Source organism: Macaca nemestrina, chromosome 10, assembly GCF_043159975.1.
Source record: "Macaca nemestrina isolate mMacNem1 chromosome 10, mMacNem.hap1, whole genome shotgun sequence".
Lineage (NCBI taxonomy): Eukaryota > Metazoa > Chordata > Mammalia > Primates > Cercopithecidae > Macaca > Macaca nemestrina.
Window position 1 is genome coordinate 27078264 of NC_092134.1, and position 144179 is coordinate 27222442.

The window sequence follows — 144179 nt, forward strand, 5'->3', positions numbered from 1 at the left end:
TTTCAATGACACAATGGAAACATTAGGTAGTATAGCTTTAGGACAAAGTCACATACTTATTTAAATAGCAGCCATTTAATATCACGCTCTGTGATGTTTAACTATGCAATTCACCCACAACAGCTTTTAAAATTATGTTAAACTATGGGATGAGAGGGGGACACGTTGTTTCGGTCAGAGAAGGAAATACTAAAAATGTCACAAAAGGCATTTCAAATATGATGACATACTACCTAAATACAATGCATATCTTTTTCAAATTAAGAGAGAAAACTTTTTACAAATTCTATTTCTTAAAAATAAAGGACTGTGTGTGTGTGTGTTTTTAACTTAGAAACTAATATTTCATTTGCTCCACACTGAAATGAAACTTCAATGGCAAGCAGCAAATAATGTAGAATAGTCAGTGAAAATATCTCTGCTAGGAGCGTATGAAAACCAAGGAGTACGCTGGGCACAGTGGCTCATGCTTGTAATCTCAGCACTTTGGGAGACTGAGGCAGGTGGCTCCCTTGAGGTCAGGAGTTTGAGACCAGCCTGGCCAACATGGCGAAACCCTGTCTCTACTAAAAATACAAAAATTAGCCTGTCGTGGTGGTGCACACCTGTAATCCCAGCTACTTGGGAGGCTGAGGCAGGAGAATCACTTGAACCCGGGAAGCAGAGGTTGCAGTGAGCTGGGATCATGCCATTGCACCCTAGCCTGGGCAACAAGAGGGAAATTCCGTCTCAAAAAACAAAACAAAACAAAACAAAAACCCAAAAAACCAAGGGGTAACAACTCATAGAGAAATAATAATGGGCAAAAAACCAAGAGGAGGCAGCTTGACAGTTCTAATATAGAACTTGTATGACCACTTCCTTTAAAGTATACTAAATAAAGAATGGCAATATAAATTAGTTATCCAAAGAGATAGAAGACATTCTGAAGCAGCATTCTCAGTTACTTCATTTTTCAGAAATAGAAGTTTCACCCATCAACGTCTAATTAAGAGTTTTAGTCTTCCAAATATATTAGAAAGTACAGTTAATCACAGCAAAACTTGCAAGCAACCAAAAATAGTTCTGGCCTGAGCCAGGCCTATTTACATATTTGAATTTGTCTCATTTTCACCTTTCTTTGTTACATAAATGTTTCTATTTTAAAGGCATATAGAAATTTACAAAATTTGCAAGAAATGTCTTTTTAAAAATGTACAACTTCAACTAATAAAAATATGAATATCCAGATACAGTTAGGTTTCAAGTTAGGATTTTTTTTATGATGGGTTTATAAAAAATTGAGGAAATACTCTCTTCAGTTTCAGACATCTGGGTACTAGTGCTATCAAAGGAATTTCACTGCCCTCCGTCGCTACTGTGATGAGAACAGTTAGGTCTTGGATTGCTATACCTCATATATCAGGAAGTGGCATGTTCAGTGATATTGCTAATTATACTTATGTAGATGCAGCTGTATGGTTTAACACTTATATGAAAGTTGTATGAATTTGTGTAAAGAAACATGTTTTAAGATGATGTCTTTAAATAGATATCGTAGCTGTTAAAACTAAGTGATATATCTGCACTACATATCCAACAATAAAAAGGAAAAAACTAGTGATACATCCAAAAACTTGGATGGATCTCAAGGGAGTTACGCTGAGTGAAAAAAACGCCGGTCTCAAGAGGTTACATACTGATTTCATTTATATAACATTCTTGAAATAACAAAACGACTGAGATGGAGAACAGTTAGTGATTGTCAGGGATTCAGGAAAGGGATCAGGAGGTGGCTACGATTATGAGAGGGTGACATGGGATGCTTGTGATGGAAGTGTTCTGTATCTTGACTGTGGTAGTAGTCACATGAATCTACAGCCAGGGCTGGGCACGGTGACTCATGCCTGTAATCCCAGCACTTTGGGAGGCCGAGGTTGGAGGATCACTTGAGCCTGGTAATTCAACACCAGCCTGGCAACATAGTGAGACCCCATCTCTATTTAAAACAACAACAACAAAAGAATTTACACACATGATGACATTACACAGGACCAAATACATACTTCATCTCAGGGCACCGATGACCTTCCAGGGACCATCTTGTTGGCCTATTACCACAAAGTCCTCTAAAGATGATCACTATATGCTTCAGATCAACTTTCCACACTATGCGGAGAAGCCACTACTAGTATTTTTTTATTCTTCATTAAAAAAAAAAAAACCTCTCTTGACAAACCACAATCTCCAGCTTAAATGGGCTTGGAAATCACAGAAGGAAATAGAAAGCTAACATATAGCTACTAGTATTTTTGTCTGTCTGTATTCTTGTAAATTAAGATGAAAGATAAATCAAATGTTCCTAGCTTAAATTAGGTCAAATCAGAAGGAATAAATCAGATGATATAGCAAACACTTCCTCTTGACACCTGCAATTTCTAAAAGCATTAGGAATATTTTTATTAAATTCAGAGGAAGCATTAACTACAAATAAATATGTGACTTTTTTAAAAGGCCACTTGGTGATAAAGTACATATCTATAGTGTTCATGGTTTCTTTAAAGTGCTAGACTGTCTCTGGCTTGAGAATCTTCTGTTGTTTCACAAGGTCTTTCAACACAGCTCCAGCGTTGTTGTCAGGTAACACTAGCAAAGGTGTGAATGTGGGCCAAATATCTGAGATGGGTTTCAAAAGAAGATGCTGGGGCCCACCAGGTCCAAGTCCAGCTGGGTTAGTAAGAGGTACACCCGCTGAGTGAGGAGCCAAAAACGGATTTACATCTCGTCTTTTACCCGACCTGGATTCTGCTGTATCTTTAAAACTTTCTGGTGCATTTGTATCTAGTTTTCTCCTTCCTGGTGAATCTAGAGGTTTCATATCATGAACAGAAAGCTTTGGTGGTGGAACAGATGAATGAGATTCTGTTTCTGGAAATTTAAGAAAAAGTTCTGAAAAAGAACTATTAAGCACAGATTGCTGATTTGGTCTCAAAGGTGTGTTGGGAACACTTTTTGATCCTCCTTCAAGCCACCCAAGTCATTCACCTGGTAACACTACCCTGATCGTCATGAAACAACTGCTCCATCTCCTCCCTTCTGACACCCAGGATGCTTCCCATCAACCGGAACATGTCAAGACGCTGATTTTTTTGGTGTGTGGAAATGACTGATGAAGAGGTTTCTCATTAGGACTTTGTCCACTTTTCCTTCTAAGCTGTTTGCTAAGTTCATCAATTTCTTTTGTACATCATCCAGCATTTCTTATCGGAACTCATTTTGTTTTTTAAGTCCTTCAATTTGTTCTTCTTTTGGATCTGACTGTTCTGTAAGTCTTGATGCTGAATTCAATGCAGCATTTGCTTCATCCAAACCTTCCTGTGATGATATCACTTTTCCTTCCGGATTTTCTGCCTTTTTCTTCCATTCAGCTATAAGCTGTTTTTGCTTTCCGAGTTCAACAGAATACATAGCTTTTTCCTCTTGCTGGAAATGCTGTAGTACCATCTGCAGGTTGGCCAGTGACAGAGCATACTGCTTTACTTGTTCCTGAGAGGCAGAAAGCAGCAGCGCAGTTTCATCCCTTTGCTTGGAGACTATATTCAATTGTTCTTGCAATGACTGTACCTACACATTGGCTTGATGACTTGCATTTTCCATTGCATTAGAGGACGAAACCGGCTTTTCCTCCAATACTGTGACTTTCTTTCTTAGTTTAGCCTATCTTCTGTGGCCAAAGCTTCATGGGTATGAGAATCTTCTGATTTTAAAAGATGATTACGCAATGTCTCTAGCTCCTGGTTTGACTGAAATTCCTGGTCACGTAAACGTTGAACCTTTCTCTGTAGGGCAGTGTTTTCCCTTTGTTTTTGTTTCAGGGCCAACATGACTTGGTCTCTCCTGTTGAAACTCAACTGTCTTCTCCTGCACTGATTTAACTGCATTTAAAAGCTGATTTAACTACCAGTCTTGCTCTGTTCTTTTTCTTTCAGTAACTGTTCAAAAGCAAGAGTCTTCTCCTTCACTGAGTGGCTCTCAAACTCTTTTTCTCGCAGTATCTAGAAAACTTCATGTTAGTCTCTTGTAACGCTTGATATTCTGTTTCCTTTCCCCTGGAAGTTTCTACTATTTTTTCATTTTCTCCTTTTAGTTTGCCAATGTCCATCTCTAGAATTAATATTCTCTCCTTCAGGTTTGTTACTGCCTGCCTCAAAAGTTCATTTTCATTTACTTTGTTAGTGAAATGTTCATTGGAAGAAAGTAATTGATCACTTTTGGCTTTGAGGTCTTTTTCCTTAAGCAACTTTTGCAAAACATCTTGTTTCTCCTTTAGCTGCTTAATTTCTGAATTGGTTTGTTCGTGTTCTTTTCTTTCTAGCTCTGAGGTGGCAGCAATCGAATCAGACAATCTGTGATTATTTTCCTGGAGAGTTCCAATCATTGGATCTTTTTCCTGTAGTGATTTTCTTTGCTCTTCTACCTCTTGCTGAAGCAATTCAGAAGATTCACTCAACACATCAGACTTACTTGCTCTAAGAGACTCTGCTGACTGGGGAGTAAGCAATGACGCAGAAGACAGCTAAGGTGAAATAATATCAAGTTTTCCTAAAAGAAGATCCTTGGTATTGGAAAGCTGCCCAGTGCCGTGCTGAACTTGTGTGAATTCCTGCCCCAGATTTTTGAATTTGGTTTCATTCTGCTCATAACTTTGAATCGGGCCGGTATAGTTCATTTGTAATTTAGAATTATTATTGCTGTCAACCAAAACCTGTGCCTGCAGTTGGTGAAGCTCTTCCTGAAACTGGGCTGACTCGTATTGCATATTTTGTAATGTGGTCACCACTTGCTGTTTCTACTCTTCCTTTTTTTTTTAACTTGCTGTTTTAACTTGTCACGTTCTTGTAGAAGCCCCTCAAACTGATTACAATTAACACCTCCAGCCTCATTACCAGTGCTGGATGTCTATAAAACTGCCAGTAAAGTCTGACATTTCTGACTTAGTGTATATATTTCGATGTCTTTTTCTCGAATGATACATGATAAATTCTGAGCAGTTTCTCTAAACGTATCTTGGTCACTACTTTCAAATCTAGTGGACAATTTTTTATTTTCATCTTGCAGTTTGATGAGAGCTGCTTCTTTGGCAGCAACTATATCCATCATTTTGTGATATTCTGTTTTTAGATGGCTATTTTCCCTAGTCTTCTCATTCAAAACAGCTAATACCTATTCTCTTTCCATAGTATAGGCCTGCAGTTGCTGTTGAAGATAAATAACATCTTGAGTATAGGAAGTTGAAGAAATTCTAGCATGAAGAGCTTGTATCTCCAAATCTTTCTGCTGAATAATCTCAGTTAGTTTACCAACTTCATCTTTGGACAACTGATCAATCTGTTTAGTTGAAGATATATTCTTTTCATTTAGAAGTTTAATCTCTAGTTCTCTTTCTTTTATTCCTTTCACTGATCTTATCTAAAGCTTTCTGGACAAATGGATACTGATCATAAAGAAACTAAGGACATTTTGTCATCTAGTTTAGAAGAGCAGAAGCAATTGACACAACTTTTAAATGAGAAATTTTTATTGAAAAACTTAAAGATATATTCTTATCTTTAAGTTTTAATTTGGCAGAAAATCTGGCAGGAAAAGTGATATCATCACAGGAAGGTTTGGATGAAGCAAATGCTGCATTGAATTCGCATCAAGACTTACAGAACAGTTAGATCCAAAAGAAGAACAAATTGAAGGACTTAAAAAACAAAATGAGTTCCGATAAGAAATGCTGGATGATGTATATAATTTAAGTTATCTTTAACTTAAAGATATATGCTTATCTAAAGTTTTCTGGACAAATGAATACTGATCATAAAGAAACTAAGGACATTTTGTCATCTAGTTTAGAGATAAATCATGCTTTTCACTTTCATTTTCTATTTTAAGGCTCTGAACTTTTGTTTCTTGAAAAATATCAGAGTTATCTGTTTGAATGTCTTGTCTTTCTTCACGGAACTGGATTTTGATTTGATTGTTTTTTGCAAACTCTTAATTTCCTCATCTGTCTCTAAAAAGAGCTGGGTGTGTGTGGTGTTCATTTGCTCATGCTGGTATCTAAACTCATTCATTTCCTTCTTCTGCTCTTGTAAAGACTGAAGTAGTTGCATCTTACTCCGGTTTTGATCTTCAATTATCTTTTGATGTTTAATTGCCTCTTCAAGATGATCCTTGATTATGATCAGTTGAGATACCTCAGATTCTAGTTCAATAATACTATCAAGGGTTTTAGGATCAGTCACAGGAGTGGTTCAACTCTGCTGTTCCCTGAGTCGTTCCAGTTCTTCTTGCAGACGATTATTTTCTTCTTTCATGGATCCAAGACTTCTGTCCTTTTCCCATATGGTCTGCCTTAAAATTTCATTTTTTCTTAAGGCCTGAGAATATTTATCCAATTGCTCCTGCAGCTTTGAACTTCTTTAAGTTTTTCAATAAAAATTTCTCATTTAAAAGTTGTGTTAATTGCTTCTGCTCTTCTAAACTAGATGACAAAATATCCTTAGTTTCTTTATGATCAGTATCCATTTGTCCAATATTCTGTTTGGGTTCTGCTATTTCAATGTCTTTCTTTTGATTGAGTTTAATTAAATGCTCATGTTCCAGCTGTAAGGCAGAGGTATTCAAATTACGTGCATTTGACAGTTCTTCAGTGGTTTTCTCTCATGTGTTTACTTCTTCCAACAGCCTCTTTACAGCCCGACACAATTCTGCTTCTTTCCCTCCTTTTTCCATTTTTGGAGTCTCCACATTGGTGATTTTTTCCCAGAGAAAGCTGATTGTTAGTAGCAATAGATTCTTCCCAAGTGATGCCTCACATCTTCACATGCTGAAACTAACTTTTCATTTTCCATTTTGACATCAAAAACAACTGTCTTTAAATTTTCATTGAGCTGTTCTAATTCTGAAAGACTTTGCTTTAAGTTTCTGACTTTGGCTTCTCTTTCTTTAAGTAAGTTGTCCTTAAAATTACTACTAGAGTCTTGATTTAGAGACTGAGTTAACTCATTCCTGACTCTAGGAAGCTCCTCCTCATTTTATCTAATATGCTCCTTAAGTTCCAAATTCTCCTGGATGCTTACAATTTTTTTGTGTGTGTGATTTATTTAGCTTATCTACTAAAACTTCTACTTTGTCCTCAAGTTTCTGGTTGGTTAAATGTAAATCATTTAGGGCCACTTCACTTTGAATTAACTTTTCTTTCTGTACATCCAACTCTTTAGGAATGTCCATTTTATCATCTTCAAGTTGATGAACTCTCTTTTTTTCATCATTTAGATCTTGTTTCAGTTTACTGATGGTGCTATCTCCTTCATTTTGTTGTTTTGATAGCTGATTTTTTATCAAAATCATGTGCTTTGTAGTTTCTTGATTTTCTCTGTCCAATTCTTCTATCTCAGCTATCAGTATTTCCTTTTCACTAATACTCTAATTGAGTTCTTGTTCCTTTGCCTCCAAATTAAGTCTTAAGTCATTTAATTCTGAATGCAAACTTATGCCTCTTGTAGCTGTACTTTTAATTACTTCATATTCATTGCTGGATTTTAAAAGTGATATCTGAAGTTCTTCCTTTTCTTGACTCAGTAATGACTTCTCTTTTTCTAAAACTTTGATATACATTTTAAGTTTCAGATTGTCTTCAGCAAGACTGTTATCCTGGTTTAAACTACTCAATCTCATTATTTCATTTTTGGCATCAGACAGTGCTTGTTGTACTCTGAACACTTCTTCCACTGAGGCACACTGTGCAAGAATTCTTTACTTTTCTATCACAGTATCACTTTGCTTCATAGCATAAGACTGCAATTTACTACACTCCAATTTCAAGTTTTCACATTCTTCCATTATTTATCTCTTTTCCACATTTAGCTGTTCTTATTCTCTCCTCAAAATAACTCTACCATTTTCTGCAGAAGATAATTTTTTATTTATATCTTTTATTTTATCCTCAAGCTCCTCAATTTTTTTTGGTGGACTTCACTTTTTCTGTTTGTAGAGGTTGGATAGTTTTTGCATCTCATAGATTTTAGAGTGATCAATTTCTGTAACTCCAGAGCCACCTTGTTGTAACAGATTTTTGAGTTCTTCAATTCGTTCTTCATAGTCACTTAATTCTTCTCGATGTCGTTGACTTATTTCTGTTGGTGTGCTTTGTGCAGTACTGATATTTCATGTTGATGGTCATCAATTTCCTGACTTCGGTTCTGTTTCAGTTCCTTAATGATATTTCATAGTTTGCATGTTTCACTTTGGGCAGAGCTATGTGTTCTTTGTGCTTTCAAAGTCTAAGCAACAAGCCTCCAATAGCCAACTTCAGACTAAAGCCTTGAAACTTCATTTGAGAGTCGGTTTATTTCTCGTTGGAACAAAATTATATCAACAAAGTCCACGTCATCGTCATGGAAAGCTGAAGAATGATAACTAATCACATAAAAGAATGAAGCTGCAGTGGTTGCTGGTACATCGCCAACTCCCGAAGGTACTGTCTGAGTAGATGACGGCAGTTTCAGCAACTGATCCCAGAGCACAATCTGTCTGGCTTTAAGATGGCTGATTTCTACCTCTTTTTGTTGAAGTTGATTTCTGCAACTTGTAGAATTCTGGTTTAATTTGAAGCTCTGATGCTTCATATTTCACTTCCAGATCAGTAAAAAGTTTCTTACGCCTTTCATTCTCTTGATCTCAAGATTGAATGAATGGCTTCAATTTCCTTTGTCCTAGAATCAGGTAATTCTACTTCCACTTCCTCCCAGTCCTCCATCAGCATAACCTTTGTAAAGTTTGAAATCTGGCCAGTGAGGGAAGCCAGGCTGTCCTCGACTTGACCCAGAGACTGGCCCCAGCCGAGCCGAGGCTTCCAAGCCAGGACGACATCGCGGTGACTTTAGTGAATGACCTGGCCCGCTCGGAAAAGAAAGGTTTAGTGCTGTCGGATGATCTGACCAAATATCCTTGAACGCCTGCCTTCGTGAGACTAGTCCTAAACACTCAGGATTCGATAACACAAGGCGGGGTTCCTAGGCAACGCCGGCTCCGAGTTCTGCTTAGAACCGCAGAGGCCTGGCCTGAGACTTGACCAGGTGCCTACCTCTAGTGACACAGTCACCCATGCAGGGTTTCTGCTCATTCCCACGAATTCCCGCTGTCCAGATTGGGTCACTTCTTCCTCTGCTCTAGTGCGTTTCCCCAGTTCCGTGAGCAATGCCTGCCAACTCGACACCGGCCGCCATGACACTCGCCAACAATTCTTCCTTTTTTTTAAATTTTACTTTAAGTTCTGGGATACACGTGCAGAACATGCAGGCTTGTTACATAGGTTTGCATGTGCCATGGTGGTTTGCTGCACCCATCAGCTTGTCATCTATGTTTTCAGCCCAGCATACATTAGGTATTTGTCCTAATGCTCTCCCTCCCCTTCCCCTAACTCCCCAACAGGCCCTGGTGTGTGATGATCCCCTCCCTGTGTCCATGTGTTCTCATTGTTCAACTTCCACTTATGAGTCAGGACATGCGCTGTTTGGTTTTCTGTTCCTGTGTTAATTTGCTGAGAATGATGGTTTCCAGCTTCATTCATGTCCCTGAAAGGACATAAACTCATCCTTTTTTTATGGCTGCATGGTATTCCATGGTGTATATGTGTCACATTTTCTTTATCCAGTCTATGATTGAAGGGCATTTGGGTTGATTCCAAGTCTTTGCTATTGTGAACAGTGCTGCAGTATGTGTGCATGTGTCTTTATAGTGAAATGATTTATAATCCTTTGGGTATATGCCCAGTAATGGGATTGCTGGTTCAAATGGTATTTCTGGTTCTAGATCCTTGAGGAATCACCACACTGTCCTCCACAATGATTGAACTAATTTACACTCCCACCAACAGTGTAAAAGAATTCCTATTTCTCCGTACCTTCTCCAGCATCTGTTGTTTCCTGACTTTTTAATGATCACCATTCTCACTGACTGAGATGGTATCTCATTTTGGGTTTGATTTACATTTCTCTAATGACCAGCAATGATGAGCATTTTTTTATATTTTTGTTGGCCACATAAATGTCTTTTTTTGAGAAGTGTTTGTTCATATCCTTCCTCCACCTTTTGATGGCGTTGTTGTTTTCTTGTAAATTTGTTTATGTTTCTTATAGATTCTGGATATTAGAACTTTGTCAGATGGATAGATTGCAAAAATGTTCTCCCATTCTATAGGTTGCCTATTCACTCTGTTGATAGTTTCTCTTGCTGTGTAGAAGCTCTTTAGTTTGATTAGATCCCATTTGTCAATTTTGGCTTTTGTTGCAATTGCTTTTGGTGTTTCAGTCATGAAGTGTTTGCCCATGCCTATGTCCTGAATGATATTGCCTAGCTTTTCTTCTAGAGTTTTTATGGTTTTAGGTTTTACGTTTAAGTCTTTAATCCATCTTGAGTTATTTTTTGTATAAGGTGTAAGGAAGGGGTTCAGTTTCTGTTTTCTGCATATGGCTAGCCAGTTTTCCCAATACCATTTATTAAATAGGGAATCCTTTCCCCATTGCTTGTTTTTGTCAGGTTTGTCAAAGATCAGATTGTTGTAGATCTGTGGTGTTATTTCTGAGGCCTCTATTCTGTTTCATTGGTCTATATATCTGTTTTGATACCAGTCCCATGCTGTTTTGGTTACTGTAGCTTTGTAGTATAGTTTGAAGTCAGGTAGCGTGATGCCTTGAGCTTTGTTCTTTTTGCCTAGAATTGTCTTGGCTATATGGGCTCTTTTTTGGTTTTGTATGAAATTTAAAGTAGTTTTTTTCTAATTCTGTGAAGAAAGTAAACGGTAGCTTGATGGGAATAGCATTGAATCTATAAATTACTTTGGTTAGTATGACCATTTTCATGATATTAATTCCTCCTGTCCATGAGCATAACATTTTTTTTTTTTCCATTTGTTTGTGTCCTCTCTTATTTCCTTGAGCAGTGGTTCATAGTTCTTCTTGAAGAGGTCATTCATGTCCCTTGTAAGTTATATTCCTAGGTATTTTATTCTCTTTGTAGCAATTGTGAATGGGAGTTCACTCATGATTTGGCTCTCTGTTTGTCTTATTATTGGTGTATAGGAATGTTTTTGATTTTTCCACATTGATTTTGTATCTTGAGACGGCTGAAGTTGCTTCTCAGCTTAAGGAGTTTTGGGGCTGAGATGATGGGGTTTTCTAAATATACAATCATGTCATCTGCAAACAGAGACAATTTCACTTCTTTTCTTCCTATTTGAATATGGTTTATTTCTTTCTCTTGCCTGATTGCCCTGGCCAGAACTTCCAATACTATGTTGAATAGGAGTGGTGAGAGAGGACATCCTTGTCTTGTGCCGGTTTTCAAAAGGAATACTTCCAGCTTTTGCTAATTCAGTGTGATATTGGCTATGATTTTGCTATAAATATCTCTTATTATTTGAGATATGTTCCATCAACACCTAGTTTATTGAGAGTTTTTAGCATGAAGGGGTGTTGAATTTTATTGAAGGCGTTTTCTGGATCTATTGAGATAATCCTGTGGTTTTTGTCATTGGTTCCGTTTATGTGATGGATTACATTTGTTGATTTGCATATGTTGAACCAGGCTTGCATCCCAGGGATGAAGCCAACTTGATCATGGTGGATACGCTTTTTGATGTGCTACTGGATTCGGTTTACCAGTATTTTATTGAGGATTTTCGCATTGGTGTTCATCAGGGATATTGGCCTGAAATTTTCTTTTTTTGTTGTGTCTCTGCCAGATTTTGGTATCAGGATGATGCCGGCCTCATAAAATGAGTTAGGGAGGAGTTCCTGTTTTTCTGTTGCTTAGAATAGTTTCAAAAGAAATGATACCAGCTCCTCTTTGTAACTCTGGTAGAATTCAGCTGTGAATCTGTCTGGTCCTGGGCTTTTTTTGGTTTGTAGGATATTAATTACTGCCTCAATTTCAGAACTTAAGATCAGTCTATTCAGGGATTTGACTTCTTCCTGATTTAGTCTTGGGAGGGCATATGTGTCCAGGAATTTATCCATTTCTTCTAGATTTTCTAGTTTATTTGTGTAGAGGTGTTTATAGTATTCTCTGATGGTAGTTCGTATTTCTGTGGGATCAGTGGTGATATACCCTTTATCATTTTCTATTGTCTCTATTTGATTCTTCTCTCTTTGCTTGTTTATTAGTCTGGCTAGTGATCTATTTTGTTAATCTTTTCAAACAAACAGCTCCTGGATTCATTGATTTTTTGAGGGGGTTTTCATGTCTCTATCTCCTTCAGTTTTGCTCTGATATTAGTTCTTTCTTGTCTTCTGCTAGCTTTTGAATTTGTTTGCTCTTGCTTCTCCTGTTCTTTTAATTGTGATGTTAGGGTGCCAGTTTTAGATCTTTCCTACTTTCTGATGTGAGCATTTAGTGCATAAATTTCTCTCTTAACACTGCTTTAGCTGTGTCCTAGAGATTCTGGTATGTTGTCTCTTTGTTCTCATTGGTTTCAAAGAACTTCTTTATTTCTGCCTTAATTGCATTATTTACCCAGTAGTCATTCAGGAGCAGGTTGCTCATTTTTCATGTAGTTGCGCAGTTTTGAGTGACTTTCTTAATCTAGAGTTCTAATTTGATTGCACTGTGGTCTGAGAGACTGTTTGTTATGATATCTGTTCTTTTACATTTGCTGAGGAGTATTTTATTTCCAATTATGTGGTCAATTTTAGAATAAGTGCTATGTGGTGCTGAGAAGAATGTATATTCTGTTGATTTGGGGTGGAGAGTTCTGTAGATGTCTGTTAGGTCTGCTTGGTCCAGAGCTGAGTTCAATCTTGAATGTCCTTGTTTATTTTCTGTCTCATTGATCTGTCTAACATTGACAGTGGGGTGTTGAAGTCTCCCACTATTGTTGCATGGGAGTCTAAGTCTCTTTGTAGGTCTCTAAGAACTTGTTTTATGAATCTATGTGCTCCTGCATTGGGAGCATATTTAGGATAGTTAGTTCTTCTTGTTGCATTTATGCCTTTACTGTTATGTAATGCACTTCTTTGTCTCTTTTGATCTTTGTTGGTTTAAAGTCTGTTTATCAGAGAATAGGATTGCAACCTCTGCTTTTTTTTTTTTTTTTTTTTTTTTTTTTGGTTCCTATTTGCTTGGTAAATATTCCTCCATCCCTTTATTTTGAGCCTATGTATGTCTTTGCATGTGAGTTGGGTCTCCTTAATACAGTACACCAATGGGGCTTGACTCTTGATCCAGCTTGCCAGCCTGTGTCTTTTAATTGGGGCATTTAGCCTATTTACATTTAAAGTTAATATTATTATGTGTGAATTTGATCCTGTCATCATGATGCTAGCTGGTTATTTTGCACATTAGTTGATGCAATTTCTTCATAATGTCATTGGTCTTTATATTTTGGTGTGTTTTTGCAGTTGCTGGTACTGATTTTTCCTTTCCATATTTAGTGCTTCCTTCATGAGCTCTTGTAAGGCAGGCCTGGTGGTGACAAAATCCCTCAAAATTTGCATTTCTGTAGAGGATTTTATTTCTCCTTGTCTTATGAACCTTAGTTTGACTGGATATGAAATTCTGTGTTGAAAATTCTTTTATTTAAGAATGTTGAATATTGGCCACACTCTCTTCTGGCTTGTAGGGTTTCTGCAGCGAGATCCACTGTTAGTCTGATGGGCTTCCCTTTGTAGGTAACCTGACCTTTCTCTCTGGCTGCCGTTAACATTTTTTTCCTTCATTTCAACCTTGGAGAATCTGACAATTATGTGTCTTGGGGTTGCTCTTCTCGAGGAGTATCTTAGTTGTGTTCTCTGTATTTCCTGAATTTAAATGTTGGCCTGTCTTGCTAGGTTGGAAAGGTTCTCCTGGATAATATCCTGAAGAGTGTTTTCCAACTTGGTTCCATTTTCCCTGTCACTTTCAAGTATACCAATCAATCATAGGTTTGGTCTTTTCACATAGTCCCATATTTCTTGGAGGCTTTGTTAGTTTCTTTTCATTCTTTTTTCTCTAATCTTGTTTTTACACCTTATTTCATTAAGTTGATCTTCAATCTCTAATATCCTTTCTTCCACTTGATCGATTTGGCTATTGATACTTGTGTATGTTTCACAAAGTTCTTGTGCTGTGTTTTTCGGCTCTATCAGGTCATTTATGTTCTTCTCTAAACTGGTTATTCTAGTTAGCAGCTCCTGTAACCTTTTATCAAGGTTCTTAGTTTCCTTCCATTGGGTTAGAACTGCTCCTTTAGCTCAGAGGAGTTTGTTTTTACCCACCTTCTGAAGCCTACTTCTGTCAATTCGTCAAACTCATTCTTCTTCCAGTTTTGTGCCCTTGCTGGAGAGGAGTTGTGATCATTTGGAGGGGAAGAGGCTTTCTGCTTTTTGAAATTTTCAGCATTTTTGGGCTGGTTTTCCCCCATCTTCGTGGATTTATATACCTTTGATCTTTGATGATGACCTTTGGATGGGGTTTTTGTGTGGGGGTACTTTTTGTTGATGTTGGTGTTATTGCTTTCTGTTTGTTAGTTTTTCTTCTAACAGTCAGGCCCCTCTTCTGCAGGTCTGGTGGAATTTGCTGGAGGTCCACTCCAGACCCTGTTTACCTGGGTACCACCCGCAGAGGCTTCAGAACAGCAAAGATTGTTGTCTGCTCCTTCCTCTGGTAGCTTCATCCTAGAGGAGGCACCCACCTGATGCCAGCTGGAGCTCTCCTGTATGAGGGTCTGTCGACTCCTGCTGGGAGGTGTCACCCAGCCAGGAGGCACGGGAGACAGGGACCCACTTGAGGAGGATTCCACTTATATACCTTAGCAGAGCTTGAGCACTGTGCTGGGAGATCCACTGCTTTCTTCAGAGCAGGCAGGCAGGGACATTTACGTCCGCTGAAACTGTGCCCATGCCTACAGCTGCCTACCCCCAGGTACTCTGTCCCAGGCAGATGGGAGTTTTATCTGTAAGCCCCTGACTGGGGCTGCTGCTTTCTTTCAGAGATGCCCTGCCCAGAGAGGAGGAATCTAGAGAGGTAGTCTGGCCACAGCCACTTTGCCACGCTGTGGTGAGTTCCCAACAATTCATTTTTATGAAGAACTAGCAAATAGTTGGGTAACACTTCCTAGCTAAAAAAAAAAAATTTGCTATTCACCAGGTTATGGGGGTGGGTCTCGGGTCTGCTTGCCCCAGGTTAGATTCAGGTTCTCAGTCAGATACCCAGGGGTGACCCTCTAGGGGATCTTTCTGGGGACTTTCTCTTCCAGTTCATTCCTTTGAAAATGGGAGGGAGTGATTCTCACTGGGGTACTAAGAATTTATCACCTCCTGGCGGGTAAGAAGGAGATATTTACTTAGCCCAGACCCAAAAAGGAAAGAAAAGGGAAGGGAAGGAAGAAAGAGGGGTAGGAACTGCAGCAAAAGGCATCAAAGGGGATATGTGGGACCCAAAGACAAGTCCCACGGGGGCAAGTGGATACTGGGTTTCCCCTCCCACTCCCTTCCGCAGTTCTTCTCCACCTGAACTGCAGTGTGACTTAGTGGGGTCAGCCAGGCCTGCCTCAAATCCCTCTCTGCCCCTTCTGAGGTGGCCCCTGGGGCAAGCCATGAAAAAAGCCTCAGTTTTCTTACCTGTAAAATAAAGACAATAACCCCCTCATTTTTCTTGTAGGGAGGTTAAATCCAATAAGGCATCTGTGGTGCTTGCTAGAGTGCCTGGAACAAAATGTGAAAGCAAAATTTGATCAGGAAAAATAAAACCAAGGGCCTTGAACAGACATTTCTCCAAAGAAGATACAAGTGGCCGATAAGCACATGGAAATATAATCAATATTATTAATCATCAGGGAGATGCAAATTATAACCTAAAGGAGATACACACACCAGCACATGCACCCATTATTATTTTTAAAAAAGAAAACACAACATAACAAGTGTTGGTGAAGATGTGGAGACATTGGAACCCTTGTGCACTGTTGGTGGGAAGGTAAAATGGCACAGCCACTGTGGAAGACAGTATGGCACCTCCTCAAAATATGAAACATAGAACCACCATGTGATCCAGCAATTCCACTTCTGAGTGTATACCCGAGAGAAATGAAAGCAGGAACTTGGAGAGAGATTTGCACACCCATGTTCGGAGTAGCATTACTCACAGCAGTCACCATGTGAAAGCAACTCAAGTATCCACTGAAGGATGAATGGGTAAACAAAAGGGATATATCCAACAAAGGAATATTATCCAGTCTTAAAGTGGGAGGGAATTCTTACCAATTCTATAGCATGGATGAAACCTGAAGACATTATGCTCAGTGAAATAATCCAGATACAAAAGGACAAATATTGTATGATTCCACTTACATACCTGTTAAAGCAAACTAAGTATGGCCTGAGAAGGACTCCATACTTTCCATATATTTGAGTCCTTGTGATGAACCGTAACCTAGCTTAATAGGCAGACAAAATTGAAAACCTAACTTAGTAGTATGCAACTGTAACACTAGTGAAGTCTTGGCCAATCCCAGTGGCTACACTTCAACCATTCAAACACTGCTGAGTGTTCAAACTATGTTTAAATAAGGCATATACTGAGCTGTAACCAATCCAGTCGTCCTGTACCTCACTTCTAATTTCTGTACATCATTTCCCTTTTTTTTTTTTTGTCTATAAATCTTTTTCCACCAGGTGGCTGTGTTGGAGTCTCTGTGAATCTGCTGTGATTCTGGTGACTGCCCAATTCTTGAATTGTTCATTGCTCAATTAAACTCCTTTAAATTTAAGTCAGCTGAAGTTTCTATTTTATTATGCCTGAGAGCAGTCAAATCTACAGAGACAGAAAATCTCTACAGTAGTTGCCAAGGGCTGGGGGAAGGGGACATAGAAAAATAGTTGTTAATGGACATGGAGTTTCAGTTGTGGAAGATGAAGAAGTTGTCGAGGTGGATAGTGGTGATGATTGCATAATAATGGGGATGTGCTTGATGCCACTGAACTGTACACTAAAAAATGGTTAAAATAGCAAATGTTATAAGATTTGACATCAAACAAGTAAAAGCAAATAAAACCAAGGAAGTTATCATAGCAATGTTATTAACAATAATTACTATTATTTTTCTGAAAGCAGATCCTGTTTATTTTCTTAACACACTTTTCTTCCCTGAGCCTAGCACGGTGCCAGGGTCTCAATACACAAAAGCTTAAACCAAAATGAAATACACAAACTGAAGAAGCAAAAATCCATGGTAGTTATAAGGATCTTCTCCCCTTCCTCTTCTTTGTCGTCCTTCTTCATGCCCTTCCTCTTCCAGCGGGCAAGTCCTATGTCCTTTCACTGTTTTATTTTCAGGACCTAGCACTGTGCCAGTTCACTAGATTTTTCTTCAATGAATACCTTACAAAAGGCTATTCCTGAGAAAGGCTTGTCTCCTAGTTACAACAGAGAAATGCACCTTGAGGCTATTGACTTGGGCTATATAAATACAGCAGGGTGGCCGGGCGCGGTGGCTCAAGCCTGTAATCCCAGTACTTTGGGAGGCCGAGGCGGGTGGATCACGAAGTCAGGAGATCGAGACCATCCTGGCTAACATGGTGAAACCCCGTCTCTACTAAAAATACAAAAAACTAGCCGGGCGTGGTGGCGGGCGCCTGTAGTCCCAGCTACTCGGAGGCTGAGGCAGGAGAATGGCGTAAACCCGGGAGGCGGAGCTTGCAGTGAGCCGAGATTGCGCCACTGCACTCCAGCCTGGGTGACACAGCGAGACTCCGTCTCAAAAAAAAAATAAATAAATAAATAAAAAAATAAATAAATAAATACAGCAGGGCATGAAGAAGCCAATAAAAAAGATGCTTCTCTTTCCTGGAGAGATCAGAAGCCACCCTTGGTTTTTTGAGACAGAGCTCATTAGGTGGAAATGAAAAGCTTTGCCGGGGCAGAGGAGTAAGGATTTGGCGAGAGAACTGGAAGGTTCTCATCCTTTTCAAGAAATTTGGAGTCCTTAATCACTAACCACACATGTGTTCTCTTCAAGAGTCATGTCACTATTTCTAAAAGAACTGGCTTCATTCCCTTTGAATACATGAGATTCTTTCCCAGCACTTTGTCTTCTTCTTCTTCTTCTCCTCCTCCTCCTCCTCCTCCTCCTCCTCCTCCTCCTCCTCCTCCTCCTTCTCCTCCTCCTCCTCCTCCTCCTTCTTCTTCTTCCTTTTTTTTTTTGTTGACAGAGTCTCTATTGCCCAGGCTGGAGTGCAGTGGTGTGATCTTGGCTCACTGCAACCTCTGCCTCCTGAGTTCAAGTGATTCTCCTGCCTCACCCTCCCGAATAGCTGGGATTACAGGTGCTCGCCACCATGCCCAGCTAGTTTTTGAATTTTTAGTAGAGACGAGGTTTCGCCATGTTGGCCAGGGTGGCCTTGAACTCCTCACCTCAAGTGATGCGCCCTCCTCAGCCTCCCAAAGTGCTAGGATTACAGGCATGAGCCACCACGCCTGGGTATCATTGAACATTTCCTTGAAAGGTTCTAATTCTGAGATACACAATAGTCACTTCCTGGTAGAGTAAAGTTTATCTCAGGCATTAAGAGCTGGTATGTTAAAACCCTTGAAGACTGGAACGAGGGGTCTGTTGGCCTGTCTGGCTTATTTTTATCCAGTATTTGAACCATCCATAGTCCTTTCTCATTTTGCAGACCATGTGACTAGTCTTTGGAGTGACAGGAAAAGGGAAGAGGCAGAACTGGGGTCTTTGGCTTAATTGACAAGGACAGCATGTGGGCTGGTTGCTGTCTCACTTCTTCATCCTTAGGAGAGTCTGTGCACAGTCACTGTAACTCTCACCACCGTCCTTGGACAAACCCAGGTTGCCATTTTATTAGTTAGCTTTTGCTGGGTAACAAACAGTTCCAAAACTTAGTAGCTTATAACAATAGCAATTTGTTTAGCTCATGAGACTGTGTTTTCACTGGCTGTTTCTCATTATCTGGGCCAGGTGGGACTTATGTCTTCTGGGTTCATGTGTCTGCAGTCAGTTGCAAGATAACCCAAGGCCAGGCTGGTCTAGGATGGCCTCAGCTACGCTGGCTTATCTCTGCTTCATATGGTCTCCCATTCTCCAGTGGGCTGGCCTAGCCCAGGCTTATTCCTGTGGTACTACCTAGGGCCTCAAGGGAGTGAGCAGAAGTGGGTAAGGACTCTTGAGGTCCAAGTTTGGAACTGGCTGGACATCATTTCCACTTCATTTTATTGGTCAAAGCAAGTCACAAAACCAGCCTAGATTCAAGGAGTGGGGTAATTGATTCATGGAGGGGAATTATTGCAGCGCATTTTTGTTTGCAGTCTCCCATTCTAACTTTACAAGTTTGCGGTCATCTGGAACAGCATGTGGATTGAAGAAATAATGAAGTCGCACTTAGCACAGTGCTTGCCATTAGTCATGCTCGGGTAATGTTGAGTGAATAAAGAAAACTATCTTCTTAGGCTGAAGAGATAAAGTAAGAACAAGATGCATTTCATGTCCTCAAGAATCTCAGAGCCAACTGGGCATTGTGTCTGATGCCTATAATATCAGCAGTTTGGGAGGCCAAGGCAAGAGGATCACTTGAAGTCAGGAGTTCGAGACCTGGGCAACAAAGTGAGACCCCCATCTCTACAAAAAGTAAAACAAAAAGTAGCCAGACACAGTGCTGTGCCCCCTCTAGTCTCAGCTATTTGGGAGGCTGAGGTGGAAAGATTGCTTGAGGCAGGAGTTCGAGGCTACAGTGAGCTATAATGATGCCCTGGCCTCCAGCATGTGTGACAGAGCTAGACCCTATCTCTTAAAAAAAAACAAAAAACAAAAAAAACAATGAAGTCTCAGAGCCAAAAGGAGAAGACAGACTCGTAAACAGATTACTCTGTAACAGTCGTCAGTGCTGTGATAGGAGTTTGTATGGTGCTTTGCAGACACCAATAAGAGAAGGACTCCACTCATCCAGCCTGGGAGACAGTGTGCAGGGGAGCTAGAGGCAGTAAAGCATAGTGTTCGGGGCCTGGTTTCCTACCATGTTGCCCACGTTGGAATCTGGCTCCGATACTAATTATGTGACCTGGGTCAAGTCCCTTGACTTCTCTGTGCCTCAGTTCATTCATCTTTGATTTGTGGATCTTAAAAATAGTAGTGTCTACCTTATAGTGTTTACATGAATTTAATTAATTAATTATTACTATTATGATTGAGACATGGTCTCACTCTGTTGTCCAGGCTGGAGTGCAGTGGCACAATCATAGCTCACTGTAGCCTCAAACTCCTGGGCTCAAGGGATCTTCCCTCCTCAGCCTCCTGAGTAGCTGGGACTACAGGCATGTGCCACTATGCCTGGCTAATTTTTTTTTTTAGAGGTCTTGCTATGTTGGCCAGGCTGATCTTGAACTCCTGACTTCAAGCAGTTCTCCTGCCTCAGCCTCCCGAAGCACTGAGATTACAGACATAAGCCACCATGCCCAGGCTGCATGAGTTTTAAATTGATAAATATTTGAAAAACACTTATGACAGTGACTAACACATAGTAAGCATTACACGAGTGTTAGTTATTATTATTATTTTTTAATTACTATTGTTCAGGAATGAGTAGGTGTTAGCCAGATAGAGCCTGACAGAGGTTAGTGCGTTCTAAGTATCGGGGGTTTGGTGAAACGTTAGTCAGTTCTCTTCTCCTTCATACTGTAACCCCTGAGAAATGGACACAGGAGTCAGAGAGAGGTGAAAAGATCAGTTTTATGCTGGTAAAGGTGGATCTCAGCTTGGTCTCTCTGAAGTTGGTATGGTCTTCCTGCTCCTTTGCCCTATTAATAGACTGACTTACCTTTTGTTGGGGGCTAAATCCTGCACTGGTGAACTTATCACAGGACACAAGGAAAGGAGAAAATAGGCAGGCAGGTTTCTAGGGAGAGACCTTATTTGGGACAGTTCCCTCTTCCATCTTCCCACTTGGATAGTGAGAGATTGTTGAGAGAGGAAGCAATCTCTTAATATTGTTCTCTCCTGAATGGTGATCCCGTGGAAACAGAAGTGCAGTAGATTGTGTTATTGCATTTCAGATATTCATTGTCCTTCCCACTTTGCAGTGTAAGGAGTACACACTCTTGCCTCATTGGCCTTTGGCCCCCTAATGTGACTTGCCCTTGGCAATGCAATGGAACAGAGCTGACATACACCAGATCTGGTCAGAAGCTTGACATGTGCTCTTGTGGCTGGCTTGACCTCTTGAGCATCTGCCTCCATCATGAGATCAACGTGCCCCAGAGAGTGGCTTCTCTTCCAGTCCGGGTCCTCCAATTTGTAGACAAAAAGCTCACACTTGAACTGGAGCTAAACCCAGCTACACCCAGCAGAGCCACAGAAGACTGGTGAACCCACATTTGAGAAATAATTTCTTATCATAAACCCCTGAGATTTCGGACGTTGGTTGTTGCCACAGGAAAAGATAACTTCTAATGGCAAAGATTATTTTTAATGGCAAAAACTGCATTACTTTTGCACCAGCCTAATACTAAAGGTGAGTAATTGGCATGTTCCTTGATCGTTAAATGAGAAAAGGGCATGAACGAAGTCAGAGAGGCAAGGAGAGAAGGTGCAGGCTGTCAGGGCTGCTGGAGCATCACCATGGACTCGAAGATAGATGGAGAGTAGGCAGGGGACAGGCTAAGAAGGATGGGTCCCGCGGTCAAGGCCTGTGAACTTTAACACCAAAGAAATGGAAGACATTGAAGAGTTTTAAGCATGGAGGTGACTTGAATAAGATGTGAACTTTAACTCATCCAGGAGTTGTTGCAGTGCAATGCATTACTCACATATCTGTGGTGATGCTGGTGTAAACAAAGCACTGTGCTGCCAGTCATATAGCAGTCCGGCACATACAAGGATGCACAGTAGATAATGCTTAATAATGATAATAAATGATGATGTTATGGGTGCACGCATTTAGTATATTGTGCTTTTTGTTTTTATTTTAGAGTACATTCCTTCTACTTATAAAAAGAAGAAGTTAACTGTAAAACAGCTCCAGGGAGGTCATTCCAGAAGAAGGCACTGTTATCATAAGAGATGACTGCCCCATGTGTGTTATTACCACTGAAGTCCTTCCAGTGGGGCAAGATGTGGAGGTGGAAGGTGGTGATACTGATTATCCTGACTGTGTAGGACTAGATCAATGTGTGTGTTTGCATAGTTTTTAGCAAAAAAAGTTTAAAAAATAAAAATAAAAAATTAAAAAAATGGAAAAGCTTATAGAATAAGGGTATAAAGAAAGAAAATATTTATATACAGTTGCACAATGTTTGTATTTTAAGCTAAGTGTTATTACATGAGTCATAAAGTTGAAAATGTTAAAAAGTCTATAAAGTAAAAAGGTTACAGTAAGCTTTATTATCAAGGTTCATTGAAGAAAGAAAAACATTTTAAAAATAAATTTAGTGTAGCTTAAGTGTACAGTATTTCTAAAGTCTACAGTCATATCCAGTACTGTTGTCAACCTTCACCTTCACTCGCCACTCACTCAAAGTAACTTCCAGTTACATAGAACTTAGTTACATGTATAAGAGAACGTAATTACATATAAGGAAGGCTGGGAAATATAGTCTCTATTCTGGATGGCCATAATCTCTGTTAAAAATTGGGAGTTCTGCTACTACCAAAGAAAGGGAGAAGCAGATTAAATGGTGTGGCTAAGTGACTCACCCAAAGCAACTTCCAGTCCTGCTCCACTCATGGGAAGTGCCCGGTACAGGGGTACCATTTTCTAATCTTATATACTGTATTTTTACTATATCTTCTTTATGTTTAGATATATTTAGATAAAAGAATACTTCCCATTGTGTTACAATTGCCTACAGTATTCAGTACAGTTACGTGCTATACAGGTTTGTAATCTAGGAGCAATAGACTCTACACAAGCTTGTCAACTCATGGCCCACGGGCTGCATGTGGCCCAGGATGGCTTTGAACACCACCCAACAGAAATGTGTAAACTTTCTTAAAACATTATGAGATTTTGTTTTGCAATTTTTTTTTTTTTTTTTTGTAGCTCATCAACTATCGTTAGTGTTAGTGTATTGTATTTTATGTGTGGCCAAAGACAATTTTTCCTCCAATGTGGCCTAGAGAAGCTGAAAGATTGAACACCCCTGCTCTACCGTATAGCCTCGGTTTGGAGTAGCCAACACCATCTAGGTTTATGTAAGCATACTCTGATGTTCACACAAGGAAATTACCAAATGATGAATTTCCCAGAGTGTACCCCATCATTAGTTGATGCATGACTATAATTATAAAAGTTCCAGAGATACATTTGGGCTTTCTGAAAAGAAGTGAGATGGCGGAGACTCAACTCCTATTTCAAGTATTAGGTGGAACTTAGGGGACCTAGGCCAGACTGGAATTTAAGAGCTTGGTTTCCTAAATCCTGTCTTTCCCAGATGTGTCCATTGAAAAAGAAAAGAGAGGTGAGACCAGCTTTCCCCATTAAGCTGTGAAGTATGTCTACTGAGGGGAGAGCTGTGGACACAGAATGACAGAAGCTGAGCCTGTGGCTTGGTCCTGCCACTTGCTTGGCTTTACTGAGTCTCATGATATTATTTGCAACTCTGCTTGCAAGTGTAACAAACACCTATTTGAGCTAGGGAAGCTCAAAGTGGGGGATTTACTGTAAAAATATAGAGATGGTTTGCAGAATTTAAGGAAAGAGATGCAGCTGAACCTTTGGCTAAGACTGGGATCAGGGTTGTAAAAGCCATCGGGGACCATACAGCTTCTCTCTGCTCACCTGCTTCAATCTCTGTTTATAGACTGACTTTTTCTGTTTCTTGGTCCACAGCTCTGGAGCTTACATCACCTCTACTCAAGTCATCAGCTCAGACCAAACTAGAATCACTTAATCCTCATTGCAAATAGATGTAGAAAAAGGCCTCTGACCCATTTTGGGTTAATTGTTCACTCTGGTGGCCATCAGGTCAAGGTCGGGGGCACATATTTAATTAGGGGAGCTCATACTTACTGGTGAAGTGGGAGGGCAAGGGCACTGCTGTAGCCTGGGTAGTTATCCCAAATTTTATCTGTAAGGAATCTTAGAACACAAGTTCACTGGTTTAACAGAGACTTCAAATACAGTGGTTTAAATAGGAAGTATATTCCTCTTATAACAGTCCAGTGATAAGAAATGTAGGATTGAGAGATTAAAGCCACAATGCCAGCACACTGGGTTGTACTGATGGTGGAGTCTTACTTTGATGTCTACCATCCCTAGGCTTTCACCCTCATCTCTGATGTTCATTATGGTCCTCCATGGTTCTCCATCAGATTCACCTTCCAGGTAGCAACATAGGGGAAGGGGAAAAGAGAGGGAAGGCCATTCTCTTTAAGGGCATGACTCAGAAATTGGCCAGATCTTTTTGTTTATAATAGAACTTAGTTACATGTATAAGAGAACTTAGTTACATATAAGGAAGGTCTCTATCCTGGGTGGCCATAATCTCTGTTAAAAATTGGGAGTTCTGCTACTATCGAAGAAAGGGAGAAGCAGATTAAATGGTGTGGCTAAATGCTGCGGGCCAACTGAAAATCCTCCTGCAGTATAATATTTCCTACAAATTGTTCTGAGGATCAAATGACCTGGTTGGTGCAGGCGAAAATGGAAAGCACAATATAACTGTTCACCTCAGCCTCCCTCAGTTTTATGAGCCATAAAACCTTCTTATGAATAGTTTTCAGTCTAGTTTTAGAATTAAAAGCCTTATATTGGAGTTGGCAGGGCTTTGCCATTTGTTATTTGTGTGCCCTGGGGAGAGTAATTTCACCTTTCTGGTGTCAGTTTCCTCAATGATAAAATGGGGCTAACAATAGTGGCTACCTCAAGGGTGTTGGGAAGATTAAGACAACATACGCTGAGGACTTACTACTAATCTGGCGTATAGTTAGTGTTGAACATGTTATCATGATTTATGGTCCCACCTTGAGGTTAGAGCTCAGATTGCAACTGACTTTTGGCTTTTATCAGAAATCAAATCTCTGAGAACCCTTCTTGGTTGCCTCCCAGCAGCCGTCCTCCATCTTCCTTCTCTCCCTGCCTTTCGCTTCAGAGACTGAATGTGCCAGGTACTCAGCCTGCTTTGCAGCTAAGGGTAGCTAGGTGACGGGGTGTTTAGGGAGGCATTTCCATCTGTCATAAAAGGAGAGAAAGACACATGAAGGGAGCTACTCTTTTCTCCTGGCTGAGCCTCCACTTCATTCCTTCTTACTTCCTTCAAAAATAATAGTATGAGAGTCTGATATCTGGAACAAAGGCACCCATCTGTGATTATTGGGTCACAACCCAGTGGATTTTAGAAAGCTAAATGGTAGAGAAGAATAGAAAGAGCCTGGATCTTTGATGACTTTGTCAAGCTACTGAGCCAACCTTGGAACCATTAACCCCAGTCGTCTTGTGTGAGATAATAACATTTTCACTGTTTTTTTTTTTTTTTTTTTTTTTTTGTGACACAGTCTCACTCTGTCACCCAGGCTGGAGTGCAATGGCGTGATCTCAGCTCACTGCAACCTCTGCCTCCTGGGTTCAAGCGATTCTCTTGCCTCAGCCTCCCGAGCAGCTGGGATTACAGGCGTGTGCCACCATGCCCAGCTACTTTTTGTATTTTTAGTAGAGATGGGGTTTCACCATGTTGACCAGGCTGGCCTTGAACTTCTGACCTCAGGAGATGCACCTCAGCCTCCCAAAGTGCTTGGATTACAGGCGTGAGCCACCGCGCCTGGCACACTTTCATTGTTTAAGGCACTTTTACTTAGCTGTTTTGTTTCTTGTCGCTAAAAGGATTCTCATATAAATCCTCCCATTAGGAGAGGAAAATGCACTCTCACTAAAGCTGTTCAAAAGAATGTGTCACCCACTAAAAAGGCTGTTTCCCCAACAGGGTACAGCAAGTGCACCCCTTCTTAAGGTGACTTCCCTGAAATGGACACCATTCATTTTGTATGTATGCATTCTGATCTATTTATTTTTTAAAAAAACAGTCTCATTCCTTCATAGTTACAATTCTGGGCTTCCGCTCAGCTAAGTTCAATATTTACTTATGACCAGCAATACGAAGAACAGTAATAGTGCCAATGAAGAACAGTAATAGTGCCAATGAAGAACAGTAATAGTGCCAATGAAGCACAATAAAGAAGAGACCCCAACACTGCCTTCAAAGAGCTTGTAGTCTAGAGGGGAGAACAAATAGATAAATAGAGGATCCCAATACACAATGGAAAGAGCTATGATGCTATGGAAGGACAAAGAAGAGGAACTCAGCCATAAGGCAGGGGGGAAAGTGGGGAGCAAAACAAACCAGGAAAGGGAATATTTATTGAACACCTACTATGGGTGTGTTAAGTGTATGAGTATGTGATTTTTAACTAGAAGTCTCACTTCTGGCACTAATATATCAGCACAAGAGGTCTGTCTGTCTCCCAGCAAGGACCATCATCAGCATTTTAAGGTAGCCTAATTTACACATCCATACAAAATAGAATGACAGGTGGGGGGGAAATAGAGTCAGCAGGCACTAATTAACATATCTAAGATCAACATATTTGGCCTTGCTTATTCACATATAGCCAATCAGAGCAAGAGGGTGAACAGCAACACCGCAAAGAAACCAATCACAAAAGGGAGTTCCTCAGGACAAAGCCCAAGGACACTGAGGGCAGATGGCTAGATGGCAGGGACTGTGCTGTGCTTCCTCATTCCATTTTCCCACTTCCTAAGTAACTTGTGGAGCTCTTTGTCTAGAGACTCTGGGTCATGCTCTGATAAGAACTCTTCTCCTAGATCCAACCTGTGGTGAAGGCTGAGATGAAGGCTGAGGTGACACAGCATTCATTCCTACAGGTGAGTGATTCCTACGGGTACCTCCTTGGACATTCTGGCTTCCTAGTAATACCCAGGAGAACCATGATATCACATTCTTTGTGTCCAATTTACGGATGAACAATGTGAGTCCCAGCAGCCTATATTATCAATAGAAATTTGGAATTTGAGCCAAGAGATAAGGCCTTTTATCACAAAACAATCTATGTGTGTGCATTAATGGGAAGGTTTAGTCGAGACAGTTTAGATAATTTTATATTAGATGATTCTTTTATTATTAAATACTCCTAATTTTGTGTGTGTGTGTGTGTGTGTGTGTGTGTGTGTGTGTAATTTGAAAAGGCCTCCTCTGATGGGTTTCTATCTATGACAGAGCCAGTGGAGTGCACGAAGCATAGCTCACTGTAACCTTAGATCCCTGAAAGTTTGGTGGGTGCTCATAAATGGGAACTATGCCAGATGCTTCTGCTGAAGGAACAAGGATGGATTTGTGGAGTATGTCAGTGTCTTCTGCAGCTCTGTTGCCTGCAGGTTTCACTCAGGGGCCAGAGCCACAGTCGAGGCTGGACTCTACAAATTCAGGATAACACCTTCAGAGGACAAGGTCACTGACTCCTGGCCACACCGCCATATACCACTTATTTGCAAAGGTGATGGGAAGTTCCCATTTCATCTGCATTGACACTTGTCAAGCTCATGTGACTATGCCTCAAATTCCATAATTAGAATTTCATCCTTTCGGCTAAAGCCAAATAGGGAATCTGTGTCTTATTAAAGGACATTTCTACCTGGAGAGTGAGGTTTTATGCTTAATAGCCACAAATGTGATGTTCTCACATCCCCTCCTCTCCTTGGATGCCCTTGAAAGCTCAGTAATATAGGTTTCACGATTTTACCTGTTTACCTGATGAGCAAACAGAGGCCCAAACGGAAACCAAAATGTAAACCCTTGACTCGAATTCCAGATTTCTATGGATAATGTAGGCTGTTGGGACTCACATTGTTCATTTGTAAATTGGACACAAGAATGTGACATCATGGTTCTCCTGGGCGTTATCAGGAAGCCAGAATGAGGCACCCTGCTCTTTTGCTTGTCAGTTCCTCTGTTCATTCATTCATTCACATGCAGCAAGTGGTTCTTTGCAGTCTTTGTAGACAAACAGCTACCAAGATGCCTAAGCAGAACTTGCTGCCCCAACTCCCCTTTAACTGAGCCCTTATTATTTTCCAGATACCAGGCATATTTTAATACAATCTTCCCCAAATAACTATATTTGTTAGGCATTCTTTCCATCTTGTGGATGCAGAAACTGAGACCCAGAGAAGTTAAGCAAGTTACCTAAAGTCACACAGCTAGAAATGGTGGGAGCTGGAGTTTGACCCAGATCAGACTACAATAGCTTTCATTCTCCATATTACACAGCCTCTCTCACATTGGAATTTCTCTGTGCTTTATTCCCTTCAACTTTGGCTGGACTTACTTTAGATGGATGTAGCTGGATACTAAGGGGCTACACTGGATACTAAAATCTGAGCCAGCAGGTAGGCCGATGATCCAAGTATTTTGGTGAGAGCTACTGGGACTTTTAGGTAAAGGTGTTTATTTAAATTTTCTCTGGAAAATTGCTGTATCTGTGCTGTGGCCAGGTGTGGACCGAGTGGGTTGCTCACCGGCTCCTGCCTCAGCAGTGGGTCTTTGCTTCTTTTCTAGAACTGCCCTAGGGACTACTCATCCATTCTTTTTTTTTAAATTTATTTTTATTATTTTTCAAATTTTTTTTGAGAGGGAGTCTCGGCTGTGTCTCCCAGGCTAGGCTGGAGTGCAATGGCACAATCTCAGCTCACTGCAACTTACACCTCCTGGGTTCAAGTGATTCTCATGACTCAGCCTCCCAAGTAGCTGGGATTACAGGCACAAGCCACCACGCCTGGCTAATTTTTTATATTTTTGGTAGAGATGGTGTTTCACCAAATTGGCCAGGCTGCTCTCGAAGTCCTGACCTCAAGTGATCCACCAGCCTCGGCCTCCCACAAGTGCTGGGATTACAGGAGTGAGTCACCCCGCCTGGCCTCTCATTCACTCTGTCAGTACAGAGATTGGTCCCTATGGCCAGAGTCCACTCATCACCTGCTGTCTGTCTGCTATGAGTGGCTGGTACCACCTCTGAAGAGATCGCCAGCTGGTAACATGAGAAGCCAGGGGTGAGAGCGAAGTGCAAGGCTGGAGGGGACTGCTGGATAGCAATCCCCCAAGGACACATTAATTTCCCTAAATGCCCTTCCAGCATAATGAAGGTGCAGAGAATCCAATCAGTTGCCCTTTTGAAAGAACAGTGAGGCAGCTGCTCTTTTTGAAAAAGCAGGACTCCAAGCTGAAGCCACGCTGGATTTCTTTGTCCTGTCCTTTCTCTGGCTCACAAATATTCTACCTTGGAGGCTGAAAACTCATGGCATTCAGTTTCATTTTAAAAAGGCGATCGGGACCCTGAAACGAAGTATCTACAAATTATTTCATAAGTGGCTTTCACAAACATGCTCTTTTTTTTTTTTCATTTTGATGATGTCTCTACGTAGGAGGGTATCATTATCTCCATTTTCTAGATGGGGAAACTAAGGCCAGGAGAGGTTGTGTGATGTGATGGGAAATGTTGGGAAATTGAGACTATAAGCTGGCTCCAGTCTGATAAATAACAATAGACACAACATGTAGAGCCCTTTGCAGCTGACAGAGTATTTGCATGTTTAAACTTTTTAATCCATCCATCCAACAAACCCAGGAGGACATGTGATTATTATCCCTGGTCTTACAGGTCAGTCAGTGACAGGCCTGGCCTTCTAACTCCTTCCCATTCTTCTGATCTCTTTCCATTGTATCACTTCTTCTTGGGTTCCTTGACTTCTTTGAGCCTTTATTCTAGGAGCTGGTATCTTTTTCTGTAGACAGCCAGATAGTAGATATTTTAGGCTTTGATGGCCATATGATCTCTGTTGAAACTACTCAATTCTGCCCTTCTAGTTCAAAAGCAGCCATAGATGTACATAAAGAAATGGATGTTACTGTGTTCAAATAAATCTCCATTTATGGCCCTGAAATCTGAATTTCATATAATTTTCATGAATCATGAAATATTATTCTTATTTGATTTTCAAAAGCAACTCAAAAGTGTGAAAACCATTCTTAGATTACGTATGGCATAAAAACAGGCAGGGGGCCATAGCATGCTGGCCCTTGCCCTATCTTCGTCTGTAACATTGGGAAGTAGTAATACCTCCGCCTTAGACTCACATGGATTAAATAAGATCACAACAGTAACGTGTTTTGCACAGGATCCACCATTGCCCTTCTACCAGATGATGAGAGCATGAACGTCTCTGGGTTTCAGTTCTCTTATCTATTAGAAGGGAAGTGTTGGCTACTTCTAGCTCTGAGTCTATACATTTTTGCCAAATTACCTTTTGCTAAAGAGCTTCAACCGCCTTCCTTCTCCCTGCCCTGAGGACATCCATGCCTCCTGGTTTCCGTCTCTTCAGAATTTCTCCACCCCATTTTCATTTGGCCAACTTCTCTTTCTTGGCCCTAGTCGTTATTTTGTACCTTGGCTTGCACTGAAGCGAGTGAACTAGATTTCTTCTCCATTTCTTGGAGAAGTTTTCAGTGGGCAGACCCAGCCACTTGGTGGAGCTGTGGGAAGATGTTTTCCCTTATAAAGGTACCTGATGCTTCCCCTGGAGAACTTCAGGTTTAAAGATGGGGATGCTGGAAATGGTGCTTCTGGGGAAAAGAGGTGTTGTTCATACCTGTGTGCATGTTTCCAGCATCTGTCCACATCCAGTTCATTTGGGCAGTCAGGGTTTTGAGTTCAGATGTTTCAAGAGTCCCGAGTCGGGCATCTGTATGGGAGAGGCTAGGGACAGATAGATCCTAGATCTGGCGAGGTGCTCAATCCAAATTCTTGGAAGTTTCCCAGTTGTCCCTGGTTCTGTCATAGAGGAAATCAGTCTCCCGCCTCACCATGCAAAACATGCAATTTCTTTTTGGAGCCATTAGATATACAATCAAATAGACTTTATCTCTCAAGGAGCTTTTTGTGACTTTTATATAACAACTGTTGGTGAGATGTGATTTCTTCCCCCTTTCTTGGAGAAGTTTTTGTTGCTTAGATATTAGCTACTGTGTAGCCAAATTACCTGAGTTTGTAAGTTGTGAGACCACAGGGTAGTCTCTCGATCTCTTAGCATATCCCATGAAAAATGGGGGAAATAAAAATATCTAATCCTAAGTAAAGTATCATTTTGAGAATTAAAAAAGACCACTTGTGGGAAAGTGTTTTGTAAACTGTAAAGCATCATGCTGATGGGAGGTATTAGAAACTCCTTGAGGGCAGAGGACTAGTAATAAATGTATTACTCTTTGTCTGCAGAATGACTGCACCATCATAGATGCTCAATTAACATCTGTTGAATGAATGAGTGAACAGGTGAATTAAGACCATCATGAAGGGGTTGGCAGACTGGAAATGTGCCTATTAAATTAAGGGTTTCAAAGGATGAGACTGGGAGGAGCAGGAGAAGCAGGCCCTTGAGAGGAATCTAGGGCATGTGGCTTGTCTGCCAGGAAGGCAGCTAATGCATCACTTGCCAGTTAGCCAGCTGCTGGGCAGGCTGGCTCCACTGGGCAAGCTGCCAGGCCCCAGGCCATTTAAGGCTTGTGTGAGTGTCCCAGAGCAGGTAGGCCGGGAGCTTCTGTCGTCACGGGCGGGCTGGTGACCCGCCTGGAATGCCTTCCCTCTCGTGCCTGCTTTTAGAACCTTAGTCCCTGGTGACAGTAAACAGAACGGACGTAGGGCCTGACACTGAGCCACCCTGGGTCTTGGCAGGGTGGGTCTGATAGACCTGTTTCCCAGACTTAAAAGAATACACAGAAACACAGCACAGATAAATGTAGGCAGTTATATAGGAAATATTGGTCCCATGGCTATTTTTTCCTGACCTAGTTTTTTTATTTGTTTGTTTAAGACATAATTACTTGAGAAATGGTAATTGTTTTACATGCTTGCTATAGACCTGATAGAATAAATCTAATAATAATATTATTTAAACAATAATAATAGCAGCTACTATTTTGTCTGTGTTTACCACATGCCTATGTAGTACTATGTTAAACACTTCGTAGACATTTTCGTAGTTCTACAAGGTAAGCATTAACTCTGTAGGATTGTATCCTGTCAATCCTACGAACTAAGTATTATGACTCTACCTATTTTACGTATGGAGGGTTTGAGGTTCAGTTACTTCCTGGGGTCACAGAGCTGAATGGTGGAAGAGCTGCTAGAACTCAAACCATTCATCCACCCATTCATTCATTACATAATGATGGAGCACCTACTAGATAGCAGGTACTAGGGATTCATGTGTGAATAATACCAATGAAAACTCCTGCTATGTGGGGACAAACACAACAAATAAGGAAATGTTATAATGTATTACATGGTGGTAAATGCAATGGTGAAGAATAAAGCATCCAGGGAAGGAAAGCAGTGCCAGTAGCGGAATGGGAGGTGGAGAAGGTGGCCTGCAAAGGTAGACAGGATGGTCAGGAAAGGCCCCATGGAGAGGGTGACATCTGAGCAGAGTCGAAGGTACTGGGTTGCTGAACTGTGTGGATCGGAAAGTAGAATTTTGGTTTGTATGAACTTTGTCCAATGTGGCAAACAGGCAAATTGGAGTCCAAGGAAGATTTCTGTGAATTCACTTTTTTTCTTAAGTTCATTCTCACTTTCTTTTCTGGGTTATGCATTTCCCGAATAGGAAATTGAATGGCAAACTAGGGAGAAAGTAAAGGTATCAAATCAATTCATCCATCCATCCATCCATCCATCTACCCACCCACCCATCCATCCATAAATCTGTTCAACATTTCTAAGGCACCCACTACAAGCCAGATCTATGCTTCTGTTAGAAGAGTAAGATCTAGATCTATACTATTGGATATATAAAATATATATAAAATAAACATATATGTATAAAGATAAAAAACATTATATATAATAAATTTTATATAATTTTATATAATCAACTGTAAATATATTTTACACTGCTTCAGATTTTTTCAATTTAAATTTTCAAATGAAAGTTTTATGGAATACAACTATTGTTTTGCTAGAGTTGCATTTCAGTTTAATCATTGAAAATTTATCTCTGAATTGAGAATTACTCTAAGTATGAAATGCATAATGAATTTTGAAGATTGAGTGCAGAAAAAGGTAAAATATTTTATCAGTGAGTTGTTTATATTAATTACATATTGAAATGATACTATTCCAAATATTTTATTATTGCTATTTATTTTATAGTAATATAGTAATATATTTATTATTACTATTCCAAATATTATTAAAGTTAATTTCTCTTGCTTTTGACTGGTTTTTAACATGGCTGCCAGAAAAGCTAAAATTATTTATGTGGCTTGCATTATATTTGTATTGGATAGCGCCGTTCTAGACCTTGCCATTCCAGAGCTTCCAGGCAACTGCAGGGAGCTGGGCACACAATTGAGTAATTGTAATACCATGTGGTAAGTGCTATAATAGACCCAGGAACCGAGTGCTCTGGGGACACAGAACTGAGCCTTCAGTTCTGCCCAGCCCAGGATCAGGGGAGAGGTGACGTCCTCAGTCAGGTCTCTGAGATGGTAGAAGTTTGTCATCTGGAGGCCAGGAAATGAGGTGTCCCAGGAATTGGGTATAGTGTGTGCGAAGGCCAAGAGACATGAAGCCCTGAGAATCACGAAGGGAAAGGAATGTGTGCATTATTCAGCAAGAGAAAGGACCCCAACCTGCCCAGAACCCTATTTAACCTCAGTGAAACCCTAAGCCTCTTCCATTGTAGCCAATTAGAGTTTTTCTGCCACCTGACCCCAGCACGTTCCTGCACGTTCCTGACATTTTTACTCTCGCGACTTTCTGGCAGCCACTCTTTCCAGGGTGGCAGGGTGTTGTTTCTGCTCTGGAGTCCTGCCAGTGCCTTCTCTGTTGATGGGGATTTATCACCGTTCAGTTTCTTTTTTTGATAACAGAAACTTCCAGCAAATCCCTGCTGTTTTATTCCCCAGGAAGAAGCTATCTTATTTTTCAGTACAGGGTTTAGAACAGAGAAAACAAGGCAAATGGGACTGCTGCCAGCTGTCCACGTGCTCCATCCTATTCACAAGTGCAGGAGGAAGGGAAGAAGGAATGTGCAAGGAACGTAAGCCTGACATCTCCAAAAGGAATCAAGAATGTCAGTGTGGGAGAGTGTCATCGGTCATCTCCTGCTCCATTGGTTACCCACTGAGGTGGCTCCCCAAACTGACACTCTTCCCAACAGGCTCAACGGGCCCTCTCAACCATCAAATGCATGAGATAAATTAAAACTAAAACTCCTTCTGGGCTATTTCTGTTGACCCTTGTAAATATCCACTGATTCTATTTATACTTCTGTTTCCTGATATCACTCGTCAACCCCCATGGAAAGGCCTTCTCTTATATCCTTTTACACACAGAATGGAATATCAGTGGGCAAGTTGCAAAAAAACAAAACAAAACAAAACAAACAAACAAAACAGCCTACATTTATTGGGTGCGGCTACTTGTATCTTGCTGATCTTGTGCTTTCTTTAATTTTTTTTAAATTAACTCATCCAATCCTTAACAACAACAACAACAAAACCCTTTTGAGACAGGTATTACTAATGCCCCCATCTTAAAGCTGAGAAAACTGAGAAACAAAGAGGAAGTTGACCAAGATAACACAGCTAGAAAGTGGGAGAGTCAGCATTTGTACTCCGGTTTTTCTGATTCTGGAGTCTCTGCCCTTAGTCATCATTCTTATTGTTTTTCTAGCCATTTGGCAGGGGGAAGAAATATAGCTTTCTGTTGGATTTGTAAGCTTTAGTTTTATTGTAGTTATCTAGTCCACATTCAAGTAGCCTGACTTCTCCCAAGAAGTCTGATGGCTGGAAGTCAGTTGAATGCTATCAACTGTACTTAATACTCGTAGACTGCAAGCCACATGAAGATGAGATCAGACCTGTCTTGTCCCAGCACATTCCCAGACCCAGGTGCCTGGCATGTATGGGAAAATACTGTAGAATGAATAAATTTGTTTCTTCCTGTTTTATGACTTTGAATACTCCTCTTTTTTAATCTCTGACACAAACAATGCAGGAAAAATAAAAGAAAAACTCAAGACCCCAAATAATCTGCTATCTCCTTGAATAAACAGATAGAGAGAAAATAAAAAAGGCATTTTGGGTTCCAACTATTCAGGTACTTGTTATAATCTTACATTTTGCTTTTTCTGTGTAAATACAGATTTGGTGTAAACTGTATATTAGTTAGGGTAGTACTAGCTGTCATGACATATAAACCATCAAATTGCAGGGGCTTAACACAATCAGTTAAGTTTATTATTCACTGATGCAGCAGTCCAATGTCCTGGTCAGACAGTGACTTTATTTCTCAAGGTGAAGTAGGGGCCCAGGTTTCTTTTATCTTGTGGCTTCACCATTCACTTAGGGCCTCCAAGTCCTCTGCTTCCAGCTAGGCAATGTGGAGAAGGCACACCCACTTTTTAAACACCCTGGATTGGAAGAAAAAAACATCACTTTTGCTTCTGTTCCATTAGAGAGACCTTGTCTCACGGCCGCACTTGGATGTATGGAGACTGGGCAACGTGTCCCTGGCTGAGCAGCCGTCTGTCAGCTCTATGGATGAAGAAGCATGAATTTTTGGTTGCAATTATCTTCCTTCCTCTATAGTGAAGACTAAGCGCTTATTGAGCTTGCTATTTAATGTAAATTGTCCACCAGACCACATATTTTAAGTTAGAAACGTCACAGTCTTAGGTAACTTTTCAAAACTTCATCTAGCAAAGTGGAAGAACAGTTATCAACCAAAGCACAGGCATTAATTGACATGAGCTCGGGATAGAGCTTGGAGCAAAGCCTTAGAGTCAGAAGCTCTAAATCCCAAATGCAGTTACTATTTGATCACAGGCAAATTAGCCTCTTTGAGACTCCGATTTCCCAGTAGTGAAATGGGCAATGTAACAGCCACCTTGCAGATGATTAGCAGAGCGATATGTATATGTAGGGGTCCTAGCAGGCAGGAGGTAGCAAATAAACAATGACTGCTATTACGATGTTTTCTGAACAAATGTTTCTTTTTTTCTTTTTATTTTTAATTGACACATCATGGTACATATTTACAGGGCACAGTGTGATATTTTGATACATGCATACGACATGTAATGATCAAATCAGTGTTATTCGCATAGCAAACATATTTCATTTTGTTGTGTTGGGAACATTCAAAATCTGCTCTTCTATCTGAATATATATAATAAATTATTAATTTATTCAATATTCTACTGTATGTTTTTAAATATACAATATAAATTATTAATTTATTGTATCCTTCCATCCTCCCAATTATTAATTATAGTCATCCTGCAGTGCTATCAAACATGAGCACTTATTTGTCTTACCTAGCTGTAATTTTATACTTGTTAACCAACCTCTGGCTATCCCCATCCCCTCCCCCAACCTCTAGTAACCACAGTTCTACTCTCTATTTCAACGAGATTAACTTTTTCAGCTTCCACATATGAGTGAGAACATGTGGTATTTGTCTTGCTGGGCCTGGCTTATTTCTCTCAACACAATGCTCCTCCAAACTCATCTATGCTGCCTGAATGACAGGATTCCTGAATGATTTCTTGAGAAAGCGAACATACCTTCTTTCTTTTAAATTGCTTTGAAAATAGAAAGTGCAGTGAAGGCCCAGTAATGAGCTTTATGTAAATAAAAGATGTAGGAGAATGTGGATGTCACACTTTCAAATGCCACCGTTACTACATCTGTCCTGTATCCAGAACAAAACCAGAAATCAGAGTCTAACCAAGCAGTATGATTAAACTGCTTAAAATTGTCCCAGGCCAGGCACGGTAGCTCATGCCTGTAATCTCAGCACTTTGGGAGGCCTAGGCGGGTGGGTCACCTGTGGTCAGGAGTTTGAGACCAGCCTGACCGACATGGTGAAACCTCGTCTCGACTAAAAATACAAAAAAATTAGCTGGGCGTGGTGGCACATGCCTGTAATTCCAGCTACTTGGGAGGCTGAGGCAGGGGAATCGCTTCAACCAGGGAGGCGGAGGTTGCAGGGAACCAAGATTGTGCCATGCACTCCAGCCTGCGTGACAAGAGTGAAATTCCATCTCAAAAAAAAAAAAAAAAAAAGACAAATTCTAGTAGGATCCATGGAAGATGAAAAGCATCATATTAATATCCACGATTTATTGAGTGTATATATTCTAGCCCTTAATCTTCATACCAACCCTGTGGGATGTATTACTGGTATAACTGCTAATACCACATACATTGTTACCATCACCACTTTGCAGATTAGAGAACTGAGGCATAGAGGGGGAAAGCAATTATCCAAGATGATCATAAGTGGTGGAACAGGGATTTGAACCCAGTCACTCTACCTCTAGATCTCAAGCTCTTCATCAAGGAGCCTGGGCTCTAGTTGGAGAAAATCCTTTAGCGATGTGAAAACATTCACACACAGTGCCTGATAGCATTGTGCTGAAGTGTGGTTCCAATTATAAATGTGGTAGGAATTCAGTCTGGAGAGGAACTCCCAGTGCCTGGGCATGACTGTGTGCTACGCATTGTACCGGGTGTTTTTCATCCTTCCCATTTAAGGAGATGGAGCATGGCATATATGGAAGGAGAAGAGGGGGAGCTTTGGAACTGGACAGGTAGGGTTTAAATCCTGGTGCTGCCATTTACAAACTCTGTAACCTCTGGGAAATTACTTAACCATTCTGATACGGTTTCTTCAATTGAAAATAGGGATTGTAAACAGCTACTTTACAGAGGAGGGTTCACTGTCATAAAACAGTACCAGCCTATGGTAGAGCAGATGCTGTTGATTCAATAGATACTGATGAAGTCCCACATATCTGGGAGTAACACTATCAGCCAGAATAAGCCAGGTTATGCTGCTTTAACAAATCCCACTGGCTTAACATAAATAAAGTTTAATATTTGCTGACGCTACTTTTGTAGCAGCAGATGGGCTGGCATTTTCTGCCATCTTTACACAGAGACTCAGCTGGCTTGGGGAGGCTCCAACTTTGTACCACCATGATTGTCAAGACAGGAAAAAGAAGACATGGGGATTTGGTCACTGGCTCCTAAAGTTTCCATGTGAAAGCAACACAATCACTTCTGCTCTCATTCCATTGGCCTAAGCAAGTCCTATGGTCACATCTAACTTCAAGAGAATGGGGTAGTGGATTTCTACCACATCCCAGGGGAGAGGAAAAAGTAGAAAACATTTGAAAATACTACTGCAGACACGATGTGTTTCTCTCTACAATAGATCTGCTAATCCGTATCTTAAGAGGAAACCCAAGCTCTGAGAGGTTAAGTCATTTGACCAAGGTCACACAGCCAATCCTCTGTGAAAACAGGACTCAACACATGCCACTCACCCTGACTGTAGGATCTATAGGGACAACATCCACAAACTTTGTATAGAAAGCAGAACAGTTTCAGGATGGGGGGCAGGGAGGCCCTGCAGAATAGGAATTGAATAGGCATGATGGTGGACAGAATAGGAATTGAATAGGCATGATGGTGGACAGAATAGGAATTGAATAGGCATGATGCACCTTTGTGTTTGTGTTCTGTGATTGATCCTGGGAAAGGGAAGAAGGGGCAGGGGAGTTTGTGTCAAACTGCAGTAGAAGAAAAGTTTGGACAGGTAAGAATATCACGCGTCAGAGTACAGCAGAGACACATGTGTGGAGGATGAAGGCAGTGTTTCAGGCCATTACTCTGGCAGCAGTGAGGAGGCTCCCGGGGAGGGCGGGCTGTTGCAGGAGTCCGGGGTAAGGTGAGGAGGGGCAGACAGGAATGAAGGCGGCGGGAATGCAGAGGAAGGGCTGGACCTGGGAGCTGCAGAGGAGGCTCCAGTGAGGTCCACTGGTGGAAAAGAATCGCCATGCGATTTGCAGAACACCAGATATTCTTCAGCCTTCACTCTTCCCACCCCAGTCTGGTATATTGCACCATTTGTTTAAAAAAAAAAAAAAATTCCCCAAGACCTTTTTCTCTAGCTTTCTTCCTTATTTTTCATGGTCTCTTCTTAGAAGGGGGGCAGTCACACCGCGGTGGGAGGCCCTTCCTGCCTGACCCTTACCGTGCGGGGTACCGTTCCTGTCACCATCGCCAGGATCAGGCTGGCCCTTACAGTGAAAGGAAATCTTCCAAGGCCTAAGGAGGCAAGAGGCCTTCAAGTCGCCTCCTGCTCAGCAAAGGGGTTGCTCAGCAGGCCGGGGTTCCTGGTCCACCCCAGGTCCCTGGTTTGCCCACCTCCGATGGCGGCCTTCGCTGGCAGTGTGGGCGCCTCTGGGGAGCCAGCTCCATCTCAGCGCCTTTAGAACCTCATCTCTTCCACGTCCCCGGCCTTCCTCCCCTTCCAGGCTGCTGTCCCTGCCGGGGTCCAGATAGTGTCCGAGGGCCGGCGGTTTGACGGCGGGCCCGGGGTTCAGCCTCCCGGCCTCCCTCGTCCCCGACTCTCCTTTCTTCCGAGAGGGCGCGGGGTCCGGGGCCAAAGCGCCGCTCTTGGGATTCTCCTGGACTCGGAGGTGCCCCAGGCGGGCGCAGCTCTGCCCCGCGGGGTGCCAGCCTCGGCGGGCAAGGTCCGTGAGTCACCGCCTGTAACCCAACACCAGGCCTCCCTGCCCCCTCCCCCAGCTCCGGCCGCCAGGCCGCGGCGACACCTACAAGAAAATGAAGGGGCGCCTGGGCCCGCGGCGCCCCCGGCCGGATGGCGAGCAGGTCCCGGCGGTCCCCGGCTCGCGGCGCTCTAGCTTCCCTGGCCCCGGGGCTCGGTCAGCCGCAACCGCCGTCCCGGCGCGAGCAGGAATCCAGGCCGAGCGGCCGGAGCCGGAGCCCCGAGGCGGCGGAGGGCCCGCGATAGCTGCGACTGGCGAGCCCTAGAGCGCCCGGGGAGGGGGCGCCCAGCTTGGAATTTCCCGGTCCCCTCCGGCCCAGCGAGGACAAAGCCCCCCTGGCCGCCGCCGCCGCCGCCGTGGCCTACGCCGCGCCGCACAAAGAGCGAGTCGCGACACGCTCCCATCCCCCTTCCAGCTCACGGCGGCCCCGGCCCGGGGTGGCTGCAAGGAGGTGGGGGAAGCCCTAGCTGCACCGCCCCTCGCTCCCCCTCCCCCGGGGCAGCGCGAGCGCCGTCCCCGCCCCCGCCCCGTCTGCGCGTCCTCCAGGGGAGGGGTTGGGGGGCGCGGCGCCCCACATAACACTCCCCCTCCTGCGCTCCGAGCCACCCTCTCCCCTCCTTCCTGCAAACACCACCGCCTCCCCTGCCACCGCCGCCACCTCGCCCGAAGCTCCACAGTTCGCCGCGGCCGGGGGGCGGTGCGCGGACCGTGCGCGCCGCGGGCGCCAGATGTGCAGTCCCCGCCGCCGCCAGTGACCGAGCCGCAGCCCGAGCGGGATCGGGCCGCCTCCCTGATGCTGCGGGGGCGACCTTGAGCGTACCGCGGCTTCCCTTAGTGGGGACCACGACAACCCAGCGCTGTGCCCGGTGTTGCCCTCTGCAGCCCGGCTCACCCCGCGCTTGGACATGGAAGGGGCCGCCGCGCCCGTGGCGGGGGACCGCCCCGACTTGGGGCTGGGGGCGCCGGGCTCTCCTCGAGAGGCGGTGGCGGGGGCAACTGCTGCCCCAGCGGCGGCGGCCGCCCCGGAGCCCAGGAAGCCTCACGGGGTGAAGCGGCATCACCACAAGCACAACTTGAAGCACCGCTACGAGCTGCAGGAGACCCTGGGCAAAGGCACCTACGGCAAAGTCAAGAGGGCCACCGAGAGGTTTTCGGGCCGAGTGGTGAGTGGGTCAATCCTGGAGGGTGCGGGGGAAGCTGGCTGGACGGGCTGGGGACCGATGGCGTGCGAGGCGGGGATCTGTGCGCCCTAGGGCTCTCTTGACAGAGAGGGGGCTCATTGGGAAGCCCCGAGACAGACTCCTCACTCTTTCCCTAGCACCCCGTGACTCAGGCGTGTCTCTGTCCTGAAACACTTGTTACATCCTGTCTGCACATATTTTATTTTATTTTTTGGTTTGTTTAAAAAAATTTAATCCCAGCAGCAAAGGAATGTTTTAGATTTGCAAACATTTTGCAGCGTTGGGACGGCCGGGGTCTCCCTCGCAGGCACACATTCAGACCATGCCCCGAAATGCCTTATTTCCACAACTCTCCAAATAACCACATTCCCAGCTAGGAGCTAGCCCCTCAAGTCCCGTGTTTTGTAGGTGTCCCTACCCCCTTGCACCCATCTGCCCGCAGCCCCTTGCTCTGCATCCTCCCACTCAGACTCTGCATTGCCCTGATGATGCTGTGGCTGCAAGGGAGGGCGACTCCTGCCTGTTTTTGAGACAAGGTTAGGGAGCAAAAATAAAGACTACTGCAAGTCTGAGGATTCTAACAGTTTGCATTGTGGCTTTGGGAGGAGTGAAATGTCCAAGGCATGTGTAGCTACACAGATAGCTGTGCTTAGTTGCAGCCGGCTCAATTGCGTTTCAGCTCCTGGTTGCAGGGCTACCAAACTGCTGAAGGGGTCTGGCCCCGCTGCTCTTGTGACAGCTGACACCCTGCCAGGGTCCTGGCACCATTTGCACAGCTACAAGAAGTGCTTTGAGTGCCTTGGGGTCTGTCTGCCTTGTCCCAGCCTTGGTTTGTTGTTATTTTCACTTCTGCAGAACAGGCCCTTGAAATCCACACTGCTTGTGGCTAGAGAGTTGGGTTCAAAGTGACTGACTGTTGCAGAAAGATTTTGTGTGGTGTGTGGCAGAAAATTAACATGGTTCTTTGATTTGAAACAGATCAGATGTATTTTAATCGATTTAGGGCCAAAGTCAGAAACTAGTTATGGGGCTTCTTGTGTGCACTTTTGGGAGTGTTTTGGGGGCTCAGGGTTGCTTATAAACAACAAATGACTGCAGGAAAAAAGGAAAATGAGCTGTCAAATAGCAGCTTAATATTGACATGTTTCTTTTGCATTTGGGCAGGGACAGTTCTGTGAAAAAAATGGGGGTGCCAAGTCAGCAAAGTTCAGTCCCCAAATTCTCAAATATCTGGATATCTGGATAATGTCCTCCCAACCCATTTCTCAGATTCGGTGTTTGAGTCTATATAACTTCATCCCATAACGTTATTTAAAAAAAAATCTGTTATCAATTAATTGGAAATTTGAGATGTACATTTCTTTTTAAAGCTGGCTCTGTAATAAATTCTACAGCAAGCAAGTAGTTGAGAATTCACTCTGGGCAGGTGCCATTTTTGTAGGATGAAATTGTTACAGGGGCGGGTTGTAGGGGTGGCCTCTGATGAAGGCATTTTCAGGTTTGTGGAAGAAGAGGCTGGGACATGTGCGCTTCATTCATGCTTTTCTTCTGAGGTGATATTCCCCAGGCTGGATGTTGAATAAGCAAAAACTAAGCTTAGCTCCCTGCTCATGTTGTCTTAATAGCTGCTGAAGAATCGCACTGGGAAGGTGGGAAGCAGAATAATGAAAAACAGACGCAGTTCGAGTTGCAGGTTGAGAATGTGAGACTATGAGGGGTTGTTGAAGTGGTAAGGGTGTGCCTGGGGTCTGTGAAGGGACCCCAAAGTCTAAATGCTGGGGCACTGCCTCAGACCCTTCTAAAGAACGAACCCTTGTCTTATGGCAGATGCCTTTCTGAGCGTCAGTGGGACTTCCTGTCAGGCGTTCTTCGAACTGCCTGATCCACAGACTAGGTTAGAGTGAAAGGCATTTGCATCAGTAGGCAGCGGTCCGCCTTTCTCTTTGGGGGATGTCTTTCTCTTATTTGCAGAAACTGAACATTCCGTCAGGATTTAGTCAAGAGGCCGCGAGGGGGCGCCCTGAGAACGAGAGAGGCTTCTTTACCAGCCACAGGTCTGAAGTCCCGCTGTGTTATTGTTCAGCCCTAGTTCAGTTTCCCATTGTGCTATTAATTTCAGCTAAATCACTAGTTTTACCCCAAAATTATATAAAGATTTTAAATCTGGCATCAGACCCACGCCCAGAAACTGGCAGTCTCTAAAATGCTTCATTTATTCACGGGGCTGCTTTCTCCTTGATAGCTAAGCTTATAGAATGTTAGCCAGATCCCTGGGTGAAAACCTTGCATAAAACAGATGGGAAAACTGAGGTTTGGGGAAGGGAAGTCCTCCTTGGCCCCCCTGTCCTCCCCCTGCCGAGCACACTGCTCACGGATGGTGTTAAGAACTTAAGTGAGAAACAGGAATTGTCAAGTGGAGAATTTCCTGTGACTGGCTGAACAGAAAATAACACCAAACACACAAGAAATTGGTCAACGAGTTGTTCTTGCCCATACAGTGCCTGGTGACTCAGAACCTGTTAAGAGCAGCAAGAAATTTTCATCTAAAATATGAACTTGGAGTTTTCTTCTGGTACCGATGATGTGCTAAACATTCATAACTTGCTTTGAAGGTGCAGTTGAGGAGAACTGAAAGGGCGCTATCTTAATTTAGCCTTTTGAACTTTGGGTAGAATTTTGAAGTGATGCTTTATTTTCATTTGCACCAGTGCCTTTTACAGCGTCTCTCAAGAGGAGCAGTGGTTCTAACGTATTTTACTAATGTGAGTGGCCCAAGACAGGTGCCGGGTACGGGGCTCTATGAAATGCTGTGAAATCAACATCCCTGTTGAAAGCAGGGGCTCTTTTCAGAGAGGAGAGAAGTTTCAAAAAAATGAGGATGTGGTGGTTTTTAATTGCATACCTGGAAGGCCCTTCCGAATAAAACACAACACAACACAGCATCATTTTCTATGTGCCGCTAAAGGCAGTTCTGAAGAAAAGTGCAGAATGAGATGCTTGGAGTCAGCTGGTGCGACCGTGTGCGCCATCCAGGCATCCTCCTGCAGTCTTGCGGCCTCTGCTAAAGCATGTCCGTGAGACCAGGACTCAGAGTGGCTTGTTCCAGAGATGAACAAGCTCAAAAATGAGGCACTCTTGCAGAAAGGCTAAGAGCCCTGGCTTACATTCAAATCCTTGATCTATCCCCTACTAGCTTTGTGTCTTTTGGCAAGCTATGCGACTTTTTGAAACCTCAGCTTCTTCATCGGTAAAACGAGCTACTAAGAGTACCAACTTCATGGACTTGTGAGAACTGAATACAGTGATCTATATAAAACCTCAAAAGGGGACATTAATCAATTTAGTTCCTCCTTTGAGCAGATTTTTTTTTCTCATCTCATTTTAGGATTTCATTAGCTTTTAAGACCATGAGAGAGACACAATGCATTGTATCATGCAGAGATAGATAGAAGAAATAATCAACTTTTCAGAGTAATAAAATAAATATCAAATTAATTAGGGAGGTGTGTCCATAGGAAGGTGAGATAATTAGCCAGATTCAGATAGGATCTGAATGCATTTCTCAAGTCTTGAATTTGGGCCTTGTTTATTGCACAACTTTTGTTTTGATACAGTTTTGGGCAGGCCTGTCGGGTGAGCTTCTGTGTCATAATTCAGCATGCATTTTCTTTGAGCTAAGCTCCCTGGACCTGCGGGCCACACAAAGCATTGCAAAAACAAAAAACAAAACCACACAATTTTATGTCCTGTGATCACCTCTGTGTCAAGGGGCCAAGTTCGACTTCCTCCCTGTACCAGGTTGTCTCTAGTGAGCAGTAGGTGGTATGGTGTGAGCTGGAGGCAGGGTCCCTGGCAGGGAGTATGGGATGGGAGTGGCAGGACTGGTGGTCAGTGTGTGCCCCTCCCCCACAGTCTGCCCTGCTGCCCCCGGCCACTAGAGCATTAGCTTGGGTGATGGGGCATCCTCACCTAGCAAGCCAAGTGTTTTGACCAAAAATGGGTGTTTTAAGCACTGGCCCAAAGCTATTCATAGCCTCCTGCTGGAAAACTGCAAATCAGGGAGGTAAATTAGCAAGCTGGCCTGCCAAGCCAGAGGGTGTGTTGACGTCACATGCATGGTGGCAGAAGTGCCATGTTGCAGCTAAGGCCCAAATCCAGTTTTAGAATGTAAGGGACCATGGCAAACATGTGGTTCAAACTTCTCATCTTCGAGGCGGGACCAATAAGGAGCAGAAGTGTTAAGTGACTTTGTCGAGGTTGCACAGCTGTTGAATGACTGAGCTTGATCTTAGAAACCTGATTCTTGGTTTGGTATTTTTCCATCACTCATTTAATAAATCTTTACTGGAGAAAGATATGGGCCTCACTCTTAAAGAACTTATAATCTAGTAGCAAAGATGAAATGTACTTACAAACATTGAACTAATTCTGTTCAGTTCAACGAAGATTTATTACCATCTGCCATATGCTACTCACCATGTTAAACGCTGAGACATAGACATGAGTAAGACCCAGGGAGCTTCCAGCCTGGTGAAAGAGAAGGCGGAAGTAGTTACTAGGCATGAGTAACTCTTCCATAGAGGATTCGATTGTTTCAGGTGATTTTCAAGTTGGATGACAGCTCATTGAAGCTTAGCTCATCAAACTGAGTTTGATCCTGGACAGAATCATATTTCTGCTGCTACCATTATTTACTACCAGTTGATATTTTGAGAGCTTGTGGTACCTCGCACTGTGCTAAGTGCTTTAGAGACATTTTCCCTCACTTAACCTTCACAGCAACCCTGTGAGGTGTAAAGTAGTGAGACCCATTTTACAGATGGGGAAAATGACACATAGGGAGGTGAGGTAACTTGCCAAGGGTCAGACAGCTGGATGGTGTCTGACCAGTTTCCAAACGAGTTTGTTTGGAAACCTGTTGCTGCTAGAGGAATTGAGAACCTTCCTTAATGTTGCACAGCTGGTGACCTCTGGATTTGGGTGCGGTTCTTTGCTAATGGTGCCAGAAGAGCAGCCATGGGGTGATCCCCCACCCTTCCGGAAGGGGATCTAGAGGAGGGGCCAGGGCATACTGTGGGATTAGAAAGTGTTCTCCAGCTAATGGGAGGACAAGTGCTATTGAAAATAACCCTTGATTTGGGTTTCAGATGATTGAAATGTGAGGCTTTCCAAGGCATTCATTCACTTGTGTTTGGGGGAAGGTGAATATTCCAGGTGACTTGGAATGCAAGGTTTGTGCTGGGACACAATGGGAGGGCAGGATTAGTAAGGTAGGATGGGGGTAATAATAATAATTGATGCTAATGCAAATAATAGCAACTAATACTTCTTGAGTGCTTGTAACATGCTAGGTGCATGTTAACTGATTTAATCCTCATAACAATTCTGCTATCATCCCATTTTCCAGATGAAGAACCTGAAGTCCCAGAGATGTTAACTAGCTTGCTCAAGGTCACAGGCAGCAGCAGAGCCAGGCCTGGACCCGGGCAATGTGAATGCAGAGACCTTGACCTTAACTCTCCCTCTAGAGGTGTCTGAGCTGGGTTCTGATCACAGTGGGCCTTGAGCCCATCAGTTTGGTGTGCTGGCTTGGAGCAGGGAGTTTTTGCAAGAGTTGAGTTGGGAAGATAAGAATCAGAGCCAAGTTAGGGAGATGAGATTTGCCTGCTTCTGGTGAGCCATCTGTTTTTTGGTCTGTTTGTTGGACCTGGAGGAGCTTGTTTTAATGAATCAGGTCAGGGAGCTCTTCACCTGGACACACACAGAGTTCTTTGTTTCCCAAGCAGCCTCAGACCCTGGAGTCCCTAGGGGGCTTTGAGGGGTAAGCGGGTTCACTTCCCTGCCTGTAGACAAAAATGCCCCCACACCATGCCAGTATGTGTTGATCTTGCTTCCTCCTGGGAAGCAGCAGGAGATAAGGGTTTGAGTCAAGGTATCTTGTGTGTCGCTGTGTCCCGTGTGTCTTGAATCCATCCTGCATAGCTACTTATTGTCAATGCCTCGCGTGGTGCCAAGCACATAGTAGGTCCTCAACAGAGGCTTGTAGGATGGAACTGAAGTGAATACATTGAGTGAGAGAATATCTTGGGAGATGTAGAAGTTGTACGTTATCTTTCCAGACCTCAAGGAACTTCAGCTTTGTAGGTAAGGAAAGACAATGGTTGGAAATGAATGGCAGGTTACAGAGTAAAGTCTGAAAAGACAGGCAGACCCTTCTCTGCACGAATTCCCCTTCTGTTACGTTTGCACATGCATTTGTTAGGGAGAGACGTATATCCAGGGTTTGTCAGGTTTCTGGCTGTGGCTTCCTGTCCTCAGTGGCTCCAGAGTCAGACAGCAGAAGTCTCATTTGTCTTTCCCACATGAAAGTCCTGGAGCATCTGTAAGTTATGATTTGTGAAGTATCTGCTTTAAAGCAGAATGCATTTATCATCGTACTGGCCCAGACGACATTGTAGAGCACAGGAATGAGAGGATCCCAGGCCTCAGAGTAGGAGGGGCCGGGCCAGATGACCCACCGTGAATGGAGTCTGGCTGAATTGATAAAATTCCCTGGAAACAGCCCAGGAGCAGCCAGATGTTGGCTTTACAGTGAAACTCTTCGGTAAACTTTTAACTGCATGTGAAAACCAGGGCTGGGCAGTTCCACTTCTAGGTTTACCCAGGAGAAATGCAAACATATGTCCACACAGAAACTTATACACAAACGTCCATAGAGCATTATTATTAATAAAAGCCCCAAAGTGGAAGGAACTGATGAATGGATAAATAAAATGTGGCACGTCCATTTCATTTGTGCAATATTATTTATGATCTATTCTATAATTTTATTTATGGAATATTTTTGGACTGTTATTCAGCAGTAAAAAGAAATGAAGTACTTAATACATGCGACAGCATGGATGAGCCTTGAAAACATTATGCACAGTGAAGGAAGCCAGACACAAAAGGCCACAGATTCCATTTGTATGTAATGTCCACAAGAGACAGATCCATACAGACAGAGTGTAGATGAGTGGGCCTGGGGGTGGGGCTGGGAGTAAATGGGGAGTAGCTGCTAATGGGTATGGAGTTTTTTGGGGGATGCTGAAAATGTTCTAAAATTGTGATGATGGTTGCACCACTCTGAATGTACTAAAAAACCCTGAATTGTGCACTTTAAATGGGTGAATTGTATAATATGTGAATTACTTTCAATAAAGCTGGTAATAACTTTAAAAAGGAGGGTACAGGATGGAGAGTGGGAAAGGGGTGGAAGCCTGTATCTCTCAGGCCTCTAAGATTGCAACCTCTGGTTCCACAGAAATCTCACACTCATTTTGTGAAAGAAGCGAAGACAATATCCTGCCAACCATGGTCAACATACAGAGCCCCAGGGCCAGGCTGCCTGTGTCCATATGCCAGCCCACCCCTTAATAGCTGTGTGACCTTGGGCTAGTTACTAATTTTTAACCTCTGGATTCTTTGCTGTGGCTCACGATAGTTCTTCTTTTATGGATTGTTGAGAGGAAGCACCAAAGTGACATAGCTAAGCCTTTTGCCTGGTGCCTGGCATGCAGTAGGTGCACAATAGATGCAGCCAGGGCCATTGCTACTCTACAAGGCACCTTGACGCTAATTTTAAAAAGGCCTCCTCTAGGTGGATACATACGAAAAGGCTTCTGTCCTGGCCAGAAGCAGCCCCTCTCTGACTAGTGGCTCTGTGAGAACGACGTGGGCTGGGGCCCATTCACCTGTGCATTGGCTGGTGCCTTGTACGTGTGTGATCTGCACATCCCTGCTTGGCAGCCCTGGTGGTAGCTTGCTTTCTTCTTCTTCTTAGCTACCACTTGTCAATACTCTGTGGCTGAAGCTTCCCCATAAAAAAGATATAACATCCCCATATTGGGGCTCAACACACCTGCTCTTCTTTTCAATCTTGCAATAAACCAGATAGATGTATTTAATATGTGCTTATTTAATATGTCCAGCACCATAGGGACTTTCAGAGGAGGATATTACAAGTCCTGCCACTGAGATACCTCGAATTTAGTTGGGGCTATTAGATTCAGACATCTGGAATAATCTGAGAACAATGCAATAATCTGAGTATAGAAATGAGGTGTCGAGGCCGGGTGCGTTGGTTCACGCCTGCAATCCCCGGACTTGGGGAGGCCGAGGCGGGTGGATCACCGGAGGTCAGGAGTTTGAGACCAGCCTGGCCAACATGGTGAAACCCCATCTCTACTAAAAGTATAAAAATGCGCCAGACATGGTGGCGCATGCCTGTAATCCCAGCTACGCGGGAGGCTGAGGCAGGAGAATCGCTTGCACCTGTGAGGCAGAGGTTACAGTGAGTCAAGATTGTGCCACTGCACTCCAGTCTGGGTGACAGAGGCAGACTCCATCTCAAAAAAAAAAAAAAAAAAAAAAAAAAAAAGAAAAAGAAAAAAGGAATGAGGTGTGGAAGAAGAAATCCCAGCTGTCAAATCAGACAGACTTGGGTTCAAATTCTGTCCTGCTAGCCAGGAGCTAGATGGTCCCAGGTAAGCTGCTCATTTTCTCTGGCTTCTGTTTACTCATCTGGAAAATGCAGCTATGAAATATCCTACCAAGTGTGAAATATCCTACCGAGTGAGATTGCCATCAGAAATAGGATTTGGAAGCTTCCAGCACAGAGCCTGGTGCATAGTAGGTTCTTGAAAACTAGAGCTAATATTACTGTTTCAGGGAGAAGTGCTAGGGTGGAGTACCCAGTGACCTTCTTATCTTGGCTCATGGCTCTTCATGCTTAAAATCCTCCCATGGGTTGCATGGGAACCAAAGTCTGAATTTACCATGTCCTTCGAGGCTCCTGCTTGGGTCTTCAGACCACCACTTCCTTACTCCTTTGTTTCAGCCCCGTGTCTTGTGTCCTTCTGAGCACATGGAGAGTGTGTGTTGGACTATGTGTAGGCTCCATTCTTCCTTGTCTATTAGAAAGGCAGCAGGGCTGCTGTCTGTCTCACTCGTCACTGCAGCCCAGCCTGTAGCCCAGTGCTAGGCATCTAGTGGGTGCTCAGTAAGAATGAATGAATGATCGAATGAACAATTGCGGGAAGAAGCACCAGCAATCCTGAGAAGGGAGAGTTCTGTGAAGGCAGGAGTCATCAGGGAAGGCCCTGGGGCTCCATCCTCCTCCTTGTCTGGATCACGCCTCCCCTTAGCATTGTGTGCACAGCATTGCCCGGTGCTTCTCAGTGACAGCTCTGCACCGCAGCTGGAGAGGCGGCTCAAGCCCATCCCAAAACCCATTCCCCACCCTTGGAGGCTGCTCCAGGTGGGTAGTTTTTCAGCTCTCAGTAGCCTCCTTGGGCTACTCCCACACTGGCCCGGCTTCCTTCAGAGAGTCCAGCCCTCCATCTGAGAAGCCCGGGTAATCAGCTCTGCAGAGCCTGCAAGGTTTAGATGCAAAATGCGTCTGCAAGGTTTTCAAAACATTTCTTTCTGGATTGTAAATCAAGTACTTTAAGAATGGTAAACCGGCTGGGGTGCGGAGTTAATGTATGTCTTGAAAAAACACCATCATGATTTGCCTTTTAAATTTGAGAAAAGAATTCCACTTCGCTTAGTTTCATTAGAGATATTGAGATTTCCAGGGGGAAGTGCTAAGAGGAGGCTGTGGTAGGTGTTAGCTCCTTCCTTGGAAGGGCGGGGAATGGTGAATGGCTTAGGGCTCAACTTTCATCTATTTGGCTGAAGGGCAATTTCCGTGTTTAAAAAAGGTAGCCGCTGCTTCTCTTAGTATCTCCAGTGGGACCCCATTCACTTCTGCCTGTGTCAGGCTCCCATTATTCATGTGGCTCAAGGGCCACAAAGATGCTCGATTGCAGCAGGTTCAAATGAAGCCTTGCTGGCTGCTGCCATTTCACCATGAACTAGGCTCAGCTCATGTGCGGTTCACCTCAACTGCCAAAGGTCACTCCTATCCCAGTCTTCTACAGGATCATGGAAGGGAAGTGGACCGTCCAATCTACACATTGAAAAGGGAAGCGGGCATGGTGGCTCATTCCTGTAATCCCAGCACTTTGAGAGGCCGAGGTGGGTGGATTACTTGAGGTCAGGAGTTTGAGACTAGCCTGACCAACATGGCGAAACCCCGTCTCTACTAAAAATACAAAATTAGCCAGGCACGGTGGCGCACACCAGTACTACTGGTGGCGCAACTACTCAGTAGGCTGAGGCAGGAGAATCACTTGAACCTGGGAGGCGGAGGTTGCAGTGAGCCGAGATCATACCTCTGCACTCCAGCCTAGGCAACAGAATGAGTCTCTGCATAAAAAAAAAAAAAAAAAGAAAGAAGAAGAAGAAGAAGAAAAGAGAGAATCTGGAGAAGAAAAAGAAAAGAGATAATCTAGAGCTAGGCTTCCTGGATTTGAAAGAACGTGAACCTCCTGTGTAACCTTGAGATAGTCAGCTGTGACTCGATTTCTTCATCTGTGAAATGGGAGTTGCAGGGTTAACAAATTGTATGTCGAGTTCTTGGAAAAGTGTGTTGCCAACAGTGAATGGTCTGTAAATCTAAGTTTTGGAAGGAGGACTCTTTGGAAAGGCAAGATGGGGTCTCTGCCATGTCTGTCCCTGCAGCAGCCTGGGCTCGGGGCATTGCACACAGTAGGTGCCGCTTTGTCGAGCACGCTTGCTTCACTTGTAAATTGAGGGGCTGAGACAAAAATGTCCTTAAGGGTTCCTTCCAGCCCATAGGAAGAGATCCTAGGATTCCCTGACAGCCTTCATTTCCTGTTGCTTGTTTTTTGGCAGAAGGACTCCTTGCTGGGGAAAGCGGAAGTATCTTCCATTCTCATACCCACTTTGCAAGTGTACGGAGACTCTCCCTATGTAGATTGTCAGTCTACGTTTAGGGAGGTCTGCTCACCTTCCCTGCTCTCTGGTTCTGTGGGATGTGAATGCATTCTGTTCAGCTCCAGGCAGCCAGGGCTTTCTTAAACATGTGTATGAGGTGGCTTCTGAACTAGACTCTATGTGAGACAGAAAATGTTCACCCATGCTGGGTGTGGTTGCTCCTGCCTGTAATCCCACACTTTGGGAGGCCAAGGCAGGGGGATCGCTTGAGGCCAGGAGCTCTAGACCAGCCTAGTCAACACAGTGAGACTCCTCTGTCTCTATGAAAAAATTAAAAAGTTAGCCGGGCATGGTGGCCTGCCCCTGTAGTCCTGGCTACTTGGGGGGCCAAGATGGGAGGATTGCTTGAGCCCAGGAGTTGGAGGCCACAGTAATCTATGATCATGCCACCGCACTCCAGCCTGAGCGAGAAGTTGTCTCAAATAAAAGAAAAGAAAAGGAAAAAAAAAAAAAAGAAAGTGCTCATCCTCAAAGAACCTCTCAGTTTTGTCATCTGTAAAATGGGCTGGTAATAGAACTGAACTCCTAGGTCGTCACAAGGACTCATGGGCCACACACATGCTGAGAACAGTGCCTGACATGAAGCCAGTTGTCAAGCAGTGTTATTTGTTGTTATTTGTGATTCAGAGGAGGGTAAGCTCATGTTCTGCTGGGCTGCTCAGAAGAATCTTTGCTCATTCCTTAAATGTTTAGACTTTAAAGGGACTTTGCTTTTGGTCCCAGTGAGGCCAGAGGCTCGTGGCTGCCTCTGCTCTCAGGATCTCTCTGGGGACACCACTTAGTCTTCCCAAGGCTGTAGCAGTGATTGGGCACATTGAGCACGCGGGAGAGCTTGGCTTCTTGATCCTGGGTGACAGGTAGGCTAGAGGCAAGATTCCAGGGATGAGGAAAAGACTTAAGAGAGCCCTGTCCCCAGGGGAAGGGATGTTTTTGCAGTCTCACTTAAAGGGAAGACGTGACTCATATGTTTGCTACTCTTTCATCCTTGATGATGAACAAATAAAGCTAACCTTTACTGAGCACTTTATTTGCCAGGCCCTGTGCTGAGTGCATTGCCCGTGTCATCTCGCCGAACTCTTAGAACCATTCTATGAGATAGATGCTGTCACCTGACTTTGCCCAGAGGTAACTGAGGCCCAGGGCCCCACTGTTTGTAATTTGGGGATGATGGCAGGAAGGCAACCCATGTCTGTCTGAGCTTGAAATTATGAGCCTAGACTGCTTCCCAGGAAAGAGTAGAAATAACTGTTAATTTTTCTTGTGGCAGGTGTTCCCTCTGCCTCTCTCAGGTAGCTGGTTTAAAAATATTTATTCGAATAGCACTGTGCTAGGCACAGGGGGAGGCAACAGAGAGTAAGATATTGCCCCAATGAGTTCACCCACCTCTTGCTTCTAGAGTGTACATCTAACCCTGGCATTTGAAGATCCTCAGTCTTTGTGGTCCACATTTATCCCTCCTTGCTGGTCCTTTTAAGGAGACTGATTTCTTGTTGTATTTTTTTTTTCTTCTTTAATCTCTCAGAATGTTATTACTTTCTATCAAACACATCCGTTAGGCAGCCTGGGCTTTCTCAGTATCAATTAAGACAGATACCAGCAAACCTTAGAAGCTCTCAGTGGTCCTTGAGGCAAGATAATTACCTTGTGTGATTCTTAGTAGATTTGGAAGTGAACGCTTTCTTTTATTAGCAGAAGCCATGCAGGGAGGAGGCTAATGGTCTGTTTCTCTGGTGAGCTCAAAGCCCAGCCGTGAACGTGTTTGCCTGGAGAGACAGGGCAGTGACGTGCTTGCTGCCCTGAGGAGAACCTCATTTTGCATCTTCCTCATGGTTTGTGGGTATCTGTTTTTCAGGCAGGACCAAATGGAATACTGAGGGAGGAAGCGAATGAGTGTGTGGGCGTGAAGCAGGTAGTAGAGATCCTAGAGAGGAGAAAAATGAAGTGGAAGTCTCCACTTACTTTGTTGTGCAGGAAGGCCCAGGGCAGAGGGAGCATCCTTCCCCTAACAACCCTAATAGCAGGAATCATTGAGTGATCAGTGTGCACCAGGCACTATTCTAACTATTTCCCACTTTTTCACCTTCAAACCTGTATTATTATCACATTCATTTTGTAGATGAGGAAGCAGAGGCTTAGAGGAAGTCCAACCGCTTGCCCAAAGTCTCAGAGCCGGGATCACAGGATGTAGGGCTGGACCGTCTGACTTCAGCGTTCGCGATTACAACCACTGTTGGAGCCGGACTTAAAGCACAGAGAAGTTGCCTCCGTGCTTGGGAAAATAGCAGTGTGAAGAACTTAATTTCATGATCCCAGTCGCTCTACGTCTTACTCATTTATTTCCTCCCAGCGCCTAGTTCAGTGCCTGGCACGCAGTCAGAATGCAATAAATATTTGTCGAATGGCTGTGGACTGTTATGAGTCTGGGTATGTTGGGCGACTTGACTGCTGGTTCCACACAACTTAAGCTGTGTGACCTTGGGCAAGACATGTCCCTCCATGGCTTCAGCTAACTTATCTGTAAGATGAGCGCTCTGGGCCAGATTTTTGTTTTAGAATTTGTTATCCATTCAACAGATATTTATTTATTTATTTATTTATTGAGATGGAGTCTGGCTCTGTCGCCCAGGTGGGAGTGCAGTGGTGTGATCTTGGCTCATTGCAACCTCCACCTCCCGGGTTCAAGCAATTCTCCTGCCTCAGCCTCCCGAGTAGCTGGGACTACAGGTGTGCACCACCACACCTAGCTGACTTTTGTATTTTTTAGTAGAGACGGGGCACAGGCTGGTCTCGAACTCCTAACCTCAGGTGATCCACCTGCCTTAGCCTCCTAATGTGCTGGGGTTATGGTCACGAACCACCACACCTGGCCATTTAACAGATATTTATTGATTACGTTCTTTGTGTGAGATACCACTCTAGATGGTAGGGAGACAGCCATTGTGAGACAGATGACGTTTCTGCTCCCTTCCTTGCAGCTTACATTCAAGCCCCTTCTAGAAACTGCATTTTATGAATCTTCATGCCTTGCGCCAAAATTGTTTCAAAGTGGCAGTTGCTGGATTCTCTTCTGTTTGTCTTCCTCTACTAAAAGGCAAGCTCCACCAGGCCAGGGGTTTTCATCAGTTTTGCCTACTGATGTACCCCAAGTGCCTAGAACAGTGCTTGGCAAGTAAATATTGCTGATACGCATGCATGAATGATTGCAGTATCTCCTCTGCTAATGAGATCTCAGGATATAAAAATTCTAGGGCTGAAGCCTAAGAAAAAAATTAAGGAGCAAAAATCCAATTTTCCGGGAAAAAAAATCCCATTTTCCAGGAAAAACACTGCCTTTATAAAGGCAAGAACAGTTAAGATTGGGATGGTTTGTTATTATTCCTGCTAGTTGAGGGATCGGGGAGTCAGGCAGGATTCCTTACTTTTTCATCTGGTGATGCTTTTTGCAAACCGCAGAGAAAACAAAACAAAAACAAAAACTCTTCCTTTCCCCCAACCCCTCTGCTTCAAGCAGAAAAAGCACTTGCTTCTTAAAACAGCTCATGAAGGAAAAAATTATAATGAATATTTTGTATTTCTCTGGTGGCGGCACAGTCTGAATTCCATTCAGCCCCACAGTGAGTTCTAATTTTATGAAATGTTTGGATTAGCCACCAATTTTCCGGTGGAATTTAGGAGGCTTGTAATCGTGCTTACGCTTAAAGCGAAGAAATCTCATAAAATCCTTGCAGTGTCTCGGGCCCAGTGGGATGTTGTAGCCAAGGACAAAATGACCATCAGCAGAATGACGGGAGGAAAGAGCTCTCTTTGGCAGCTGTGGCCTGGCTTTGCAGATGATGGTGTGATCCTGAGCTGCAGTCTCTGGGGCTTGGCTGGGCTGCATACCATTTTCAACTGCTCATGGGCTGTAAAAATTCCAGCCCAAGCACAATGCCTCGTACCTGACCTTGTTCTTTCAATTCCCAGAGCCAGAGAACATTAGGGCATCTGGTAATTGGGTGAGAGGCATTTGATATAGCACATGGTGCTCTGTCTTCCCCTCCTTATAGCTCATATTACCTTGTGTTGTAATTTCCAGCTCACATATCTGCCTCTTTGCCTCTTGACCTACACTGTCTGATAGGGTCACATATGGCTATTAAAGTTAAAATTAATTATAATTAAATTAAATAAAACATTCAGTTCCTCGGTGGCACCAGGCACATTTTAAGTGCCCAGTAGCCCCATGTGGCTAGTGGCTATCATGGGATGTTGCAGAATAGATCATTTCCATTATCATAGAAAGTTCTGCTGGGCAGGACTAGTGCTGCTGTAGACACTGGGTTGAATGAGGATGTGGCACACACTTGGCCCCTTACCTTGCTTTATTAGCTCCACAGCACGCATTATGATCTATAAAGTATTATATTTCTGAGCAACCTCGTTCATCACATTTGTTGTATCTCCAGTGTCTAGAACAGTTTCTGGTATGCACTAAACACCCAGTAACGATTTTTAGAATGAATGAAATTGCCTGAATCAGCATTGCTTTGCATGAGCCTAACACATAATGGGCCTGCAAACAAATGGAACACATACTTCTAGAGTTGAAACCATGGAGTGGATTCATCTGATATTTGTCAAGCATGGACTACAGGCTGGGTGCTATGCGAGGCTCCGGGTATATAGTGATGAGCAAACAGACATAGATGCTTTAGGTAAGGAGCTTATTCAATCCAGTGGCTCTTAAATTTTCAGGGATATGGGAGTCTCCTAGGTGCACCTGTTAAAATATGCCATCCTTGTCACTGACCTCAGAGAGTCTGATTCTGATTCAACAGGGTTGGGGTGGGACTTAGGGACACCTGAGTATCTTCTGCATTTTAACGAAGCAACTGAAGTGAATGTGATGGGGGAAGTCCATATGTTATTTTGAGAACACAGCTCTGGACAACAGGAAGCTAGCTGCTGTATTCATTTGGGGATACACCACACCATTTTCTGTAGTCTATACCTTCTCTTGTGATAAATGGAGGGCTCCTATTTGGACCTGAAACTTGAGGTCTCTTTCTTGTTATCCAATCATGGAGTAATAATAGTGGCAAACAATTACATAGCAGCAATTACTTGCCAGGCAGTAGTCTAAGCATGTCAGTCACTGACCTGAATTCATCCCCATGGTAACCCTAAGAGGTGAACACCATTATCATCCCCATTTTTCAGATGGATAAACAGGCACAGAAAATTAAGTCACTTGCCCATGTTTATACTCCTTGTAAGATCTGAAAATCCTGAACTGCTGTGATACTGCTGCTCGTGGCCACTGGACTTGGGGCAGCTGCCTCCTGAATGCCCAGTGTGCCTTTTTATCCTTTTCTGCTAGTTGCTTGGAATCAAAGTTCTGGTATACTTATGAAATGCCTGTTTAGGGGATTACCACGTGTGGATGTTATGAGCACTGTTGGTCTACAAATGTCTACCTCTGCCCCCAAGGAGCTTAACTATTCAATGGCCATTCTCTTGGGCCTACTGTGCAGCAGCCCTGTGTCATACACCCAGGCATAAGACTTCACCTGGTCTGATGGAGGAGGCAGAAGCACAGGCAAAGAGTTTCTGAGAAAGTGTCACACACAAGATAGATTTTCTTCTAGACGGGAAAAGCAAAGCAAATCTTTAAGATTGGATTTTCCTCTCTTTTGCTGCTTGTGACTCAGGTTTTACATAGTTTTGCTGTTTCACCCAATAGGGGTGTGTGTGTGTGTGTGTGTGTGTGTGTGTGTGTAGGGATCCACCACCCCATTCTGTCAGCAGTGTCATTCATACCTGCTTTTCAGGAAGGATGTACCTCCCTCCCCACCCCCACTTTTTTTCCCCAAGACAGGGTCTCGCTCTGTACCCCAGGCTGGAATGCAGCGGAAAATCTGGGCTCACTATAACCTCTGCCTCCCAGGTTCAAGTGATTCCAGTGCCTCAGCCACTCAAGTAGCTGGGATTACAGGTACCTGCCACCACGCCTGGCTAATATTTGTATTTTTAGTAGAGATGGGGTTTTACCATGTTGGCCAGGCTGGTCTTGAATGCCTGACCTCAAGTGATCTGCTGGCCTTGGCTTCCCAAAGTGCTGAGATTACAGGTGTGGGCTACCACGCCCAGCCTCCCACCCTTTTTGAACCACTTAGAAAGGCAAGAGACCCCTTAGAACTGAGAGCTGCTTAGAACTCCTATCCCACATGGGAATACCTTGAAAAGAGAAACATGAAATGAGGAGGGGTTAACATTTAGAAACCACCTTGTGTGTGCCTTCTGCAAGGTACACTAGATGAGGCAGTTTACATACGTTATCTTGTACGATTTTCACAGCAACACTGTGATGGGGAGTGATGATCATCCTCACTTTAGGGTTAAAAGAAACCGATGCTCAGACAGAGTGGCTGATCTGCTCAAGAAAGCAAGATGGCATTGGAGTTAAAAACTCGGGTCTACCTGACCCCACTGTGGGTTCTTTCCACTATGCGGCTACTAGTTCTCAGGCCTGGCTGAGCATGAGAATCACCTGGGATCTTTTCAAAACACTGACGTCTGGACTTTTCCCCAGGCTAACCAAAGGAGGCTGTCTGGGGAAGGAACCCGAGTATCAGTGACCTACCTGTAGGTCACTGTAATGCACTGCTAGGGCTGAGAGCCACTGGCTAGAGCGTACTGACAGCAGAGGTTCAAGGGTCTGCTCTCCTGAAGGTGTCCCCATCCATGCCTGGTCAAGCTGGAACCTTGCTCACAGGAAGGTGAGCCCCCTCCTCCATCCTCGCCCCTGTGGGACTGGTGTGTCCGAAGCCATTGCACTGGACCTGGGCCGAGACCTCTTGCTATCTTGCATCATAGGCTGCCTGTAAATCAGCAGCTGGCTTGTTTTCTTTTAGGCCCCAGTTGTAGTGACCTTTGACTGTCTGTTTATTTCAGGGAAATAATTCCATCCTGCGAAATCAATTCCCTGGGGGCTACAGAAGTACATTTGGAGGGACTTCTGTTAGTGGGGTGACCTGAAATGGCTTCTCAGAAGAGACGACAGCTGCTGTTTTTCTCCCAGCCCCCTTCTCACTTTGCCCCCGACATTATTCTCTGAGTCTCAGATTTTGAAGTTCTCATTGTGGTGTTTGTATTTGAACACACCTCTGCATAAGGTCTGTTTGTTATTATTATACTAATAAAGATGATAAGAACAGCCAGTGTTTTTGGAGCATATACTGGATGTTGGGCACAATATTGGGCATTTTCTGTATGCCATCTCACATCACTTTGTCTTTTCTTGGCAATGATGAGGGCAAATCTAAGTCTGAAATTGGACTTCTTATCCTTAGCAGAGGGCCAGTTGCAGTGGTACTGTAAGTTTCTGGTCGTGTTGGAGGCCGTGGTCTGTAGAGACTGCCGTACTGGAAGCGGTAGACTTGGCTGAGATGAGGGTGGGTAGTTGGCTCATTGTGTGGACCGGTGTGGGAAGAGCGGAGAGTAGCCCAACAGCCCCTAGTGTTCAGCCTGCCGTGAGCCTCAGTCAATGGAATGGAGAACGCTGGTTAATTGGATGCTTTGGTTAAGTGGAAATACTAATAAGTTATAATAGAGTGCTCTAAATATATATTTTTTCCAGACAATTGAAGCTCACCCATTTAAGAGCCAATCCTCTTAAACATTGCAGGCATTTCTTTAGGAACTCTTTCTCATCGGGATGCACACTTTCTTGCCTTCTTAAAACAAAGCTCCTTGAAGGTAATTAAAACCTTTTCTTGATGAGTTTGAGAAAATTCTCCTCGATGGTCCTCTGTACTGTGTTTTGGAGTTCTCATGTCTACTATTTATAGTTTGTGTCTGTCATCTCCCTCATTAACTTTCATTCCTCTTTGTGACCTTTTTAAAAAATAAAATTCTTCTTTTCCCTTAGCGAAAATAGTGCATGCTCAATACTGAAAACTCACCAGATACAGAAAAGTTAAAGATTAAGGGGAAAGTGAGTTGTCATGTCTTGCTTCTGTCAGTGAGGCTGTGTCTCTCAGCTTTCTAATTCCATTTTTTCCAGCTTCCCTACAGATTTTCTGTGACTAAGCTTTCCTCGTAATTGTGTTAGTGGGAAAGCTATGGGTGACCATCTGCAGGGGCTCTGTGCGTGGAATCCATGGCATTTCTTTGAGTGGCGTTTCTAAGGGCTTATTTCCCTTCCCCAAAGTCTTCAGGGCTGAATAGCACTCCAGGCATGAAGTTGTGTTTTCTGGGTAACAGGATGAGCTGCGTTGGGGTAAATAGGGCTGGTTGGGGTCACTCAGTTAGGTTGTGGCTGAACTGGGTCTCTTGACTCAAGGTCAAGTGCATTTCCTATTTTGCTACCTCTTGTGTTTTACACTACAGGTTAAGGGATAGTGGTTTTGGCATAAAGAAGCTATTGCTATATTTGGATAATTAAAACCAGGAAAAACCTACCTGTATCTCAATCATCTATGTTGCTCAGGTGACAGATTTTTAGATTTCTTTTTTGAGGCAGTAAGAAGTAGAATTTAGTCCCCTCGTTAGCATGCGAGACCCAGTCTCTGTTGGAACATCAGTCTTAGATTAATACTGAGATGGACTCAGAAACACACTTGAAAGCAACTTGCATTATTATCCTTACATAGCTTACATTTTATGACCTGCTTAAAGATGCAAGGAGCATAAATCTTGGGAAGGACGGTCTTATTTACTTGTTCGTCTTTTCCACAGATGGGATGCTCACATTAGACCCGGGCTGGCTTCAGATGTCTGCTCCAGGATATTTTAGCTGAACTGTATGAGTCCATTAAACAAATGTAAAAGTTTTTGGGAAAGAAGAGCAGTGTCTCAAACCAAATGTTTTACATGGAGAACATCTGGGGAATATTGGTATTTGTGTGTACAGTACATCAGAAAGCAGCTTGGCAGGGTTCCGCAGGGATGTTTCTGGCCTGTGGTTGCTGGATTTGACAGTTTTGTTGTAAGGGAATGGTTCTTATAAAGTATTGCCATCAAAGCAACGCTTGATCCAGGAAGGAGTGTCCTTGCTTAGCCGCACATTCAAATTGTTCTGATTAGCTCTCCGACCAGACCTTCCATGACATTTGAGCAATCCGCTATCTGAACTAGTTTCCCCCCCCAAGGCTTTACACTCCAGAGAAAGAAAGCATCTCAATGCCAGGGCTAAGAGTGTTTTCTTCCTTAGCACACATTTCCATAGATTTGACAAATGTGGCAACAGGTGTGGTCCAGTGGAAGCAGCATTGGCCATCGGATCTAAGTACCTGGGTTGAAACTTGGGTGGGGCCTTCATGACCTGTGGAAACTTGGGGAGTTCTTGTCGGTTTCTGTTTTCCTCTCCTGCAAAATTTCTAGCCTGTCTTGTGGGGTGGTGGTGGGGGGAATAAAAGAAAGTGGGATGACATCATATCTACAAGTGGGAGGTCATTCATGCAACATGGCATTGCCTCCGTGGATCTGTGGTCTTAGCCACAAGTACAGAGGCCACTTGGACCAGAGTGGAATCTGGGTAGATTGCCCGACTTCAGCAACTTGTAGATATTGGGCCAAGTTGGTGGTAGTGGGTGGATGTGTAAGAAAGGAATAATTCTTATACAAATTAAGACTTACGATAGTCATCGTTTTTGTTAAAATTAAGCTCAACAAATATTTATTGGAATTCTACTACTATAGAGCCAGATCCTTTCCTAGATATTGAGGACACAGAGGGGAACACGGCAGTTCCTGGCTTGCAGTCTCTGCTTGCTATGTCTGGGGCATTGACAATGAATGACCTTCCCTTTTGTTAGGCTGTCATTATATAGCATGGACAGTGACAGGTAAATATTTTGTAGGTGTGAACATTTTTTGGCAGAGAATGCGGCTGCACTTCCTGCACCTTTGTGCAAAGTAGGTCAGTGTTATCCTTAATGAATCCCTCCCCCGAAACGGGACAAAGCTCCACAATAATTTAATATTGCACTTTGTGGTGTTTGAGGAAGTTATTACAAAAATGACGTCTACGTGGGTCCTGAAGACTGCATTTCAACTAGCACCGGTCAAGTGAAATAGGCCCACTTTATGGAGGAGATGACTGAGTGTAAGGCACGCAGTGTGAGAAAGCGGCAGCAGCGACAATGCCTTGGCTCTTTCTGGAAACAGGAAAATGAATAGCTGAGCAAAGTGAGACTCGGTTTTCTGGTTTGAATTGATTCTTATTTAGGAGCGTGAGAAAGACACAGGGATAGAAATGAGGGAGCCATGCATGGAATGACTTCTCAGGAGGCCCCATCTCTGTGTATACACATCATGTGCCTGTGGGCTCCCAAAAGAACACTTTGCTGGGACGGTTCTTGAAACCTTAGAAAGAGCATCTCCAGGGCCAGCTCTAGAGTCGTATGCCTGCCTGTTGGCATGGGAGAGGGTGAAGTATCTTGGTCTCTTTCGAAAGGCATCTGGGAGGTAGGGATAGTCCTCACAGTGAAGTCAGGGTGTTCCTACCAAAAGGAGAGTGAATAGGGGCTGGGTGGGGAGGACCCCCTGTGACTACTGGCCTCTCCCATTGGATGGTAGGCAACTTGAAGGGTAGGTCTAGGTCATGTTCTCTAGGACTGGATCAATGCCTTATCCAGAACAGATTTTCCAAAATTGCTTGCTGTGGAGCTGACTCATTCCCACATCGTTTTAGGGACATGCCTCCCAGCCCCTCCCATACAATTCTGCCTTTTGCCCACCTGGTCCCACAGAAAGCAGCAGGAACACTGATTGATAGGTGTACTTTTGAAGATGGAAGTGGTTTAAATATTAGCTAACAAAAGGACTTCTGGTGGCGACAAGGCAGTGTGGCCTTGATGGGGCCTTCATGTCCAGAGGTTCTGATTCAGCTCGTATTTATGTAACCCCAGAGGGGTTGGGGATGATAGTAATGTGCCAGGCACTGTGCTGATTGCTTTGTCAGTGTGCTTCAGAGGTTAAGAGTATGGTCTTTCGGCATATGGAGACCCAGATCTCCTATTTATTTATGTGCCTTAGGGCATGTTACTTAACTTCCCTCAGACTCAGGTTATATTCATTGAGAAGGCAGAAATAATAATGTTTTTGTAAGAATTTAATGAATGAGAGGTTGAGAGGCTTAACAGAAAGGTACTGAGGGCCTGGCACATAGTGAGGGCTTGATAACTGGTAGTTATTATGATTGCTAGCTGTGATTGTGAATCACCCCCAACCCCTCTGGAGTGGGCACTGTTATTATCTCCATTTGGAAGATGAAGATGTTCAGGCTCAGTGATTTTGGGACAAGAAGGGATTCCACATTTGAAAGGTGAGCAAGTAAAAGAAGGCTCAGGGGCAGGTGGCTGGGGTTTAGGTTGACCAGAATGATCAGATGTCCCACTATGGTTTTCTGTTTGTCAAGGGTCCTTCTTAATACTTGGGTTCCAGCTTTTTTGAATATACCATACATTAGGTGCATGCTCGGTACGGGAGATGCCATGGTGCATAAAACAGAAATGGTTTTCGTGCAAATGAAGCACGAAATGAGCAATGGTGAGCAAGGTTATAAAAGGGGACCCATATCTGCAAAGGGGTCATTGCAGGGGATAGGCCATGTCTGCAGCAGATGGATGCAGAGGAGTTGGTCAACTGAAAATGTTAATGGCAAGGACAGGGTGTGGAGGATCCTGGCAGAGAAAATGGCAGGTGCGTGTCTAGGGGCATGAGCACACTTCCCAACCCAGGGCACAACTTGGGTCTCTGAGATGACCACAGACCCCTGCCTCAGCCTCCTTGAGGGTAGGAACTGAGAGTTGAGTACTGGGCGAGGCTCATCCCCATGCTGGGACGGCAGGAAATGCTCGTCTGGGGTTGAGCACACGCCTCTGAGCTCAGCCTGCGGTTTCTTGGGGCTGTGCATTTGCAATGAGCAAGAGCATCCCAGCAGGCAGGCTTGTGGAGCACTAATGAGGGAGATGACAAGCCTCCCGACGGATCTTGCAATGGGCTAGGGAGCAGGGACCAGCCTGTTAACTCTAGGAATAATGGACAATGAGAGCTTCTCTTGGAAGAAAAAGATGCTTGTGAGGAGATAATGAGAGAGGCCTCAGGGGCTCCTGAGTGCTCTCCAGAGGCTTTAGGGGACAGACGGCAGCCTGCACCGTTGCTCCCACCCTATCCAATAGGTCTTAGACATCCTGATTGCTCTAAATCAGTTTTCTATACAGAAGAGATTCTGTCTGGATAAAAATAACTTCTGCAGAATCTTCTCTTTCACTTTTTTATAAAACCATTCATGATTAAAGTATGAAATAAGATAGAAAATCATGCCTCTTTTTTGCTTGTTATATTTTACCATATTAAGAAATGAAGAAAAGTTTTTTTGGTTCTGCTCACCTGGATCCGCTGAACTCAACTGACTAATTTCCTTTCCCTTTGGAAAACTAATTTTGCTTCTTAGGTCTCTGTGTTCCTAGCTCATTGTCCCCAAGGTTAGTGATTCAGTAGTGGCCTGAAGTTATTTAAAAGCAATGTTTGCAATGAATTAAGAAATAATGGGATGGAAACTTCCCAAGTATGCGTATTCATGGGTGATATTAAATCAGTCTTCAGAAATTGGAGGAAGGTTTGGATAGAACTGAACTGCAAACAGCGTCTCTGGAATAGCTATGTGAAGACAGACAATAGTTGGAGGTGAAATGCACCACGCTGCAACACAGGTCATGATTTGTCAGCACCCTGAAGAGTATCTGCCACTCCCATCTGGGTTTATTAATGATGCAACAGTTCTGGGGACTTGGCTGTGACTGGGGCCAGCCTCCCATGTAAATGTTGAATTTTGTTGTGGCAGTTTCAGCCCTGCTGCTCACTGTGGCTTAGTATTTGCTTAGGAAGGACCCCTTGCTCAGAGTGTTTATCCCTCCTGGAGTGGGAATCAGGACTCTCTTGTTGCAATTCCAGTGCTACCGATAACTTCATGAACTTGGGGCCTGTATGTACTTTAACCTCCCTGGGACTCAGTTTCCCAATCTGTAACATGAGGATATTGGCATAGAACATTCTAAGTCCTTACAGCTCTAACATCCACTGATGATAACAGTGCTCATTTTGGCTTCTGCCATAGGTACTATTTGCCTTCTCTGCCATTCATCATATACACAATCTGCCATGTTGCCACAGCAACCTTGTGAGGTTGGTACCATCATCGTCCTCATTTGCAGGTGAGGAAACTGAGCCGGTGGCATAATCATCCGAGTCCCTCTGCTTATAGGAGTCGCCTTGGCTGAGTTGCTGTGACTGACGACGAGCCCAAGGTGCAGATGCTGGATTTCTTAGTAGTACTAGCTTGGGTTCTTCTGAGTTTGGAGGTTGATAAATAAAAGTTGCAGAACCTTAAGCTTATCCAAGCCTTGTTATAAACAGTGTCAGAGTGATCAGATGCTACTGGTTGAGGCTGTCCAAGTTGTAAGCAACCTCAGCCCTCTGGCCCAGCCCTTTCCCTCCCTCCCCAGGGCAATTGTAACCTGGAAGAAAAACAGTTGCACTTTAGAATTCTGATTTGGTGTTGCATTTGGCTTCAGAGATGTGAAAGTCCAAAAATAAACAGCTGCTTGGCAACTCCAGTCTCAGCTAAGCAGCCTGGCATTTTCAGTCTTTCTTTGAATCTGATATTGCCTGTGTTAGCGTCTCTTGTGTTACCAGAGGCTTTCTCATGCTCTGGGTTGTATGTGTAGACTGTGAAGTAACCCATCCGCACCCAGCTTCCCTGGCCTCACTTCATCCACAGGCCCACCTTGGGCTGGGACTAGGGAGATACCCGTTGGAGGCAAACTTTCCATTTACCAGGGGTGAATTAATTCAAGTCACCGAGCCCCCTCAAGGAAGCCTGTGTTTAATTCCCCTCTGTATAAATGGAAGTTTCATTAATTTCATCAGTCATCTAGTGTGTAACATAACTGCTTCCTGTTTAAGCTACAGAATAATAGATATCGTCAGGGCCACATTTGCCCTGCTTTAAGGTGACTGCCCTCAAACCTCAGAGTGCAGCAGAATCACCTGGGAGGTTGTAAAGAATGCTGAGACCAGGTCTGCCCCCTACCCTGGACACCACCACCTTCATTCACTAGCTCTGGGGTGGGCCCAGGAATCTGCATTTTAGCAATGTTTCCCCTTTCCCCCTAACCAGGGGATCAGAGGCAGGTGATCTGCTCACCACCCTTGGACAGATAGTGCTCTGGAGTCTCTGACTGTCCTTTTCAGGCTGATTTGTGGCTCACTTTTGGCATGCCCACTCAGCACGAACTTTACGGTGGCCTTTTTGCTATTTCTTTGGTTCTTGCCTGGTCAGCCACAGTTTGTATCTTATGTTTACATACCTCGACAGGGAGTGTAAATCTGCCTACTATTTCTTAGTCATTAATTCCACTTCCCTTGTGGCATCACCGCTTGCAATAATGACATTCTTAGCTCAGTCTTTGAAGGGGAGAGGTGTGGGGGTGAGCCTTAGAGACCAAGGAATGACTGTCCCTGTAGATAAAATTGTCCCAGCCCTCTGAGGCCCTCCTGAGCTGGCCCAGGCCCAGTCAAGCACCAATCTGCTTTGTTGTTTATGTTCTGAAAATAGAATGCGTTTTTCATGGCAGGAGAGAAATCGATATAATCACAGGAATCCTCATCTCTTTAATGGAGAATTTTGAGAAATAGAGGTTTGAGAACCAAGTTACAGAGGCTTAAATTTTCAGAACCTCTGATAAGATTGAAGGGCTGATGGGGGCTAGTGAGGGGATGCCACTCTTTAAAGGAAAAGCTCCTAGCTACACATGCCGTGCTCCCTGACTTCAGTGCCTCGCCTCAGAGCCTGCTGATACAACTCTTGGCTTCCAATCCATTTCCTTCTGAAATACATTCATGTAGGACATGAACCAACAGGCCAAAGAGGAAGGGAAGAAGAGGCCCATGGGCCCCAGGCAGAGCTGGCTTGGTTCCCATGGGGCCCGTTGCATCATGGCAACTTGCTGGGGGGTTGTTCTGAGTTGGCCAGGCCCCTCCGTAAAGAGCTGGGGGTCATTTAATTAGGGGCTTTGTTTGCAAGATGGGTGACATCACCGTGGTGACTGTCGTTGGGCAGAGCCTTTCTGAATGAAAGCCACTTGGCGATCCTGGGAGCTTTGGACCGGTGTGGCCTCGGTGGGGCCGTGCCTTGCCCCACACTCTGTCCATCTCCCAGGCAGGAGCAGGACCCCTTTACCCTAGCTTCCAGCTGGGCTTGGCTGCCTGCTCCTGCTGCAGGTGGCCTTTGGGCTCCTAGGTAAGAAGAGATCCCCTGTGCTGCCTCTGACTTCGTGCCCTGCAGCTCCTGTGGAACGTGCCTGGGTATGAGATCACACCTTGTGAATGGCAGGGAAGTTGCCAGCTCGTGTTGCTGGGATTAGGATGCAAACTTGTTCTCACTAAGCGATGCTAATGCCATATTTATGACTGTGTTTCTTCCCTGCTGCTCAGCCCTCCAGTCCCTCCTTTTGGGACCTCACATATGACCCTGTAAAACTTCATCTGCTTGGAGGGGGGTCCATCTCACTAGGTTTAGGGACCCTTTCTGATCCTACAGGAGATTCTGTTCCCTATGATGTTTTCTGTTCATCCCAACTTTATTCATAGCCTTAAAAGTCAGCAGCCTCTGGGCTCAAATTCTAGCTCCACTTTTTTTTTTTTAAACAAACTATGTAACTTTGGGAAATATTTATCTTTCCTGGCTTCAATGTTCTCATCTGCAAAATGGGCTTGTAGGTAGGCTTAAATGAGAAAGTCCACTGGCACGTGGTTAACACCTAAGAAATACTAGTTATTGTTATTATTAAGAATATTGCCATTGATTAAAAAATGTTGAGACATCAGGGTCAAAGACAAAGCACTAAGACCTGGCTTAGTGTGGTCCCTGGGGCTGGCATCACCTGGGACCTTGCTGGAAATGCAGAATCCCAGGCTGGATCCCCAGACCTATGGATTCAGAATCTGCACTTTTACAAGATGCACAGGTGACTCCTATTTGAGAGGCATTTCAAGAATACTCCTTGAAGGCCAGCTTATATCAATGAATGAGCATGCAGGGAGATGGTTGCAAAAGGAGGAGGGCAGGGATTCTCTTGGTTAGAGCCTCGACAACATACCACCTGCCCAGACTCTCTGCCACGCCCCCAAGGCTGGTCCTACACTACACAGGCATCCTCTTGATAAGACACCAGGATACCCTGGGGCTGGCCAGATATTAATTTTAACCTGCTTTTGCCACTGTGCAAATGTGGGGAGGGGGAGGATATGTATAGTGGTGGAGGGGAGCTGAGAGACCTATGATATGATTTGCTGTGGGCTCATTACCCCTTAAATGTGGTTTATAACCACTGCCATTCAGTGAATACTGTGCGCTGGGGCCTTTACTTACCTAGTTTCCACTCCTCACAACAACCCCAAGAAACAGGATTTTCTAACCCCATTTTACAGGTGAGGAAACTGTGACCTGGGAAGTTTGGGCTTGCCTGAGGTTACCCAGCCGATGACAGTCTGAGCATGTACTCTTCCACTCTGCATCCCCCAGCCCTTCCTAGGTCACCAAGCTCTGAACACCCACAGCAGCGAATGTGGGAGAGGATGCCCAGCAGGCCGCAGAGCAGGTGGTTTTTGGTGATTATTCAAAAAAGGAAAAACCTCCAACCCTCAAGAGGAGGCTGTGCCTGAGTTTGCTTCTGAAACAGGCAGGCACTACAGGGCAGGATTCACAGGTTCTTCACCAAACCTGCTGCTGCAGAAGGTTTAAACATTAAACCATAGGGTGGCCTTATTTAAAAGCAGACCGTTTTATAAGGCACACGGTGCTGTCTAGACTTGAGAACATTTATGAACGTGGCTGTACTGTGAGTCGGGCTCAAACACCTGAGTTCCCTCCTCCTTGCAGGCTCTCTGACTTGTGCAGGAACAAATGGGATTTTTGGGGGTGAAGGGTGTGTGATTTCAGACGTTTGGTAATCTCTTCCTACTGGGCCCCTTCCTTACCTCTGTGTTTCTTTGTAGATGTGAGAATTGAGGAAAACTGGAGAGGAGTTTTCCTCTGCAATGCCGGGCATGTCTGTGCATTTCTTTGGTAGCCCTGGCCATGAGGGTAATTATGTAATTACTGGTGTGAGTTTTGCTTATTGCCCGTACCCTCCCCACCCCACCTCCCACCTTGAGGGCTGGAGCAGTCGCGCTGGCTCCCTCCTGTGTAGCCTGGTACATGGTAGGTTTTCAAAAAGAACAAGTGGATGAACAGCCAAATTTCATATAGGCTGAAGTGTGAATATCTTGAGGCTGACTTTTGATTTTAAGTAGAAACATATTTGTGCCCTGTTCAGCTGAATGGTCAAAGGAGGCAGTGTGGGAGCGGGTAGAGAAATGGTCCTGGGATTGCTTTTTGGGTTCAAGGTGTTCATCCTCCTGTCTGGTTTGGACTTAGGAGCCCTGCTGATAATGGTGTGTGACCAGCTGATCTGATCTTCCTGATTTCAGGTGAGGTTGCAATGTGAAGACCCAGGATGGAGATGCTCTTGTTCTTTATGCACTTTGGAAACATGTCCCTAAGACCTCCAGTGACTGTCCCTTGAGGAGCCAGGAGAAATTCAAGTTTGCTCTGAAAAAGAAAGGAAGAAAGGAAGTTTGTACTTATAGAACACTCACTCGGGGTTAAAAAAGACTGACACTTATTGAGCAGTGACCCCCTGGCCCAGGCGTATTCTTGAGCACCTGACATGTAATCCTCACCAGGACCTCTGAGGCAGGTACTATTATTTCTCTACTAGATGAATGAGAAAACTGGTGCACAGAGAGGTTATGTAACCTGCCCAGGGTCACACAGCTAGAGAGTGGCTTTAGCCTGGACTTAGAGCCATGTTCCTAAGCATTATGCAGTACTGTCTGTGCACTGGCTCAGTGTATCCTTCAACTTCCTCAAGCAGACACTCTTACAGGAGCTGCATTTAGAGATTTTCTTTTTTTTCTTAACAACCCTCAAGCAATATGACAACCATTCTTAGCTCCCTGGGTCCTACAAAAACAGGCTAAATATGCAGCTAATAAAGCAGTTGGTGTGAGATGCTCCAGAGAAGATAAAATGGGAAGGGTATAGAGAGAGGGAGGTGGCCATAAGGGTGGCCTTATTAGCTAGAGGGGTCAGGAAGGGTCTCCCTAAGAGGGTGCTGTGAAGCTGAGGCTTGAATGAGAAAGGTGCAGAGATCCCCGGTGTGTAAAGCATTCAGCATGGTGTCTGCTCCATCTATTAAGTGGCTAATGAATGCTGGCCATTATTATTAGTAGCAGTATTGTTTTTTTGTCTTGTCATTAACTGGCTGTCAGGACCTTGGATGGGTCTGCCACCACTCTGGGAGTAGAGCTGAATGTCTTCCCTCCAGCCTTGGCAGGTGCACAGATGAAAGTGATTTCTAGCATTTGTCTCCTCCTGACTTCCTGTCACCCCTTTGAAATAGGGGAGCAGAATGCACCCTCTTTTACATTTTCAGTGGAAAACTCATTGTAGGAAAAGGGAACATTTTTGTGGAGAGACAGCCACAATGCTTATTAACATTTATGGAACCCTTTTAGTTTCCTCAGTGCTGAGCACGGCTTGATGAGAATGTGGGCACTTTCCTTTTCACACCCAGCTGAAAGCATCCCCTGGCGATTGCACCGTGGGACCCTCTGCCTCGCTGGACTGTTAGGGGGGAATCAGCAAGTGGGCTTATTTTCTTGCCCTTTAGAATGTTGCTACCCTCCTCTGACCCTGCATGGTGAAGAATTTATGCCTATTGTAACTTGACAATAGAGCCTCCTTGAGGCCAAGTTCAGATTGCTGCATAATCAAAGGGGTGGTTTCTACCCTTGACCATCTTTAGCTTATGGAGGAATGTAGGAGTTGTTCCAGCAGCCACCCACACCCTCCACAGCCTGTGTGTGTTCACTGTCTGCTTCCTCCCAGAACAAGGTCCCAGGATTACAGCCCTTCCTCAGATAAAATAAAGCCATCCAGTCATATCTTTACATTTGACGTAAGCGAAGGGAAGTTTTTCTTGCCATATACTGAATGGGGCTGTCGTGAGGACTTGGGGTAGCTCTGAGTCTGGCTCTCTGCTGAAAAGGGGCCTTTAAGCTGGGAGGCTCATTCATCTCCATGCAGCCTCCTTCTATCCAGCCATGGGTCCACCCACGGTCGAAGGGAGGTGGAGCCTGCCCCTGGGTTTACAGCAGGGCCTCCTGTGTTTTATATTTGTTTATCTATTTCTCTATTGCCTGTGTAGATAGATGTTAAAGAAATTCTGAATCTTCTTCCCATTATGCTTGTCTTGGCAGTATTATTTAACTGGGGTGGTTCCCACATTTTTTGCCCCAGTTCTGCTACCACTTCTCTGGTCTGAGCTTGCATCAGTTAATAACATCAACCCTCCCCTCCCTTTAGCTTCCCTCCTTTCCTTCATCTTTCCTTCCTTTTTTATCTACCTGCCTGCCTGTCTACACTAAATGTTTTCTCGAGTCTACCATATGCCAAGCATGGTGTTAAGGACTGGAGTTAAAAAAAAGCAGTGAATAAGATCCCTACCAGTGTAGAGTCAAGTAAAGACACAAATGCTGACTTAATCACAACTGGGATAAGGAGACTGCAAAGGAGAAATCCAGGGAGCTGCTAGTCAGACATAACCTGTCTTTTGGGAGGTCAGCACATAGCGAAAACAGTCATAACAGCTACCCAGTTCTTGTTGAGTCATAGACGGACTGATGTATTTTAGAAATGTTTCCATTTGTAGTGCTTGGTGGAGAGCTGGTGCAAGTCAGAAGTAGCACGTGCTCCCAGAAGTGAATATATCCCTGCTGAGGCTGGCTGGGGTTGACTGTGTGATAGGCAAGGTGTAGCCGTGGGTTGCTGATAACGAGGACTTTCTTTGCTCCAGATAACTCTATGCCCTTATAATCCAGAAGGATGGTTTAGCTGCCTTTCCCCTAGGAAAGTTTACCTGACCTCCACTGATGAGAGTCGAGGTCACAAGAGGACCAGCCTGGAAGGGAACTGGGCAGGCTTTCTGATCCGGCAGCACATTGATTGGTGGGCTTCTTTGTTACCCATGGATGCTCCTTCCTCAAGTAGTTTTTGGCCCACTTAGAGCCAATCTGATTAAGTTACCAACCAGCTTGTTTATGAGCAAAGATGAATCCATTGGCAAACACGCTTTTCCTTATTAGGTTCCTGTTGTCATTCATTGCCTTTTTCTTGGTGTGTTTCTTTTGAGTAATTGCTCTGTGTGTTGGCCCTAGCAGGTCTCTGCAGTTTGGATTTGCAACTTTGGCACTGAGCTTTGGAAATTGACAGGGGTCGGGCAGGGAGATGAGCTGTCACTCGCTTTGTTTTACCCTGATTTGTCTCCAGAAGAGCCCTCTAGTCATACCATGTGCTATTGAAGGTGCCTTGAGCAAGAGGAAGGATGTAGGAAGGAATTCGCTTCTGAGCCCTTGCGTAAACACAGCATAGCCTGGAGTCTTAAAAACCAAGGCTTGAGGCAGAGCTGGCCTTGAGGTTGGCCAGGCAGTAATGATTCTTTATAGCCACCGCTGTGGCAGCTGCACAGTGGAGCTGAGTGGTAACCAGTTTCACCTAACCATGTTTAATCATCAATACCCTGTAAACTGAACTTGCCTTTTTTCTTTTTTCAAGGCATCAGGGTTCCTCGAGTAAATGACTCTGGCCGTGTTAAGCAGCCTCTGCTTTATGAAAAAAACAAAAACAAAACAAAACAAGAACAAAAACAAAAACCACCATCACAAATCCCAGGCTGTTAAAACCTGATGTTTTCTGTTGCCGGGAGAAGAATGTTTTTGCTATATATGAAAGACATGACAGGGGGCTTTTCCAAGCTTTGTTTTGGTTATTGTCGGTTCTGCCAACAAGTAACATCTGTATTTATTTTCCAAACTCCCCCAATGGCTGATTTGCATCTGTTTAGTTCTCTGAATAACATTTCATTTCCTGACTTTATAGGTTGCTATAAAATCCATTCGTAAGGACAAAATTAAGGATGAACAAGACATGGTTCACATCAGACGAGAGATTGAGATCATGTCATCTCTCAACCATCCTCATATCATCAGTATTTATGAAGGTCAGTGATTTTTTTTTTTTCACCCCCGTATCAGTTACCATTTCTCATACCATGGGGCCTGCCAAGACTTTGAGATAATTGCCCTTCTGGGCAGAAGCCAAGTATTTTTCCTCATGATGCAAAAATAGTCCGGTGTTATCTCTTACTTGGTTACCTTGAACACAACCAGACACATGAGTGCAGCTCATTTTGGTCATAAAATATCTCTGGCAGATGCCTTATTCTGTCTTCTTAATTCCTTGGCAGTTGCTAAGCAACCCACCTTATTGAAAGGCAGTCTGTGAGACAGCCCTGGTTTCTGAAAAATGACAGTTTGCTGGGTGACCAAATAACAGTGGATACGTTGTAAATGTCATTCCCCAAAGTCAGTCGCTTTGCCGGTGGTATGGAGTTATTCAAAGTTAGGTTCTTTGAGTTAGAAATTAACCCTGAGCAGGTCCAGTAAGCACCAAGAAAGAGGGTTGGTGCAGCAGATGCCTTATAAATGGAGCCCAAATTGTGTTGGTGTTTGCCAAAGAGCAGGGTGGGGAAAAGCTTATACAAATGCTCAGGCTTCAATTCAACTCTTTGGTCCTTCATGAGAAGAAATGGAGAGAATAAGCCGCCTACAGACTATCATTTATTTTTTAAGACCCTGTAAATAAATTACACAGCAGTATGTGTTTATTGTAGAAATGATTGAAATAGAAATGTTAAAATTAAAAAATAATTTTTGTCCTAACTCCCAATTTGGTAAATAGCTTTCTTTCCATAGCTCTGTTTTTATCTATTTCTCTATATCTATTTGTGGGTTTTGTCCAGTTAGATCATGCTATTTAAACTATTTTTTAGCTTGATTATTTTTTCATTTGTTGTCTCATGCATCTTTTCTGTATCAATAAATATTCCCCTGTAAAGACCTTTGAAAAGGTTTTATAGCATTCTGTTTATGGACATACCATAATTTATTGAATCTAATTTCTTTTGCCAAACACTTAAGTTGTTCCAAATTTCTGGTTATTGTAAACTGGTCTTCACAACTCTCCTTGTGCATCATTTTGACATTCATTTCTGATTATTTTCTTATGAAAATTTCCCAATTTTGGTTTTACTGAGTCAGAGTGTTTCCCTAGAATATTTAAAAATACATGACTGAGTCAGAAAAATAAACTTATTGCCAGGTGCGATGGCTTATGCCTGTGATCCTGGCACTTTGGGAGGCTGAGGCAGGCAGATGACTTGAGGTCAGGAATTTGAGACCTGCCTGGCCAACATGGCGAAACCTGTCTCTACTAAAAATGCAAAAAGTAACCAGGCATGGTGGTGCGTACCTGTAGTCCCAGCTACTCAGGAGGCTGAGGCACGAGAATCACTTGAGCTAGGGAGATAGAGGTGGCAGTGAGCTGAGACTGTGCCACTGCACTCCAGCCTGGGTAACAGAGTGAGACTCTGTTTAACAAAAAAAAAAAAAAAAAAAAAAGGAAAAATGAACTTATTTTTAATTTCTGGTCTGATTGTAAAAAGTTATCAGGTAGGGCTAAAAGGAAACCAACAGTGGTGCTCCTAAAGTTTTTCTGACAGTTTTCATTTTTCATCTGGTTCCCTAATCTTTTGTTGCCATTCTTTTTTTCTGCTGCTTCTATTTTTGCCTCTTATCTAGAAGTAAATGTTGGTAATATATTTCTTTTATCCTGGTCATTTGAAGGCTCATTTTTGGAGCCCTTGGTGATAGGATTTTTAAGGGAAATTTTAATCCATTCCATCTTTTATTTATGCCACAAACACCTCTTACAGTGCTTCTCAAGCTTACAGTGCTTCCCTAGGCCAGTGGCATCAGTGTCACTTGAGATTATTAGAAGTGCAGATTCTCAGGCTTCACCCAGGACCTGCTGAATCTGAAACTCTCTGGGTGGGGCTCAGCAATCTGTGTTTTAATAAGTTTGAGAACCACTAGTCTACTGAGTGTCTACTTCTTGTCAAGCACTCTGTTCAATGAGGTTAGAAATTTAAAAGCTGAATGTGATATGGACCACACACTCAAGAAGCAACATGGATCCCACACTCAGGAAGCAATACAGGTCGGACACAGTGGCTCACGCCTGTAATCCCAGCACTTTGAGAGGCCGAGGCAGGAGGATCACTTGAGGTCAGGGGTTTGAGACCAGCCTGGCCAACATGGTGAAACCCTATCTCTCCTAAAAATACAAAAATTACCTGAGTGTGGTGGCATGTGCCTGTAATCCCAGCTATTTGGAAGGCTGAGACAGGAGAATAACTTGAACCCGGGAGGCAGAGGTTGCAGTGAGCTGAGATTGTGCCATTGCATTCCAGCCTGGGTGACCAAGTGAGACTCTGTCAAAAAAAAAAAAAAAAAAAAAAAGCAATACAAGACAGTGTGGAAAAAGTGCTATGTAGATGTAGTTTGTTCTCATGCTGCTGTAAAGAACAGTCCAAGAGTGGGTAATTTATAAAGGAAAGAGATTTAATTGACTCAACAGTTCTGCAAGGCTGGGGAGGCCTCAGGAAACTTACAATCATGGTGGAAGGGGAAGCAAACATGTCCTTCTTCACATGGACGGAGGAAGGATAAGTGCCAAGCAAAAGGGGGAAAAGCCCCTTATAGAATCATCAGATCTTGTGAGAACTTACTCACTATCACGAGAACAGCATGAGGGTAACTGCCCCCATGATTAAATTACCTCCCTCCGGGTCTCTCCCACAACACGTAGGGATTATGGAAACTGCAATTCAAGATGAGATTTGGGTGGGGAGACAGCCAAAGCATATCAGTAGACATGTAAGCAGTATATTTTGGTACCATGTTCTGGAAGCTTGGGGGCTGGAAGTTTTCATGGAGGTGTATGGCATTTGGGCTGGGCCTTGAAGGAATTTTTTGATGGGGGAGGAATTGGGGAAAATAGAATTCCAGGCTGATAAGATAAAATCTGAATATGCCTGGTGAATGAGGGGAAGTTTTAGAAGTTAGAAGTGAGTAGAGACACAGACACAACGTGGAAATGAGTTTTGTTAAGCTCCATAGGCCATGGTGAAGGATTGACCTGTATGGTGTGGACCCATATGGTCCTGTGGCCTGTGAACACTATTGTGATTTGGGATTTCTTGGCCCAGAGTAGAAGGCAAAGAGAGTGCATTCCCAGCATGAAGGTTCCGGGTTCTTTATTTGAGAGGCAGTGTGTGGTCGCTGGCATCCCACATGGAGAAACCCGACTTCTTTACCAGCACCATGCCCTCTATGGCCTTGGGAATCAGACAGGACTAATGGAGAACAGGAAACCATCCCTCTGCCAAAGAGAAGATCAGAGACAAACCTTAATGGAAGAATACTCAGTTACCAACGTGAAGTTGGCCTCAGTAGAGCCCGGGCTGGAGGCTTTAAGGAGAAGAGAAGCCCCCAAAGCTCTTGCTTGTCACTTTAAAGATGCATAGCAGTGCGAATGGAAGTTCTTTAGGTTACTAGAAATAATTTCTATCAAGGCCTCAGGAGGGAACCGGGGCTTCAGTTGGTGAAACCCTTAGGACAGGTTTTAGAGAGTTGGGGAAGACTTGAGGTCTCACATCAGGAGGTCTTCAGTTTCAGTCCCCAGTCCTCCACTGTGATCTAGGTACAACACTTGGGGTAAGATGGTAGGCTTCTCAGTGCCTCAGTAATCACATCTATAAAATGGGGATGACCATTCTAGCTCTGTCATGGGGTTTTCAACAGGATTAAATGGCATGATACATGTATCCGGTAAGCTCAAAAAAAGAGATAATTATTATGAGAACACTGTAATCATCACAAATAGTTCATAACATGGGGTCCATTGACAAGGGTATTTCATGGATGAGCTGCAGGGATCTGTGAATCCCTTGGAATAGTATGTAACTATGTTGTCCAACACAAAAGCCACTAGCCACAGGTGGATATTTAAATGGAAAATAATTAAAACAAAATAATTTAAAATTCATTTCCCCAGTCACACTAGCCATGTTTCATGTGCTCAGTAGCCACAGGAGGCTAGTGGCGACCGTATGGGACAGCATAGCTACAGAACATTTTCATCCTCATAGAAAGTTCTGCTGGACAGTGCTGCTCTATAATGTTTTATGTGTTGTGTGCATGAGTTACTTTTTTCTGAGAGAGGGTATGTAGCTTTCATCAGACTCTCAAAGGCATTCCTGACCTCAAGTAGGTTAACGAGAACCCAGTGCCTCCAAGTGTTTTGTGACCTGCAGGGTATCATGCAAATAAAAGGTGTTGTTTTTATCCAGAAAACTCCCGGGGTCTTACATGTGTCCTTTTTCTTTCTTTTAATTTCTTAGAGCTCTCCAGTTTCTGTTCTGTTCCCTTTCCCTTCTCCCACGCAAGTTCTGTTTCTCCCACATCCACTAAATAACTGTGGAGGAGGGCAGCTCCCCTCCCTTCCCTGGGGGTTGGGAGCAGGAGATTGCCAAGGCTGTATTCCAGCTCCTGCACCTCTCACTGGGAACCACAGTCCCAGGATCCCATGCCTTTATCTGCTTTCTTGCCCAATAGGACCCAAAGATCCAGCTCTGAAAGTGAAGTTAGACATCCTGTCATCTGTAGAACTCTTCATAGTTTACAAACATCTCCAACATCTGGTCTCATTTTATCCCCACAGCAAACCTGTGAGGTGGGCAGGCCAGGGATTCCCATTTTGCAGTTGTGGAAACTGAGGCTCTAGAAGGTTTAATGACTTGCTGGGTGTGTTAGTTTGTTAGGGCTGTTATAAGAAAATACCATAGACTGGTGACTTAAGCAACAGAAATGTATTTTCTCACAATTCTGGAGGCTGGAAGTCTGAGATCAAAGTTAATTCTTTCTGAGGGTGGTGAGGGAAGGATCTGTTCCAGGCCTCCCTCCTTGACTTATAGATGGCCGACTTCTAACTATGTCTTCATACCTCTTACCACCACATGTGTCTGTGTCCAAATTTCCTCTTCTCATGAGAACACCAGTCATATTGGATTTGGGCCTGTGCTAAGGACCTCATTTTAACTTATCTCCGTAAAGACTCTGTGTCCAAATAGGGTCACATTCTGAAGTATTCGGTGTACTCAATGCCTGAGTTTTTGTGGGGATGCAATTCAGCTCTTCATGCTGGGTGTCACGGCTACGTGATGGGTCTCCTGGTCCCCTTTGTTTTCTTGCTCTGCCTTGTCTCATCCCTGTATTTCTGATCCTGTGTCGTCTTTTGCTGGCTCTGCAGGCCACCTCAGCCTGGCCTTTTCCATTCTGCCCCTGCCTGCCCCTGCTGCAACCTGGAGGTGTGGTAGGGGCAAGAAGGGTGGCAACAGTGGTGGTGGGACCCGAGTCTGTGAGCCCATCTGCTGGTCTCCCTGCTACTCACAGAATGAGAGGGGAACCTTCTCTCCGAAAGCCGATTGGTTGACAGGCCAATCAAGAGCCTTAGCTTGGTGCAGAAATGCATTAATTTGCTTAGAAAGAAATGGATGCTAAGGCACCAAGTGGCTATTCGGATACCAGCCAAAGGAGTAGAAGCTGTAAAAGAACTTGCCAATGTCTTCTTTAGCAAAGATCTTTATGATTAAAATAAAGAGCCAAATGTGCACACACATAGTGACAGCAGCAACAACAACATCTACAAAACAACAATAGCAACATGACAACGCAATGATGTGCCTAACCCTGTATGTTTAGAAAGTGTGGGTTTTCATGAAAGGGAGCCATCATCTTGAGCTGTACTCACCGGTGATATTGAAATACCAGTTCTAGAGAAAACGTGACTTATTCATTAATAAAAATGCTAATAAAGTGCTTACTATGTGCCAGGCCCTATTCTAGGCACTAGGAATACAGGGGCCAACAAAACAAGCTCCTGTCCTTCTTGGAGCTGCCATTCAAGGAGAGGAGATGGAGAGTCAACAAAGTGAACAGACTAGGCGGTCCCTTTCGAACTGAGTCTTGAGCTGAAAGACTTTTGAGTAAGTGGTTATTGAGTGAAGACCTGAATGAAGCAGAGACTAAGCCCTTCAGAGTCCTGGGAATTCCATACAAAGGGAACAGCATGCACAAATGCTCAGAGGAGAGAAGGCACTGGTATGGGTAGAAGGGACAAAGGATCTGGGAGGTTTGCAGGGGTGAGGAGGAGGGTAACAGGAGAAGGAGGTGGAGAAGGCTAGATCTGGACCACACTGGCCAGAGGAAGGAGTGTGGATTCTTTATAAGGAATGATGGGAAACTGCTAGAAAGGAGGAAGTGGTGTTTTTTGATTTACATTTTAAAATAATACTAAGGCCGGGCGTGGTGGCTCACGCCGGTAATCCCAGCACTCTGGGAGGTCATGTTGCTAGAGATGGGGTTTCATCATGTTGCCCAGGCTGGTCTCGAACTCTTGAGCTCAAGTGAGGTATTTTTGGTGGATCCTCTGGCCTCACTTGAGCTCAAGAGTTTGAGACCAGCCTGGGCAACATGGTAAAACCCCGTCTCTACCAAAAATACAAAAAATTAGCTGGATGTGGCGGCACATGCCTGTAGTCCCAGCTACTCAGGAGGTTAAGGTGGGAGAATCGCTTGAACCTGGGAGGCAGAGGTTTCAGTGAAGAGCCAAGTTTGTGCCACTGCATTCCAGCCTGGGTGACAGAGTGAGACCCTATCTCACAAAAACAAATAAAATAAAATAGTACTAGTAATAGCAAGGAGTTATTGAGTGTTTACCTTGGGCTAGGAGGTGTGCATGTACTATCTCGTTTAACCCTTGTATCTGGGAAATATGAAATGTTAAGATCCCTATTTTTTGGTAAGGAAAATTCAGCTTTAGGGGCAAAGTCCATTTTCTAAGGTTACCAGCTAATAAGTGGTGGATCCGAGAGTTGAACCCAGGCAGCGACACTCAGAACTCGGTGCTCCCGATACTAACCAGGTCATTTGGTGGTCTGCAGAGACCGCTAATTGGAAGGAAGTATTATTCTAGACCCTGTGATATGGAGAATTCCCAGTCTTCATAGAGGCTGCAGTCTTACATATCTGACAGCATTAAATCCTAGCTTTGTAGGCATTTTAGAAAATACTTCTGCCAGCATCTGAGGAAGAAGGTTGGGGTTCAATTATGTTAAACTCATAGGTCAAGTGTTTTCTAAACTGCAGAACACCATGAAAATTTGATTTTTATATAATCACAATACCCACAGGCCTGTGAAATCTGTGACTTCACTGAAGCAACTCTGCTGCTCACCAAATCTCAAAAATAATTCCTTTCAAATGTATCTTTCTTGAACCAAACCCTGGGGTTAACTCTCCTATTGACCCGTGGGTGAAGGTGATTAACCCTCAAATTTGTCAACTCTGTGTAAATACAAACATAACTGCCTTCTGATGCTAAGTAAATAAAAGAGGATAGACCTACGCTTTTCAGTGTGTGATACCGAGGGGAGCCTAATCAAGAGAAAAGAAAGAAATCTCTGGCACCATCTCAAAGAGGGACCCCTGTTTCCAGTCAAAGGAATTCCATTCTCTCAGCAGGGAGGTAATTGACAATATGGAAAAAACAGCTGAAAAGGAAGTACCCACTGGAGCTTTCAACTGGGTTGCCTAGGATGGAAGAGATAAAAACAGCTTTTGCCTGAGGTTCTGATTTCAGGACCGAAGTTCAAACATCAAAGGCATGCTGTCTCACCCCCACTTCCCCTTTGAAAGCCTAGGAGACCCGATCTGCAAAACCACTGAGAACAAACATCTTTAGCATCCCATCTGGTAACAGTCCGGTATATAAAATTGAAAAGGTGGGTGGAGGGGTGGGGGAGATTCGGCCTGTGACTTCCCTTTGACACCTTGGTTTTGGTTTCTGGAAATCTCTCCTCTTGGCCATGCAAGATTGCATCTCTTTATGGGTTCTTTGCATTGTGATACGCTGGAACTGGCCAACCCTTTCATCACTTCTCCTATTTTAGGTAAGGGTGATCCTGGGTTTCTGGGACAAAGTTGGAAGCCTCTTTGGCATTTGTTAACTGTGATCTCTCATCCGTTGGAAGTGTTTCTCCAACTTGAAAAGAAACGAAATAGACAAACACGTCCTTTGATAAGCATTTGAATCTCATGCCCCCACCCTGTGAGCCTTAAGCATCCTGCCCATGAGAAGATAAGTTATAATAAGTCTGTATTCTCAAATATTCTCTGAATTCCCACCATGAAGACACTTTGGATGAGTGCACTATCAGTTAAAAGCTCCTCTCATCTTACTAGAGAAATTGCACTACAATATGCTTTTGCAAGCTACCTGTGCTCCCTGAGGTTTGGATAGGTCTTTCTAGGGGGAGATATCACTCTTGGCGAAAATCACTGCTCTAAAAATCCAGAGAAGCAGAAGAGAAATCAAGAGACAGGGGCTGTGGAAAAGCCTATATTCCTTATTGTACACGGCATTGCCCCCACCCCCCACTCTGACCTCCAGCTTGTGGCCAGGGGCAGTGGAGCTTGTGTAAGATGTTTCCGCAGACCCCAGCACAGGTCCTGGAATCAGAAAGTGTTGCTGCTCCATCCTGTGCCCCTGGAAAATCACCTCTTGAGAATGGCAGGACCCTGGTAAACTGCTTAATAATGCATTTAAGCAGCAGTTCTCAAAGGGCAGTCTCGGACCAGCTGGAGTCTGCCCCAGACCTGCTGAACTGGAAACGCTGAGGGTGGGTTCCAGCACCCAGAGTAATCATTAGCCCTCCAGGTGGCTCTGATGTACACCCAAATTTGACAACCCCACTGTGCTAGAAAAACCCCTCCATAGAAGGTTAGAAGCAAAACCTTCCAAATAATTGATTCTTGTTTCCTTAGAAACAAAAGCAGGGCTGTATTTCTAGCATCAGTTATTTGGAAATACTTACAAGCAGTTTATGTTTCTCTTCTCAGACACAACTGTGCTACTCCAGGGTTCTCAGCCAGGAAGATTTGCAAGCAGGTCCTGATTTAGTTTGTTCTGAAGGCAGAGAGTGGCTGAATTGATCTAACAAGATCAATGATGCTTAACATTACCCACTGTTCTCATTCATTCCTTTGCTTATTTAGTCTTTGAATCATTCATGTGTTTTACAAAAATGTATTGAGCACTTTTGTTCCAGGTACTGTTCTATTAACACTTTTGTTTCGGGTACCATTCATTAAAGTAATGGTGGAAACCGCAATCACTTCTGCACCAACCTAATAGTAGGGCAAGAGTGTAAATTTGTCATCCACGTAGGCTGGGATTCGAATGAGCCAATTGCACTGCCAGTTACTGCTGTGTGACCTTGGGCTAGTGACTAAGCTTTCTGAGGCTGTTTCCCTGTCTATAAAATGGGACCAGTAGCTAGCTACTCTATAGATAATGTAGGATTAAATGAGCTAGTGAATAAAATTGCTAAGCACCGTGCCAGGGCCATGCTCAAGAAATGGAATTGATTATTCCTGATGTCATATCTAGGGATCAGTGAGATGTCCTTTCTGGCTGGGGTAGAAACTTCTGTTGGGAGGTTGGAGAAGAGAAGAAGATTGAGGCCAGCTTGCCTGTCAGTGATTCTGAACGATGGAGGCATATTAAAATCTCATGAGGAGTTTGTAAAAAATGCTGATGCCTGGGTCTCACCTGCAAATATTCCAGTGTAATTGACCAGGCTGAGAAATACAGGCTTACTCCTACAACAAAGAGAAAATGAGCCCTGCTCTGGAAACGTGTCTTGGTCTGATCACTTATCATCAGTGAATTCCAGGGAAGAACGTGTGTCTGGCGGCAGTCACCAGTGAGCAGTGAGTGATACGTTCGGGCTTGGGTGTACTTAGCTGTTGGGTTGCTGCCCTCATCAGAGACTCAGAGCCCCATGAAACGGTTTGTTGAACTTGGCAAAGTAGTGTATTATGCTTGTGTTTACTCTTTTGAACCCATGGCAAATCATTGAGCATTTTAACACACTCCCTCTGCTGCCAGATTCACAAGTTCCACATGAAGTCCCTGCAGACTGGATCCGAACTGAGGACTCGCCCCTGTTCGTAACACAGCCCCGGAGCGTTCTCTTCACGTGTAATCATGTGAACGAGCGCTTCAGCTGTGAGCCTGTCCAGCCATGTTTCTAATGAGTTTCCTATTAAGTTAGCTATTTGACCTTCAAGTTATTACTTTCATTGTTTTCTTTTGATTACACCCAAGTCATTTTTCTAGAGGCTGGAGATCAGAAACAAAACAGCTACAAACTAACGCTACTCCCAGGCTGTCCTGCCTCGCCCTCCTGGGTTTCCTGGAATTCAGTATTTTCCAGTGCCTTAAATAATGCCACTTATACTTGACACTAATGTTTAAAGAAAAAAAAAAAACCAACTCTATTGCCCTTTACTATGGAGTCTTTCGGAATGAACTGGGATAGCTTTCTTAATTTGCACAGACAGTCACCAGCATGCATTTGGGAAGGCTCACAGAGCACAGAAGAGGGGCCTCCACAATGGCCATGTACAACAGCGGGGATTTGGATATTGAAAGGGGGGTCAGATTAGATGAACTGTAACTTTTAACCTACAGAGTCTGGGATTTTTTTTGATTTGGGGAATTTGTGCTCCCCGCCATGACTTCTGACAGCAGGTGCCTCTGGTAGGTATGGCTCAGAGATTGACACCCATGCTTGGAATGGCCCTAGGCACCAAAGAATGGAAGAGAGCTAGGTTTGCCTTCACCTCAGCTTTTACTGGGGGGCACTCGAATCCTCCGATGTCTTTAAGTGTTCATTCACTATTTCTGCCATTCCTCCACCTCCAGCCCATCACACACATACCTCAAGGGCACGAATGCAGCCTTGGGTATGGACTCTGCCACTGCATACCCATAATTCTGGATTTGATGTCTTCCTTAGTTCCCATTTGCTGCTGAATCGGAACAGCTAACACTTCTGCTTACGCTTGCTGCCGTGTGGTGTGATAATACTTACTATGAGGCACAAGGTAGAGGCTTCGTTTTAGCAGAGGAAGAGCCTGCGGTACAGAAAGGCTAAGTAACTTGCCAAGGTCACCCAACTGGGAAGTGGCTGGAGCCAGAGGTGTGATGACCAGGGGCCTGGCCTTTCCACCTTGGTGAGGTGGTGAGGGTGAGATGAACCCCTGTATCAAAGCCCTCTGCCAGGGTTTCCAGGGGTGGAAGACTAAGGCTCTCTTCACAAAGGTATTTCTATCCCCATCACTGCCAGAACTGGGGAGCATGCTTTTTCAGAAGTTCACGGCATCAAGTACAAGAACCCTTGCTTCTTTCTGGGGGTAGTTGTGAGAGGTTCTGATCAATTGCTGGGGCTTTCTATGTTCAGGATTGTGTGAGTGAGTTGTGTTTTTTTGAGAGAGAGAGAGAGAGAGAGTGGTGTGTGTGTGTTGTGTATGACACAAAGGCTGAGACAGAGCAATAGAGGGAATGATCAGGGAGGCTCTGGAGTGCGTGTGTGATATTGAGTGTGTATCATGAGCCTGTGGTGATGGCTGATAGAGCCCATTTCCACCTTAGGGTCTTTCTTGGTTTCTAGAAATGCTCCCCAGGGATGGTTGTGGAAGGAGGGTGGAGTCCAGTGGCTTGTCCAGCATGGTGTTGTCAAGTCCCCTCTCCCACACAACTTCTCTCTCTATCCTGACCACATCCCCTGCCTTCCTAGGATTGGATATTGGGCCCCATTGGCACTATTAATCCTAGCAGGCATGGATGGGTCTTGGCAAGGCTTCTGCATCCCCTCTTCTGCAGGTGGCTTCTACACTTTCTTACCATTTCTTCTGCCTTCCGTGGAGTCCACGTCTGGCCGTGGGTGGCCTCGTTGGCTGTGGTTCTCTTCAGGCATGCCAGCCAACATCTAGAAAGAGTTTTGGTTCAAGAAAAGACAGTGAGTGAACAAAAAAGCCTTTTGTTATGCAAACCAGGAACTGCACTGAATCAACTCAGACCAATTTATTGACAGGGAGATGCCAGTTTACATTTCTCATCCTCACTGCTCTGGGCTTTCAGATTCAAGAGATCAGAGGACCATTTAGTGAAGCCGTGAGCCCACGAGGTATTTGAAATTGACTTCTAGGGTGGAAAGTTTTGAAGAACGAATCTTGTATTGACTAAGTGACTCAGTTGGTTTGCAGACAGTCCTTTCAAAGAAAAGATCACTTCATTTTTGAAGTGAAAAATAAGCTACTTTCTGTGAGGATTGTCCTGACCTTTAATAAAAGAGCACCCATGAGGACTGGAAAGGTACTTTGGTCTGAGATTTTGGGAAAATGACAAAAACGCTGCTGCCTAGGGAGGCAGTGCCGTGGAAGAAATGGCAGCACCCTGGATGCCACCTAGGAGACGGAGCTGATAGAAGGCAAAGGTGTGAAGAGAATTCTCATGGGGCCACTCCTAGGCCCTAGGCCTTTTTTATTAAAATCAACAGATGGGCTGGGTGCAGAGACTCACACCTGTAATCCCAGCATTTTGGGAGGCCGAGGTGGGCCAATGGCTTGAGTTCAGATGTTTGAGAGCAGCCTGGGCAACATGGCAAAAAAAAAAAAAAAAAAAAGATAATAATAATAAATAAATAAATAATAAAAAAATTACAAAGATTAGCCAGGAGTGGTGGTATGTGCCTGTGGTCTTAGCTACTTGGGAGACTGAGACAGGAGGATCACTTAAGCCTGGGAGGCGGAGGTTGCAGTGAGCCGAGATCTTGCCACTGCACTCCCGCCTGTGTGACAAAGCAAGACCCTGTCTCAACAAACAAACAAGAAAACCAACCAACCAACTAACCAAAAAACTCAACAAAGGACTCTTCCTCCCTGGAGGTTACAGAAAGAAATTCTCCCTTTCTAAAAGCCCACCCTTCCTGGCACATCCTGTAAATTGGTCCTCATTCTCTCTGCTTTCCAGGCCTCTTTCTTCCAAAACAGCCCAGTGTATTCTGCTGCCACGTGGCCAGTGGATGCTTAAAATCCCAGGATCTCCTCACTCATCAGCGTTTCCCTCAGACCAGAGCACTGTTTTTATAATACACATTTTCTCAAGTTCTACACGTTGTGTTATTAACCTCGAGAGCTGCAGGAGGCAATCTCTGGGAGCTGGGTCATTAGCCTGGTTGTGAAAGCCAAATGATCAGAGGACAGAACAGGACTGTCAAACCGAACATCTGATGAAATTCAGGATTAATGTGGAGAAGTAGCTGTTGCTATAGCAACCAATCCCTACTCTCCTTTGAAATGGAAAATAAACAGCAAACAAGAAAAATAATTTAAGTTGGTGTCTGGGAAGAAGGAAGGCCTGCTTGTGGAACAGTCAAAGAAAAAGGAGAGTTCGGGTATTTTAGGATATGTTGAAACAATGGTGAAACTATCTCAAAAGCAAAACCCGAGTCATTTTTGGGTGGTTCAGTTCCATGCCTGCTTTTTCTAGAAATCTTTTCAGGTTCCTTCTGGGTGACCTCACTGATCTTTCTGATTGTCCAGGTACTTAAAGTCTGTACTGTACAGGTTAGCTCTTGAATTATTTTTTAAGTACTGGTCGTTTCCAACTTGAAAGCAACTCCTTAGGGGTAATGACTGTGCCTTCTCCTCTTTTATATTCCCTTTGACACGTAGCAAAATACTCAGATTGATGCCTCAAATAGGCTGATAATAAAGCTGTTTCAGAAAAATCGGTGAGATTGGCTCCATTTAATGAAAGAGAACCTTTATTGGATGTAATGCGAAAAGCAGAACTGGATGATGGAGGCAGGGGGTGGAGAGTCGTGGCAGGAACATTTGCTTTTGAGTTGCACAAATTTGCCATCCAATCTTACTGGGTATCTACCCAACAAAAATGTATACAGATATGCATCAAAAGACATGCACAAGGATATCCATAGCAATACTATTCATAACAACCCTCAACTGGAAACAGCCCAAATGTCTATCAACAGCAGAATGGATAAACCACACGATACATTCACATAATGGAGTACTCTAGAGCAATGAGAATGAACAATCTTTGACGACATTGAGCAACATAGGTTATTCTCACAAACATATTGAATTAATGACAAAGGAAATATATTACATGATTCCTTTTTTTTTTTTTTTTTTTTTGAGACAGAGTCTCACTGTGTCACCAGGCAGGCTCACTGCAACCTCCTCCTCTTGGGTTCAAGCGATTCTTGTCCCTCAACCTCCCGAGTAGCTGGGATTACAGGTGCCCACCACCACGCCCAGCTAATTTTTTGTGTATTTAGTAGAGGTGGGGTTTCACTATGTTGGCTAGGCTGGTCTCGGTCTCCTGACCTCGTGATCCACCCACCTCAGCATCCCAAAGTGCTGGGATCACAGCCTTGAGCCACCGCTCCTGGCTATGATTCCATTTTTTAGAACTTCAAAACTCATCTATGATTTTGGTTCATAGTCCTTATATTCATGGTATTGGTGTATCTGTATCTTTGGGGAGATGATTAATGACAGAAAGAGGACATGGCAGGAGTGCTTGCAGGGGGCTGGCAATATTGTTTCTTGATGTGAGTGCTGGTGCCCTATTTATTTATTTTATTTTATTTTATTTTTTGTTTTAGAGATGAGGTCTCACTATGTTGACCAGGTTGATCTCAAGCTCCCAGCCTCAAGCAATCCTCCCATCTCGGACTCCCAAAGTGCTGAGATTACAGGTGTGAGCCACCATGCCTGGCTTGGTTCCCTATTTATAAAGTAGGGATAATATGGATCCCTATCTCATAAGATTGTTGTGAGGAATAAATGTTTTAATCCATGACATGTAGTAACTGTTCAATAAATGTTAACTATTCTTATTACAAGCGTTCTAGGGAAGGAGAGATCCCTGTCTGGGAAGTCTCCTGGAAAAAATTGAGCCCTGAACAATTTCGTAGGTCCAGGATCCTGGATGCTGTCCTGTGCCTTGCTCCTGTCTCTTGGATTGTTCTCGGTGATGTTTGGTTGCCTGTGTGGCTCACCTGCAGCTCCCTCTGGGCCTTCAAGTTCTTGTGCTTTATTCATCGCCCTCTTCTTTCTCTCCTCCTAGTCCCTGGCCCTGCCAGTTGCTGGTGCTTCTGTTTCTGCTCTGTTCCCTTCCTCTTGCTGACCCTTCTACCTGGCCTGCCTTTCCTTCCCCTCCAAACTGGGAACAGTCTTCTTTCGGTATCCCCAGTGCCATCTGCATAGTAGGTGCTTTCTGCTGTGCTAAATCCAGGCTCTGCACCACCTGGCCATGGCCCCAGTGCTGTGGGCTGACTCAGGCTGAGCTAAGTTTCTATTCAGGGATTTAATTTTCCTGGTAGGCCTGGCATGTCAAGGGCCATAGTTTTCCTTACCATTCTGGAGCCACCAGGCTTCTGGGTAAAACTGTCTGGCCAAGAGACACAGGCTTTCATTTTTCAGAAAGGAAACCCTTCCCAACTGGTGGAAAATAAGCTTTTGCTTAGTGACTAATAACATAAACACAGACAAGATTTCTGGGCTTATAAATAACCAGTTGTAAAAGTGCCCAAGGGAAGCAGCCGTTTTTTGCTAGAAGAATGGCCAAGAGTATCCCTGTCACCTTGTAGATAGTGACCTGAAGCATGGGCAAAGGAGCGTTGGGCCAAGGGTGCGGAAGCTGCTCATTCTTCAGTATTAATTCCCAAGGCCTTGCTCTTATGCATTATAAATCCTAGACTATTCTGAAAAAATAACACCCGCTCTCTAAGGTCCTTTCCTGCTCGAAAATGCTGTGATTCTGCGGCAGCCACAACATGTTTTAAAGAGCGATGCCAGCAGGGAGAGGAAAGTGTTAGGGTTTTGTTTTGCTAGAGCTGCCTAAGTGGCTGATGAAGTAATTGTGAGAACAGCTTCCATTTGTTGAGCACTGGCTGAGGCACCGTGCTGAGGGCGAGAGACCTGTGAGGAAATTACTAGTCTCATTGGACTGATGAGGAGGCCGAGGGTCAGAGGGGTTGAGATAGATGAGTAGTAATGGAGTGGCTGAGAGCTTGGGGGCAGCAGTCAGACTGCTGGGCGCAGTGCTGGCTGTGCCTCGTACTCCTTGTAGTTACGGGAATTATTATTCACCTTGTCCCTGGGTGTTCTCATCTGTAAAACGGGGATCCTCATAGTACCAAATCCTTATGATGTAATTCATGCAGAATGCTTGTTAGCGTGGTGCCTGCACATGGTAAGCCTACAGCAAATTTTGCTGTTACTAAGAAAGCCTTCAAGAAGCTTCATCTGTAACACCCCCAGCCTGCTTGATGAAACACTGAGGCTTGAAGTCTAGGAATCTTGTTTGCTCTCAGTTAATTTAAAGTGGCAGACATGGGCTGCTTCCTATGAGGAACTGGGGGATGGTGTCCCAGAGCCAGGCCTGGCCGCCTGGACAGTTCTCTGACCACCTTGCTCACTGGCCCTGCCTAAGAGCGAGGGGCCAGTTTTGTCCCTCGGATATCATCTCATTCATCCAGTGCTTTCCGAACTGGCTCCATATGAGTTCTTCTGGATGCCAATTGGAGGACTGAAATGGCCCAATCAACTGAGTTAAGGAAACCAGGTTCTCCGAGGACAATCAAGTATTAACGTTTGGCTTGTGTTTGACCATGGAATTCTTTTCTTCTTCAAGACAGCTTGCAGAATGAGTACCCCATGGGATATGCATTTGGAACTATTTCTTGACCCCTCCAAATGCAGTCAGCAGGGAGGCAAGTGTGAAAGGCTGGCAACCAGTAAGGATGGGGGTAAGGGGTGTCCTTGGAGGTGAGACAGGTAGACAGATCTGTGATATATTTTATTTTATTTTTGAGATGAAATCTCACTCAGTTGTCTAGGCTGGAGTGCAGTGGTGTGATCTCGGCTCACTGCAACCTCCACCTCCTGGGTTCAAGCTATTCTCCTGCCTCAGCCTCCGCAGTAACTGGGATTACAGGCACCTGCCACCACACCTGGCTAATTTTTTATATTTTTTGTAGAGATGGGGTTTCACCATGTTGGCCAGTCTGGTAACTTCTGGCCTCAAGTGATCCACCTGCTTCAGCCTCCCAAAGTGCTGGGATTACAGGCGTGAGCCACCGTGCCCGGCTGGACTCGGGATATATTGTAGAGATAGGATCAGTAGGACTTGCTGATGGAAGCTGCTTAGTAAAATATTTGGTGTATTGGACTGTAGTGTGCCGAATTGTGTTTACGTCTCCTTGATACCAAATCAGTCAGTTGGAGAGGGAAGAATCCAGCCGTTGAAACAGCCCTTCTGCCTGTGTGAGGCGAGTGGTCCACACCTCCCGATAGTCACTGAAGGGCCAGAGGCTTTGGCTCCCTTAAAGACGCACCAGACTCTTTGGGGTATGAGGTTTCTTGTTTGTTTATCTGTCAAAGTACTTTCCTTCTTCCTACATCCCTTCTTTTTAAAATTAGAAAACCCGCTGCCCTCTCCAGGGCCTATCACTCTTTCGTTTTTGGGGCCTGAGCCATGCATCCCGAGGCAGTCGGGATGTTTCCAGTTTCCAGAGTTTATTGTTAATGAAAAGTGCACAACAGGCTGAAATCCCTGGCAGGAGCCAAAGCTGCAGGGTACACCGAGGCCAGCAGACGCTGGAGCAGCCAATTTTATCTGGATGTTCTCTCCTCCTCCTCCCTACCCTCCTCCTTCCCCTTCATTTTATCAGGGAGGTTTGGCTGGACTTGAAGGAGCCAAAAAGGAACTGGAGGGGTCTGAGCTTCTAGCAGCCAGCAACAAGGTAGGGGAGGACAGGGAACCCAGGCCTAGGATAGGTTCCAGGTTAACTCAGTTCTTCATTGAATGTGTGTCTGCCTTGGTGCTAGGCTCTGGGGATGAATTAGTATTGATAGCAACAATACTAGCTAACATTATTGAGTGCTGTAAGGGGAAGGCCTTGTAAACATTGAACGTACCTGATATCAGGAAGTCCTCCCAGCAGTTCTAAATACTTGCTAATATTATTCATGTTTTATAGTTGACTAAACTGAGGCCCAGAGAGGGCAAGCAACATCCCTAGAATCACACAGCTCTAGGAGTATCTCATTCCAACACTATAGTTTTTAGCTCCGTCCATCTAGGCAGAGGACATGGATATGTAAACCAGGAAATAAACCATAGCACCGTTTGCATGTGCTATGAGGCAAGTATTGATTAGTGCAGTGGGAGGGGTGCTGTGGAAACCACGTATGAGCACATTCTTGGCTAATGAATTAGGGTGCTGGGCATAGGGGGCCTGATGGAAATGCTAGAAAAGTGGATGAGATGGAGGGAGGTAGGCAGGGGACCTTCAGGGAGGGCCTTGGGTACCCTGCAAAGGTTTTTGTACTATTTCCCTTAAGAGTGATGATGGATTTCAAAACAAATATTGCTTATTTTATCCTTGCTCAAAGGACATCTTATGTGAAAGTCCAAAGTATGAAACAGGTGGCAATGGAGTGGCTTTGGACAGCCTGTCATTTGTGGCCTCCCTTCTCCCTGCCTCCATGCATGGGTCCCTGGCCATCTGCCTGGAACCCTGTCTTTGAACATCACAGCTAGAGAGCATCAGAGTTGGAGAGAAAGAAGCATTTACAAGCATTTGGGGAGACTGTTTCCTTGGTGGTGTGGAGGTTGAGTGAGAAGGGGCTGGACCTAGTGGCAGGGAGCCGGCTTGAGATGACAGTAGCAGCAGCCCCGCAGGCTGCGGCGTTAGTTCCCCATCCATGCTGGGGGCCGGAGCCTTGCTGATTCCAGCCAGCTCTTTGGGAGGCCGTCCATCTAATGGCTCTGCACTTGATCTTTGAAGCCAAACTGCTTGGTTGCAGGCTGTGCCAGATTCTTAACCTCTGTAGGACTCAGTGTCTTCATCTTTCAAACAGTAAAATTACAGATATTTCCCTGATCGTTTGTTGTAGGGTTTAAACGAGTCAGTACACGTGAGGTACTTAAAACCTTACACACAAATTTGGTGCATAGAAAGTGCTATGTTGTTATTTATTATTAATGTTCAAAAATGCCTTTATGTAGTTTGAGTTTACTCATTTAATAAATATTAACTGAGCTCCTACTATGTTACTATGTGCCAAATACTGTTCTGGCTGCTGAGGATACACCAGTGAGTGAAACTGGATGACCCCCTTTTACATTTGACTGGGGGAGACAGAATAAACAAATACATGGAATGAATGTGTAGTAGGGCTGAGAGGGGCCCATGGTATCGTGCACAACTTGGTGGGCCACATTAAAAGCTTTGGGTTTTATTTGCCTGAGATGGGAAGTTATAAAGAGATGACAAGATTGAGCACCCATTTTGGGGTCAGAGTAGCTCTATCAGGACTGGGTACCTGGTCTATATCCAATGGTTAATAAATTATTAGTAGTGTTTATTGTTACCCATTATTCTGTCTACAGGAGAGCCGTTCCGGGAGAGGGTTGTGAGAATGATCTTACAAGGAGAGTGGGGTCCTCAGAAAAGAGAACCACATTTCCCTTAGCATGACAAAGGCGTGTCCAGGAACAATGGCGGTGACACACACCATTGCCCACCTGGCGGGACAGCACACCCAGTGCCTCGTGATGCTGAATTGACTGATTGGTCCTCTGCCTGGCGACGTCTCCGTTGTCCTCTCTCGCATTCTCTGTAGCATAAGTGAGCTTGTTGGCTAAACAGGGTGTTTGTGTATTGCTGTTTTCCCTCTGCAGTGTTTGAGAACAAAGATAAGATTGTGATCATCATGGAATATGCAAGCAAAGGGGAGCTGTACGATTACATCAGTGAGCGGCGGCGCCTCAGTGAGAGGGAGACCCGGCACTTCTTCCGGCAGATCGTCTCCGCCGTGCACTATTGTCACAAGGTATGGCTGCGACTGGCCCGCAGCTTTGGCCATAGATGGTTTTTATGGCACTGCATGATTTTTTTCCTGTTATAAAAGTGATATCTGTTCATGGCAACGTGTATGGAGAATTTATGAACTAGAAACGAGAAAATTACCATCACCCACGATTCTGGAATCCAGGGATAACCCATTTTTGACATTTTCACTTGTTTCTTTTCAGTTTTCTTCCTCCTCCTTCTCACATTTTTTTTTTTTAGGCAAACTTTTAATTTTGAATAATTTTAGATTTACAGGAAGGTTTCAAAGGTAGTACAGAGAGTTCCCATCTATGCCTCACTCAGTTTACTCTAATATTAACATCTTACATATCTGTGATACGTTTGTCAAAATGGAGACACCAATGACCTTTTTCTGTTCCAGCATCCAATCTAGGGTACCACACTGGATTCAGTTTTACATCATTTGTGTCATGCTTTTTTACTTAATACTTTGATCTAAATGTTTTCCTATATTATTAAAAATTCTTTGTGATTCTTGATTGTTGGACATTGAGGCTGTTTCTAATTTCTGGTTATTACAAATAGTGATCAATATATTTATATATGAATATTTTCCTCTCATGTGAATAATTTACTTAAGAGAGATTCCAGAAGTAGAATTACTGGGAGAAATGTTCTTGAAACCTTTCTATACTCTTGGGCCCTTTTCTTGCATAGGTTACCTGTATGCACATACGTCTTATTACAGCACACCTCGATGGGATGTGTTCAGAAGATAATCCAAGCTAGTTGGGAGGCTGAGTGGGGAGGATTGCTTGAACCCAGGAGTTCAAGACCAGCCAGGGCAACATAGCAAGATCCATCTTTGAAAAACTTTTTTTAAAGTAGCCAGGCATGAGGTTGCACACCTGTAGTCCCAGCTGTTTGGGAGGCTGAGGCAGGAGGATCCCTTGAGCACAGCAGTTCGGGGCTGTAGTGAGCTATGATGGTGCCACTGTTCTCCAGCCTGGGTGACAAAGTGAGACCCCATCTCCAAAATAATAACAATAATAATATAGCCACAGTAGAGCCACTCTTGGTTTCTGGAAAAGGCATGAAGAACACGGATAATTACAAGCCATGTCTCAGCCATTATTGTTATTACTCATTTTGACCATGATTTTCATCTCATTCAGACTTTCTCCAGATCTGTCACACCCTGAACAGTCATTTACTTTGAGGATAATGTGACTTGAGTCCAACAGGGCATCCAAAACAGAGTCAACTTGTTTATACAAATGATCGCAACATGGGGCCTCCTGGTTTGTTAAATATTGTGTTTAATTGAGAGTGGCTCTGTAAGTAATTAGAAGACAGTTACTCAAATCTAAAACCCTTAACCCGTGTGAACATTGTTTGACCTCTCTTTGTTGACTCAAAATGTGCTCATGATTTGAATCGTATAATATTTTGTATTGCATCATCAGGTATTATTGTAAATCACCATAGGGATGATAGTTTTGTGATTTGAAGTGTGTGAACACTTGGATTCTGTATGAATGAGGCTTTATTAGACTCATTTCATCTTATTACGAAAATCAGGAATGAAGCAATGTAAACCAAACTGCTCCTGATATTTAAAATTAATGGAATCAGGCGCCTTATAGTCGACATCTTTCTTCTAAGAGACTTGGCTTTGTGCATTTCTGAATTCAGAAGGCCTCCTTGCAGGCTTGAATTAGAAAAAGATTAGTAGAAATACATGTTTTCATTCGTCCCTCAGAGCAGTGCTTTTGGAGATATTAAGAATGGTCAAATGAAAAGGAAAATAAACAAGAAAGAACCACCCATCAACATGCCTGTTGGTTTGCTCAAAAGAGCAGCTTTGATTGCAGATGTCCTTTATGCTGAATGATGTTCAGAATCATTCAGTGCCCCCCGCTACTTGTCCACGCACCCCTAAATAGCCAGTTCTTTCAGGCCCACTGCTCTTCCCATGCTCACCCACCCCCTAAAAAGATAATAAAAAAGATAGTCTTAAAAAAGAATGAAGAAGGCTAATGGTTACTGCTGTGTAGACCGACAGCCTATTGGCTGATGACTGCTTTTCACATTTCAGCTGGCTGGCTGCTGGTCATTGAAGTTCAGCCTCCAGCCTTGCCAGAGTTTGCCTGAATGGAAAGGTCAGGCAGGACGGCAGCCACCTGCTTCGGTCAGGCCAGTGATCCCGGTCTCACTGGTCTGCGCTCACGCTTCACCTTTCACCCAGCCCTGAGTCCTGCTGAGCAGAGAGGGACTTTCTTAGCCTTCTCTCCAGGCTGCTTAGGAAATGTTATCCTCAGGACAGATCAAAATGGGTCGCAATAGATTGAGCCAGATGTCTTTCCAGCATTGGGGAGGCAGGCAGGCACACAGACAGACAGACAGACAGACGAGGAGTGCCTGTGAGCCCCACAAGTCTTGAGTCCCCAGCAGAGAAATCTGTTCTTCCCTCGGAATCCCATCCCAGACAGACATTGTTTGCCGCTGCCTGGGATTATATTGCTTTCACACAGTGGAATTACATTCCGACAAAGAATCCCCCTGCTGTTTTACAGGCTCTGGGGGAAAACAGATTCCAGTCATTTTTCCCTTAACCACACAGCAAGTGACTAATGCTCTCCTGTCGCTGGTCGGTCGCTGGCGGGGGAGTGTCAAGACAGTGAGAGCAGCCTGAAGGATGGAGGCGAAGACCACCGGGCTGGCGCATTTCTTTAATCTGTCAGACATTTCCCTTTGCGCACCCTCCTTCTTCCTCTTTCTCTCTTGTTCTCATCCCAGCCGCTCCCATTCAATTCCCTCTTTGTCTTCTCATTTCAGAACGGTGTGGTCCACCGGGACTTGAAGCTGGAAAATATACTGCTCGATGACAACTGCAATATTAAGGTAAAGCTCTTGTCTCGTTGATGGATGTGCAGGGCCTGGGTCTTGCAGCCTTGTGGAGGCTTAACCTGCTCCAAGCTGCAGCCTGGAAATAAGGCAGCCACTTCCTACCTGGCAGGCTGGTGGGGAAGAGTCTCTTTGCTTGAGCTCAAAGTCCAGTTCAAACAATTAAATTCGACAAGCAGTTATTGATCTCCTACTGCATGCTGGGCATTGTTCTTCCTCCCTGGGTAAGATGAGATGACTGAGATACACTGTCTCTCCTCAGGAAGCTTGTAGTCTAAAATCACCACCATAACAATACTTTTAGCAACCAATAGATACATATGTATTTTATATTTTTGCCTGATATCACTTAAATTCAATCTTTATGACAACTCTACAAGGTAGGTACTGTTATTTACATAATTTCACGGATAGGGCAACCGAGGCACAGGAAAACTAAGTAATTTGCCCAAGGTAATCCAATGGTAAAGAGTGGAGTTGGGATTTGAACCCATGTTTGTCTGATTCATGAGCCCAAATTCAAGTTGCTTTGCTTGATTTTCTAGCAGGGCCCTAAATTATTTTAGAGCTGGAACTCTTTTCCTGGCCATTTCTTTGTCACTCTCCACCCTGTCTCCTACTTCTCCCTCTCCACCTTCCCACTCCTGAAACCAGCCATGGACTTGGGAAGCTGACCAAAATGGGGATGGTGCTTGCTGTTGGGAAATAGCAAGTTCTGGAGTTTACTCACACAGAGAGTATTATTGCTGGCTGCTGCTGGAGCTGGAGAAAGCTCTCCTGGCCCACAGGGTTCAAGTGCCTCCCGGGGAGCCCTCTGAATGTCCTTTTGACCACGTCTACAAAATAAGCAAATAAGGTTTCAAAATAAACGGAGCTCGCTGCATGGGTTTCATTATGAAACGGCCTGAGTACTCCCGGCACCAGCAGGAGCCCTCCAATTGGCCGCTGGTGACGTTAGTGGCTTATCCCTGGTCCCTGGACAAAGCATGGGAATGATTTTTTGTTGTCGCTGCTATCAGTGGAGGAGCGTGTGATGAGACTTGTTTCTTTGCTTGGAAGGATGGAGTCGCTTTGGTGTTGGGATTCTCTGTACAGATCATGGCGGCAACCATTAGTCACCATCATCCTTTGAGAGGCCCCTGGAAGCCATGACCCAGTGACCTCTTGCTCTTGAAGAGTGGTTGACCGTAGTCACATGCAGTCCATAGAATAAGGAGAAAATAGTTGGTCGAAGTAGTTCTCCATGGCAATAGGAACTGGAATCTCAGGGTCTATTTCTGGCAAAGTGGTTGGATTATTCTAGAAGGAGCACTGGTTATAGAGTTAGGAAATTCCGGGTTGTGTGGCTTACTAGCTTCTTGACACTGGGAAAACCACTTAACCCTGTTTCCTCAACTGTAAAATAGGGTAACAGTACTACCCACAGGCCTGCTTAGAGTAGTGAATGAGACATTCTGTGTTTAGTTTTGTAAACTACTAAGCACTTGTGTCCGAATGAGTCAAAGTTAAAAGCAGTGGCTTTGGAGTTAGATATTGCAACCCTGCCCCTTAGTAATGGCAGTATTTGGGGTAAGTTTCATGATGATTTAGGCTTTAGTTTCCTCATCTGTCAAGTAGGGATGCCAGTTCCTATCTCTGCAGATTATTGTTTATTTGTTTTTTTTTTTTTTGATGAATATTTTCTGAACAGTTACTGTGTGCAATGTCCTGTACCCAGTCCTGGGGAGTCAATAACAAACGTGAAGATTTTAGACAATACTACAATCAAAGCAATTCACGCTTAACTGTTACTATACTGGGAGCCTGCTTAAGTGGCTGGCCACTGGAGAGGGAATTGAACCAGAAGTCAGCTGCTCTGAAGATGCCTAGGTCCTGGGGAGTGGTGATCAGGTCATGGCTGAAAAATTGGTCCTGGCTTGAGGGCCACATTTTTCTAAGGGTTTGTGTCATCAACCTTATTGACTTCCTCTCCAGATTCTTCCTGCCACCTGCCCCCTGAGCGCTCAAAACTAAATGTCGTCTTTACAAGGCCTGGAATGTGAGCCTCTTGCCTAGGGATTGGGTTCTATGGTGCAGTGTGACCCCTTGGTCCCATGATGTATTCCCAGAAGTGATAAGACACATAGCTTTCTATGCAGTCATAGAATTCCCTAATGGAGGAAAAGAATGATTAGAATTCTGAAAGCAGTTGTGCAGGGAAACAGTGAGGCAGGAGCCCAGAAGAATGGCTTCGTTTGTGTAAGCAAAAGGGCAATGATGTTGGGCCTGACAGTTCCCCTGCACCAAGTTCTTCAACCTGGGGTCCCTGTGCATGACGGAGGGAAAGAGCACACACACAAAACAGTATTAACAATGAAGGCTTAGGCATACACTTTTCCTTAAGAATTTCTAATCCTGGCATTTCCCATGGTAAAGCATGGGTACGCATGCACACATACATCCCAAAGAGAAACCAGATCTTCCCATTATCAACACTTTTTAATTCCTTTCCTCCTTGTTCAAGGAATCCTACTCAGATCTGAGAATCTACATCTTCAAAGAACTTTGGGGGTCATTTTCCAACCCCTCGTTTTAATGATTAGACCCAGAGAGTCTAGATGATAATGCCCATGACCACACAGTGACTCAGTCTAGACTAAATTATTGTGTCTTTGCTTCCCCAGAGTGTGGACTAGTGCTTGGCACACAGTAGGTACTTCAAAATGGTTTGACTTTGGAATAAAGGAATGACGAGCTGGGATTAGAACTCATGTGTTTGACTTCCGGGCAAATTATCTTTTCATCATCTCGCATCCACTTCCAAGGTTTTAGAAAATGTGATTCAGCTGGTCTTGATTTGTCTTCTGGTGGTATATGCTCAACTCTTCCTGACTCAGCATTTTGCTGAAACATATTTAGAAAGGACCCTTGCTGACAAAGGCAGGCAGACACATGGCCACAAGCTGGCCTCCATGCTCAAGAGAGCCCCTGCCATCCGCGTCTGGACCTGGGGGACCACGGACACATGAGCCACCAACCAACAGGACATGAGCAGCAAGGTCCTCTCTTGGAGCTCCCTCTGGTGCCTCTCTAAGTGTGGATCCATTTTCCACGTTTCAAATGTGGAGGACTTTGGCCTAGGAAGCCTATATAAATGCTACTGGTTTAAACTTGTCACATGTCGCTGCAATGGTGGGGAGAGCCATGTAGCTCATTCCTCTCCCCTTCCCTGCCTGATGTGGATTTGCAGAGAGCACATCTGGCCTTGGAAATTATCTGGCCACTGTGAGAGGGTGTGGCTTCTAAAAATATTCACACAGTCGGTCAGCAGAAAGAATGAGAGCAATGTGCTGCTTTGGGCTGCATTCCGCACTCTGGAAGCATGTCTACTAAAATAGACACCCAGCACAGCATTAATTTGCAATTAATAAAAAACGGGCCAAATACACAGCCCACTCTCTGAGAGAATGGAATGCTGACAATTCCCATAGAAGGCTCCTGTAAAAATGTCTTACAATGAGAAGAGGTCCAGGCACCAGGGTCAGCCGACCTCTTCCAAGAGGGCTGGGAATCTGGTGAGCTCCCAGGGCTCAGAACAGAGGGGCTTAAGGGAAATGGCCTGCTGCCCCTTATGACAATGGAAACGCGGCTGCTGTGGATAAGAAAAGAAGCTTTGAATGGCCAGGGCCAAGATGAGATAGAAACCTCTGAAGCTTAACAAGACCAAGTGGGGCAGCTCAGAGTCAGCCTCTGGGCTTTGATGATATGAATGTGAGAGCTGTATTCATGCATGAATTAATCAATTCATGTGTTGTGTGTATATATCCATGCCTACTTGCATTCACTCATCCATTCCTGCATTCACTGAGGAGTTGAATATCTCTTCTGGGCAATATTTATTTGATCAGAAATATTCATTAAGGTCCTACTGTGTCTTGGCCCTGTGCTGGGGATGTAATAGAGAATTAGATAGCCAAATTTCTGTCTTGGAACTCAGGATCTAGCAGTTGTTAAACTAGCAGTGATAATGAGCCATGAGGAGGATACAGAAGTCATTGAAGAAGAGAAGGTACCTGCTCTAGTGAGCTTAAAATTCCAGTTGGAGACACAGCAATCAACAAATAAACACATAATGTGATTGGCTGGTAGTGAAGAAAATCCATGCGGGGTGACAATGAAGAATAGAGTTGCTCTTTTAGCTAGAGTGGTCAGGGAAGGCCCCTGGTATAGGACTTGAATTCCTCTCATCCCCCAAGCTGTGTCTGGCTTCTTGACCTTGGCACACATGGTTCACACTGTCTGGAATGCTCTGCTCGTTCCTTTTTGCCTGCTCCTTCTTTGAGGTCTCTGCTTGAATGTCTCTTCTTCCAGGAGGCCTTCCCTGATCCTCCTCCCTTGGCAGGGCCAAATGGCCCTGTGTAATGTATTCTGGAAGTTGTGAGCAGGAAGTAGTGGGTCTGTCTGGCTGGATGGACCAGAAAGCTTTCATGTAGGAAGAGGAATTGAATTGGGTTTTGAGGGATGGGTAGGAGTTTGATAGTAAGGAACATGATAATGGCTTTTCAAGAGGAAGAAACAGCAAGCACAGGAACACAGCATGGAGACTAGAAAAGGAAAGTAATGCTTTCTGAGCCCCTGCTGGAGGCTAGAGCCCCATGTCAGACCTTCCACACCTTATTTCATTTGGTCCTCAGAATGTCTCCACTGGGGTGGGTGTGGTTACATCATTTTACAGACGACGAGGCTCTTGCAGCAAATAAGTGATAGGACTGGCTACAAACCTATGGCTATTTGACTCTAAAGACCAGACACCTGATGAATTCTACCCTCTACTCTCACTATCCAAATTTGCCCCACATCTAAGAGCACATCACACAAGGGCACTGTTTGGTCTGTGCTTTAGTCAGCCTTACCTTGTCTGCAGGCAGGCTTGCAGACAGCTGTCCCTGCGAGAGACTCTCCAAGTGCTAATGGTGGCTGATGGCCAGGCTGAGTCATGGTGGCCAGAGTAGCCATGCAGGGATGCCAGGGCTGTGTGCTATGAGCTGGCACTGGCTGCTCATTAGCATCCATGGAAGCTGCTGCTTGGACGCGCCCTCTTTTAAGAGCCTCCTCACATTGTTCGTGGTGGGAATTTCTTTTCTTTTAAGAGAGGCAGCATGAGCTTAGATCCTCCGAAGATGGAAGCTGGCCCCACTCACTTCGGCTCCTTGTTCCACTCCGCGCCTTCACTTCCTGGCAACTCAGGAGTGAGGCTGTGGGGGGTGAAGCCACAACGATCAACTCCAAGGCCGGAAAGGAGTTATGGAGTGTATCTTCCTGGATGGAATTGCTGATTTCCCGAAGAATTACGCAGAAAGTGCATTTCCTCGTCAGCCACCTGACAGCAATAACTCCCCTTTATGTAGCAGTTTACAGCCAAGGCACCTGTTCACCGATGTCTGAGGCAAGCCACTTTACCACCCTGTGCCTCAGTTTTCTTATCTGCAAAATAAGGATAATTTTAGAATTCACTATCCGCAGTCCTCCAGATAGGATTGTTGTGAGAATTTACTACATTAATATATGTAGCACTCATAGAACCGTGCCTGGCACATAGCAATGCTGCTACTGTTACTTTTATTTTTAGAGACAGGGTCTTGCTCTCTCACATAGACTGGAGTGCGGGGACACCATCATAGCTCACAGCAGCCTTGAACTCCTGGCCTCAAGCAGTCCCCCTGCCTTAACCTTGAAAAATGCTGGCATTGCAGGCATGAGCCACCACACCCGGCCTATTTTAATTCTTTTCTTGTTTAATCTGGCTTTGATGTTCACAGCACCAAGCGATTGGTGGTATTGCAATTCCATTTTCCAGCAAAGGAATGTGAGACTCAGAGAGGTTAAATAAAGTAGTCATAGCTAACATTTATTGAAGGCCTACTGTGTGCTAGGTAGGCATGGTGTAAGCACTTCCACGGATCAGTTTATTTGGTTTGGTACCAGCACTTCCAGGTAGGTGACATTATTATCATCAACTCCATTTTACAGATGAAGAAATGCAGGCTCAGAATGGCTAATGTGCAAGTGTGTATTATACACTGGGGCTCTTGTTAAAATGCAGTTTTAGTGGATCTGGGGTGGGGCCTGAGTGTCTCAGGTTCTGAAATGTTCCCAGGTGATGCTAATGCTGCTGGTCCGTGGGCCAGATTGGAGTGGGGTGGGATTAACTAAAGTGCCTTCCGTTAGATGCTGGTAAGAGGTGAGGCTGAGATTTGAACTCAAGTTCAAATCTCAAGTTCAAATTTGAACTCAAGATTCAAACCCTGAATCTTTTCCTTTTCCCATCCTACGATGCAGCTTCTCACCCTGGACATGCCTCTGTTATGAATGAGTGATAAGATCTCCTGGCTGTTTAATGGGCAGTGGCTTTAATGCTTTCGGTTCCCCGTTTGCCTGGTCTAACAAACAATTGTTAGGTTGGCCAAACCATCAGTCTACCATAATGGCTGTAATTTATAGCGTCAGCTGGTCCCAGGACTGTTCTAGGAGCTTTACATACATTTTCTCTACTCTTCTTACCTATGTGAGGTGGGTTCTAGTCTGAGTCCCATTTTGCAGATAAGGAACTCAAGTAACTTGGCAGGTCCCACCCATCACCTAGTAACGACAAAGCCATGGTTAGCCCCAAGTTCTCCTGGCCCCAAAACATCTGATCTGTGGAGTGCACCACACTTCCTCTTAAACACTGCAGATGACTGTTAGACCATCACTAATTATTATCATTGCCATCAGCATCCTTTCCTATCAGTTAATGTCAGCAAGGTGACACTGAGTTTTCACCAGATAAGCTCATTATTAACAGTGTTCTGGAGTTAATCCTTTTATGGTGGTAAAATATGTGTAACATGAAACTTACCAGTTTTAGGCATACAGTTCAGTGGCATTAAGTATACTCATATTGTTGTATAAGCATTACCATCATCCATCTCTAAAATGTTTTCACCTTTCCCAGCTGAAACTCTGTCCCCACTAAACAGTAACTCCCCTTTCCCCTTCCTCCCAGCCACTGGCAATCTCCATTCTATTTTCCATCTCTATGAATTCGACTACTCTAGGGACCTCATGTACATGGAATCATATAATATGTGTCCTTTTGTGTCTGGCTTATTTCACTTAGCATAACGTCTTCAGGGTTCATCTGTGTTGTAGTGAAGTTAATCGTTTTGAAATATGAATGAATAATCCTTCCTCATTTATCTTTCTAACCCCAATTCTCATGCAGCAGGGAACACCTCCGGAAAGGCTTGATAACAATAAAAAACTCCAAATATTAAGGACCCAAGCCTTGAGTTCCACGGCTCCTTTTGAGAATCGAGGCTGAACTGAAGCACAGGGCAGGGGCAGAAGGTGGTTCTGAACCAGTATAGAGCAGGGGAACAGTCAAAACAACAAGTGAAAATGCCAGCTAGGTACCTTCCTCCAAGGCTTACTTGCTAGTGTGTCAGCAAAATACTACAACCCAGTCGCCTCGTTGCTGGAAAGTCATCCTCTCCTTTTACAGCTGATGTTCTGTTGGAGAAACTGTACGGCTTGGGAAGATCCATGCGCTCCTTCATGTACTTGCTGCCCTTTTTTGCAACCTTCAGCAAAACTTCTTATGCCCTGGAACCTTCAGCTGCTTCACTTTTAGAGCGAGGGGCAGGATTAACATCTCTCAGGGCTCTTTCAGGTCAAAGTAATTCTGAGATGCGATTATTTTTGTTTTATGATGTTTAAAATCAATATTTCTCAAATTTCAGTTTTTCATCCTTTTCATGGATTTTACCTTTCCGCAGTATCCTCACTGCTATTTTACTTAATATTTTTGTTGCGTTCAGGTCACTCTTTAAAGTTCTGTCTATTTGAAAAAGAAGCCCTAAATAATTACCTTAAGTGGAAAACCAGAATCACTTACCAAGAATAGAAGATAAGCTCAAAACTAAGTATAATGGAAACCAAATAGCATTATGAAGTTCCAACTTCGTGTTGGTTACTGCTGCAGGCTAGGCCCGAGGCCTGGTCTCTTTAATAAATACTAAAGAGATACTGAAGACACACCAGTGCCCAACCGAGACTTTCTCCTTGACTTAATCCAAACAACTGAAGGTGAATCCAGAAAGGAATGAATTTTTCATTTTATTATTCAACGTTGTTTAATTCCATTATTATTTGGCATCTAAAATGTCTGTATTTCTTCACTGTCAAGAGTCCCTGGCATTGGGGTAAACTCTGCTTCTAGTATAATGAAGGTAATTAACTCTCTGGATTTAAAGTTGGGAAGCAAATATATATTGAGCTCCAACTCTGGGCCAATTACTGTTGTAAGGACTTTACATACTTTTTGTCATTTAATCTCCACCATGGCACAGTAGGGATAGACACTCTTCCTAACACTGTTTTACAGATGAGAAAATTGAAGCTTCAGAGAGATTTCATAACCAGTGGCCGTTTCCCCTCCTATCAATAGTTGATATAAGTTCCATATGGCATTAAATCTTAGAGCCGAAGCCTAAGTTTCAATGGCTCAAGGTTTGAGAACGCTCTGTGTGTGTGTGTGTGTGTGTGTGTGTGTGTGTGTGTGTGTGTTGATTAATACTGCTTTCCCTTCGAAGTGCCAAGAACACAGGCTAATCTGGATTTCTATTAATCTTGTGTCAGTGGCAATGACAGTTTTACTGGGAGAGGCTGATAAACATCAGTCTGCGAGGATGGGAGTGGGCCATAACATAAACACACTTCCCCAGAACGGCTACAGAGCAAAAGAGGCTGCCCAGATTCGGAGTGAAAACTCCCAGCGTGAGTGTGCACATGTGCAGTGGGTGCCTCTCACACGCACGTGAAGCTCATTTGGTGCCCCAGGCACTGCTGCCAGGCGGGAAGAGAATGCGTTTTCCTGCGTGTAGCCATTCCATGCCTCTTCTGATTGACAGGGCACACTTCATAAAGCTTCCAACCAACTTCCTGCAAGCAAGTCAGGGGCCTTGATAAGAAAGTGGAATTCAGGGCAATTAAGTGCAGTCTGAGCCCAGAGAATGCATTTTCTGAGGATGGTTGTACACCAGCTGCTTTCAATGACATTCCGTTCATTCAGGGATGACTTTTACAAAATAGGCTGCTTCTAGGGGCTGTGACCACAACAGAGCCTCGGTGGTATTCAGGCTGGGCTGTCTCTGGGCATGTGAATCATGCAGCTCTTTTCCAAGCCTCAAATGGAAATCAGCTTGGAGAATGATGGAAACCTACAGGGGCTCAGCTTGCAAGGTTGACTTAGAGTGGAGTGAAATATGCTGGTGACCCAGGAGAAGGTGGCACTGTGGTTTGAAGCTTTAGAGACCCGGGGGTTTATATTGCTGCATATTAGTTACTCGTCTCCTTAAATGAGTAACCTCATCTCCTTAAACCTCAATTTCCTCATCTGTTAAATGAATTTTTCAAAAAATTTGCGGTAAAGTGGACATAACATAAAACTGACTATTTTAACCTTTTTTAGGCATAAAATGCATTCACATTGCTGTGTAAACCAGGTTTTTGTTAAGATTAGATTAAAGAATTTAAAGTGTTTGGAGCAGTACCTGATAACTGGAAGTTGTTCAAAAAGTGGCAATTAAGTTTATCATTATTATTATTATTTTGCATTATGTATTAATCATCTTGTGCTTTTCAAAATATAATGCCTGTTCCAGTGACAAGTGTTTCTTGGGTATGGGCGGGTGCTAAGGAGTGGATGATACAAAGTTAAGGGGAGGATGTGGAACCTGCCAACTGCCTCAGGAAACTCAGAGTCTGGTAGGGAAAGCAAATATATATATGTATGTATATATGCATATATATGTGTGCATATATATACACATATATATGTAAAAATGCTGTCATGAATAACACATAAAACATTTCAAGAAACCAAAGGAGAAGAGAATGATTCCAAGGAGCGTGGAGTACAATGGAAACAAGGCTAGGTGAAACATTTGCATGAAACTTGAAGGTTATGAAGCACTTTTACACTCACAGTCTCATCTTTTTTTTTTTTTTTTTTTTTGGAGATTGAGTCTCCCTCTGTGGCCCAGGCTGGAGTGCAGTGGTGCAATCTTGGCTCACTGCAACCTCTGCCTCTCGGGTTCAAGTGATTCTCATGCCTCAGGCTCCAGAGTAGCTGAGATTACAGGCATGCACCACCATGCCTGGCTAATTTTTATATTTTTAGTAGAGACGGAGTTTCTCCGTGTTGGCCAGGCTGATCTCGAATTCTTTTTTTTTTTTTTTTGAGACAGAGTCTTGCTCTGTGTCCCAGGCTGGAGTGCAGTGGCGCGATCTCGGCTCACTGCAAGCTCCACCCCCTGGGTTCACGCCATTCTCCTGCCTCAGCCTCCTGAGTAGCTGGGACTACAGGCGCCCGCCACCGCGCCCGGCTAATTTTCTTGTATTTTTAGTAGAGACGGGTTTTCACCATGTTAGCCAGGATGGTCTCGATCTCCTGACCTCGTGATCCGCCCACCTCGGCCTCCCAAAGTGCTGGGATTACAGGCTTGAGCCACCGCGCCTGGCCTGATCTCGAATTCTTGACCTCAAATGATCTGCTCGGCCAAGGTCTCATCTCGATTGATTTATTTTTCTTCTTATTCTTATGATAATCCTGTGAGCTAGAACAGGGAAGGGATCATGGATTCCCATTTTCTGGTGGGTAAACTGAGGCTCAAGGTCACTGAGTGACAGATGGATAGGTGCAGAGTTGGGCTGAAATATGATGACTCAAAACCCAATGCTGTGAGTCAATTAGTCCACTTCATCTCAGGTCACAAGACAGTCAAAATACAGTTCTGATCAGGGTGTGAGTGGATACAGAGGTGGTATCACCAGTTGCGTAGGTCAGGGGTTTTCCACAGTGTGATATGCACGCCACTGCAGATGCAGTATGATTGGGTAGACCACAGAGGGAGAATTCCTAAATTAATAGTTACACGCTTTAAAGTTCATCAGAAACATCAAGCCAGTGATTTTGTGAATGTTATTTCTCAGAGCAAGTCTAAATTAAAGTTTAAATAGAGCATCCATTTAAAGAGTAATTTCTAAGTAAGTCGCAAAGCTTGTAGTCTGCAGATTTGGTAGAACTTGTGATGGATGCCAAGGACTGCAGCTAGGAAACACGGACCTGCTTGGGCTGAGTGGTCCTTTATGAAGACTCAGGGCTGGAGAGAAAATGGCGATCCAGCCAGCAGACCAACCCAGGTGCTGTTCATCCACTCTGTGTGCTGTGTGGTGTGAACTGATTCAACACAGACATAATCTGGAATGCTAACAAGTCTCCCTGGGTCTTGCTTCTCTTTGTAGATTGCTGACTTTGGGCTTTCCAACCTGTACCAGAAGGATAAGTTCTTACAAACGTTTTGTGGGAGTCCACTCTATGCATCTCCTGAGATTGTCAATGGGAGACCTTACCGAGGGCCAGAGGTGAGCAGCTTGCCCGATGCATATGGGGCGGGGGAGGGGAGGGAGAAGAGGGAGGAAGGGCAAAAATTGGATTTGAGAAATGCTTAAAAAAACAGAGCCTAAAAAAGCAAGCAAGGAAAACTTTTCCTTATATGATTATAAAAGCAATAATATATACTCCTGGGAGGAAATTTGGAAAACCCAGAAAAGCCTAAAGGAGAAAATAAAGGTACCTGCCATCCCCCCACAAAAGAGAATCACTTAATACTTTTGTGACTTTTAAACTTTTCCCAATGTAGATCTCTGCATTTCAAAACTAATTGAGATTAAGTTAATAAAAGGCAAGATATACATATGTATATGACACACATATGTATATCTTGCCCTTTACTATCAAAACTATCTTGTGACACTTTCCAAATTCATTATTAAAAACATGATTTTCAGCCAGGCATGGTGGCTCATGCCTGTGATCCCAGCATTTTGGGAGGCCGAGGCAGGCAGATCACGAGGTCAGGAGATCGAGACCATTCTGGCTACCATGGTGAAACCCTGTCTCTACTAAAAAATACAAAAAAATTAGCCGGGCGTGGTGGCAGGCACTTGTAGTCCCAGCTACTCGGGAGGCTGAGGCAGGAGAATGGCGTGAACCCGGGAGGCGGAGCTTGCAGTGAGCGGAGATCGTGCCATTGCACTCCAGCCTGGGCGACAGAGCGAGACTCTGTCTCAAAAAGAAAAACAAAAAAAACAAAAAACCCACATGATTTTAATGACATTTTATTGATGAATATAGCATAATTTATTTAGTAATGTCTAGATGTGAACATTTAGTTTTTTCCCTATTATATCAAAACAGACACAAAAAACAAAAAATTGCCTCACGCTGGAGTAAATATCTTTTTTTGGTATATATTTTTGGCAGCATGCATATCTGACTAAGGAAATACATTTTAATGACATCTTCTAATTCATGAGAAATACATTTCCCTACATGCTAGTGTTTCAAGGGCCACTGTAAGATATGGGTATGTGGAAATTTTATTTTGAAAATGAGTGAGTTGTGCGTGATAATTCTCTTTTTGAAAGATGGTTCTCTTTTCAGAGAAGTTCATCCACTCAGTATCCTTTAAATAGCCACTGCTCAGTGTGTTGAAATGTTTTCTTTTAAATATTTATCTGTTTGAGAGTGTTTTGGGGCAGGGCTGAAGGGTAAAGAGAAGGATGCCAAGACCATCTATCAACTGCAATGAAGAGAAAGTCTTTCTAAAATAAGAATGCGAGGGAGGAGCATAGAACTCAATTTACAAACTTGTACAAACTCAACACTAAATTTCTCGTAGATAATGAATATTTTGGTCTTTGATGACCTGTTTTTTGAGGTTACAGGCTGGCAGCCTGTGATCTGGTCAGCAAACTCCTTTATTTGGCCACCTTAGTTTTTATTTTTAAAAATTGAGCAAACATGTAATAATTAGGAGATTTCATACAAAAGTTTGGTTTCTGACTTCTCTTGAAAAACCAAAGAATCTAGTAGTGCTGGGCCCACATTACTACATGGCAGCAATTAGCTAAACAGAGGTTGTCTGCCTAAGACGGGTGAATGTACTGTACAGTTTGTCTCCATCCCCAACACTCTATGTCGTAACCCCAATTCTTTCTTGCTTTGTGTATATCTGTTGTTTGCTTGGCTCTTACAAGATTTCAGTTTGTAATTCCTGATTCATTTGAAGAAAGTGCAGGAAGGAATTGATTCCTGGATTAGGAATGAAGAGCCCCACATCCCAGTTTTACCTCCATCACTGGGGCAGGGCCTCTGGAGAAACCATTTAGGTTCTTCCTGCCTCAGTATTCCCATCTGTCAAATGGGGCTGAAAATAGTCCTGGCCCTAACTGCTTCACAAAATTGTAGTGAGGATTAAATAAGATAATCTGTTTAAGAAAGTACTTTACCAATTGGGACCACTGGCCTCTGTTCAGAATGGAAAGGTCAGGCTCTGTAGCAGGTCCCAGCTGCATTGCTGTCAGATGTCAGGCTGTACTGGGAACCTGTCTTCCAGGTGCTAAATTTAGTTCCTGGGGGCATTGGGGGTGGCTGCTCACAGGCTGTGATGCTAATGGTTTGGAAGGCACCTTGGGATCTGTTTCCCAGCTCCTATATGTGCTGTCTCTCTGCTTCAGGTGGACAGCTGGGCCCTGGGCGTGTTGCTTTACACCCTTGTTTATGGAACAATGCCCTTCGATGGTTTCGATCACAAAAACCTCATTCGGCAGATCAGCAGTGGAGAGTACCGGGAGCCCACGCAGCCCTCAGGTGCGTGCCCTGTGGAGGGAGGGCCAGAGGTGGAGGGGAGAGAGACCTGTTTACCCACTCTCATTTTCTGCGTTTGTTTTAGTATGTCTGTCTGGAGTCTCCTGGTTTTCCTCTTTCTTCTTCCCAGAAGCATCATCCTTGGCAAAGCTTGCTTGTTAGGCTGCTTTCCCCAAACCTTCCCAAAGGAACTTTTCAGAGCACACATTCTAGGAGTCCTGTTTGCTTGCTGTGTGGATCTGGGCAAGTCACTTAAGCTCTTTGGATTCAGATTCTCCACCATAAATACAAATTTTGGAAAAGGTATTAGACGAGGTCTCTCCCAGTCTGAGTAGACATAGAAACCACCCACCTCAGAATGTAAATACTGTGAGGGTGGCCACTGCTCTGTCTCTCACTCCTGTGCCACTGGCATAGGGTATGGCTCATGGGCACTGTCTCATTATTAATTTCTGCATAACAACTCTACCCCATCTGCCCCCACAAAACAAACTCAGTGGTTTACACAACCTTGAAATCATCTCTTTCACTCCTGTGGGTTGGGAGGTGCTCTTCTGGCCTTCCTTGGGGTTTTCCCTACAGTTGTAAGCAGATGGCAGCTGGGGCTGCTGCTGGGGCTGAACAGTGGACCTTCCTCGGTGCCCTCTGAGGTGCCACCCCACAGTGGCAGCAAGGGGTTCTAAGAAAGAGGAATAAAAAGTTGCTGAGCCTTCTTTCTTTTTTTAAAATTTGTTTTTCTTGAGACAGTGTCTTGCTCTGTTGCCCAGGCTGGAGTGCCAGTGCTATGTCCACGCTTGTACCCAGATTGTGTCATATCTGCTGTGTTCTGTTGGTCAAGACAACCACAGTCATGAGCTCCATCTCTTGATGGGAAGTATCATGCCTGTACAGGGAGTGTGTACAGCTGGTCATCATTGGTCATTTTTGTTAAAAAATGAAGTTAACATTGGCACTTCATTTATATACATACTATACACATGCATATATATACACACACATATATATGTATATCTGTATATCTGCACATACACAGTTGATTCTCATTATTCATAGTAGTTATGTTCTACAAAGTTGCTAGAAACACTGAATTTGTGAATACTGAACTATTGCTCCTAGGGGAAATAGAGGGTTAGATTCCTGAGAGCCTCTGCTCACAATATTTTTGTCAACTGATTGATATATAACCTTGTTTTATGTGTGTCTCTGTTTAAAGACACCTTATTTAATCTATATTATTAGTTCATTAACATCAAACTCAACAGCCAACAGCACTGTAACTCATGCCCGAACAAAGCTAATCTAACACACTTATCTTCTCCATAAGGCACATCACAGCCTTCTTGTGCTAGGAACACTAAACAGTGCTTCAGCAGGGGGGTCATTTAAAATGGAGGAATCGCCAATAAAAATTCCAAAAAGTGTGAGAAACACAGCACTAAATAGACTGAGAAAAAGACACTTTGTATAATAGTATGAGATCTGAAATAAGAAGGCAGAGTGTTGCCTTGTTTGACCTTAGCTGTGAATACATACGTGTGTTGGGTGGGGTGACTCTAATTGTTTGCTGCTCTGTGCATATGCAAAAATGACTGCAAAAGAGCTGTGAATATTGATTTTGAGGTTACAAATAAATTTTAGCGAGTAGACAAATTTGCAAATACAGACCCTATGGATACTGAGGCTAGACTGTTGTATGTGTATATGTATAGATATGCATTCTCTCTCTCTCTATATATATATATATATAATTTTTTCAACAAGCCAGCCTATTCTTTTTGGAAAAATTCAGAGTGACCTCTAAAGTGGTCTTCTTTGCCTCACCAGCTAACTGATGTCAATGCGGTTCCTGGCACATTGTAGGGGTTCAAGAAATACTTATTGAATGACTGAGGATGATCATCTTGGTACTTTTCAGAGGTGTTTCTTGCCCCAGTCCCTTTTACCAGGCCTTTGCCAGCTTCTCATTCGCCTACATAAGCAGCTGAGGGGAGGTGGCAGCTTCCCAGAATATAATTCACCCCAATTGGGGGAACACAGTTTGAACCTAAAAGTCAGTTTATAAGCTGTGAGAGTCAGTTGGTTCCTGTGGCCTTCTCAGCATCCCTTTAGGGGTTTTCCCTAATTGTCTGGCAGCAGAAATTTGCAAGTAGAATTTTCAGACAGGCTGTGAATGGGTAGCAGATATAGATCACTTCTCTGATCTGACAGCTCAGTAGGAGAAGGCTTATGTCAGAGAGGGAAAGAAGGCGAGCTCACTGAGTATTGGTCTCAGAACCTGGCCAGGACCTTGGGGGGAGGCCAGTTTCGGAGACAGCTGCTCTTACTGCCCAGGTGTGTCAGGTAAGTGCCTCTGATCCACACTCCATGTTCTGTCTCTGGCATGCTTGCCCAGTGACTGCAGGTGCTGTGTGTTTATACAAGCCCACCTGTGGAGGAATAAAGAAAGCAATGGTGATCTACACCTGTTTTTCCTTTGGTAAAATGATATTCGCCAAAGGAATGGTGGGGCACCTCTCGGGGTCAAGTCTGGATTCTTTCTTGGTTACCTGACCTTCCACATTTTCTAAAGATTCAAGATGATGAAAAGCTTCATAGCTCTATGACATTTCCTCACTTATAGGGAAAACATGCCACCATGTGATGGCACCCCGGCCTGTTCCAAGTCTTGATTACACTTTTGATGGATGGTCTGAAAGGCTGGGGCATCCTGCTCCATAATGTGACTGGACCAGGTCTCCAAATGGATTTTTCCTAGAGGGAGTGTGTGTCTTTCATCACTGCTGGAGGGTCCCGCTATCACAAAGCTAGAAGCTCCCACGTAATGCCCGATTCTTTTTGTCCCTTGTCCCTTAGATGCTCGAGGACTCATACGGTGGATGCTGATGGTGAACCCCGATCGCCGGGCCACTATTGAGGACATTGCCAACCACTGGTGGGTGAACTGGGGCTATAAGAGCAGCGTGTGTGACTGCGATGCCCTCCATGACTCTGAGTCCCCACTCCTGGCTCGGATCATTGACTGGCACCACCGTTCCACGGGGCTGCAGGCTGACACCGAAGCCAAAATGAAGGGCCTGGTCAAACCCACGACCTCTGAGGTCATGCTAGAGCGGCAGCGGTCGCTGAAGAAATCCAAGAAAGAGAATGACTTTGCTCAGTCTGGTCTGGATGCAGTGCCTGAAAGCCCATCCAAGTTGAGTTCTAAGAGGCCCAAGGGGATCCTGAAGAAGCGAAGCAACAGCGAGCATCGCTCTCACAGCACTGGCTTCATTGAAGGTGTAGTTGGTCCTGCCTTACCCTCTACTTTCAAGATGGAGCAGGACTTATGCAGGACTGGTGTGCTCCTCCCAAGCTCACCAGAGGCAGAGGTGCCGGGAAAACTCAGCCCCAAGCAGTCGGCCACGATGCCCAAGAAAGGCATCTTGAAAAAGACCCAGCAGAGAGAATCAGGTTACTACTCTTCCCCAGAGCGCAGCGAGTCTTCGGAGCTGTTGGACAGTAATGATGTGATGGGCAGCAGCGTCCCCTCCCCCAGCCCCCCAGACCCAGCCAGGGTGACCTCCCACAGCCTCTCCTGCCGGAGGAAGGGCATCTTGAAACACAGCAGCAAATACTCAGCGGGCTCCATGGACCCGGCCCTCGTCAGCCCTGAAATGCCCACACTGGAATCCCTGTCAGAGCCTGGTGTCCCTGCCGAGGGCCTTTCCCGGAGCTACAGCCGTCCTTCCAGTGTCATCAGCGATGACAGCGTGCTGTCCAGCGACTCTTTCGACTTGCTGGATTTGCAGGAGAATCGCCCTGCCCGCCAGCGCATCCGCAGCTGCGTCTCTGCAGAAAACTTCCTCCAGATCCAGGACTTTGAGGGGCTCCAGAACCGGCCCCGGCCCCAGTACCTGAAGCGGTACCGGAACCGGTTGGCAGACAGCAGCTTCTCCCTCCTCGCAGACATGGATGATGTGACTCAGGTCTACAAGCAAGCGCTAGAGATCTGCAGCAAGCTCAACTAGCACTCCAGGGTGCCGGGGGCAGGTGGGGGTACGAGGGAGGAAGGGGAGCAAGACTTGGGCTCATAGGCTGGTTACCTCTTTGCTGGCCATGACAACAGACTGAAAAAGGATTGGCACTGTCTCACTTGGCCAAGTTTGCAGCCTTGAGCCAACACTTAAAAGGGAGGGGTGGGCTCTTCTGCCAGTTCTGACAACTGTCAGTCAGAATTTGGGCCCTATTTGGCATTTGCTTTATGGCACCTCCTAGAGGACCAGCTGTCCAGGAGAGGTGGTATTGACTGGCACTCAGTGGGTAGAGAGGAAGCATATGGGGAGGGAGCATTTCCTTAGAAGTTATCCAAATGCTTCTGGAGGAGGGGCAGGAGACACTTGGGCTGTTTGCCTTGGGTGAGCCCGAAGAACTTGCCCCTTTTCTCCTTGCATTAGCAAGCTAGGTCTGGCTGCATGGAGCTGGCAAGTAGATTTCAGCAACTTGAGCTTGAGTTGATGATCAATTAATAGTGGCTGCCGGTTGTGCTGGTGTGAGTGGCCCACATCATGGGGAAGGAGTGCTGTGATTGACTAGTAATGGCTACCACGGGAAAGGGAAGGGAAGCAGTAGCACTAATGCTATGTAGTTGTTATCTTTGATCTGGCTGGGCCCTCGGAATTGGGTTTAGTCATCCTGTGGGATCTATGTTAACTCTTTCATCCACTGGTGAGGCATTTGTTAATTTGCTACTCAACTTTGAGGAAAGACAGGGCCTTGGTCAGAGAGAGAACACTCTGAACTCTGCTAAGGACATAGAGTCAGCCCATGGTGATTTAGCTCCTTGCTGTTCACCTCCTCTTTCCTGATGTCTGCCTTGCTCTACAGCACAACCTCTTGAGTGTGGACAGGGAGAAAGATGATGGTGTCAGAGGTAAAAAACTATTGTATATGACAGGGCACAAGATGGTCTGTGATCTTTGCACAGATGAATGGAAGTTGATGTGCACCAATAAGAGGCAACTTGTCACTTTCTTTCTCAATATTAACTGGAATGCTGCCTCTTGGGTTCTCACATGCATGGATGCTTTGAGTTGGACGTGCTACTGTCCATAGTTTCCAGAGGATTACCTGGCTCAACCATTGGCTCTGTTCACCAATGACAAATGGTTTGTTTCCCCATCCACTGAGTGTAGCATCCTCAGAGGTAGATAAGTTTGCTTCTAGGGAGTTAGATGTAGGTGGGATATTGGGATGAGGAAAGGAAAATCAGGTAGACGGTGCTTTTTTCCCCCAAATCTAAGTATTCTATGTCATGGTTTTAAACTTTGACATGAACTCCTGGGCTTTGGGGGAAAAGAAAGTTCCATTCATTTAAATGAATAAGGTGTTGAAAGAGTGCAGGGGGTTGGGAGGAAGCATGTAAGAGAGTGAACATTTCCTTAGATGTCACCCAGATGGTTCTGGGGGAGGTAGAAAAGAGGTGCGGCAGGACTCTTATCTTAAAAAGTAAAAAAAAGAAAAAGAAAAAAAAAAGAAAAAAACATTAGATATGTAATTTCTAAACACCCGGATCACAATGACAAGATGCCACTCCAACCATGGGACACCTTCAGGATTCTAGGTTTGGACTTCCTGGTGTCTTTGGGATGACTTCAGATTCTGCTGGCCAAGGCAAATTGAACTCATTTCAAGATGGCCACCACTGGTAGCCATGTAGATAGACAGGAAGACCGGTCTTGGGAACATCTTTGGAAAAACCAACAAAAAATAGTTCGTAGAGAGAGAAGAAAAAATTCACCTTACAGTGCTAAGAAAGTGCATCAGAATGGAATTGCCCTTTCCTTAAGGAGACAGTTTGGTTTCTCCCCTTGCCACCGGCTCTGGTGTTTTGGCTTGTGCATTCCTTCAGGTTGAGCTGAGCAGTGTGTTATGAGAAGCTGCTCAGTTTCCTTTCATTCAATTCCACCTCCTTCCTGAACTCTAATAGAGGTTAAAAGGGAAAAAAAAAAAAATCTGTAGATAGCAAATTGTGCGTGTGTGGGGGGCGGGGGGGATGGGGGTGTGGGTGCATGGAGGGCAACCTGCAACTCTGAGCTCCCTACTTCCTGCCTCATTTCATTCTGGCTTTTCTAAATAGCCTATGCTGCTGCCCTGCTGGCCCCTTGCGCACGGCAGCTGGCCGTGTCCTTAGCTGTCAGTATGACTTAGATCTAGCACCAACCTACTAGTTGATGTCCTTTTTCCTTTTGCCAAGTGATTGAGTCTGTTTAGTATTTTCCATCATTCTAGTGTTTAAATAAAAATGACACTATTGAGGAAAGTCAGTCTACTCCCTTCTTCCTCCCCCCAAACATGTGTTCTCTTTCGTCAGGAAGCTCAGCCAGTGGACTGTGGCAGAGAAAATCCTCCACTCAGAGGCAGAGACTCTGAGTTAAGTCATAGGTGGCCTTAGGCATCTGCATTGTTTGTGGTGGTGAAGTTTTCCTTCCAGTGAGGGCTGGAAGGATGAATTAGCTGGTCCCTGAAGCCCTGCTTAGCTCTGACACTGCCAACATCCTCTGATTCTAGGTGTGATGTTGACTGTCTTTTCAAGGAAAAACTTGCAATAGAGGGAAAAGCCGTTAAAGCAGCTCCCTGCTTCATCATTAAGTCCTGTCATCCCTACCAGCCAATCCCAGTCAAAGAAGTTATGCTTTATTCACTTCCGTGGAATTACAAGTGAGAGACACTTTTAGGACCTGATGGACAAAGCAGGAGATTCGCTGTCAGCTTTCCTGGTCCTCTCCTTGCTTCTGTGGGCCTTGCACCGTCTTAGTTTACACATCTGCCAAAGGGGTAGAATTACACTTCTTTTTACAGGTAAATTTCAAGGCACGATCAGTTTTCAGGAAGTGCTTCAAGACCCCAGGTGAAATGAAAATGCTAAGTACCCTCTGAATTGCCATCCCTGTTACCAGGTGCTGCTTCTTCAGATGATGGGGAGCACTTTTCAGGGTGAAATTCAGGCGAGTTTTGCCCAGGCCTGCTGTCTTGAGTACAAATGTGAATGATCGACTGACTGCTTGTTGCCAAACTGGAAATGTTCTGTAGGGATTTACTGGCATGGTATCATTCCTAGAAGAAAAAAAGAGAGAAACTTGACTGCACATTAAAAAAAAAAAAAAAAAAAAAAATCCACGTTGTGACTTTTATTTAATTTCTATTTTTTTTTTTTTTGGTAATAAAAAGTTGACTTTTTTTATTTGAATTTGTCTTTTTTATTTATTGGTCTGAAAGGCATTTCAAAGGTATTATAATAATATATTGGTGTAATTTAATTGGTGCAACATGCTTTATGGCTCCTGTCAAAATTGGTTTTCACTCATTTGATTGGTTTGAGCCCAGAACAGCCTACAGGGGAAAAAAAAGCTGGATAACTACCCAAAGTGTTTGTATTTTTATTGGAAACTGATTTTTGTTTCATTTCGGTTTTTGTTTCTGTTTTTATTTTTAAGTTAAATAAATTGCAATGAACTGAACCAGAGAGCTTGCTTCTTTATTTGGTGGTTTTTCTTAGTCAAGTAAGTGACAGAATCAATATAAGTAACAGACACCTACCCAAATGAGCTTAAGCACAAAAGGGAATTTATTCGAAGTTCTCAGAAGAGGAAATGCAGCTTGCAGTGCAGCTGGAATTAAGAATTGGAGTGGTGGATTGAAGAGGACAGTATACCCTCTATTCTGCTTCTCTTTGCGTATCAGCTTTCTTCTCCTTTTATACCCTGGCTTTCTCCTCCCTGATTATGGAACCTACCTTGGCTTATCCCATAGCTTCCAAATTTACATGTTCTCAGTCTTGGTTTCCAACGGAGACTACTCACCAGGTTCCTTAGTTCTGAACTCTAGACGTCATCAAAGGCTAACACTCAGCCACGCTTTTCCCCCACATTGCAGTTTCCTGTGCCTGCCCTTTCCCTAGGCACTCCCTTCTATCCCAAGGGCAGGAAGTTGCTAATCTGATTGGGATTAATCAGAGTCCAAGATCAGTGGGTTATGATTTCCTAATGGGGAAGGCCACTCGCGGCTCTGCCTAGAATGACATAGTATCTTAAGTCCCATTTTGCCACTGTTTCTTGTGCAAATAGACCTTCCACAAAGCTCTTGGAAGGAGAGGTGCATCATAGAACAACATTGAAGAGTTGCTGGATCCTGGCCATAATATCAAGTGACATCAAACCCTACCCTAGTATCAAATATTAGAGAGTGATGCTGTGCACAGAATAGTAGTGTTATGGGATCCATGCCAGAAAAGTCTGACTTTCCAAATAAATTACAACTTGCACCCCTTTTCTAGTTTACTGGAAGAACATCTGATGTAGCATTGCCATATTTAGCAAATAAAACTATAGAATGCCTAGTTACCTTTGAACTTCACATACACTATGAATAATTTTTCAGTATAAGTGTGTTCCAGACAATATTTGGGTCATGCTTATACTAAAAAAAAAAAATTTGTCTGAAATTCAAATTTAGCTGGGCATACTGTATACTATCTGGTAACCTAACCTGATAGGGCTTAGTTGTTCAAATTGACCAGGTGCTGGGTATGGTAGGAGGTTGGGGAATGGATGCTTATAATTGTGGCTTGCCAAATTAGAACATGTTGGTGCCTCTCAGGTTGGGCCGAGGTGGGAAGAATTCCAAGTTCAGTCTGGACTTGATAATTGCAATTGAGTTAAGTTGCTACACCTTTTTGGAACTCAGCTTTCTCATCTGTCTAATGGGTGTATTCATTGCCCTCTTACCCAACTCTAACAGGGGTACGAAAAAGAAGGAATGAGAGAAATTCTATGAAGTTACCTTGAATATAAAACTCAATATGAATGAGAAACAATAGTCCTTTCTTGGCAGGGCAATATTCACTGACGTAAAATAGGACATTTAAAGACCTGTGGGCTTTTAATTCTTACTATAGCCCCTGCCCCCACTAGCAAATGGGCAGTCATTTGCAGGTAGAGGCACTGTAGGTCATTTGTGGAGTATATTTGCTTAGAAGTGTGGACCTTGGAAAAGACATAATTCTCTATCCAGGCAGAAAGAACAGCCTGTGCGTGGCCTAGAGGCTGGACCAAATGTGACATAGTAAGCATAGTGAAAAAATAGGGTTGCTTGTAGTGGCAGCAGCTGACATGTTGTCAACTGTTGTGGGGTTAATGGGCAGTGGTCACTTTAAGGAGGAAAAGTTGAGAGAACTAATGTGTATTTAACTTCTACATAATGCTCTCTCCATCTTTGTTCAGTAGCAAATGACAGAAATCCACTCAGACCATGCTAAGTAATGACTAATTTACTGCTTCATGGAACCGAGAAGCCCAGGTGTGTTTCTCAGGCACAGTTGGATCCAGGAGTTCAAGGGATCTCACTGGCCTCCTTTTCACTCACTCTCCTTGGATGAGGCTTTATTCTTAGCATGCCCTCTCCACATGGCAGCAAGATAGCTCCTGGCCAAAGCAGGGTTATGACGTTATTTGAGAGTGTGATCCCCTAACCAGATAGGTCTTAATGTCCTAGCATTTATGTAACAAGGAAGGACTGTGATTGTCTTTGTTTGGGTCATGTGTCTCCTTCTGGCCCATCACAGAGTCTGGGTGGAGAAGTGCTCTTATTGGCACTTCCAAAATTACACATTTTGGGCTTCAATTTCCTCACTCATATGGTAGCATTAAATAATTGCTAATTTTCAGAGTTATTGTGAAGATTAAATGAAATAAAGTACCTAACGCAGTGCCTGGCACATAGTGGATTTTTAATTTATACAGATAATCTCAGGGAAGATAATAGTAGTAATACTATAAAAGAGGAGAAATATTTGTTAGGAAGATTTTAGCTGTAAAATCAGCTATAATATCAGAAAATTCAACTGAAATTGGCTTAAAACAGGGGCTTTATCAGTTCATATACTCAGAATTCTAGAGGTTGGGGAGTTTCCCAGTTACTTGGGTCTAGTGAAATAAGTTACATATACAACCCCCCTCCCCAAATTACATATAGTAAGTTCTATGGAAGAAATGGATGTGGTGCAGAGATAGAGAAGTAAGGGTGGGAGCTACCTCCTGTAGAAAGAGCATTCAGGGAAGGCATCTCTGAAGAGGTGACTTTTGGGCAGAGATCTGAAGATGAAGACTAGCCATATGTAAAGTGAGCATTCTGGGCAGAGAGAACAGTATCTGCAAAGGCCCTTGGGTCTTCACATTAGAGCTTTACAGGATTCATTTCTGGTTCCATTGGCATAGGACAGCCATGATCCAGGGAGCATGATGTTTTGTTAAACATGTATGGCCATGTTTTAACATGGACTGAATGTGATCATTTATGACTTTGTGTACAGATGGCTGCTTCCTTCAACAGGTGGTCCCCAGACAAAGATACATGCCATGATGTGCAGTTTTAAATGAGAATATGTTTCTGCTGCAGAAATTCACTGCCAATTTATTGAAATTTATGGAGAGGATGTTCTTAATCTACAGAATCATGCAAAGTTTGGGGTATGGAAGTGGAACAGCAGTGTTGCTATATGAAGACCAGAAAGTGCAAACAAAGGGGTTTTCATGTCACAAGACTTGTCTCCTCCTGGCACAACTGTCTGGTTCCAGTGGGAGGTTGCATGGGAAATTTGCAATCAACTTTGTTGTAAAATAGTGAGTTATTTTCATCCTGATGAAAAATTTACACTTCTCTACCTGACTGGGAATATCCATTGAATCTTGACCATTTGGTTCCCCATCCACTCCATGTACTAGTGTTTGTTTGTGAATTAGTCTGGACAGACTATGTTATGCTGAAGTAACAAATAAACCCTGAAATGTCAATGTCTCAATATAATAACAATTTCTCACTCCCACTAAGTCCAGTACAGGGCTGTTCTCTTGTCATGTCACCTCCCAGCAGGTACTCAAACACCTGAGCTGCTTCTATCCTGTGGTTCTGACATCTCCGGGTTCTTCATTTCTAGCTGTGCAAATGAAGGAGAGAGCAGCAGTCGGAACCTTTTAAAGATCAGGCCTAGATGTGGTGTGCATCATTTGTGTCCACCTCCCATTGGTCAAAACTCAGCCATCTGACCTCGACCTAATCATAGACAGTCCTCAAGTCTACAGTACTTAAAAAGCAAAAAGTAAAATGGAATCAGATGAACACTTAGCAATGTTTTGGCCACAGCTTATTTTTGCTTCCTGGTGGGAACTCTCACCATTAAGAAAAATAGTTATTGTTAGTATTAACCAAGTGCTTACCGGGCTGCAGTCCGTGTGCCTACCCTTTGCGTTTATTCTCTCTTTGAAGTTTCCTCATGTCCCTTTATCTCCATTTTTACAGATAAGGAAACACTTTTGGAAAAGCGCAGTAACTTGCCCAAGTCAACCAACTGTTAAATGTGCATCTGGATTCAAATATGGGCCTGGATGACTGACTTTCAAGCCCAAGCTCTTAGTTGCTCTGTTGGGAATCAGGGATGCTCATTCTGCAACTCAGTCTCCTTGACAGTAAGCCCAGCCTGTTGCCATCTCTGTTGATATAAACAACATTTCCTGCAGGAGCTGAGCAGATATCAGGAACAAAGACAGTTGCCCAAATCAATGCACTCTCCAAACAAACATGGAGCAGACAGCAACTGTCCCCAGTACCCCACTGATGTGAAGTTGTAGAAGCTCCCGTCTCAGCAGATGGGATTAACAGAATGATTCATGTTTCTTAACTACTCTACTGTGGGATGGGATGGAGGTCACTCCATCCTGAGCACCTGCAATGGCTCAGAATTCAGTAAAGGAGACAGCAGGTCTCCAGTGGCTGTCCAAAGCTGTGCATGCACATATTCCAACAGGGCTCTATATGGCCTTTTCTATGTTGTGGTGCCTCAGGGGACCCTACTTCTAGAGGACTGAGAGCTCAAAGCAACCTGGTTGGGGCCATATGGAAACACAGGATGCCAGGCTGGGTTGCATGGACCTGCATGGGGTCAGGCACTGCAACAGCAACTTCATCACATAAAAATCAGTGGGTCATCATGACTTCAAAGCCCAGTACAGGGCGATGACACTGGCATGGCCCTCAACCAGACTTCCCCAGAAACACCTCACTGTCAGTGAAATTCAGGGCCGGGGACAGTTCATTTTGGAGGCAGCTGGAGAAAAGGGACTCCAAAAAATAGCTAGCTTGAGAATGTTCTGCAAATTGGAAGTTGTGAATCACCGAAGCTGAAAAACATCTGATTCAGCAGTGCCTAGGGCGTTCCAGAAGTTTCAGCTGTCAGGCCTTGGAGTCCAGACAAAAGCATGTGTGCAGAGCAGAAAGCCAGATGCAGACTTCTTACCCAGTCCTGCTGGTCATCTCCAAAGGCATGGATGTGGATTCAATTGCTAGGAAGTACAGATGGTCACTGGAAATGGGCTCTGCTTAGACTGGCTTCTTACAAACACGTGTAGCAAAGCACTATTTTGATGAAGGAGAGAGACATGGGTGGCTGGGGAAAAGTTGCCTCCCATTTTAGAGAAACAACTTATAATCACATGCTCAGGTCCTTTGGGGATCTAGAGTGGTGGGATCGTGTTGCCCATGAAGCTACGTTGGAGCTAATAGGAGTGCTCCCTGTTGAGAAGGGGATTTCAAAGTGAAGAAACAGATTGAAAGAGGTGAGTTATCCTTCAAGTTTGCAGTGCAGTCATGGCATGTCAGTGCTTTGACTAGTTTCATCTGAGATTTTTCCTATTCTTGCACCAGAAGAGTAAGAAATACATTTATTTTTATTGTAAGTTACCCAGTCTCAGATATTCAATTATAGCAACAGAAAATGGACTAAGATAGTCATCTTCATGTTATCGAGTTATAACAGTTTTTTATATATACCAGACACAAGGATTTTGTGGGATACATTTTTATAAATATTTCCCCAGTTGTTGAATCTTTTATTTTTGATTCATAGAGTGATTTGAAAAGCAGAGGCTTTGAATTTTGATAAAGTCAATTTTATAAATTTTCTAATGGTTGAGCTTTTTGTGTCCTATCTCAGAAATTTTTGCCTACATTGATGTTGCAAATATATTCTTTACATTATCTTTTAAAAGCTTTATATTTAAGTTTTTGCATTTAGGTGTATGATCCATTTTAAGGTAAGTTTTATTTACTATGTGGGGAATGATTAAATTTTACTTATTTTTTTCTGTATGAGATGTTAGTTTTTGGAATGCTATTTATTGAAATGACCATTCTTTCTCTGTTAAATTGACATAGCACCCTTGTAAAATAATTAACTATGGATGTGTGGGTCTATTTCTGACCCTGTATTCTTTCCCATTAATTGGTCAATCATTTTGCCAAAATCATAGCGCCTTGATTATTGTAGCTTTTAGTAACTTTTGAAATCATATAACTTTGTTTCTATTTTTAAAATTATTTTGGATATTTTGGGTCCTTTGCATTTCCAAATAAATTTTAGAATCAGTTGTCCATTTTGACAAAGCAGACTGCTAAGATTTTGATTGCAATTATAATAAATCTATAAATCATCTGGGGAGAATTGACATGTTAACAATACTAAGTCTCCCAACTCATGGACAGGGTGTATGTGTTTATTTAGGTCTTCTTTTAGTTCTGTCAGCACTATTTTTTATTTTCAGTATGCAGAAATTACACAGTTTTTGTTAAATTTATTCCTATGTATGTTATACTTTTGAACTATTATAAACAGAATTCTTTACAAATTTATTTCCCAAGTTTTTTTGTGGCTAGTATGTAGAAATAGAGTTGAATTATATGAATTGGCTAAATTCACTTAGTAGTCCTACCTAGTAGCTTTTTTTTAAAGATCCAGTAGGATTTTCCATGTGCATGGATTTTTCCATTTTAGGTTCTTTGTGTATAAAATTTGTTCTACTTCTTCCTTTTTAATTTGTATGTTTGTATTTCTTTTCCTTGCCTCATTACAATACAACAAAGCACACCTAGTACTAGGATTTCCAGTATGATGTTGAATGGACATAGACTGAGCAAGTGTCTTTCCTCATTCTGAACTTAGTGAAAAATATTCAGTCTTTCACGATTATGTATAATGTTAGTTATAAATGTCTTCTACCAAGTTAAGGAAGTTTCTTTTCTTTTTCTTTTTTTTTTTTGAAACCGAGTCTGGGTCTGTTGCCTAGGCTAGAGTGCAGTGGAGAGATCTCGGCTCACTGCAACCTCCACCTCCCGGGTTCAGGCGATTCTCCTGCCTCAGCCTCCCAAGCAGCTGGGATTACAGGCGCCCACCAATATGCCCAGCTAATTTTTGTATTTTTAGTAGAGATGGGGTTTCACCATGTTGGCCAGGCTGGTCTTGAACTCCTGACCTCAGGTGATCCACCCGCCTCTCGGCCTCCTAAGGTGCTGGGATTATAGGCATGGGTCACTGTGCCTGGCCAGAAGTTTCTTTACATTCCTACTTTGCTGAGAGATTTCTTTAAATTATAAATGGGTAAAGAAATTTGTTAAATACTTTTCTTAAATTTATTAAGATAATTATGTTTTTTCTTCTTTAGTATGTTAATATGGTGATTGTATTGGATGAGTTTTGAATATTAAACCAACCTTGCCTTCCTGAGATAATTTTCACTTCATGTTGTATTGTTCTTTAAATATATTGCCAAATTCGTTTTGCTGATATTTTGCAAAATATGTTCTTTTCACGCAAGACGTTGGTTTATAGTTTTTCTCTCTCTCTTTAATGTCTTTGTCTGGTTTTGTCTCAGGACAATGGTGACCTTAAACTGTGTTAGAAAATCTTGTCTTCCTTTCTATTGTCTGGAAGCGTTTGTGTACAGTTGGCATTATTTCTTCATTAAATATTTGATTTAGTATACCAGTGAAGGTATTTGGACCTGGAATTTCCTTTGTGGAAAGCTTTAATGTCATTATTTTTGATCTTTTCTTCTTTTCAAATATAAACATTGAAAGCTGTATGGTTTTGTTTAATAATTGCTGAAGCATTCCACAAATATTGACATGGTTTGTTTTCATTTTCATTTGGTTCAAAATATTTTCTGATTTCCTTGTTGATTTATTCTTTTCATATTTACTCATAATCTTATGGTTGCTGTGTTTTCACTCTTTTATGTTCCAAGTCTCCCTCTGGTATCAGTTTTCTTCTTCGTGAAGAACTTCCATGAACATTTCTTCTTGTGAAAATCAGTTAGTGACAACTTCTCTCACCTTTTGTTTGTCTGAAAAAAAAATCTTTATTTCAACTCTACTTTTGAAAGATATTTTTTCTGGTTATCAAAATTTACATGACATTTTACATCTTTATCCCTCAAAGATATCAGTCCTCTGTCTTCTGGTTTGCATAGTTTCTGATGAGACATCTGAGATAATTTTTCTCTTTGTTCTCTGGGTTTATCATGTCTGTTTTTCTGTGCAGCTTTTCATATTTTTCATTTAGTAGTTATTTCTTTAGCAATTGACTGTGATTTCTCTTGGTATGGTTTTCTATGTGTTTATCTTTCCTTGAGTTCATTGACCTTCTTGCATCTGTAAGTTTATAGATGTCATCAAAAATTTAGATTTTAAAATTGCCATTATAAATTCAATTTTTTTTTTCTGTTCATCTTTCTCCTTTTGGAACTCCAGCAACATTTATGTTATACCATCTGATGTTGACCTACAGCTCAGTGAGGCTCTGCTTATATTTTTCAGTCTTTTTCTTTTTCTCTGTGGTTCCTCTTGAATTTTTTTCATTCCTGAAAGTTCCATTTGGCATGTTTTCATATGTGTGTATATAGTGTGTGTCACACACACACACACACTATATACACTATAGATAGATCTATCTATATATGCATACACTACATATATATAGTGTATGTATGTGTTCCTTTGTATATACATATATTCTTTCATTATACTCATGTTTTTCTTTAAACACTTGAGCTTGCATACCTGAAAGATTTTAAAGTCCTTGGTTGATAATTCATTCATCTCTAAAATGTATAGATGTTTCTATTGATTGATTTTCCTTCTTTTACAAATCATATGCTTTCATCATAATTACTAATTTTTTAACTAGAGGTTGGGCATTGTGTATTTTATATTGGTTATTGGTGGATTTTGTTATATCCCTTTGAAGAGTGTTATGCTTTGTATTGGTGGGTCGAGTGACTAGGATGCAATTCAGCTTGATTCTTTTGAGGCTCAATTTTTATATTTTTAAATGGTTAATTTAATCCCTTTACTGAAGGGCTTATTTAGCCCCACTACCAAGGCATAAAACTTCCATGGCGTTACTACGTTTCCCATGTATTTAGCATTGTCTCTGTGCTCTGGCTGGTGGGAAGTTGAATATTTTCAGCCCTGGGTGAGCTCTGAGAATTGTTTGGCTTGCAGCTCTCTAGTGATTTTTTTTCTGTTAATTTTCCTTGCCCAGCCTTATTTGCATGTGGAGATTAATGTTTAGCTAAAGATCCAGAGTGCCCCTATGCAGATTTCTGGAGCTCTTTCTTTGTATAGTTTCCTTCACTCCAGTACTCTGTGCTTTCCAAATCTATCTACCCTGGCCTCCCTGATCTCTGTGACTTTCTCTGTTTGGGTTCATCCTCCTGGTGACTCAGTCCAAAAATTACTTCCAGGTTAAGATGGTGCAATTGTCTGGTTTACTTTAGTTTTTCATTTTATTGGTGATTATGGTCCTGTGTTACTTGCTGTTTAATGTCTGAAAACACTTCTTGAATCTATTTTGTTCTGTTTGTAGATTGTTTTTTCAGTGGGTCAGGGTATATCCCATAGGAGTTTCTCCTTCATGGGTAGAAGCAAAAGTTGAGATTAAGTCTTTTGCCCAGTCACAAATAGATGTTAGCAGAACTGGGTCTAAAACCCAAATATGATAGACTTCAAAGCCTGTGCCCTTCATCATGATCAAGATCCCATTCTCCCCTTTTTTGGACCACATTCCAGAAAGAAGGCAGGTAAGAACCCAGTCAGTAAAAAGCAAACTGGCTATTCTTAGTGCTACAATTCCAGTAAGAAGGATTAGGCAGGGAATTTGCTGTTATAGTTGGCGACTTCTCAGAAGTGCCCTGCCAAAGTTAGCTTTTATTTATTTTCTTCCTTGTGAGTGAATGGAGAAAGTATGGGGCAGTTCTTCATTTATTTGTTCGCTGGTTCATTAATTCTATCATTTATTCCTCCATTTAAGATTATTAATGGAACACCTGCTGTGTACCAGGCACTAGGTTTTTGTTGTTGTTGTTTTGGGAGGGAAATGCAGCTCCCAGTGGGTTTTGCTTTGCTTTCTTCCTCTTCATTCTTTTACTGTCTCCCAAACTTTCAATATGATCATGTGGGAAAGTCCTAGATGGTGACATTTTAGGGATGACTCCCTGGACCCTCGTGTAGTTTCTGGGTTGTTAGGAGAGAAGTTAGGGTCTCCTTCCAAATTAAAATAAATGCCAACACCCCCGGGGAGGTATCATACATTAAGCCATTGTCAGCCAAATCTTGGCCAGCTATTAATGTTTCAGGAAAGATTTACTAAGTGTTAATTAAGAGTAAGCATGAAGAACAACATAGGCCTCTTGGGAAATGGGACAGGATGAGAAAGCAAAGGAATTCTCACAGAAAATGTGGCAAGGATAAATTCTGAAATTTTGTTCCAAGCTGAGACGTATATGTCCTTTGTCTTCTTTGGTCTGGGTGTCATAATAATAACAAAGTTGAGTGACACTTTGTAGGTTACAGTTCCCCCCACCCACTCATTTGTTTTTCTTGAAGCCACCTCTCAACAGCCTTTGGAGAACATTAGTACTGCTGATGAAATGGAAATTGGAAGAAGGAAAGTCACTAGCTCAAGTTGCCCAGCTGATAAGTGTTATGGTCTGAATTTGAACCGAGGCCATCTAACTCCGGTGCTTCTGGCCCTAATTCTGCTTTGCCATCTAAACTTGCAAAGCTGCTTGCTATGACCAAATCATCTCTGTCTTCATTACTGGTTCTATCAGTTCAGGATTTTCCTGTGCAACTCTTTCACAGAGCACCAAGTTTGGTGTCCAAGGTGATTTGGGCTTTTTGCATGCATCCAGATATTTGTTGCCAACCTCAGGAACCATTTCTTCCTCTTTGTGGCTGGTTGATTGGAATGGTAGCAAAAAAGCAAGTCTGGCCAGCTACTTCGTGGAAGACCAGGAAATGACAAAGGACACTGGATGTTCTTTAAAGTTCTGAACAACATGAGGCCAACTAAATGGGAATGAAAGGGCTTTTGAGGAGAAATAGGAATTAAACAATAGTCTATCATCAGGTTTACTGCTGCTGGAAAACAGAATGCAAATGTATTTGCAGGGTGAGATTCTAAGGCTATTTTTAAGAGAGGCACCAGCAGGCATTCAGTGAAGGCTAGATGGGTTAATGAAGTAAACGCATTTCCCGCTTCTCCATGATTTATATTTCTAAGGCTGCACTACATAGTAATTCAATAAAGCTGAAATGGCAGGAATGTCTGGCAGATTTTTTGGAATATGATACTTGGCTCATTATGGTGGTCCAGTTTCAGTATCTGGATAAGGGTGAGATACAAAGGGACATCAGGAGCAATCTTTTCTTCTCTCTTTCAGCCTTTACCACTTCAGCATAGCCTGCTCTATCTCAACCTTATTCGTGTCAATATAATACGTTATTATTAAAGGCTTCCTGAAGCTTATTTTCTATTTGAGAATGATGAGGTATTCACTGCCTGCCAATCATGGTCTTCACAATTAGGAAGTTTATGCCTCAGTTAATGGCTTTTCTTTTCCTCTTGATGTAACAAGAGAATTTATCCTGTGAGTAATACTGGAATTCATCCTCATGGTCATTTTCCTCTGTTAGTGCCCCAGGGACTATTTGAAACTACTTCTTTGTATGTGTATGTGAATATATGAGACAGAGAGACTCGGGGGAGAGGGAGAAAGAGATAGGAGTGAGAGGGCAGAGAGAGGAGAAAGTATTAATCTCATAGAACTCTTAGTTTCCATTCTGATAGCATTTATTGAATATATAGTCTGTGCCCCAATGGTCCTATAGTGGAAATCTATATGGTCCTATATGGAAATCTGCTTTGTGTCAGTTCTACATCACTTATTTTGGGATTCTGTTTCTGGCAAGGCAATGTGATTCAGTGGGACCTCACCGGGCTGTAATTACCTTTCACACTATAGGGACAAGCTCTTCACTCACTCTGACTAGTTCAATTTTTTTCTTCTGGACCTAATAATTAGTTCAGTGTTCATTCTAAAGCCCAAACAGGACCAATCAATGCCACTTGGGTGATCAAGTATGGATGTTGAGTGGTGGCGGGGGTGGGGGTGGGGGGATTTGTGATGATTGTTGTCATCATCTTCTCTTTCTTTCTTTCTGTCTTTCTTTCTTTTTATTCTGGACTCGCCATTAGGATGATGTAAATCTAGAGATACTACTGGTGGCCAATTTTTATCACCAAATGATAACAGAGATGGCCTAAGAATGAAGCCAAGAAAGAGCACCACAGAACTAAGAGAGTAAGTGAAATGTGTATTGTAGCATCATTTGATCTCCTGAGCCAGGCTACCCTCAAAGCAAACACTAACCTGAGACTTCATAGTGATGAGAGTTATTCTCCTTTTTTGGGCTGAATTAGTTTGATTTGGGTTTCTGTCACTTGCAATGGAAGAACAGCTTCTGGATACCTGAACACGTGGAGGTTCCTGGAGGGTGGTGCACCCAGGAACCTTCAGATGTTCCAAGCAAGAGAAAGCATGGAAACTGTGCACTCCTTCCCCCTATTTCTCACCCTATGCATCTCTTCATCTGTATCCTTTGCAATATCCTCTATAATAAACCAGTCAACTTAAGTTGTTTCCCTGAGTTCTGGGAGCTGCCTGAACAAATTAATTAAACCCAAAATGGGGGTCATAGGAACCCCAACCTGAAGCTAGTTGGTCAGAAGTTCTAGAGGTCCAGACTTGTGACTGGTGTCTTGGTACAGGAGAGAAAGAGAGTCTTGGGGACTGACCCTATCTCCAGGTAGCTAGTGTTGGCATTGAATTGGAGGATGCCCAACTGGGGTCTACTGCTTGGTGTGTGGTGACAAATCTCCACATCTTTGTTACAAAAGTCTTCTGTGTTGATGATTGTTGTGGTGGTGTGAAAGTAGAAGAAAAGCAAGGTTTGGGAGAGTTTTTCCCTACACAGATCGTGACGACAGTGTGAGGAGGGGAGGAGTTGCTGGACTCTGGAAGGAGAGAGCTCTGTCAAGAGGGCTTCCTTGACAGGAGCTGTCACTAGGGAAAGCAGCCAGCCAGAGGTGACCTTGCCGGAAGGGAGCCTGGGAAATGACTGCTGAACCTCTGCTGAAGTCAGAGGGCAGATATCCCTTCCTGTAGTTGACACGGGTCAGCTTCCAAGGCTCAGAGCAGGTGGAGAAGGGTGGAGAATGCACCGAAAGGGGCATTATATGGTTTGGCTGTGTCTCCACCCAGATCTCATCTTGATTTGTAGCTTCCATAATTTTCACATGTCTGGGAGGAACTTGGTGGAAGGTAATTGAATAATGGGGACAGGTATTTCCCATGCTGTTCTGGTGACAGTGAATGAGTCTCACAAGATCTGATGGTTTTATAAAGGGGAGTTCCCCTGCATACGCTCTCTTCTTGCCTGCCACCATGTGAGACAAGACCTTACTCCTCCTTGTTTTCCGCCATGATTGTGAGACCTCCCCGGCCATATGGAACTGTAAGTCAATTAAACCTCTTTCCTTTATGAATTAAACAGTCATAGGTATGTCTTTATTAGCAGCATGAGAACAGACTAATACAAGGCAAATAAGAGATCCTCAGTGGAGGTGCATGCTGTCACTGTCCCTATCTTATAGATGAGGAAATCAGAGCTCAGAGAGGCCACAGTGATAACGGGCCAAAGATTATATCAATCAGTGGTAAAGACAGATGACAACTCAGTCCCCCTGACCATAAAGCTGTGCTCACTGCAGTCATCCTGGCCCTGGGGCTTTTGGCTGGACCTGTTTGCCTCTGAAAAGAGACCCACAGGCCTGTGTGCCAGGCTGGAGGATGGGGATGGAGATTGATTGGGCTTCTCCTTCTTGCCAGGCACTGTGCTAGGCATTTAACCCACAACAGGCCTATTGAGATAGGTGTTGCTGATTCCGTTCCATACGTGAATAATCTGAGCCTCAGAGAGGCTACGTAACTTGCTCAAGGGTACACAGCTGGTGGATACTGACCTAGGTTCCAGAGGTCAGATTCCAGAATCCATGATCTTTCCACTATGTCCCGGGGCAGGGACCTAAGGAGCAGAAAGGGGAAAGGAGAGGGAGAGAGGGAGAGGCCGTTGTGCGCATTGTTTTGAGACGGTGGGCAGGAACTGGGGAGAATTCGGGTGGCAGCATCTTTCTTGGGCCCAGGAAGCATAAGGCATGTAGGCAGGAATCCCAGAGTGCCATCTGGAGTTCCAGAACATCCCTAAGCAGCCTTTATATCTGCAGGCCTGTGCCGGGCCGCAGACTCACATGAAAGCATAAAAACGCTCTGTGGCAGATGGGAATTTGAAATCACGTGTTGTGAGCAGCCAGAGCCAGGAGCTGTGACTCCCATGTGGCGCTGTCAGCATGTCTGAGACACCGCTTCTCATCCTTCCTCCCCTGCCTGTCCTTTCCACTCTGAGTTTCTCCCCCCTCTCTCTCCTTTGCTTTCACTATTAAAATTTTATTTTATATGTTTTTTATTTTATCTTAGCTTGAGTTTTCTCAAGTTTCCTCTGCCTCCTCCCTGGACATGGAGACACATCTTCACTTTGTTCTTCAGGCCTCTCAAATTCAACGTGTTCAAATAAAAATCCCATTCTTCTCACTTAGCAAATCTGCCTCTCCTCCTTGTTGGTTTTGCATTTTGCCTTCTGGCACCGGATACCCGGATGAAAAGCTGGGAAGGGCCGGTTTTGCTTCCTGCCTCACCTCTCCTTTCCCTCCTTCTATCTCCAGTTGGTTTCCCCATCGCTCTTGGTGCCCCTTCTGCTTCCTCTGGCTGGTTTCCGCACTCTTCATCTTTCACTGAAGCTCTTTAGGTATTTTTGGAGCTGAGTCCCTGACTGCTTGGTCTCTTCTCTGCTTCCTCCAGCACATTGCCACAGATGTCACTTGAAAACATTGTCCAGGTGATACCAACAGTTTTAGCAAGAAGAGAAAATGGAGGCATTGTCTACGTGCCTTTGGGAAGGAGGGTGTAGAGGGCAGGCTCACAGCCCCCACAAGACTCCAGCCCTAATTCTGGAGGCATTGAATGTTAGTTATTTCCATGGCAAAAGGGACTTTGCAGAGGAAATCTAGGTTAGCAATGAGTTGACTTAAGATAGGGACATTATCCTAGATTAGCCAGGTAGGCTCAGTGTAATCACACAAGCCCTTAATTGCAGAAGGGGAATGCAGAAGGGAAAGTCAGAGAGATTTTAAGAATGGGAAGGATTCAAAGCTCTGTTACTGGCTTGAAGATGGAGGGGGTGCCATGTCAAGGAAATGGGAACCTCAGTCCTACAGCTGGAAGGAGCTGAATTCTTTCAGCAACTTGAGTGAGCTTGGAAGGGGCTTCAGTCTGGAGCCTCTGGAAGAGAATGCAGCTCTGCAGGCACCTTTTCAGCACTTGTTAGATCCTGAGCAGAATTCAACCATGCCATGCCAGACGTCTGAGCTACTGAACTCTGATGTAATGAATGGTTTTTGTTTGTAAGCCCCTACGTTTGTGGTACTTTGTTATGGCAGCCCCAATACAAACTAACACAAGTAGAAAACTAATACACACAACAAAAGCCAGAAAGATAAATCAGAAACCAATAATAATGATTATGTTTATGGTTATGAGGGGACAGAAATAGGGAAACATCTCTGACACACAGGGAAATTAGCATACACTGAACGTTTGCTGTAGACCAGACACCATGTCAAGTCCTTTGACTGCTATACCAGACCAGGATCTGAGTTGTAAGCAATAGAAAGGGTCTTTGGCTAATCTAAGCCAGAAAGAAATTTATAAAAGAATATAAGGCATCTCCCAGAAACTCCAAGAAGGCTGGAAAACAAGGCTTGGGAAATAGTTGGGAATATAAAGGAAGCAAAGTGGCCAGAACTCAGCCAAAATTGGACCATAGAGTCAGGGTGTTGGGTAGACTACAGCTACCCTGGCTGCCCCTGGCACTGTGGCTGCTGTGCTACCACAGCCAGCTCTGGCCTTTGGCCATTGGGCATTGCTAGGGGTACCATTGCTCTAGAAAATGGGATGGTTCTGGTAAGTACAGTATTGCCAAAATGGATCCTGCCTCATCCCTGTGTCTGTGGACCGTTACTTTGAGATTTAAAACTTTGAGCAGGTATGTCTGGTTGGGTCACAGGCCCAGAAGTTTCAACTGCTGTGCAGCCAAAAAAATGACTCACAGAAAATGGCAAATCATCCTGCACATCTCATTTAATCCGTGTAACAACCCAGCAGGGAACTACTATTATCCCCACTTAATAGATAAGGAAACCAAGGCTGCCAGGAAGGTGAAGCTCCTTTCCCAAGATCCTGAGCTTGTATAGGGCAGAGCTAAAATTTGAACTCAAGTCATCTAAGCCTTATATGCACATCCTGTGGCCTCTTCTTGCAGTGACAGTCAAGGTTCAGATCCTTTCTGAGGAAAGAAGAGGCAGGTGGATTTTATCTGGTGTGTGGTTCAGAGAACTCTGGGGAGACAGGTTGAATGGGAGCAGTAGCTGGCCAAACAGCTCTGACCCATTTGCTTTTGAGGCTTGGGCATGGAAGAACTTTAAATTTTTTCCCTGTTTAGTGAAATATACCTTCAGACATCTGTTCTGAGTTGATGCCCTATTGTTAGTATATATTGCGTGGCATGGCATACTCTCTCTCAACTTGAAATTTAAACAAGGGACATTGAGGCTCTGCTGATGAGACCACCACTGGGGAACTTCATCTTCTGTCTTGCCTCTCTTTGCCCCCTTTACTGTCCTTCTCCACCAAGCATTGCAAAGGAAATGAGATGGAATCCCAGGTGGGTGGGATTCAGGATTCAAGGATCCCAAGGTGGGCATCCTTGACACAGCTCTCTTCTCCTGCTCCATTATCCTCCCAGCCCCGAGCCAGGCCAATGACAGAAAGAACAAAAAGAAGGCCTCGTTTGTAATCTATTTCCTGATTTGAGATATCTGGAGCAGGTCCAGTCATAGGCTACTGATTAAAAGCAGTTTAGTTACTGTCACTGGTGTGAGGACCAGGCTAAATGGAAACAGGCCAAGCTCAGGCTCCACAGAGAGGAAACCCCAATTCAAAAGTTCCCTGGGATGACCTCCAATAAAAACTATCTGTGAGGGTGACTTATGAGTACTGACAAGAATTGGTTCATTTAGGCATTATTTATGATAAATATGCAGTATATACATATACTCAATATAGATATACATTCAATATTCAAATATAGAAAACAAATATTCACTAGTTTTGCACACATGTAGGCCTATGCAGTAGAGTTTAGGAATTAAGCACGTGAACTCTTGATCACCTACTGTGTGCTAGGCATCCGACACACATCATCTCACTTAATATTCACATCACTCTCTGAAGAGGATATCATTGTGAATATCACCGATATTTTACAGGTAGCAAAATGGAAAATGATAGCAGACATAATGTAAGGGAGATCGTTTTCATACATTGGAAAGTACAGTGGGATGGTTGACCATAATTACTGCCATTATGATTAATCATCATCATTAGTTTTAATAATGACTGAAATAGAGAGGGTTGATGTTAGCCCACATTACTAGGCCACAGCCAACCAGGATGTCAGTCAGGAGGGACTGAAAGTTGAAGGACAGGGTCATTCCTATCCAAGTGAGTCCAAAACTCACTCCCTGTATCTATTTAGGCACACTCAGTCCTAGGTATTTTTCTCACATAACTCATCTGATCCTACAACTGCCATAAGAGATAGAAACAATTATTCCTCTTTTACAGTGGAAGAAGTTGACATGGAGAAAAAGACTAGGCAATTGTTCGCACCCTGGCCAACTCCGGAGCCTACTGGCTTTACCACTAAGCCAGTGAGCTCATTGCTCTACCACCAGCCTTAGTCACATTTCAGCAAGTGTGTAGGATTGCTAGACTTCACTCATAAAAGTATAGAATGCCTAATTAAACTTGAATTTACATAAGTGACGAGTAATTTTTTTAGTATAAGTGTCTCCCATGAGACATGGCCATGTGATAATGCGTGTAGAGTCTGTTAAACACCAGGCACATAGTTGGTGTTCAAAAAGTCTCATTTCCTTCTCTTATGTCAGACTGCTAATTCCTACCCAACTCTGATATCTATGACTCTTCAGTATCAAATCCTAAATTCCAGCCGGGTACATCCTTTGATTATGTTCACCAGCCTCCCTTATTGCTTCCTTCTAACTAGGTGCAGTCAAGTGACTAAGTTATTTTAGATGAAATGCAATCACAAGTGTGACTTAGAGTTTTAGAAAGTTTAGAAAGCTTTTGGAAAGTTTCCTTCAAAGGGAGGGGACAAACTCGTCTTCATTCTTTTGGTCTTTCCATTTCTCCCTTTATCTGGCCTATAATGTACATGGAATGACTGGCATCTGGCCAGTCATCTTGGACAATAAGGTGACCTTGAGGATGAAGCCATTGCATGAGGTCAGTGAAGCAGAAAGACAGATGGCTGTATCCCTTCCTAATGACCATGGATCCACTATCCCTGCCAGGGACTGCCTATCTCTAGACATCTTTTGTGCATGACAGAAACAGGCTTCTTCTTATGAAGTCTGATCTCTGTTAGTAGCAGTCAAATGTAATTCATAACTGATATGCATTATCCAGTATATATTTCATGTGTACCTATTATAAGCCAGACATTGTGCTGGATTCTGGAAGTAAAAGAATGCCATTATGTAGCTCAAGGTCTTTTCAAACTTTCTTAAAATTTAGATCAGAGCCAGGAGCAACCTCAGCAACTTCTCAAATCAATGCATTCATTTTATTTATTTGATATCTGTACTGCTTTTTGCCTCAGAAAATTTTGTAAGTCATTTTTCTCAGCTCATAGCACAGAGTCATCATAGTCCTTGTAAAGGCTCTCTCTTGTTTTATTTTTTCCCTTTTTTCTGACTTCTATGTCCCTCTCTCCCTACAATAAGTAATAGCCCTAAAGTGTGTATATATACACATATATGTATATATGTGCGTGTATATACACGCATATATGTATATATGTGCGTGTATATACACGCATATATGTATATATGTGCGTGTATATACACATATGTATATATGTGCGTGTATATGCACATATATGTATATATGTGCGTGTATATATACACATATATGTATATATGGTGTGTATATATACACGTGTGTGTATATATACACATATGTGTGTATATACACATATATGTAATATATATTTGTATATATGTATGTAATACATTTGTATATATGTAATATATTTGTATATATGTATGTAATATATGTACACATACACACATAAACCATTAAATAAGACTCTGTTCTTGTAAAATATTACCAGTCTATGAGTCTGTAATTTTCCCAAATGATGATATGCTATAAACCTAATTCTTTTTAATTTTTTTCACTTAATACTATTTTTCTAATACAAATATATTACTAACAATAAAACTACTGAATGAAGTTTAAGATTTCTCTGCAAAAATTTTTGTTGTGGTGGTTCGTAGAGTATATCCCACTAAGGATGAATAGTTAGGATATTGTGTTCAAACATTTGTTTTTAATTTTGGAGTTAGTCTTTTCTCCCCTCTTTTTGGTTTAATTTACTTTTGAATGTGTAAAACACATAGTTCCAAACACAAAACTAAATTAAAAATTCTACTCAGAGATGGCTTCTTCCCATCCTTACCCCTCCTTCCTGTTTATTTACCCCCATAACCAGAAACATAATCATGATTATTGGTTTCTGGTTTATCTTTCTGGCTTTTTTTTGAGCAAAAGTAAATACATACATATATATTCTCATTTCTCTTTCTTATTTCATGAAATATAGTGCACATATAAACAGTGTTCTATACCTGGGCATATATATGCTGGAGTTATTCCAAACATATATGCTGGAATTATTACCAAGAATATATGCTGAAGTTATTCCAAATCAGTAAACAGAAATTTTTAAAATACTTTTTACATTTGCATTTGCATAGTACTCGATTGTGACAATGTACAATAGTTTCTTCAACTAATTTCCTATTGTTTGAAATTTAAGTTGCTTGCATTCTTTTATTACAGACAATACCACTGTGGATAACCCTGGATGCATGTTGTAATTGTGGAGATGCATTTCCAGGGTGGATTCCTGGTAATGGACTTGCAGGGTCAAAGCACAAATGCTACATCACTTTATGAAATTAATATGGTTTTGCTGTGTCCCCATTCAATCTCATCTTGAATATTAATCCCTGTAATCCCTATGTGTTGTGGGAGGGACATGGTAGGAGGCAACTGAATCATGGGGATATTTCCCCTATGCTGCTCTCATGATAGTGAGTGAGTTCTCACAAGATCTGATGGTCTTATAAGCATCTGGCATTTCCCCTGCTGGCACTCATCCTGCTGCCCTGTGAAGAGGTACCTTCCGCCATGACTGTAAGTTTCCTGAGGCCTCCCCAGCCATGTGGAACTGTGAGTCAATTAAACCTCTTTTCTTTATAAATGACCCAGTCTTGGATATTTCTTCATAGCAACATGAGAATGGACTAATACAGAGATATTTTCAAATTCCCCTCTATAGGGGATGTGTCATTTGCATCTCCTCAGCAATGTGTAAGATGCCTGTTAATCCACAGTCCTGCCAACAGTGAAGTTGAACTTTTATATTTTTAACAATCGAATAGGTGAGAAATAGTATTTCAGTACAGATTTAACTTGTATTTTTTTTCTTGTTATGAGGGAGGTTGTACATCTTTTCATGTGTGTCTGGATTGCTTGCTTGTTTTGCATAATACTGCACCTTTGTAATCTATCCACATTGCTCTGTGGATATATGGTTTGTTGTACCTTTTTGCTCCATTGCATTCTGTAGACTACATTCATTACATATAAGTTTAACTTGTTTTTTTTTCCTAGCATCTTCCATTACCATAAGCCATTACCATGAACATGGGGAGAGATAATTTCTCTGGGATATGTATCTAGGAGGACATATGCACATTTAATTTCACTCAGGGCTGCCAGATTTTTCTGAAATGTCTGTAACCATCTACCTTTCCACTAACATGGCATAAGAATTTTTACTTCAAATTTACTCATGTTACAGATAAGGCAGTGTGGCCTAGATGGATCATAAATTTAGCCAGTAAGAGCCAGGATTTGAACCTTGGTCCTTCAGTCTACATTAATCATTGTTGACTAATGCCACAGTCAATAAAAATGAATTAATTCAACAGACATTTATGGAGTGTTCACTGCATGGCAAAGGTTCTGGGTACTGGAGATATAAGGAGGAGATTATTGTCTTAAGGTGTAGCGGGGGAGATCAGTAAATAATCAAATAGCGATAGTCAAGATTTGTATATCTCCATCTGTGCATATGTCACGTGGGTGGTCTGTGTGAAGTGGCCAAGCCAGCCTTTCTTCTGACTCTTGACCAAGTCTGCACAGGATGAAGGAGGCTGATAATTTTGCTCTTTTGCTTCACCAGATTCCTCTGCTGGTCACAGGCTCATTTTATAAGGCTTTGTGGGAACGTTTCCACATCTAGAAATGTTGGCCAACTAGTCTGCCATATTAATAAGTTCTTTGGAAAGCTCAATCCACATACAGTTAGAAAAAAAGAAATACATTTGGATGGGTACATCATCCTCTGGTTTTGTCCTCAGGACTATGAATTTCTGATGAGAATTTAGAGAAAACAAGTTTCTCCTTTTGTAGTTTTATCTGATTTGACTCCCATCGTTTTCCACCTGCGTTAAAAGCAACTAGTTTGGACTGGAGCAGTGTCCCACAGTTTTCAATGCCTGAGCCTTTTTCTTGAGACAGAGTCTTGCTCTGCTGTCTAGGCTGAGTGCAGTGATATAGTCATAGCTCACCGCAACCTCAGACTCCTGGGCTCAAGCAATCCTCCCACCTCGGCCTTAAAGTAGGCAGGACTGCAGGCATGCACCACCATGCTGGGCTAATTTTAAAATTTTAATCTTTCATTTTTAGTAGAGATGAGATTTTGCTATGTTGCCCAGGCTGGTCTCAAACTCCTGGCCTCAAGTGATCCTCCTGCCTTCGTCTCCCAAAGTGCTGGTATTACAAGCATGAGCCAGCATGCCTGACCTCTTATTCCTTTTCTATCCATGTTTTCAAAGACATTATCTTCTGAATAAATCATTTACTAGATAATGACTACTGTTATTTTTCTATGTATGATTCAGATATGTTTGATTATGTAATAAAATCACATTTTAGAATTTCTTATGATGGCCCTGATAGCCAATCAGAGCTTCTAATTGCCACCTGATCATATGGTTTGGCTCTGTGCCTCCACCCAAAGCTCATCTCAAATTGTAATACCCATGTGTCAAAGGAGGGACCAGGTGGGAGGTAATTGGATCATGAGGGTGGTTTCCTCCATGCTGTTCTCATGATAGTGAGGGAGTTCTCATGAGATCTGATGCTTTTTAGAGGGGCAGTTTCCCCTGCATGCTCTCTCTCTCTTGCTGCCTTGTGAAGAAGGTGCTTGCTTCTCCTTCACCTTCCACCACGATTATAAATTTTCTGAGGCCTCCCCAGCCTTGTGAAACTGTGAGTCAATTAAACCTCTTCTTTTTATAAATTACCCAGTTTTGGGTAATTTTTTATGACAGTGTGAAAGTGGACAGCTACAGACTTCAATAATATTTAACACATTTTGGGCTCCATATCTCTGATTATCTCTCTCTCTCTATATATGTGTTTGTGTGAGTGTGTATACATATGGAGACAGGGAGAGAATTGCATCTCAGGAATTCCTCTGATGTCACCTATGATTATCATCCAATGAATTCGGCACTCAATTGATGGAGTCTCAGAAAAAAATCTTACATTGTGTTAAACATATGGGCTGTGAGGTCAGACTGGTTATGTTCGATCCCAGATATGGCTCTTGCTTTCAGGTATCGAGTAACTACTGTGTGCCAGGCATGGCTCTAAAGTGATGGCAGCAGTGGCCTATCTGTAGTGGCTGCTGCGAAGACACCAGCTGCAGCGGGGTAGGTACGACTGGGGATGTGCCCTCTGTGTGAAAGAGTCGTGCAAAAGAGCCAGCAGGAGCCTGGAACTGGTGGGAGCCTTGTCCCCTGCTGAGCACCCATGCTTCCTGGGTGCATGCTGCAGACCTGGGCATCCTGGGCATCCCTGTGCTCTTGGGGGCCCAGGAAGCTTCTTGCCTCCACAGGCTTGAAAGTGCCTGCTCCCACTGCCTGGCCTTTCCCTGCTCCTGGTGCCCACCTGGGGTGAAGCAAAGTTGTGGCCAAGCCCGAGTGCTGTCACAACCCTGCCGGGTGTGTGCACACCTGGGGTGGTGCTGATACACCAGCCCCCTCCTGCCTTGGCCCTTTGTGGACTTTGGGCACTGATGAGCATGGGAGGGAGGCTGAGGTAGCTGACTGAGGGCAGCTCTGTGTGGGCCTGCAGGTGCCCCTTGGCAGGAACAGCCTGGGTGCCTTGGACAGTATGTTGATGGCAGGAGGCAGACAGGTTCCTGGGCAGAAAGGGGCGGGTCTTTGGTGAAACACCTTCATGCCAGGGAGGGCCTGAAGTCTGTGGGCTGGGCTGCCAGTTCTGGGTGGAGTCTGTGGCTGGAGTGAGAACTTATGATGTTTTTTCTGCGCTTGCCCTTGGCTGCCCATGGGCCAATCAGCATGCACTTCCTCCCTTCTGAGCCCATAAAACCCCCAGATTCAGCCAGACTCGCACAGATGTTGGGATGGCCTGCCTGCAGATAGGAGCTACCCACTTTGGACCTCCAGAGAGCTGTACTGTTGCTCAATAAAGCACTTCTTTGCCTTGTTCACTCTCTAGTTGTCTGCATACCTCATCCTTCCTGGATGTGGGACAAGAACTCAGGACCTGCTGAATGGTGGGACTGAAAGACCTGTAACATGAACAGGGCTGAAACACATCCCCTTGCTTGCCACATTGCAGGTGACAAGAAGGAGAGTAGAGCTGTGGCCCTTCAGGGACCCTAGACCTAGGGGCTCCCCTAGTCAGAGCTGTAACACCCTCTTTGGGGCTCTGAGGTTTCTGGCATCTTTGAGCTTTCAGGCGCTATCATGTTCCCCCTGCCCAGACACTGGTGCCTGCAACAGAAGCCACTTGTGGTATGTCTGGTCCAGCTGCAGCCTTGCACGGAGCCGGTATCTGTGCCAGTGCCTGGAGTTGCCTGCCCCACTGCAGCAGCTGGTGTGCCTGGCTGCGTGCAGTGGCCAGACCCTGTGCTTGCTTGCTTGCTCACATACCCCTTGCTGCTCCATGCCTGGCTCGCTCTTGGCAGATGTGGAATCTGGGCCAGTAGTGCAAGCCAAGTGCAGCCTGCTGGGCCAAGTGGGTGGAATTGAGTCCAGCGGGCACAAACAATACTCAGGCAGAAGGCACTGCTGGCCACAGAGGTTTCCGGCTGGTGAAGTGACACCCCAAGGATCCCGTGATATAAGCACTTGGAATTTATTATTAAATTAAATGCTCTATTACTTTTCTTTACAGGTGGCACCTTAACTTGGCTTCATCAAAATTAAAGTAACTTATTTATTTATATATATCCAAAAAGTCTACAACTTTAGGTCTGGCTGGATCCAGGGTTCAGAGGCTATCAAGTCCTAGTCCTGCCTTCTTGCATTTCCTCCTCAATCAGGCTGCTTGTTGTGGCAACTTTTCTCATGACAGCTCCAGTTTTACAATTTACCCACTGCACAATCTGAATAGAAGAGATTCTCTCTTCCTGAGAGTTTCAGCAGAAGTGTCAGAATGAGAGGACAGATTTATCTGTCCATTTCAGAACAACCCACCGTGGCTATGGGAGTTTGATGCTCCAACTGCACAGATATATGTCAAATGCCCTTGCTGGACCTGGGGGAGGGGGTCTGCTTCACAACATCACCTGAGAGTGGGGGAAGGCAGCTCCTCAAGGAAAACTGGGAGGCTGTGGTCAGAAGAGGGGCATGGATGCTGGCACGCAGAAGAGCAGATGCCCCATCCATTTCACAGATGGGGAAACTGAGGTGAACTTAGGCCCAAAAGCTGGGAACTGGCTCACGTCACAGCCAGTAAATGGGGCTGCCAAGATTCTGACCCAGTTCTCTCTAACTCCACGGCCCTCACCTCTTCTGCTGTGTACTGCTGCGGGCAGGCTGTGCCTCATGTCCCTTTCTGTGCCCTCACACTCTCTGGCTATTCCTGGTTCTGAGATCCTACTTGTACTCTCAGGGTGTGTAGATCTCTGTCTTAATCATGTCCTCTACCCTCCATTCTAATTAACAGGGTTCTTTGGTTTTGAACCACCTTGTCTTTCACTGCCTTATCTCAGCTGGTTCTCATAGTAATCTAGGGTGGTACACTGGGCTAAGACTATTGTCTGTTAGTAACATAAAAACCACAGCTTTATGGTGGTATGCAGTGGGTGCCTAATAATGGTGACACACTCTTGAACATAAATTGTTCCCCTACAAGTGTTTCTCCCACTGTTAGTTTCTCAAAAAACAGCAGGAGGTGAGTTAGCTGTGGATCAGATTGTGGGCTGGTGGATGTGTTAAGAACAGAGCATGTGGGCAGCAAAGTGCCAAGAGGAAGAAAAAGGAAAGAAAGGGGAAGGGAGGGAAAGCAAGAGAAGAAAAAGGGAGGGGAATGGAGGAGGAGAAAGAGAAGGAGAGAGGAGGGGAGGGGAGAAGAGGGTAGGAAAGGGAAAAGATAGGAGGGGAGAGGAGGGAAAGGAAGAGAAGGGAAGGGGCGAGGAGGGGAAGGGAGGTGAGGAGAAAGAAGGGGAGGGGAGGAGAAGGAAGAGAAGGTGAGGGGAGGAAAAGAAAGAGATAGGAGGTTAAACGAGGGAAAGAAAGAGAAGGGAAGGGGGGAAGGGAGGGGAGAAAAGGAAGAGAAAGAGAGGGGAGGGGAGGACAGAGGAGGGGAGAAGAGAGAAAGGAAGATAAAGAGAGGGGAGTGGGGGAGGGAAAGGAAGAGAAGGAGAGAGGAAGGAAAGGAAGTGAAGGGAAAGGGAGAGAAGGGGAAGGGAGGGGAGGAGAAGAAAGGGGAAGGGAGGCGAGGCAAAGAAAGAGAAAGAGAGGGGAGAGGAGAGGAGGGGAGAGGAGGCAAAGAAAGAGAAGTAGAGGGGAGGAAAGGGAGGGGAGAGGACAGGAGGGGAGGAAAAGAAAGAAAGAGAAAGCAAAAGGAGGGGAGGGGAGGGAAAGAAAGAGGATGGGACAGGAGGGGTGGGGAGGAGAGGGGACAGGAAGTAAGGGAAGGCAAAAGAACTTGCTTTTCAACTTCACCAATCAGGTTAAGTCTCCCCTCTTCCCTGGGGGATGATGTGGGTAGGCTTTGTGTCCTCACCTAAATCTCTTGTTGAATTGTAATCCCCATAATCCCCATGTGTCAAAGGAGAGACCAGGTGGAGGTAATCGAATCATGGGGCGGTTTCCCCCCGTGCTGTTCTCGTGCTAGTGAGTGAGTCCTCACAAGATCTGATGGTTTTATAAGGGGCTCTTCCCCCTTCGCTTGGCACTTCTTCCTGCTGCTTTGTGAAAAAGGTTCCTTCCTTCCTTCCCTTCACATTCCACCGTGACCGCAAGTTTCCTGAGGCCTCCCCAGCTACGCTGATCTGAGTTCATTAAAAACCTCTTATAAATTACCCAGTCTTGGGCAATTCTTTAACCTCTTTTTTTTTTTTTTTTTTTTTCTTTCTGCGACGGAGTCTCGCTCTGTCGCCCAGGCTGGAGTGCAGTGGCCGGATCTCAGCTCACTGCAAGCTCCGCCTCCCGGGTTCACGCCATTCTCCTGCCTCAGCCTCCCGAGTAGCTGGGACCACAGGCGCCCGCCACCTCGCCTGGCTAATTTTTTATATTTTTAGTAGAGACGGGGTTTCACCGAGTTAGCCAGGATGGGGCAATTCTTTATAGCAGTATGAAAATGGACTAATAAAGGGGGTGAGAAAGGGGGCAGAAAGAAGCTAAGAGTGTCACCCCAGGAGAGATCTTGCTACTGCGTGGAAAGACACAGCAAGAGGAGAACAAAGGTTTCCCTTCCAACATTGCTTGCTGACACAGTCCCGGGCTCTGAGACTCATGTAAGGTTCTAGGGAGGCTGTCTTGCCCTGGCCCTCAGATTGTTCACATACCACAGGTGTTTGAGAGAAAGAGCAGAGCAAATGAGGAGGCACAAGCAGTTGGGGGTATGCAGAGGAAGGAGGAGAGGGGAGCATGCAGAGGCACCATAATTACTAAACTCCTAACCTTTCACCAAGCATGCTGTCGTGGTGAGGTGCATGGCTTTGGAGTTGGATGAATATGGCTGTAAATTCCAGCTCTGCCATTTACTGTGGGACATAAACACATCCTGGATCCTCTCTATGTGTTACTATACTTATGCATAAAATGGCAGTCATTATATCAACCTTGTGTGGTTATCAAGATAATTTAAAGAGTGTCTGTAAAATGCCTGGAGCATAATAGGTCCTCAATAAATAATAGCTATGAGCAAAACCTACCTCCTCCTTAAGGTTTACAAGCCCCTCCTTTCTCTCCCACCCTCTCGCTGCTGTTCATTGCACACAGCACAAACGCACTAATCTTCTTTCAGCCCCTCAAACACGCCAAGTCCATTCCCATGTCAGGACCTTGGCCTGTGCTGTTCCCTTTGCCTGGAGAACTCTCCTCATGAATGTCCAGCCTCACAGCTCTTCCTTATCTCCCCTGCAGTGGTGC

General features: G+C 43.9%; 1 protein-coding gene and 1 pseudogene across 1 annotated transcript; one reads left to right on the plus strand and one right to left on the minus strand.

Annotated features, from left to right (window-relative positions):
• Nucleotides 1–2346: 2346 nt before the first annotated feature.
• LOC105497694 (thyroid receptor-interacting protein 11-like) lies at nt 2347–8989 on the minus strand (annotated as a pseudogene).
• A 31223-nt stretch (nt 8990–40212) lies between these two features.
• On the plus strand, nt 40213–116721 carry LOC105497695 (NUAK family kinase 1). Its single transcript, XM_011768983.3, has 7 exons — nt 40213–40816; nt 72744–72864; nt 92454–92605; nt 95425–95490; nt 106819–106938; nt 109096–109228; nt 112079–116721. The coding sequence occupies exons 1-7, from the start codon at nt 40559–40561 to the stop codon at nt 113230–113232; spliced, it is 2004 nt and encodes a 667-aa protein (XP_011767285.2). The 5' UTR covers nt 40213–40558; the 3' UTR covers nt 113233–116721.
• Nucleotides 116722–144179: the final 27458 nt, after the last annotated feature.

What these genes read in the sequence shown, in the direction of transcription:
- LOC105497695 (XM_011768983.3), top strand. Translation starts at nt 40,559, where the DNA reads ATGGAAGGGGCCGCCGCGCCCGTGGCGGGGGACCGCCCCGACTTGGGG. An exon ending in AGAGGTTTTCGGGCCGAGTG is followed by an intron (nt 40,817 to 72,743) that starts GTGAGTGGGTCA and finishes CTGACTTTATAG; the next exon opens with GTTGCTATAAAATCCATTCG. An exon ending in TATCATCAGTATTTATGAAG is followed by an intron (nt 72,865 to 92,453) that starts GTCAGTGATTTT and finishes TTCCCTCTGCAG; the next exon opens with TGTTTGAGAACAAAGATAAG.